Source organism: Haliotis rufescens, unplaced genomic scaffold, assembly GCF_023055435.1.
Source record: "Haliotis rufescens isolate VD_foot unplaced genomic scaffold, xgHalRufe1.0.p SCAF_7, whole genome shotgun sequence".
Taxonomy (NCBI): domain Eukaryota; kingdom Metazoa; phylum Mollusca; class Gastropoda; order Lepetellida; family Haliotidae; genus Haliotis; species Haliotis rufescens.
Window position 1 is genome coordinate 29,483,872 of NW_025964361.1, and position 144,179 is coordinate 29,628,050.

General features: G+C 41.6%; 5 protein-coding genes across 14 annotated transcripts in view; 3 read left to right on the plus strand and 2 right to left on the minus strand.

The window, feature by feature from the left end:
• Positions 1-4,769: 4,769 nt before the first annotated feature.
• Positions 4,770-9,805, plus strand: LOC124148118 (RWD domain-containing protein 2A-like). The gene is made up of 3 exons (XM_046519060.2): positions 4,770-5,157; positions 7,355-7,537; positions 9,030-9,805. The coding sequence occupies exons 1-3, from the start codon at positions 5,098-5,100 to the stop codon at positions 9,711-9,713; spliced, it is 927 nt and encodes a 308-aa protein (XP_046375016.2). The 5' UTR covers positions 4,770-5,097; the 3' UTR covers positions 9,714-9,805.
• A 1,944-nt stretch (positions 9,806-11,749) lies between these two features.
• LOC124148119 (coiled-coil domain-containing protein 22 homolog) lies at positions 11,750-34,594 on the minus strand. The gene is made up of 16 exons (XM_048387434.1): positions 34,537-34,594; positions 33,406-33,577; positions 32,769-32,901; positions 31,810-31,940; positions 25,590-25,674; positions 25,025-25,194; positions 24,461-24,667; positions 24,049-24,108; positions 22,691-22,930; positions 21,991-22,107; positions 21,267-21,368; positions 18,833-18,940; positions 18,319-18,414; positions 17,250-17,309; positions 16,866-16,940; positions 11,750-15,563 (listed from the first exon to the last, which is right to left on the minus strand). Exons 1-16 carry the CDS (start codon positions 34,584-34,586, stop codon positions 15,447-15,449), a joined length of 1,923 nt encoding a protein of 640 aa, XP_048243391.1. The 5' UTR covers positions 34,587-34,594; the 3' UTR covers positions 11,750-15,446.
• A 208-nt stretch (positions 34,595-34,802) lies between these two features.
• Positions 34,803-60,671, plus strand: LOC124148120 (sodium channel and clathrin linker 1-like). The gene is made up of 23 exons (XM_048387972.1): positions 34,803-34,980; positions 36,908-36,969; positions 38,154-38,194; positions 39,237-39,309; positions 39,541-39,596; positions 40,464-40,614; positions 43,253-43,324; positions 44,096-44,146; positions 44,531-44,601; positions 46,418-46,508; positions 47,375-47,466; positions 48,227-48,313; positions 48,622-48,712; positions 49,718-49,816; positions 50,239-50,310; positions 50,884-50,958; positions 54,122-54,270; positions 54,669-54,861; positions 55,265-55,401; positions 55,642-55,780; positions 56,719-56,814; positions 57,468-57,568; positions 57,948-60,671. Exons 1-23 carry the CDS (start codon positions 34,944-34,946, stop codon positions 58,084-58,086), a joined length of 2,175 nt encoding a protein of 724 aa, XP_048243929.1. The 5' UTR covers positions 34,803-34,943; the 3' UTR covers positions 58,087-60,671.
• A 3,836-nt stretch (positions 60,672-64,507) lies between these two features.
• On the plus strand, positions 64,508-80,091 carry LOC124148121 (acylglycerol kinase, mitochondrial-like). 2 transcript variants are annotated; one of them, XR_007218978.1, is made up of 15 exons: positions 64,508-64,655; positions 65,078-65,117; positions 66,404-66,483; positions 67,651-67,726; positions 69,018-69,116; positions 69,592-69,624; positions 70,702-70,796; positions 72,454-72,523; positions 73,696-73,775; positions 76,371-76,582; positions 77,039-77,142; positions 77,945-78,015; positions 78,318-78,420; positions 79,100-79,662; positions 79,708-80,091. XR_007218978.1 is itself a non-coding variant. In XM_048387549.1 (14 exons), the coding sequence occupies exons 1-14, from the start codon at positions 64,546-64,548 to the stop codon at positions 79,211-79,213; spliced, it is 1,287 nt and encodes a 428-aa protein (XP_048243506.1). In that variant the 5' UTR covers positions 64,508-64,545; the 3' UTR covers positions 79,214-80,091. The 2 variants fall into 2 exon arrangements, 1 of the variants encoding a protein (XP_048243506.1); XM_048387549.1 differs by having other exon boundaries at positions 79,100-80,091.
• Positions 80,092-84,089: 3,998 nt separating this feature from the next.
• Positions 84,090-144,179, minus strand: part of LOC124148123 (nascent polypeptide-associated complex subunit alpha, muscle-specific form-like) — a 65,898-nt gene continuing 5,808 nt past the window's right edge. For 3 of the 9 annotated variants that reach the window (XM_046519068.2, XM_046519070.2, XM_048387398.1), the window contains exons 2-14: positions 143,120-143,396; positions 106,993-107,793; positions 99,405-99,517; positions 97,585-97,702; positions 97,068-97,250; positions 95,529-95,659; positions 94,377-94,449; positions 93,178-93,347; positions 92,175-92,289; positions 91,862-92,016; positions 88,151-90,852; positions 86,650-86,758; positions 84,090-86,244 (exon numbers count right to left, since the gene is read on the minus strand). In XM_046519068.2, the coding sequence (XP_046375024.2) occupies positions 86,137-86,244; positions 86,650-86,758; positions 88,151-90,852; positions 91,862-92,016; positions 92,175-92,289; positions 93,178-93,347; positions 94,377-94,449; positions 95,529-95,659; positions 97,068-97,250; positions 97,585-97,702; positions 99,405-99,517; positions 106,993-107,758 (4,743 nt within the window). In that variant the 5' untranslated portion in view covers positions 107,759-107,793; positions 143,120-143,396 and the 3' untranslated portion in view covers positions 84,090-86,136. Of the gene's footprint in view, positions 86,245-86,649; positions 86,759-88,150; positions 90,853-91,861; positions 92,017-92,174; positions 92,290-93,177; positions 93,348-94,376; positions 94,450-95,528; positions 95,660-97,067; positions 97,251-97,584; positions 97,703-99,404; positions 99,518-106,992; positions 107,794-116,076; positions 116,340-122,605; positions 122,753-138,724; positions 138,878-143,119; positions 143,397-144,179 lie in introns of those variants that run through there. The other 6 variants (XR_007218939.1, XR_007218938.1, XM_048387399.1 and 3 more) reach the window with 6 other exon arrangements.

A 144,179-nucleotide genomic window follows, 5' to 3' on the forward strand; every position in this document is an offset into this window, starting at 1 on the left:
TATGATAAATAGTTGTGTTTATCCTATATGTTCGTGATCTTGTCATATGTTTGTCCAAGGTGATAATGAAGTTAAATGAACATACGCAGCGAGGTACACAACAATATGACAAGTCGTTTGCTCAAATTACCGTTTGATCAGGAAAGCACTACGGAACAGAGCATTACCTATCCTTTCTTACATACATATACATTGTGTACTTTATTAATCAACAAACTGTGTTTGAGGGAGTGGCAATCATCTTGCATCCAGGGGGGCCACGGGTGGCCCAGTCGTCTAAAGCGCCGCGATTCTATGTGCAGAGTTGCGTCCCTTGGGCACGCCAGAAACCTATGATTGTGGGTTCGAATCCCGGTTCGCCCCGATTATGTTTCTAGGTTTGTCAGCACCATACCCGTGCTCGTGGGTTTCACCGAAGTGGTAAACGTCTGAGACCTGCATCACTTCGGGCTTTCCTCCCACATTAAGCTGACACGCCGTGATATAAGTGGAATATTGTTAAAAGCGGCGTAAAACCCAACTCACTCACACACTCTTGCATCCAGTGTCTGACACCTCCAGTTTATTTCTTGTTGTAATAGAATGGAGACATATACTGGACAAAAATGTTAGGGATCATGAATATTTTGGGGGATATTTTTTATTAAATTGTGTGCAAAAATATTCATGATCCTATCTTTCTTTTGTCCAGTATAATACACTGGATCCAGGGTGGGGAGGGGCAAGTGGTTATTATTTTTTTTACTTTGCATTAATTTGACTAAGTCACACCGACTGCACACTATTAAAGATATTTACTCTGATTTAAATCGTCTATCTACCAGGTTAACAAGACCAAAACGCGGATCCAGGGCGTTGATGGTGGTTGTTTGTGGTGGCGTGTGCATTGTGTGCGTGTGTGCGTGTGTGCGTGACTGCGTGCGTGGTGCATGTGTGTGCATGTCCCTCACCGCCAATCCCCCTCGTATAGTATAGTATGGATGCTGGATTATGGCCAAGTTTGTTCCTTTATTAGTCGTGTTGTCTTTTTTCTCAAGGTATGTTTCTGTCTTTTGTTTTAACACGTGGTGTGTAAATGAGTCTATCCATGACAAATATGATGTATATTTTCGAAGACACTGAATTCCAGCTTTTCTATAAGAAATATAGCGACAATAATAAGGCGGAGCCGTACAGTCATTTCTCACTAAAAAAAAAGGGGGCGGTCGGGTAGCCTAGTGGTTAAAGCGTTCGCTCGTCACGCCGAAGACCCATTTCTGTTGTTGCTTATTGTGATACTGCTGGAATATTGCTAAAAGCGGCGTAAAACCATACTCACTCACTCACTCTCACGGGAAAAACCTCCTGAATATATTTTACGTCCGCTTCAGTGACTATTGATTGGGGTATGTGTGAATGACTTTACGGCACTTGGATTAATATTACAGCAGTATCACGAGAAGCGACACCAGAAATGGGTTTCTCGCATTATACCCATGTGGGACATCGGACCGGAGTCTTCGGCATGTCGAGCGAGGTTTCCGTGGTGTCCTAAAACTAGCGTACAATGATCCGTCGTCTATCCGAGACAGGAGTTGTTACATCTTCCCGAGGCAAGAGAGTTGACTGACTATAAAGGCAAGTTTCCACCCTTGCCGAGCTTGGCTGGTATTATGGAGTTACATTTTGGCTGGACTAACGAGTCTATGCATAGTCCAATCAAATTCGCGCAATGAAGCGAAATCCTGTCGTGCCAGTTTCGGTCGATTGCAGGATTTGCAAAGCATGTGCACTGCCAACTCGTTGTCAACAGATATTTTCCAATTTTTTTCATGTTTTTAATCAAGTAGCTCATGTGATTTGATGCATTTCGCGATGTAAGACCCGTTTTATCACTATATAGACTTTGTTTTCGATCAGATCGTCCTGAGAGGGCGTCGCCATTTTGTTTGAAGCAAATGCAAGTGATACGAGAGGTGGAATCTGATTGGTCCATAGGAGAGGCTTAGAAGGGACATAACTGGTAATAGCCACTGGTGGCGCATCTTCCCGAGGCAAGAGCGTTAACTGACTTTAAAAGTCCAGTTTCCACCCTTGCCGAACTAGGCTGGGATTATGGAGTTAGATTTTGGCTGGACTAACGAGTCTATGCATAGTCCAATCAAAATCGCTAACCGAAATCGAAATCTGGTTCGTAAACTGTCATGCAGAGTTCGGTCGATTGCAGGATTTGCAAAGCAAGTGCATCGCCAACTCGTTGTCAACATATATTTTTCAAATCTTTTCATGTTTTTAATCAAGGTGCTCACGTGATTTGATGTACTTCGCGAAGTAAGAACCGTTTTATCACAAAATAGATCTTGGTGGTCGTTCAAATCGTCTTGACTGGGCGCCACCATTTTGTTTGAAGCAAATGCATGTGATCCGAGAGGTGGAATCTGATTGGTCCATATGGGAGAGGCATAGAATGGACATAACTCGTATTAGCCACTGGTGGCGCTACGATCGAGCCCAGGAATTCCAGCCTAGTTCGGCAAGGGCGGAAACTGGACTTTTATAGTCAGTTAACCCCTTTGCCTCGGGAAGATGGAGTTGTGATAATCAAAGTTGTTGTTTCCATTATTGCTTCAAATGTCTCTCGTTGCGTCGGGTGACCAGGCGTTTGCTCTAAGACTTACGGTAAGACAAAAAAACAGGTTTCGCTGAAACCTTGTAAACGCACATGTGCTGAGCGTGCCTTTTGATGTTCAGGAGTATGTAAGTTTTCAAGGCAGCAAGTCGGACTTTTTTGGAAATATCGGTTGGATTCATTGCCAGAGAATACCTCATGGGTGGTTCAATAGTCATCTTCCCGAGGCAAGTGAGTTAACTGACTATAAAAGTCCAGTTTCCACCCTTGTCGAAGTAGGCTGGTATTATGGAGTTATAGTTTGGCTGGACTAACGAGTCTATGCATAGTCCAATCACACTCGCATAACGAAATGGAAATCCGGTTTGTAAACTGTCATGCAGATTTCGGTCGATTGCAGGATTTGCAGCAAAGGATGTGCACCGCCACCTCGGTGCCAGCAGATATTTTCCAAATGTTTCCATATTTTTAATCAAGGTGGCCACGTGATTTGATGCACTTTGCCATGTAAGACCCGTTTTGTCACAATATATAGATCTTGATTATCGATCAGATTGTATTTACTTGGCGCCACCATTTTGTTTGAAGCAAATGCAAGTGATATGAGAGGTGGAATCTGATTGGCCAATAGGAGAGGCAAAGAAGGGACACAACTCGTAAAAAACACTGGTGGCGCTACGATCGAGCCCAGAAATTCCAGTCTAGTTCGACGTTCATAGTCAGTTAACTCCTTTGCCTCGGGAAGATGTTCAATAGTTAAATGTGTCTAACTCTGTACAGACATTACGCAAGAGCTAAACTCTTACCCTGTGTTATTCGTGACATCTTTAAATTTGAGATTTGACGTTTTCAGGACAAAAATAACTTCGTTCAAATGTAGGTAGGGAACAGCGGAACTGGTTCCTTTTCCCTATTCTGGAATTTAACATTCCTGGGAGACTTTTGAGGGTGGGCCGGTTTATGCCCAATGCCAAACTTTTCAGCATTTGTGTAAGATATGTTAGACCAGTTTGTTTATACCATCACATTTTGAGAAGTAAAGATGAGTACGTTTGGTTTCAAGAGTATCGCACTCAAAGTTTTCAGTACTGCTTTGGGAAGATTTGTACAATTCTTCACGATTTGAGAACTGGGCTCGTGTTTGAACGTGAGTTGTCTTTGTTACAAGATTACAACTCTCAAACCGTTCTGTATTGTGTGAATGCAAGTAGCAAGCTTTGGTTGTGCCGTTTGGGTGTTATACATGAAACTAGTAAGGTGCCGTTACAGTTTGGTGAATGTTGTCCTATTCGCTTCACCTTCACTTTCCACCGAGTTAGACCCCCTCTTAGATGAAGGTCGAGTTTTATTATCCAACTGAAGTTGGTTGGTTGGTTGGTTGTGCATGGTTGCTTGGTTGGTTGTTTTACACCGAACTCATATTCCAGCTACCGCATTCGACGTAATAAGCGCCCAAGGGGGCCCTTATTAGAATGTTATTTTGGTGAAAAAACAGAGTTGAAAGATACATTTCGTGGTTTATGCTGACAGCCTGAAATGTTTATGTACGACAGATATATTGTTCCAGAATTAAATGCCCATAATTAAGGGTGCATATAACACACGAGTGCGTATTATACGCGAATAAATAATTTTAAGTGTTGTGTACATTGATCAATCGGAAGGGGTGATAATTGGGATTGTTCACAAACCAATATCTTAGCAAATGTCGCCGTGGGCGCTTATTAGAGCGGGGCGCTTATTACGTCGAATACGGTATATGACGGCGGTCTGTAAATAATCGAGTCTGGGTCAGACAATCCAGTGATTGATATCATGAGCATCGATCCACGCAACTTGGGATCCATGACATGCATCAAACAAGTCAGCGAGCCTGACCGCCCGATCCCGTTAGTCGCCATTTACGACAACCATGGGTTGCTGAAGACCGATTCCAGCCCGGAATCTTCACGGGTCACCAACTAAAGTGTACAGTTGAGTCCACAATGAAGTGGCTGTTTCGGTATGTTTGCAGCGTTCTGATTTCCATTTGCGGAAAGATAGTGATGAACTGAATCACCATTTTCTTTGGAAGCAATGTGGTGGCGTACGTCAAAACAAATTTCAAGTTGATTTTGTAGTGGGCTTTAATAAAAGACTATGGTTTAGAGTTACCCCCCTTAGATAGTTTGTCAATAACCTCAATATGACACGAATGCTTATCGTTTCTAAGTTGCCTGCAAGAAACGGCTTTGACATTGTTTTAGATCACGTGTCTGTCTAGTGTAAGAATCCTCCACGATTTCATCAGCACTGGTTGAAACATATACCCCATCAATAGAAACGTCAACATATATTCTCGCTGCCATTGTCAACAAAAAAGTTTTGTTTTGTCCTTTTGTCTCACTTGAGAGTTAGAAACGACGACCTTCTGTGTCCGTGTTGCTGTGAATCTTTTACACAAAAGAGCGATAGTTGTGACAGAGAGGCAAAGTTCTTCACTTCGAAACATGCCAATGGCAATGGCGTTGATAATGGAAAATGAAGACCCATGCAGTGTAGATTTAAAGGTAGGAATTTAAGCTTCCTGCTCAACGATAGTGAAATGTACTTTTCGTTTCATACTTCTCAAACATACATATAACTTCACATTTAGTTCCGTTTTATTCATGTTCTTCTTTTGCACTAGCTCACAATCACTGGGGGCGTGGCTGTTGGTTCTAATCACACATTCTACATGTTTTCACTCTTTCAGTTAGAACATGTAGATCTAGAATGTGTGATTGGAAACTAATCGTCAGTCATTTTGTATCATCTTTTGCTGAGATTAAAATTGAAAAGTGTTTATTTATCCATGTTTACTTTGTTAAAGGTCCAGTATGTTAATGGCTCCTGGTGTTTTTAAAACATGCATGGAAATATTTTCCGTGTGTGACCTTACACCTTTAGTTCATGAATGCACAATACAATTTCCAAACCAAGACAATAGAGTGAAGCCGACAACCCAAACGCTGCGCAGAATAACTGGCTTAGGTCATGTTTTTGTTTGAGGCAAATTGAAGAGAAAGCTCATATGTTTTTCTTACACATGAGTTACCAGATACTAATTGCCAGCTTGATTTGGTTAGAAGCCAGTGTTTATCAAAGGCTAGATTACAATATACATGCCTGGATTGTATGGAGACATTCATGCTGCATAACACTCTCCTAGCCAGAGTTCCTTGCTCCAGCCTTGTTTGAGAAAAATCTGGTCACGGGACAAGCCTACACCCACAGTGTGTTCATTGGAGCAGAAACTCGCAGAATAAGGCGAGCAGAGCCGAGTAAGCTCAGGGATTATCAGCTGTTGTTTCCAAACAAAGCTTCACGCTACATAGGCCTATATGTTCTTGTATCTGTTTTTGTTTATCTTATATTGTATATGTTTATCTGATATCATCTTTCAGAAAAGTGCAGGGTTTTACGCGTTGCACAGATGTGTGTCCAGTACGCACAAATGTAGAGAATGGACGCAGAGAAAACATATTAGTAATCTGTACCATGGGATGCACAGTAATATTCATTGTACCTACAGCACATCAAGGGCAGTTATGGGCGTCTATCATTTAATCCATCAATCATGACCACTGTCCACATTATCACTGATTCATTCCAGGCTCTAAAGTATTTATCAAAATGTACAGTATACTACACCATTTCATAACTTTACAGGACCCTCGTACTGGCTGCAAGGACCCTTAAAATGTATTATTGGGGTCCCTGGACCTGGAATGTTTCATCCAGCTGTAGATATATATGGTTATAAATGTAATATGATTTGAGATCTCTCTTTGAGAATATAATGTGTGTGTGTGTATGAGAGTGCTTGTGGCGTCCCTGTGTGAAAGCGTGTAAATGGTGTTTGTATGAGAAGTGTGAATGGCTGTTGTTTTTATGATAAAAAAAGGGGATTCCATCATGTGATACATATATATTATGTATTAAATCATTTATTATCACTAGTAATATCAATCTCACATTACAAATGATGTGCAAACAGTTAATGTATTAATATGCACTATATCGTGTACAATGTATCCTGAACCCTGAATAAAAAAAGTATTACCAAAACAAAACAAAATAAATAAATGTAATATGACTAGAGCATGGTAAAACTTATTTCTGACTTATTTTCAAAATGTCATGATCATGTGTTGATAAAGTTTGGGATGTCTTATCTCATTTTTTAAAGAGGGACAATGCTGAATGACCTGTTGTCAATTTTCATAAAAGTCCCAGGTGTAATAATTAGAGTGTGACGGGAAACTGTGACATTGACATATGTTAAAGGGTAACCATTAACTTTTAGATTCATAGTATACACAATACAACCTGAGTTAGTAGATAAAAATACTGGTCATGAAAAAAGGAATTTCTAAGGCATAAAAAAAATTAAGAATTGGTTCTCAGGCAATTGCTTTTGAAAACATAGTGCGGTTGGTGTTTTTTGTTGGTGTTTTTTGTTGTTATTCAAGCTAGTATGTAACCAAATTTTGTTCACAATAATTCCGGCGGAATTATGTTTTTCTTAAGTACCCGGTATTGTAGCATTTCACTGACAGGGTCATGTGTTCGAGACAAGGAATATTTAAAGATTGTTTATATTTTTTGAAAATGGAAATAAAACCAAAATGTGCAGCGGACTTTATGATGATGCAGGCAGTGCCTGAGAACCAAGACTATTGTTCTCTAAAGCATAAAGCTGAGACTGTGTGTTGTTGTTGTCAGGAGACGCTGGAGCTGCAGCTGTCGGAGGTGGAGATGCTGCAGAGCATGTTCCCTAACCAAGGAGAGTTCAAGATGGAGGACGGACCCGAGTCCCTGGAGGAAATACAGGCTTTCCTTGACAACAAGATCAGGGCGGAGTTTCTGGAGAGCCGCATTGGATTCATCGTCAAGATCACAACAAATGTTAGTAGTGCATTAGTTTCAGTTTAAGCTGAGCTTATCTGATCCAAAGGTTATAATGTACCGTATTCCCCATATTAAGTGCCCTGCCCCAATAAGCCACCCTAACTTCTAGACCAATCTGTAACTATAATCTTGTAATGCCCCCTACAAAGACTGAAAATTTACATACATGTTCGTATTTACTTGTGTTTAATACAGATTGTTTAAGAGCAATGCAGAAGGAGTAAACAGCAGTGCAAAAGGTGCAAAAACAAAAATTATTAAAAAGATTAATTTTCATCAATTTTTTAACCAAGTTGATCTACAACCACTCGATCTCTGTGTATTGTTCTAATATTGTCATTTGTCAAGTCCCCAGCATGCTTTTTACTATGATTACAGTAGTAAGGTGATATCATTGCACATGACATGGCAAGATCATTTGACATTAATGACATTATGATTGAGGATTGGTTGTGAATCTGTTGCCGTGGTAACTCACTAGATATGATATAAAATATTTATAACAATCCTGATTAAAGATTCAAAATGTCCACCATCGCTGCCATTTTCCAGCAACTGGTATGTCACTGCGTTTCTGTAAAAAATAACACCTGAGACAGACAACAAGTCCTTGGATGGGTGACTGTTTCGGCAGCTTGGCTCCAGAGAGTTTCTGGGGCTTCGGTCCTGCCCCACACTGAAGCACATGGTAACACATGTGGTGCCTCCATGGGCAAGTGACCGCCTCTGTGGTCTAGAGGTAGAGCGTCCGCCCGGAGAGCGGAAGGTCCGGGTTTGATCCCTGGCCGCGTCATACCAAAAGACGTTAAAATATGGTACTTGTTGTTACCATGTCTGGCGCTCAGCATTAAGGGGCTAAAACAAGGACTGGTCGGCTCGGAGTCAGTATACTGTGTCTGAGTAGGGTATTCATGTTAAACTGCGGCATGGTATCTCAGTGTGCTAGCGCTATAAATCGGCAACAGTCCGGACTAGTACAAGCAGCCACACACACACACACGTGCATGTACGTCGCTATATAAGTGCAATAATCCTGGAAGCGACGTTAAACCCAATTTCACCTCACCTCACCTCACCTCACCTCACCTCACCTTGGGCAAGTGACATGTTCGAAATGTGCTTCTGTTCAGTGAATGGGTACCCAGTAGGATAAGATGGCAATGTGGTTGTTAACCTTCTACACCCAACAGGCAGCTTTGGTTGTATACTCCCCAAGGAGCGGAGAATGATTGTTAAGTGCACACTGATCCACTGACAGTGTTAATAGTGTCAGCACTTACAACATGCTTATGCATGAAGTACAGCGCCGTATAAATGGAGTCCTTGACTATTATTATGATTAATCACACCAAATTATCTTCAGTCAATTTGTACAAGTGGTTACAAGGGACTTATTTATCTGAGTATAATCTGACCCAGCATCTCATGAACTTGAGCTATGCATAGTAGTAGATTTATACACAGTTACACATTTTGTTTTCTATTCCAGAAGAAAACAGCCGAGCTGGTATGTCACCTCCCCCACGATTACCCCAACGCATCCCCCGAGGTCTTCATCCGAGCTCACCACCTCAACCGAGAGTCCCACGCACAACTAAACGAGGACCTCAACGAGTTTCTCACAACGCTCGACCGAGGAGAAATATGTATAGGTTCTGTGATCGAGTGGCTGCAGGAGAACCTCCCTCACTATGTCCAAACACAAGACACCCAGGTCCAGCAAGAGAAGAAAGCTCCATCTAAAGTAGACACAGTGTTCACCCGACTCTGGATCTACAGTCACCATATATTTAGTAAATTCAAACGTCGAGACATCCTGGCCTGGGCAGGTGAGCTGAAGGTATCAGGGTTTTGTATGCCTGGTAAACCAGGAGTTATTTGTATTGAAGGATATAGTAGTGAGGTGGACGAGTTTTGGTATCGACTCAGACGATTAAATTGGAAGAAAATTGCAATTAAGGAAAAAGAAGTTGAAGAGATGGGGAAGAAAGATATTAAATATTTTAGAAAATTTTCAACTTTTGAAGAGGTTGGGTTTGATGTTCGGAGTGGAAAAGGGAGAGAATATCACATGGATTTAGGCAAGTTTTTTGAGTTTCTTGAAGAGCACAAATGTGGAAAAATCTTCAGTTTGTATTTTGGTGTGGAGGGCAAAGCTGGTCCTGCTGAATAAGCTATGTCATCTTTAATTTCTTTGTCTTTATTACATTTGTACGGTGGCCCATAAGGGACTTTCACTTACTTTTATCGTATCCTTTAGCAAATTAACACAATTTTTCATACAAATATGTTATAAATCATGTATAAAAACAACAGAAACATGGAAAATGTACTTTCAAGTAGTTATTGAGTCGCTGAAATGTGAAGCGAAAATGTCAAAAACTAAAATGGAAATGTCAAAAACCAAAACGAAAAGGTCAAAAACTAAAATGAAAATGTCAAAAACACAAAACGAAAATGTCAAAAACTAAAATGAATACACAGAAAACAATTTCCACCGCGGTGAAAACTATTTCCACCGCAGTGATAATATTCCCACCATGGTGAAAATATTTACATCGCAGTGAAAACTATTTCCACAGCGGTGATAATATTCCCACTGCGGTGATAATATATCCACCGAGGTGAAAACTATTTCCACCGCGGTGATAATATTAACACTTTCGTTTCGTTTTTCAGCGATTCAATATCTTCTTTACACATGATTTATCACATATTTGTAAGACAAATCGTGTTAATTTGCAAAAGGTTACGATAACAGTAAGTGAAATATCAAAATATTGAAAAACAGACTCCGTGTCCCTTATGGGCCACCGTACATTTGGAACGTACTTATGCAAATATTTGTACTATTTGGTAGAATCAGAAATTGTTTTGACGAATTTCTGTCGTTAACAGTGATGGCCTGTACTTATCAGTAACTACCTTTTGCCTTGTTGTTGATAGGTTTTGCAAGCCCGTATAGCAGTCATGTCACCATTCATCACTTTCCTCACACATTAAGCTGACACGCCACAATATAACTGGAATACTGTTGAAAGCTGTGTTAAAACCTCTCTCACTCACTCACTCGCATTCTCACTCACTCACTCACTCACTCACTCACTCGCATTCTCACTCTCTCACTCACTCACTCGCATTCTCACTCGCATTTTCACTCTCTCACTCACTCACTCACTCTCATTCTAACTCACTCACTCACTCGCTTTCATGACTGCGGAGTGTAGATTTATGTATTGTCTTTAAGATATCAAAGCTATGTGATCATGGTGTAAATTGTTATGCACATGTATACCATTTGAAGACAGCACTGTACATAATGGTCAAGTAATGCCTTGTGAATAAACTATGTAATATTTTTAACCTTTTCATTGTTTTGATTTCAAGTGATCAAGTGATACATTAGTACATGTACTTGACACACAGGTCAGCATGTGACTTAAGGTGATGTGATTCTCTGCAGAGTTGCATCCCTTACCCATGCAAGGATCCAGTGATACATTAGTACACATACTAGACACACAGGTCAGCATGTGACCAAAGTGATGTGATTCTCTGCAGAGTTGCATCCCTTACCCATGCCAGGATCCAGTGATACATCAGTACTCTTAGACACACAGGTCAGCATGTGACCAAAGTGATGTGATTCTCTGCAGAGTTGCATCCCTTACCCATGCCAGGATCCTGCGATACATAAGTACTCTTAGACACACAGGTCAGCATGTGACCAAAGTGATGTGATTCTCTGCAGAGTTGCATCCCTTACCCATGCCAGGATCCAGCGATACATTAGTACTCTTAGACGCACAGGTCAGCATGTGACTTAAGGTGATGTGATTCTTTGCAGAGTTGCATCCCTTACCCATGCCAGGATCCTAAGTACATTAGTACATATACTCGAGAATCGAACCCAGGCCTTCAACATGATGAGCTAACGCTTTAACCACTAGGCTATGTTGAGTTGAATATAGGTGATGGAGTACAAGATTGATATGGAGTAGTGAGTACTTTGGAATCCAAGTTGAGAGAGACCGGTAACAAATAATACCATTTATGAAGCCCCAGATTTCATTTTTTTCACCAAGTGAAGGCTCTTGGCACCACATTATTACCCGGTCAATGGATGAGTGTGCACTCAAATGTTGGCGTTACAGTACTGGCGCAGCGTTATTTGATCAGTTGTTTGGTGACAAACACAACAAACAAGTCTTTTGCACATTATTATCTTTATACAATCAACAGTATGCAAGCATATACATATATATTTGTTCACTGGCCATGAAATAAAAACATTGGAAGTGTGAAATAGACAATGAAATGGGGAGTTTCCTAATGCCACTGTAATCAGTACTGAAGTCATGGCCCATCAGTGTGGGAGGTAGCCAGTGAGGCCGGCTGAAGACATTTACCTCTGTACTCAACAAGCCTGGTTGTGGTGCAGACAAACCAAGAACCGTCATCCAGTCAAATCTGGGACTAGAACTCACAACCACCCTCAATTATCACATACAGTTATGTCTCAGTCAAGACGTGTAACATTCGAAATACATGTATAGTCAGGCTGCAGGCATTAATTTCAACATTAGATTACTGTCTGGTCACATAAATACGAAATCAATTGTAAATTTGATCATAACCTTCAATAAGTATATCTTTGTGATTTATTATAATAGGGCCCCATTCCACATAACGATCTTAGAGCAACGACTTCCGAAACTCCCATATGTGAAAACAGACTTACAATAATTTTAGCATTAAAATTGCTTTGTGGAATGGGCTCCTGCATTTAATATACTCACTGTCAAAAGAAACATGAACCATAGAAACATATAGAGAAGTATGTACATTAAGAAGAGATGTTTCCAATGTGTACCACTTAATGACAAAAATAACAATTAGTCAAGTGTTATCACAGAGTGTATTTATCCTCATCACGATATGATGCACGTGATTTCCAAACTTTACACGCTAATCCTGCACAAGACAAATGGTGCATCTCGAGTCATGGGACTATGACGTCATATGTAATGCGTTCATGAGCATCGATTCACATAACATATCAGTATATTCGTTTTTGAGTCAAACCAATCTAATGTCTCTTGAACATGAGTAATTCTTCACATATTAACCAACATGTATGGTATTCATGTTTCTTTTGTCAGCAAAAATATATATATGATAGGTACAACTAATAAACTCATGCCTGTATGCAGTGCTGTAGTGGATGTTATCACACTGGTATCGTGTGTAACAAGGAACTTCTATTAGGTCACATGTTAATATAGGTCTTCGAGCCTTTGGGTATCGGTCAATGACTTCCTTTAACAGGTAACGAGTTGTGAAGTTCCACAGAACAAAGTTTCATATAATATTTATCATTTATGCCCAATCAGTGGATAATTGGATACCAGTTTTTCTCAGACATTGACGTTCTATATTCACAGACTCGCAACAATTTATCATTTTTATACTATGGACATAAAGGTAATAGGAAATATCCCAGTCCAGTCTTGTGCCTAACAACTCTATATACAACGTATCACATGGCCTGTTATGCATTAGGCAGTGGAGCATGAAGCTTTACTTAATTCGTAAACATATTATGTACAAGAAAACAAAACATTCAATAAAATGAAAAGATATAATGATTAACTTTACATGATGTTTTGATCCACTGCAGCCTCAAGATGACATGTTTTTCATTGATTGGTTGGTTTTATATGAGTCTTTCACGAGTCTACTCATTTGTGTTCACAGAAACTTATTGTAGCTTAATATACTTAATGTTTGAAATATTTATACAACATGTAGATAGAGCCTTTTTCTTTAGTAAAATATCATAATTTCATATTTGTGATAAAACCTCAATTACTAACAAGCAGCATCCAGGTTACAAAATAGCTGCTCACACATACATGTTTGATATACACAATAAGGGACCAGTTGTAATCTTTGATGACTAGACTTAAAGTCTATTCCAGGGTAATAATCGGCTTCATATTGTTGAAAGAATGACAAACTACTTCGTTCAAGCACCCCACATACACAACAGCTAACAGTGAACACAAAAACACTTTAAGCCACATTTCAGCAGTCACAACAGTTGTGACGGGGTCGTGATGTCATTACACTTGATATCTTGCCACAGACACATAATTCCTACTTGATGGAGGAAAAGAGCAAAGGATAAAATCAATGGACAGTTTTAGAAGCAGTCTCTAAGCATGCTAAGATCAACTACATTTTTAAGCTAAAGCAAATTCCAAAAAGGTCAGAGTAGACAGGAGGTGGCTGATATCTCGTATGTTGTGATTGGATCACCCATAGCTCAGCATTCATGGGCCTCAGTATCGAATGCTCAAACAGCGAACTATACTTGAAGTTTGTTTGTGAAGTAAAATCTGTCTATCAAAATCAAACATCAGCAGGGCGATTTTAGCGCTAAGATGATCGTAACTCCCATACTTTAACACAGGCTTACGGTAGAAGGGCTAAGATCGCTTTGTGGAACAGGGCCCAGAGCAGTATGTTGTTTTTATCACCCAAAACCAACTCAATGTGTCGACATGTCATTTACTTTCGTATTTAAGGAGGCAATGCATGCTCATCTATAACTGGACACGGTACAGGTTTAAACCACATTTCTGGCCACTACCTGCTTGCTAAGAGCGCTAAGCTAGCTGCACAAAGCAACAGTGGAACCAGTATAAATGTGGCCTCTCCATGTTGAGTATTTGACTGGAGGCTACAGCAGGGGTAGTGCCTTGTGATGCTCTAGTACAATAACATCCACACATCACCACTTTATCAATGACAAAATCAACAATCTTTTTCTACAAATTATTGACAAGTAACATGGTCCTTGGAAGCACAAGCCTGGATCCTGACATTTGTGACTGGGAGTCATCATACCTGCTCTCCACTACATCAGTATGTTTGAGAGCAAATGTTTCTTGGTGCATCTCGTCTTGTATACAATCCCTGCTGCAATCTGTTCGGAAAATCTGGATAATAGGATTTGAAACCCAGAATCTTTCTGGAAAAATGACACTGTATGATTCATTTCCTTGTCAAAACAGTCTTGGTTGTGAATATTATATGCATAGCATGGAATTTCTACTACCGAAACCTCTTGCTGTTTTTTTTACTTGGCATCAATACCAAAAAAAACCTATTTTTATGTGTGGGCGGCCATTTGGTGTATCCCGAGGTGCACAATATATTACATCATTTTCATAACATCTGAAAAGTGAACGTTGTGCGAGAATTGTGCTCATGCGGTACTGTGTCAACCTCGGACTATAAAATTACGCAGAGATGTAAAATGTTCACTTTCCTGTCTGATGATGTGGTGTAAATGTAACTGCAAATATTAAACTGATTTGATAAAGAGACACTGCTAAGTGTTGTCTGTGATTTTGTTATGGGTAAAAAAACAACAAATGTGGCTACTTATTATCATCACTTACATTTGCCTCAAACAAAATGGTGGCGCCCAGTGAAGACATTCTGATTGATAATCAAGACTTTTGTTTTTAATAAAACGGGTCTTACTTTGCGAAGTGTATAAAATCATGTGAGCACCTTAATTATTTAACTCCTTGTTGAGTGTGCCTTAGACATTGTAGATGAAATCCCAGTCACAAACTCAGGCTACACAGGTAGATAGATCATCTTTGGTGAACATGACCAGCTTATTGGGGAGTATTGTTAATGAGTCCTACATAAGGCAATCAAAAGGTCGTCTCAAACCCAAACTAGCCGACATATTCTTCAAGGTCATCATCAAGCTGTTCAATTAACATTTTCTGTAACATTTGATCATGAAAAATGTGTGATTCTCCTCCTAGAAGGAGCAACAGCTATGTTTAGATAATTATTATGACAAATATTTGCAAGGATTAAATTATGACTGTTGCTTAATTCTTGCAATCATGGTTGAATTCTCCTTCTTCATTTGCTGGAAGTCTTCTGTGATCTTCTCCAAGTTAGCTAGCACCTTATTCTTACTCTCATTTTCAATCTGAAAAACAAAACATGTCGTGATAAAAATCAAAGGGATAGTCAGTGACATGATGATGACTTTAGCAAAGCGTCAGCTACCTTCCAACTGCCCTTCCTTCCCTTCAACCGATACTACACACTCAGACTTGTCCCATCATGACATCCACGCACTCTATTGGAGGACTGGTGATTGTATAATAATAACAACAACAACAACAACAACAATGATAGACCTATTTATATGGCGCTACATCCACACCACAGGCATGCACAAAGCACTACACTATTATTGCCCCAGTCAATGGATCAGTGTGCACTCAAACATCATTCTCAGCTCCCTAGGGAGTATACAACCCAAGCTGCCTGTGAGGCACTAGGTTAACAACCACATTGCCACCTCATCCTACTGGGTACCCATTCACTGCTGGGTGAACATTTCGAACAAAGTCACTTGCCCAAGGAGACACCACACGTGTTGCATTGCTTCAGTGTGGAGCAGGACCAAGCCCTAGAAACACTCAGGAGTCAAGCTGCCGAACACGGTCACCCATCCAAAGACTCTCCGTGACCGATGTTGCTAAACTTCACATGATTTGTGTGTGTTTGGGAGGAGAGTGAGTGAATGCTGTGATACGCAGCAGTTAGCAGTGTTCCAGCTGTATGCTAGAGGTATGTAAATAACTGAGAGAGAGCCAGGCAAACCAGTGGCTCTCTGCATGGTAACTATCCCCATCGTCTGATCATGGTGACACACAGTCTGCCAGGACAGTCCCTGATCTCAACTCTTACAACAAGCATGGTCAACTATCCCCATCGTCTGATCAAGGTGACACACAGTCTGCCAGGACTGTCCCTGATCTCAGCTCTTACAACAAGCATGGTCAACTATCCCCATCGTCTGATCAAGGTGACACACAGTCTGCCAGGACTGTCCCTGATCTCAGCTCTTACAACAGGCATGGTCAACTATCCCCATCGTCTGATCAAGGTGACACACAGTCTGCCAGGACAGTCCCTGATCTCAGCTCTTGCAACAAGTATGGTCAACTATCCCCATCGTCTGATCAAGGTGACACACAGTCTGCCAGGACTGTCCCTGATCTCAGCTCTTACAACCAGCATGGTCAACTATCCCCATCGTCTGATCATGGTGACACACAGTCTGCCAGGACAGTCCCTGATCACTGGATCCTCACGAGTGAGCTCTTACAACAAGCAGGGCTTCAAGAACCTGTGATTGCCTGGAAGCCATGAGGAACTTCTTGGTATGGGTTGTGACCTAGGTTCCTAGTTATTGGTGGAGTGTTTTCCCTCAACTCACCTGGTCCTCCAGATCCCGGATCTCCCTCATGATGACTCCAGTCTCCTCCACAGTCTTAATCAGGTGGTCACAGTTCTGAAATAACATATCATACACACTCGTACAATCCTACACATACCTGCACAAACTGGTACAAACCAGTACAAACCTGCACATACTAGTACATACCTGTACATACCAGTACATACCTGTATAATTATACACACACCTGTACATACCAGTATAAACCTGAATATACCAGTACATATGAGTACAAATCTGGACATACCAGTACAGTCCAGTACATACCAGTACACACCTGTACATACCAGTACATACCTGTATCAACCAATACATCCCTAACAGATTAAGATAATCACTAGGTGTAGCACAAGGGCTACTTACCTCATGTAAAGCAGCGAGAAACCTGTAGGCCTTCTTCACAGCCTCATCCTTTTTGGCATCCTGAAACAGTGGAAGTCAGTGAGTGAGCTGGGCTTAACACAGACAGGAACAGTGGAAGTCAGTGAGCGAGCTGGGCTTAACACAGACAGGAACAGTGGAAGTCAGTGAGTGAGCTGGGCTTAACACAGACAGGAACAGTGGAAGTCAGTGAGCGAGCTGGGCTTAACACAGACAGGAACAATGGAAGTCAGTGAGCGAGCTGGGCTTAACACAGACAGGAACAGTGGAAGTCAGTGAGCGAGCTGGGCTTAACACAGACAGGAACAGTGGAAGTCAGTGAGTGAGCTGGGCTTAACACAGACAGGAACAATGGAAGTCAGTGAGTGAGCTGGGCTTAACACAGACAGGAACAATGGAAGTCAGTGAGCGAGCTGGGCTTAACACAGACAGGAACAGTGGAAGTCAGTGAGTGACCTGGGCTTAACACAGACAGGAACAGTGGAAGTCAGTGAGTGAGCTGGGCTTAACACAGACAGGAACAGTGGAAGTCAGTGAGTGAGCTGGGCTTAACACATACTGGAACAGTGTTTCTGCTATATCATGGCATGTCACCTTCATATGGTGAGTGAGTAAGTATGGTTTTATGCCGCTTTTAGCAATATTCCAGCAATATCATTGCAGGGGCCACCAGAAATAGGCTTCACACATTGTACCCATGTGGGGAATTGAACACGGGTCTTCGGCGTGACAAACGAACGCTTTAACCACTAGGCTACCCAACAGCCCACCTTCATATGAGTGGAAGTCCCGAAGTGATGCAGGTCCTAGACGTTTACCACGTTGGTGTAATCCAGCGAGTACAGAGCAGACAAACCCAGAATATCAATTACAGTCAATATGGATTACACAAGATTGAAAGAGAGTGAGAGTGAATAGCAGGTTACAACTGATGAAATGTAAAGCAACATAAATTAAATCTTCTCAGCTTACAACATGCAATATGAAAAGAAGTATCTTGCTAACTTTTGGAATAGTTTGAAGACAGCATAAATGTTGAGGTTTTACTTACCTTAAATATTAACTCATCGGTGACAATAAATGTTCTATCAATTTTTCCTGATAAAGAATTAATTTCCTTTTGGATTTCTCTTGTATCCACTAATACCTGTAAATAAAATAAGAAAGATTACTCAAACATTTAACTATATTTTATTTCATAAACACTGGATGAAATATTTACTCCTACTGACACATAAATAGAATGAAAACCTCTCAGATACCAACTGACCGCCTCCATGGTCAAGTGGATAGAGCATCTGCCCGGACATCTGAAGGTTTGTGGTTCAATCCCTTGGCCGCGTCATAACAAAAGACATTAAAATATGGTATTTGTTGTTACCCTACCTGTTCCACATTAAGAGGATAAAACAAGGACTGGCCGGCTCAGTCAGAATAATGTGTGGCTGAGGTATTCATGTTAACTAGCACTTTAAAACTGGCATTAGTCTGGACTAGTACACACACAAACATCGCTATAAAGTGAAATAATCTTCAATACGACAATAAACCGTCTGACAACAAACCTTGTCTATCTCTTGTTTTTGTTTCTTTATATTGCCTACTATTTCCATAATTTTCCGTGTATATGCTGATCTGTTTACATCTTTGGTCATCCTTTCATACTCCGATTGCTGAAACAAAAACACCCATGAAAATATAAACATCATATTCACGCCTTTTCTCATACACACATTTTCTGATGGATAAAGGTAAGACTTCTGACAAACAATCTCATAACTTTGGGTCGCTGGTCTAAAACAATATGAGAAAATATTTAGACCCTGGCTGATATTTGGTGGACTGACCAAACCCTGGTTGATATATGGTGGACTGACCACACCCTGGCTGATATATGGTAGAATGACTACACCCCGGCTGATATATGGTGGACTGACCACACCCTGGTTGATATATGGTGGACTGACCACACCCTGGCTGATATATGGTGGACTGACCACACCCTGGCTGATATATGGTAGAATGACTACACCCCGGCTGATATATGGTAGAATGACTACACCCCGGCTGATATATGGTAGAATGACCACACCCTGGCTGATATATGGTAGAATGACTACACCCTGGCTGATATATGGTAGAATGACTACACCCCGGCTTATATAGTGTGGACTGACCACACCCTGGCTGATATATGGTAGAATGACTACACCCCGGCTGATATATGGTAGAATGACTACACCCCGGCTGATATATGGTGGACTGACCACACCCTGGCTGATATATGGTGGACTGACCACACCCTGGCTGATATATGGTGGACTGACCACACCCTGGCTGATATATGGTAGAATGACCACACCCTGGTTGATATATGGTGGACTGACCACACCCTGGCTGATATATGGTGGACTGACCACACCCTGGCTGATATATGGTAGAATGACTACACCCCGGCTGATATATGGTGGACTGACCATACCCTGGCTGATATATGGTGGACTGACCTCACCCTGGCTGATATATGGTGGACTGACCACACCCTGGCTGATATATGGTGGATATATGGTAGAATGACTATACCCTGGCTGATATATGGTGGATATATGCTGGACTGACCACACCCTGGCTGATATTTGGTGGACTGACCACACCCTGGCTGATATATGGTGGATATATGGTAGAATGACTATACCCTGGCTGATATATGGTGGATATATGCTGGACTGACCACACCCTGGCTGATATTTGGTGGACTGACCACACCCTGGCTGATATATGGTGGACTGACCTCACCCTGGCTGATATATGGTGGACTGACCTCACCCTGGCTGATATATGGTGGATATATGCTGGACTGACCACACCCTGGCTGATATTTGGTGGACTGACCACACCCTGGCTGATATATGGTGGACTGACCTCACCCTGGCTGATATATGGTGGACTGACCACACCCTGGCTGATATATGGTGGATATATGGTAGAATGACTACACCCTGGCTGATATACGGGTGGACTGACCACACCCTGGCTGATATATGGTGGACTGACCACACCCTGGTTGATATATGGTGGATATATGGTAGAATGACTACACCCTGGCTGATATATGGTGGACTGACTACACCCTGGCTGATATATGGTGGACTGACCACACCCTGGCTGATATATGGTGGACTGACCACACCCTGGCTGATATATGGTGGATATATGTTGGACTGACCAAACCCTGGCTGATATATGGTGGACTGACCACACCCTGGCTGATATATGGTGGACTGACCACACCCTGGTTGATATATGGTGGATATATGGTAGAATGACTACACCCTGGCTGATATACGGGTGGACTGACCACACCCTGGCTGATATATGGTGGACTGACCACACCCTGGTTGATATATGGTGGATATATGGTAGAATGACTACACCCTGGCTGATATATGGTGGACTGACCACACCCTGGTTGATATTTGGTGGACTGACCACATCCTGGTTGATATATGGTGGATATATGGTAGAATGACTTCACCCTGGTTGATATACGAGTGGACTGACCACACCCTGGTTGATATATGGTGGACTGACCACACCCTGGTTGATATATGGTGGATATATGGTAGAATGACTACACCCTGGCTGATATACGGGTGGACTGACCACACCCTGGCTGATATACGGGTGGACTGACCACACCCTGGCTGATATATGGTGGATATATGGTAGAATGACTACACCCTGGCTGATATATGGTGGACTGACCACACCCTGGTTGATATATGGTGGATATATGGTAGAATGACTACACCCTGGCTGATATATGGTGGACTGACCACACCCTGGTTGATATATGGTGGACTGACCACACCCTGGTTGATATATGGTGGATATATGGTAGAATGACTCCACCCTGGCTGATATATGAGTGGACTGACCACACCCTGGTTGATATATGGTAGAATGACCACACCCTGGTTGATATACGAGTGGACTGACCAGTTGTTTGTGTAGCTCCTCCTTGTGCCGAGTGTCATCTGCGAACTCCTTCATCCGAGCCCGGAACGCCTTGATCTCCTCCAGCTTCTTCTGGGCCTCGGACTGCAAAACACAACACATAGACATACAGCATGGGCCATAATCAGACTGTAAACATAGGGAGTACACACACCAGAACCTTTTTCACAATCAGCTTGCTCGCCATCCTCAAATGAGTGAGTGAATGACTATGGTTTTGTGCCACTTTTAGCAATATTCCAGCAATATCACGGCGGGGGACGCCAGAAATGGGCTTCACACATTGTACCTATGTCAGGGATGAAACCCGGGTCTTCAGTCGCCAGTAAGTCTGTGGTACAAATCACAATAGAATGGATAAAGGATACACAAGATAATCATTGGCTCTTAATAATGTCTAAAATTCAAAATATAACAGTGAATCTTTTTTTTTTTAAATACTCCATTCATTTAGAAATAACATACCATAATCATGATAATCCTCACCAAAGCATAAGCAACAAAAATCATTTTGTTGATAAGAATCCCTAAGCATGATCAATTCAAGCAACAACTCTTAAGTGTGCCAAAAAAAGTCATGCACCCAAATACTCCAAAGTGGCAGAAAACTTCCCTGTGCAACAAAAGGTTGAGAAGCTCCCAAATGCAGCTACTCTTAGAAACATGTGAAATGTGGTTAGCTAGCTCAACAAAATCTCTATCCCACCTCTTTCTTTGAGTTGAGGTCGCGGAGCTCTCTGTACTGGTCAATGAGCGGGGCCCTGTGTTGCTCCCACTTGCTGGCCAGCAGGATCAGCTTCTTACCACTGTTGTCCACCAGTTCCTGCAACAGTGTTCAGTGTTTAATACCCACATCAGCAACACATCACTGCTGCCAGTGTATAACCAAGGCTGGGTCAGACAAATGATTGATATTATGAGCAACGATGACTTTGGGGTACAATGGCACGTAATCAACTAAGTCACCGAGCCTGACCACCTGATCTGTTTGGACGCCTCTTACGACCAGCACTGGGTGCTGGGGATCTCTACTATCCCGGAATCCCCATGGGGACACATCACCTTGTGGCAGACACTACTGTCATGTGATACACAAACAGATACCAATAGCAAAATTCACATTCCAACTTTTCTGAAAATGAAGACCATAATATACCACTTTAAGAATATTAAGGCGATACTTTTTAAAATTTGGTTATGGATCCGACCCTAAGAAATATAATTGGGTTCAACTGCAAATTTACATGTTTAACAAAAAACCACTGTACATACCTGCAAGACTTAACGAAACATAGTATGCATATCAACATGTTCAGATAACATTAAACAAAAAAGAACCTGAAATGTTTTTTCTTATTGTTTCAGTTATTTTAAGCATCAGGTAGCAACGGGTACTTTATATTCACCTGCAATTTGGCTATGTTATTTTCAGCATCTGGTAGCAGATCTAGTGTCCTCTTCTTGACCCTGTAGGCCTGTTCCTTGTCATCCATCGTGCGAGTCTCCGTGCTGATGGTGTCCTGCATCTGCTGGTGGCTGGCAGCAAACTTGCGGTTCTCAGTGTCTAGCTGCTCCAGTCGTGACGCCAGCTCCCCCAACTCCCCCCGCAGAGACTCAATCTCCTCCTCCCGCTTCTGTTTCTGCTCCTGGAAACACGAAACAATCAGGTAGGTCACACCTGTTACAATCAGGTCACAAGTGTTACAATCATGTAGGTCACACCTGTTACAAGCTGATGAGTCACAGGTGTTACAATCAGGTTGGTCACAGCTGTTACAATCAGGTAGGTCACACCTGTTACAAGCTGATGGGTCACAGGTGTTACAATCAGGTTGGTCACAGCTGTTACAATCAGGTAGGACACACCTGTTACAATCAGGTAGGTGACAGGTGTTACAAGTAGGTCACACCTGTTACAAGCTGATGGGTCACAGGTGTTACAATCAGGTTGGTCACAGCTGTTACAATCAGGTAGGACACACCTGTTACAAGCTGATGGGTCACAGGTGTTACAATCAGGTAGGACACACCTGTTACAATCAGGTAGGTCACACGTGTTACAAGTAGGTCACACCTGTTACAATCAGGTAGGACACACCTGTTGCAATCAGATAGGTGACAGGTGTTACAATCAGGTAGGTCACAGGTGTTTCAATCAGTTAGGACACACCTGTTACAATCAGGTAGGACACACCTGTTACAATCAGATAGGTGACAGGTGTTACAATCAGGTAGGTCACAGGTGTTTCAATCAGTTAGGACACACCTGTTACAATCAGGTTGGTCACAGCTGTTACAATCAGGTACGACACACTTGTTACAATCAGATAGGTGACAGGTGTTACAAGTAGGTCACACGTGTTACAATCAGGTAGGTCACACATGTTACAATCAGGTAGGTTACACACATGTTACAATCAGGTAGGTCACACATGTTACAATCAGGTAGTCACACATGTTACAATCAGGTAGGTCACACGTGTTACAAGTAGGTCACACCTGTTACAATCAGGTAGGACACACCTGTTACAATCAGGTAGGTCACACGTGTTACAATCAGGTAGGTCACACCTGTTACAATCTGGTAGGACACACCTGTTACATGTAATATGTGTGCATATGTGAGCATGGATGCACTGACTCTCAACCTACCAGTCCTTGATTTATCCCATTGATGCTGAGTGCCAGGAAGAGTATAAACAGGTAGCACTGATGCAAACAGTATCACAAACAATTACTTCTGTACCGTTTTAGATAAACTCACCTCTTCTGTATCTTTGGTGGGCACTTCTCCGCCGATCTGGGCCATGGTCTTCTCCTCATCCTGATCCAAACATAAACTAAGTGTCACAATTGGTTGCAAAATGAATTCTATTGGTAGAGCGTGATATGACCAATACAGAGTTATGTCAATTCAAATTACCGGGTAATTATAACATATTTTGCATAATTTACACAAATATGCATCTTATTCCGAGCTCTGGGTGATGGAATGACAGGACATGTACACTGAATATCTCCCAACTAGGGGTGACTATTGGTCTCGAAGTCACTATTGCAATAATTATTGATATTGAAAGAAACTATTGCGATAACTATTGATATTGCAAGCAACTATTACCAATAGCAGTATATTGATATTTGATGACACCCCTTCTCCTAGCCAGCATGTTTACCTTTCCAAACATAAGTTTTTCTGTATGAGCAAACCGTGACCCTTTCGTCTTGGCCCCCGACTTGGCTCGGTTGCTGATGGAGGAAATGACCTGCTGGAGGTCACGAAGCATGTCTGTTTCCCGGGCTCCTTCTCGCCGCTGTGCGTCCTGACGCAAGCGGTCTGATATCATTCGCTGGATCTTCTGTTTCTTCTTCGCTCGGAATTCCTGAGAAGGAAATACATACATATATATGTGTGTGTGCACTTTCAAATACAATTTCTGATAATCTCATTCCGTAATGAATGTATATAGATGTACAAAGAGCCATAACTGAAATTGGTTATTCATTTTATTTGACATCAAACAAAATCTGTGAGCCAAATAATGATAAAAGCCCAAGTGTTGATATGAAGATTAGCCTTGTTTAACACCTACAATGAATTGATGAATGTTGCTATTACCATGATTACAACAAGCGCCTACCGCTTGGGGCAGCCTGGATGAATGTTGTTGCTATGACAATGAGTGCCTCTTGTTCGGACAGCCTGGATGAATGTTGCTATGACAACAACTGGCACCTACCTGCTGGGACAGCCTGGATGCAAGACCTGACTGGTTCCATTCAGTCTCCCACTCCTGGTGTGCCACGACCTCGGACGAGTTCTGTTCAATCACAGAGGGCGCAGTGTCAAAATGGCGCAACGTTTGCTTTGTCACAAATGGCAGACTCTGGTTGTAGTAGGCTCTCAGCTCTGGAAAATAGTTTACTTCAGAAATGACGATAATATTAACACAGAATTAATCTGAGCTACAAATCAGTGTGCATATAAAACTCACATTCTCAACTCCATTGGGATCCTACAACCTCAGCTGCCAAAAGATTTAGCTTTCACATTTCCATCTTATCGTACCAAGAGGCATATTTCAACCAAAGCCAATTGTTTAGCGGACATCACACATTATGTAACCTATATGAAACCAACAATATTCTCACAAGTCATTTAATGAATTTGATAGTGTAAATGCACCACAGTATTTTTTCATAAATTGCAATCCTTTCATAAAATGATATTTCTATATTCCTATACAGACACAAGAAATTCATAAAAGTAATGAAATTCTCCATGGCACATATTCCATATCCTACCTTTGGGTATTTTCTTGTTGAGATCCGCTACCCCCTCCGGTGACGTCAGGTGTACTCCATGAAAGTTATGCATGTTACATGCACCCTGGGGGGACAAGTCAGAGTTACCATGGTTACATGTACATTGATGAAGATAAAGATAAAGTAAATGGTTGTCACCGTACAGCACAGGGTTTGAAATTCTCTGTAATAAAGTGCCCATGCATGTTAAAATCGTAATGACACTGTCAAAAGATGTTTCTGGTGCCTAAAGGGTACATTTAGGGATCATATTTAATTCAAGAATTCCATATACAATGCCAGTGATAATTGTCTTTCACAAATTGGACATATGCAAGATTTGTAAATTTTACATTAAATTGTATATTTTATCACACTATACATTTCTTTCTTCTTCTTTCAATCCTTATGTGGAAACATGCTTGAATAAACTTTCCAGCTTCTAAAAACATTTCGCCCAAACTCATCCCCGCATCACCATGGTCACCACCTAAACAAATGGGTGTCACGCACTGTATCTTCGACCACCTGTCCAGAAGGAGTAGCTGTGTACATTGGTGGACTTGTAACCACGATGCCCTTGATGACCACATCCTCTGCCATGAAGAGAACTATAGATCCAATCACTTCAGATCCTGCTGTGAAGGGACGAATTGCGGTTGAAAGTTGGTCCTCAAAGTGCTTTTTCTTAAGTTTCAGCAGGTCCATGGACGCCTGGAGATGAGTATCTCCAGTAACATCCTGGGCGACGTTCAGGATCCTGTTGGCAAACAGGCATTGAGTAGTCCAGGGCAGTTGATATAACAGTGCCTTAAAGTGTTTGTCCCACTAACAGGACCCGTGAAGATTCCGGGGTAGAATGGGTCTTCAGCAACCGTTAAAGGCGACTATGCTTGTCGTAAAAGTCGACTAACGGGATCGGGTGGTCAGGATCGCTAACTTGGTTGATTCATGTCATCGATCCCTATTGCGTGGATCGATGCTCATGATGTCAATCACTGGATTGTCTGGTCCAGACGCGATTATTTACAAACCGCCATCATAAAGCTGGAATATTTTTACAAACCTGTAGAGGTTATGAATTCTCTGATGAAATCCTCCTTGGGGCACTTATTGCATTTTCCTTGCTCAAGAAAATCTACATGACATAGTTGTAACCATTTTCCTTAATAAAAAATGTTACCACACAAAAAACTTCGTTTTTGTATGATATACGACCACCCTTATGGGGCCTCACCCCCAACGGCGCCTCACGCCAGGGGGAGCAACTCTCACCCAAATCACTTTCCATATGTCAAATGCTGACGGAATGTGGGGAGGTGGGTGGCCGTGCCCCAAGGAGGATTTCATCAGAGAATTCATAACCTCTACAGGTTTGTAAAATTCTCTTTCTGATTAAATCCTCCTTGGGGCACTTATTGCATCAAGACAGACTCCCAAAGATAATCTAGGAAGTGGCATCCGTCAGCAACAGGCGTAAATAAATACATCGTATTTGATTATTCAACAGAATAAAATATTGAGTTCAATAAATGGAACCAACCTTATCGTGAGGCACCACCGTCGAAAGGCGGGGGCTAGAGACAGGGCGTGGTCGACCATATATTATGATAAAGCCTGTTTTTGCGGCTTGTCATAAGTTGAAAACTCGAAACACCTCCCACCCCCCCCACTTTTTTTTTAACAAGTGATATAAGGGCGTAGATCACGAGAGACCATAACCAGCGCTGAGCTAGGCCAGAGGGTCCCCGAGGATCGAAGGAGTGCGTGCGCAAAATACGAGTATTATCGAGTAGTAAGGACTGATATTTATCGACCGCAGAAGATAAAATCCGGACCATTACTGAGCAGTATAACCGGAAGACTGTCTAAAATCTCGAATGCTCAATCAGCTAGAGATTAGAACTTTGCCCAGTTCGGAGAACTGACTGACCAAACCGAGTACGCTCGCTTGAGTGTTTGTCGAGTTGGTAAGGTTTGATGAATCGGCTGGCTCCAAATAGCCGCGGAGCAGATCTGCTCAATGGGCAGAGCCGCGGCTACGCTTGTGTCGTAGCCACTGCTCTAACCTAATGAGCCTTCAACCTGGTAGGGGGGTCCCTGCCTGTAAGCGTATACGCTGTACAAATGGTTGAAACTATCCACCTCGAGATAGATTGTTTACTCGCAGGTGAGCCAACCTTCCTACCGCAGTAACAGCAAAATAGTTGGTTATCCTTACGGACACCCATATTTCTGCTGATATAGGCCTTGAGAGTCGTGCGGACATCCAAGACATGAGCATGTCTTGCAGTGGTCCCCGACGAGGAAGGCTGTGAAAGAGCAGGTAGCTCAATAGGAGCCGTCACGTGGAATCGTGTGCGACCCTAGGACGGTAATAGTCCGGTAGACGAAAACTGACTGTCCCGGTGATATTTATCGACCCCATGGAAGACAGTTATTTTGGGATCGGCTGACATAACACGAATGTCGCCTACCCGTCTGCCGGACGTTACCACCACAAGGAACGCCGTCTCCCAGCTCAACAGCTGAAGAGAGAGAGACGACAGATCCCGAAAGGAAGGACCGGACAGCCAATCGAGAATGATTGACAAGTCCCAAGGGGGACTGATCCGCCGGACTGGCGGTCGGATCCTGTCCACACCTGCTAAAAAGCGCTGCACTAATGGGTGTGCACCCAGAAGTGCCCCGTCGACAGGGACGTGAAAAGCTGCGATAGCTGTAGAGTACCCTCGGACTGTTGATGCGGCCAGGCCGTCACCTAGTCGCGACTGGAGAAACTCAAGCACGGATACGAGATCTGCAGAAAAAAGATCTGCAATCCCTCTATCGACACACCAGGGCGCATAGCAGGCCTATCTATCGTACTGAACGTTTGTCGAATCCCTCCGTACAATATGGACGCCATTACGGCCATTTGAATTCAAAGGTACCGTGCACGTGGCGTATTATTACAACTCTATAACTTCACAATGCGAGGTATTACGCCTTTGCAATGAAAGAAATGTACCATACATACAGTTTGGTCAGCCATGGTTCTTGTCGAACGATAGATTTCTCTTATTTTTGTCTTGTGTGAAAAATCAACACGTCTTTCTCTTACAGATGATATAAGGAAAGTGATTTGGGTGAGAGTTGCTCCCCCTGGCGTGAGGCGCCGTTGGGGGTGAGGCCCCATAAGGGTGGTCGTATATCATACAAAAACGAAGTTTTTTGTGTGGTAACATTTTTTATTAAGGAAAATGGTTACAACTATGTCATGTAGATTTTCTTGAGCAAGGAAAATGCAATAAGTGCCCCAAGGAGGATTTAATCAGAAAGAGAATGCTGAGTGCGGCGTTAAACAACAAACCAACCAACCAACCAACCAACCCACTAACAGGCCTGGAGGACATCCCGGCGGCATAGAGCTGTGCCGGAATTAATATGGTTCAAGACAAGATCAATAATACCCGAAAACTTCTCATGAATCACTGCAATTGTACCCCTAACATAGTCATCTTCCCAAGGACATTGCGTGTGACACAGATGCAACAATGGCTTCTGCTGCTGACAGGATGGTTGAAATGAGTGGTAGCGTCTGTTGACTGATATCATCTAAGTGGGCAAGATCTCTATTATCCCCCATAGAAGTAGTGGAGAAGCGCTTGAGGCAGAGTGTAGCGACATCCTAATCCAACTCTGGTGCAACAGCGATTGACGACAGACCAGTATCATCGAGGTTGAAACAAGGAGATTGCAGTCGATCTCAAAAACGCTGAAAAGAAGCAAAGATCTTATCCATATGACTAGAGACATCAGACAGGATGGGCCTGTGAGGCAGCGTGATGGAAGAGAATGAGATGATGGGTACGATGAAACACAATAGGTGGTCATCTTCTGACCAGCTACGTTTGAACTCAAGTCTATCCGCAATCCGCAATCCAGGGAAGGATAAGAGCCAGATCAACGATTTCAAAGCTCCTGGTTGATGAAGTGGGGGATTTCTGATGATCCAAGACAACATCTGGTGACGCAGAAGAAACATCAGGTTGAACAGGAGCAACAGATCCGGGAGGAACGACCTGTGCAGGAATCAACGAGGGAGTCAAAGTGTCTTGAGGAGGTGCTAACAGTTGACCAGTCGATGATGTAGAGCAGAGGTCACAGCCTGCAGGAGGGACTCTGAGTCAGGCAACATAACACTAGTCTTCGGACAAATTATCACAGGCCGGGCGTTTATCCTGGTCTGTTCCCATCCTCTTCTTGATGTTAATTTGTAGATGTTAACACGAAGGAGGATGCAGCTCACGCAAAAGAAAAAGAAAAGTATTCTCTCGTACATCCTCTCGTACTCACGGTACGGTGATGTGAAAAAGAATGATTTGGCATGGATAGTCAGGTGATTAGTTTGTTTTAGGTCACAACACACAGGTTTATAGTCCGTGACCCATTTGTTTTGGTGGTGACCATGGTGATGCTAGGATGTGTTCGAGCCAAAATAATTTAAGAGTTTCCACATAAGCATTAAAAGAAGAAATGTATAGTATGAGATAGGATAAGTTCAGAATTTCACAGTATGATTGTATTCTTCTTATTGTCACACTTATATTCCACAGGGCACATGTGAACATCTTTGTGTGTGCCCAGTGGCACATTTGAAATCTCTGCTTGCATCACATCGGCAATATTACAACCATGGAGCTATGGATAGAGATTGCACTGTACAATGTCTACAAATAGTAAAGCACTCCCCCTCAATTACCCAGTGTATTATATCTCTATGTATTACATAATTACCCTGGACCCATCGCCACCACAGCTTTGTTTTGAGTCCGGTTGGACTGACACGAAGCTAAAAATAGCCATCCAATCAAATACCACTGTTCTTTCATGACTGAAACAATTTGTGACATCACCAGAGCTCAACTCGCTTGTTGTGTGTTATTTCAAATGCAACTCTGAACATCTTCTCACATGACTTATCTCCCCTGTCTTCAAACTCATGAAAACAGTTATTTTTCCAGCAAAACATTCTTTTGTAACAGTCTGCAGATTTGATTAAATACATATACAATGTGCGAGAGAAATTCTGTGCTATGTCACTGGTAGGAAAGATGGTGGTGAGGTGAAATGGGGTTTAACGTTATGTCCAAGATTATTGCACTTATATAAGAGCATGCATGTATGTGTGTGTGTGGCTGCTTGTACCAGTCTGGACTGATGCCACTTTACAGTGCGAGCCCACTGAGATACCATGCCGCAATTTAACATGAATACCCCACTGAGACACAGTATACTGACTCGGAGCAGACCAGCCCTTGTTTTAGCCCTTAAATGCCAGGTGCCAGGCAGGGTAACAAGAAGTACCATCTTTTAACGTCTTTTGGTATGACGACACCAGGGGTCGAACCCCGGACGGACGCTCTCCGGATGGACGCTCTCCGGAAGGACGCTCTACCACTAGGCCACGCAGGAAAGACGGAGTAATTGTCATTTCATTCATGAATGAAGCTCCTAATAGAATTGATACATAATACACTGGGTAATCCAGGAATCCTAGTTCTCGGAACTATCAAGCAAGGTTTCATTTTCATTTGTTTGTAGTTTTATGCCGCACTCAGCAACATTCCAGCTATATGGCGGCGGTCTGTATATAATCAAGTCTGGACCAGACAATCCAGTGATTGATATCATGAACATCGAACCACACAACTGGGATACAATGACATGCATCAACCAAGTCAGCGAGCCTGACCACCCGATACCGTTGATCGCCTCTTATGACAAGCATTGGTTGCTGAAGACCAATTCTAACCCGGATCTTCACTGGTATATCAAGCAAGGCCAGCTACATGACCTAGTCATAAGATTTTCATACACATGTTTATACATCTTTTCTTGAAATTGACCATGTTATTCCAGAAGAACTCATCTTACAGGAATGTGGTAATTGAATGAGGTGAGAGGCGACAAACAGCCACTATTTGAGCTTGACTGGATTTCATATCAGTTTCAAATTGATAAAGTAGTATCATGCTAATGAAACACTAGTTATACTGTCAGATTGATTCAACAGGAAATTTTCAGAGAAAAAACAAAAATATATGTACTGGGGTACACATGTTTACATATTTACCTGAAACTGAACACAACAGTGTACATGGCTAGAAAGACAAGTTATTCGGTCATAAATATTACAGCATCAATTTCACTCATAACTTGGTCTTGTTGGCCCTACCTCTCTCTGCCAAGTAGGAGGTTTCCCACGCCATGTGACGCCTTTATTTTTCAAATATGGTGGTGTCCATGGCGACTGCATCTGCCGCGAAATTACCGCTGAAATTGCTCTCTGCAGCAGCACTGAGGATCCTTGATAAAACACAAGAACATTTGTCACTTGTTTTAACTAACTCATCCCATGTTTTCTCAGTTTTTAAAACTATAATGTTCATTAAACAACATCAGAATTTGAAACTGTCTGCTGGTGAGGTTTGGTGACATTGCTTGTTGGCGAACTCACTGTGACTACCTGATCCACATTCAGCTCTTCTGAAATGCATGAGTGAGTGAGTTGGGTTTAATGCCGCTTTTAACAGTATTTCATTTATATCACAGCTTATCAGCTTAATGTGGGAGGAAAGCCCAAAGTGATGCAGGTCTCAGACATTAACCAATTCGGTGAAACCCATGAGCACGAGTATGGTGCTGACAAACCTAGAAACATAATCCTGGCATGCCCAAGGGACACAACTCTGCATAGCAAATCGCGGCATCTTAGACGACTGGGCCACCCTTGCCCCCTTCTGAAATGCATGAACTATGATGGATCTATTCTGCCACAGAGTCTTACAGATGCTGACTGTTGCATTTTGGAGAAATCATTACAATACTGTCAACCAAATTCTGCCAATTCAAGGGGAATCTATTACAAAATTTGTAAAAAACATCGCCAAATATTTAGACTAGTTATTGACTTCACTACCACCATTGTCACACATACAACCAACTAATAATAATCACTTAATTATCACTTGGTTTAGTATGTGATGGGAAGGTTTATACATTAACATTCTAAGCAAATCATAAAAGTCAATCATGCTAATGGTGATTACAAATTAGTTCCCAATTGCTCAATGGTGGGCAGCTATAATAATGTTGCAGTGATTGCAAGATTTGACAAACCACAGAATCTCTTACCTAGTGGTTCCTCAGCTGTCTGGGATGAATCTTTAGGTAGCTTCTCAACCAGGAACATAAATATCTTCCTGATCTCACTCTCATTGGAGTACAGGAATGTCTGGTAACCTAGGTCACCGCGGTACCCAATATCCTGAAAAATACAGCCAACCATACAAAGGATTGTGAGCAGAATAGGTTACGCCATGTAAATCAAATACAACATTTTCATTCCCGCCTGTCTCAGTACTAACACCCAGCCATACATTTATCCTTTTGTCCTCAAGTGCTACATCTGTGATCACTTCTTTCGGTATTTGACGAAATACACCAGAAACAGTCATACCAAACATTCATATTTCATGTGAAACACATCTACTGACAATTTCTGTAGGCAGATGCCTTGAACAGTTTCTTTTAAAACAAAAAAATAACAAAAAACATAAAATTCAAGAGGATCAAATCTGTCATATCCATTGCTATATATCACTATCATCTTATGGATCACAAAGAAGACATACCATATCATCAGTGAAAGCTCTATGGGTAACATGGATTAATACACAGTACCATTTACCATGTTTACTAGCCCTGATCATATACTGCTGAAGAACATGAATCAGCTTTTACTTTATCTGTTTGATTGATTGCAACAGACCTGTATACAGTTGGCCAGGCTGGCTCCCATCCTGAAGCGAGCAGACATGCCTGGCGGCAGCGTGTTTGGCAAATCAATCTCATTGTTGATGAACTTGATGCAACTCACGATGGTTGAGACAATCAGTTCTGTATTAAACTGTTTCAGACACACAATATCATCATCAATGTCACTGAAACCAGAAATGTATAATGACAGATTTATGTATAAGAAAATACAAATTCCAAATTGAGATTATTGTAAATATTATATCTAATGCTTCACTATATCATATCACTGATAACTAAACACCACCACCCCAATCACAATTGTGGACAAATGTCAATTTACATGACAGCAACATTATTTCTTAGGAATTATAGACAGTTAACTCACTTCAAAAATATCCCTCCATAAAATTATTATCATGATTAATGTAAGTAAAATAATTTAGTAAGCAATACATAATGGACTTTGGGTGTTAAATGAACGATTTATTTATTGCATACAGTACAGTACAGTTTATTTCTAAAAAAAACACCAATGGCAGAACAAGAGTATATACGCACAACATACAACAAAGACAATTAATATATCAGTTAAGAAATTAAGATCAAGACGACAACAATCTTATGTGATTTTGACACTTTAAGCTAATAATGTATTCAAATGTATAATGAACATGATGAATCTGGACAGATTGTTCAAAGTGGATATATTTGAAGGTGATAATGTTTCATGTAATTCACACATGACAATGACAGCAATGACAATGGTTGGGTGAGGATCCATATCCCCTCTCTTGTCAAAGGTTATATTCCGTTATATTGCAGTTTCAGTACAGACCCCCTCTCTTGTCAAAGGTTATATTTCATTCATATTCATACAAGGGGTTACATGCTGATATGATTATAATGACAATAATACCATGAACTGATAATTAGCTGGTGTCATATTCATAACATGGATCAAATTATCCTACAGCTGATTAGTAGATTACTGACATTGTTTTCTTGTGAAAGTTTATGACATTGCTATTCCAGATCCTCAAGCGGTTGAAAATACTCAATCATTTAACACTGACAATTGTTGAAGGGAATTAAAAGTTTGATTTTTATCAAATATGCACGAAAACATAGTGACAATAATTACCAGTCAATAGATTTCAAGGAATGGATAATAATGTGATCCACCTCCTCCATCTTGGCCAATCATGTGACTTTTTATAGTTCGGAGTCAGAATAGGAGTGCATTATAATTGGATAAAAACTTAGGTCATTACAATGATCGAACGAAGAAATATATCATAATGTCATCAGTCGATATAATCAAAGGAATGTAAATAATCTGAGAACATTTTGCATTTACTGATAATTTTTTATTCGTTTACCTTGAAATTCGAAGTGCGGTCTTACATGTAAACAAATATGGCGGCGAAATACAACCGTCGTGTAAATGTCATGTGAATTTTTCACATCTACGTTTCATGCGATTATCTTTGATTTCTCTAATGCATTTTCACTTATGAATCGCATCAAGTACTTTCAAATGTAACCAAAATGGCAACTCAAGACCTCGTGTTTTTGAATGATCAAGGCAAGTTCTTGTCAAACCGGCATTTTCTCTCATGTTTCAACATGCACATAGCCGAGTTAAAACGCATTTCTGTTTGTCTACGTTTTTTTCACAATCGAAATGATGACTGAAAAATGTTTCACTCCAGGCTCAAAGGCAGTTAGATATGTATCTATTCTAAATCGCTACAAATTATAAAACAAATTATTTTAAGAATGTAGATGAAATACCAAAAAAGAACTGTCATTATTATCAAGAGCAGAATTTCTTATTTGGTTAACTAGGGCTACGTTTTGTCAAATCATGTACATGCACTCACCACTTTTATGGTTAATTTTGTTGTCACTTCAAAAGCACTAACTCCATATTCAAAGTTCATCCCCAAATTGCAATCACGAAAATGAGGAACAAGGTATAAAGCATTTTCATCCATTCCTGCATGTCCAGTGCTGATGACCATAATGAGCCAGGGGATTCCACAATTATTCATTATTTTATTTTTTTAATTATTATTTTATTATTTATCATTATATTATTATATAATTATTTTGTATACCCCACTTATCCAGGTACTGATATCTGCTCAAATGAGGTTTATTTGTTCCCCAACCAGTGGATTCGTATGCATTCAAATTATCTTTCTCGAAACTCCTTGGGGAGTATTCAATAGGGCTGGGATGGGTAAATCGGGTACTCGGGTCGGGTGGGTACTGAGAAGGACCCAGGTACCAACAGGATTACCCGGACCTGTGTTTAGTCATGTGACATATTGTTTAAAGACAAAAATGATCTAGAACTATATGGTTACACTACAATTTTTAAGTCACGAATTTTCACATTTCTTTCTGACTATGCACCCATTCCTTCTGACTTTTTTATTTGAATGATACAACTTCAGTGTATGTATGATCAGATTATTTTATGCGTGTATCTAAGTACATTTTGTCCAGGGCTACATCTCAAACAATTCTCAATGAGACATTTTGTACCTATCTCTTTGAGACCTACAGCAGGTACCCGGGAAGGGTCGGGTAATAGGGTGGTGGGTACCCAGGTAGTAAATTTGGACTATTCGTCCCAGCCCTAGTATTCAACCCAAGCTGCCTATGGGCACTAGAGGGTTTTTACACTCACCTCATATATCAGGTACCCATTTCCTGCTGGGTGAACAGAGGGATATATGAAATAAGTCATGTGCCCACTATGACACTACATTAGTAGTGGTCCATGGATGGCACTGCACTCAATCAGTAGTTGTGAAGCTGTCATCAGCCAGCCAAGTACTGTTCCCACAAATGGAGCAGCTATCCATTTCTGTCAGAGCTGTGAATGCATGATGACAACTTTCCTTCTTCTACCATCAGCATCTGTGTTGAAAATTGCTTTACCTCCTTGTGTTATTCCGGGGTGTATATGGAGGCCCAGCTGCTGTTCATTTACAGTGTTGTTAAAACTGTGATGTAAGCACTGGGAGTAGGATATTAGTTTCTACTGATCTGCACAATGGAGAGATCTGTTACAACCCATAAGTAATAGTAATAAAAATAGTATGTTAAGGTAAGCTTGTCCTTGTATTAATATGGTTATGTACAATGATGTAGAAAGTTGTTTAGTTTCCGATGTTGAGGGACCTGCTTTAAACTTGATATATGCATCAAAGATTCTTATAATATCAACATTCACTGATATGCAAGCAAGTTGATACACAACCTAATCTGGATGTTTATTGAATTAACATTAAAACAATGTCTCTTTATTTTCAAATTCTTAAATAATTAATTCTTTGACAATTAGACATGATATTAAGTTGATAATCAATCTGTCTGTTCAGATGGAATTGACTTAATAATCAATCATTGACTCCAACACTATTCAATGGAGTGGATCATTTATATGTATTAAGCTCTCCTTGTTTATGCTTATTGTCATTTTTCCTTTTACCTTACAGTTGTGCGACTAAATGCTCTGTTGGCCAGCTATCAGAGGAAGTACCCTTCACACACACCAGAGGTGAGGTATCTCCTAGACATGAACATGCATGCAATCTCATTAAAATCCGATCTTAGTGCTCACCATGCTCACTATTGCTAAACAAAGATCTGAGGACATATCATAACAAGTCACGTCAGGACGACCTTTCACCTGATCAGTCAGAGCATCACCAGATCGGGAAAGTGACAGTCAGAATGTGTTTTGTAATCATGCAACCCTCAAGAAGGTTAACAAGGGGTATTCTGTACTGAAGTTGAGGGCTGTATGACTGATTACGTCAAAATCGTCTTAATTTTCGCTTGAAAGCGATAAACATTTCTGTTTACAAATTTGAAGCAGTGATGTCACTTATTTGTTCTGTTTTATGAGGTGAATCTGATATATATGTAATTGACCTTAGGATTGTAGTCATGTAATTATTTTAATTACAGCATACCCTGATAATGAGTTATCTCCCCTGCCTTGCCATATTAAAGTGAAGTTCCTGATAGTGTCAGCCCGTTCCTGGAACTCTATATCCTATCACTGCAACTGGACACCACTCCCCTCTGTGCAACCTCAACCATGTCTGACTTATCATCTACTTAAAGTCACAAACAATCCATGACTGCTGTGACGCTGATTGTCCACTGGAAATAGCATGTTATTATCTCTATCCATTAACCAGTCTAATGAGTATGTATTGGAGAAGTTGGAGGCTTTTCCGATTGTCTGCAATCTCAAACCAATGTTTTTACACAGACATTCATCTAAGAAAAGTAAATAGGTCATTTTCTAAGTTTACTAAAATTATTAACTCCTCCCATAAATCATACATATAGACACACAAAATATATAATTATGTCACAGGATGACAAAGATGTCATACACTGGACGGAGTTAAGCAATAAATCAACAAAGGTCAGTGTCAACAATGGCTTTGAAAGAAGGAAACAGTTGACTAGGTTTTGGTCAGACGATGCTTGTTATGCTAATCAGAACACTTCTTTTTTAAAAACAGCTTCTGGAGCCCGTTCCACAAAGTGATCTTGGCCCTAAGGCTGTCATAACTCCCATACATTAACATTGACTTACATCAGTTGTAGAGCTAAGGTGGCTTTGTGGAATGGGACTTGGGTCTCAGAAACAATCTAACTGTAGATCTACTGTTTGTTGTCAGCCATATTTATGCTCTAACTGACTATCTGTCCTTCTATCAACAGGCTCAAAGCAGGTCTCTTGTACCAAGTACCACAGACAGAAGGTAATCTACAGTAAAGTGTTAATGTATAGTGTATATGTAGGGCTTGGATCTATGACAGGCCTCTACAACCCTAGTCATCCCCAAGAGGATAGGGGCAGTCGGGTAGCCTAGTGGTTAAAGCATTCGCTCGCCACGTCGAAGACCAGGGTTCGAATATTGCTAAAAGCGGCGTAAAGCCATATTCACTCACTCACTCCCCAAGAGGATGTCATAGACATATGTTGTCATTCGGTCTTGACATCATGATCATGTGGGGGCGGTCAGGTAGCCCAGTGGTTAAAGTGTTCGTTCTTCACGCCGAATGCCCGGGTTCAATTCAATTGGGTACAATGTGTGAAGCCCATTTCTGGTGTCCCCGCCGTGATATTGCTGGAATATTGCTAAAAGCGGCGTAAAATCAAACTCACTCACTCATCTCATGTTCACATGATGTCATCAAGGGATGCTGGCTGCTTTGTTCTTGTGGTGTCTTGTTGATTCTTCCTTAACTCTTTGCTCTGGGAACCTTTAATACTTAGAGTATGTTTTAACATGATTTTTCCAAACAACAGTTTGTATTATTGATTATGTTTGGGGACATGCCATTGCAGGATCTGAGTCTTATTTAGTTTGCTTGTTTGGCTACCTGGATCTTGGAAGTGCAGAATTATACTGATATGTTACAATTAACATGATAAGAAGTTTGCATTTATCTGAATTTTATTATGTTGGTCAGGGGTGGCCTGTTGTCTAAGGCACTGCAGTTTTCTGCACAAAGTTGACTCTGCCATGTGTGCTAGAAAGCTATGATCATGGGTTCGAAGTCTGTACTCACCCTAATGATATTTGTAGGTTTGTCAGCACCATTACCATGCTTGTGGGTTTTACCACAGTGGTAAATATCTAAGACCATCATCACAGCAAGGTTTTCTCCTGCATCAAGCTGACACACTGATATTACTGAAGTACTGTTCAAAGCAGCATTAAGCGCGACTCACTGTTATGTGAGTTATCTGATCTTGACTATGAAGGGGAAACGCTGTTGACATCTGGTTTGTTTCAGTGGTTTGACTCCGCTGCTGATCGAGTATGATGGCATCATTCATGCACAAGAAGCTGAAATAAGTCATCAAAAGGTATGAAAAATACATTCATCTCACACTGACACACAGTTACATGATACATTTGTGTGTTTATTTTTCCTTGTTAAAGTTAGTTTGTGATTTTGACCTTTTTGGGAAATTTATTCCATATCATATTTGTGAATGTCCAATAATTTGAGAAAGAGGACATTTCTTTTTCCTTGTCCCTATCCGTGATCCATGTAGGAGACAGTCAATGCTGAAGGTATTTTATTTCTCTTTCAGGTTGAGCTGAGTAAACTAAGACAAGCCATTGATGAACTGCTTTCAGAAAATGAGAGGTGAGAATGAGTTTTACATTTCTTTTCTGCCAACCCAGTGATTTTGTTTAAAAAATGCTTAACTCACCTGGGGCCACGTGCACAAATCTATGTATCTGGTGTATGTCTATGTTCGGTTATGGGAGGTACGATAATCTTGGCACAAAGATCGCTTGCAAACTATGAACCCAGGGCAATAACCCAGTGTCAACATGGTCAAGTCACTTTTTCTTTTTCAGAGCAATAAATGACATTATGATAAACAATAAGTTTTCTCCACAAATTCCAAAGCCTTCAAGTTGTGTCACAGTGTTTTGATTTAAGGTTTTTGTGTATCATGAATACACGCTAGTAGTTGATGAGCACCCTATGGACAAATACCATTGTGACTAATTCTGGTGTGTCATATGCATGTTACTGTTTAGTGAGACGAAAAAGGTTGTTGGTGCAAAGGATAAAAATTGTCATCTGATTGATACAATCAGCCAGACAGTAATCTTGTATGGTACCAGTTAGTGGCAGTGTTTTGCATCATGCACTATTCTTTCACTGCTTAACATGTTCAAGTCATGATTTAGAGATATTTTTGCCCTTTTAATTGTACAGGTGTGCCCTCCCCCCCTCCACCCCAAAGTGACCAAATTCTCTGCTTTTACACATTTTTGTTTTAACATTTATATTTCTAGAGTATCCCTTTAGGAATTAAATACTGCTGACAACATTTGTTTTCTTTTCTTTTGCCTCCTATATGTCAACATGCTGTCTGTGAAAACCTGTAACAAGGAAAAGGGAGTGTCCGTAAACATGTTAAATCCTTATTACTAGCCACCATTCACTCCTTGGTATGTTTGTTTGTTGTGGTCTGATACGTTTAATGGACGGTTTCAGACTGGGTGGTGAACTCCGTGAGAATGTGGAAGCTCAGCTCTCAGCGGGGATGGGGATGGTGGGACTCTCCGGGATGGATGAAGGAGCACCTGCACAAGATGACGACCAGATGCTGTACAACTTCCAGGAACAGCTGAAGATGGCTGCAGAGGTAGGGGAGGGTGGAAGATGACTGCATAGCGATGGGAAAAAGTTAGTCATTTACCAATACCTGTCGACAGAGGACAATAAAGCAGAAACATAAATGTTACAGATTTTACCCAATCTCATTAAAATCAGATCTTAGTTCTCGCTGCCGCTAAACAAAGATCTGAGGACATCCCATTAAGGGTCACGTCAGACCGACCTTGCGCAAACTTTGACCGACCAATGGAATGACCAATCAGAAGGCAGCTTTCTCGTGCTTTACGGCACTAATTTCAAATTGGCGACTACGCTTCAAAACATATTTTGACAAATTCTCGTTCACAAATTTGAAACCTGAACAAAAGAACATTCTGGAATGGCTAATATATGGTCTAGATTGTATAGATTCAGTCGTTAAACCCGTAACTATTGTTCGGGATTTTCGAGGTTGCATGATTATAAATCACATTCCGACTGTCACTCTCATAATCTGGTAAGCCACGTTCTGATTGGTCGGATGAAAGGTCGTTCTGACGTGACCCCTAATGGGATGTCCTCAGATCTTTGTTTAGCGATAGCGAGAACTAAGGTCTTATTTTAATGAGATTGAGATTTTACCTTACCCTGACTCCTACTTTTGCTTATCTCAAATCATTTCCGAAAGGTGTGGAAACTTCCTGAACTGTGTTCTGGGAGAACAGACAAAACAGCTTACCCGAATGCACCCCTGGTCTGTGCATGCACACTGGAAACATGTGACCAAGCTGGTATTACTCATTAATCTCACAATATCGCGCCAACTGTGCGGATGGGGGAAACTTTCCTGAGCTTTGTAATCCTAGCCATCCTATCAAAATTAATCTGTCCAGATGATGAACTCTGTGTATAAATAGTCAATGCAGAGGAGGCAGTTCAAAGAGCAAATTTTCTGGTATCCAGAAAGCTAAGGACAAGCGACAAGTCTTCTACCTTTCATAGGCCACAAGACAGGTCATGTGACCAGTCCAGCCATGGGCGAGGGTCCAGAGAATGCCATGCCTACCGATGAAGCTAAGCTGATGAACAACTGAGAACTTCCACCTCCAGCAGCTCATGTACAGCCCGCAGCAGTAGGTGGAAGGCTGGCAAGATATTGGAGGAATTGGGACAACACCAACATACTCAAGAAGGGCTACAAGTTAACTGTAAGCGAGTAACCACCTCTCTCACTCAACCTGCCGCTCATCAGATATTTAGGAAGTACTGCAAGCCAAGCTAACACAAGCTATCAACACTCTTCTCATCAAGGCAGCAGTTGAGATGGACCCCTAACTCCAGGCTTTTATTCACTGATCTTGGAACTCAAATGAAAAGTTTCGTTTAATCTACAAAATGAAGGAATTCAACAAGAAGTATCTTCAAAAACCAGACAATTTCGGAATGCTACATCTTCCTCTGCTAAAGCAGTTGATGAAGCAGCAGGATCATCTCATAAGCGTCAATCTACCAGACACCTACCTGCACATGCCCATCCATCCTCCGCAAAATACCTGCGATTCCTGTTTTAAGGGCAACACGTCCAATGGGCAGTCCTGCCCTTTGGAATTTCTATGGCCTTGTGGTTGTTTTCACATATAACTAAACCAGTTGTAGCTTTCCTGCACAACAAGGGGATCTGATGTACCTTCTGATGTACCTGATGATGGAATTAAGCATATCAAGCAGTAGAACTAGTCAGACATCAATTGAATTTCACCCTGAAATTGTTAACCCAACTTGGTTGATCAATTATCAGAAATCGGGACCTCAAGTTTGTAGGAATCAGATTTTCTCACAAAGCAGAATCTTATTCAAGGGCCAGAAGATCGGTGGATAACGATTCAAAGCTATCTTCCAACAGCTGTTCATGGACAGACTTCAGTCAACCAGTTGCAAGGTCTACTCACATCCTCTCAAGCACTGATGGTAAGAGGCAGACTGCAGCTACGTCCCATTCAGAGATTCTTAAGACCATTCCTAGATCAACCAGACCTGAAACTTCTACATCCACAAAGATTGAAGAAAAACCTGCATTCTTGGACAATCAATGTCTGCGGAGGAACCTTTTTGAACGAAATGGCCTTCAGCATCTGTTCAGTGACACCTGCCTGCAAGGGTGGGTGCTTCCTTCAGTGAAGAGTAACTTCCAGGGTTTATTCAGCGGAAGGAAAACTCCTCCACATCAACGATCTAGAGTTCGATACAGTCATCAGAGCTGTCACTCATTGGGCTCAACAGCTGAAGAACAAGTTGTTGATGATAAGAACAGGCAACTCAACTGTGGCATTCTCCATAAATCTCAAACGACAAGCTCTGTGGCCCTTCAATCTCATTAAAATCAGATCTAAGTTCTCGCTGCCGCTAAACAAAGATCTGAGGACATCCCATTATGGATCACGTCAGAACGACCTTTACCATACACCGTATACTAGTATACTGTCTTGGTCATGTGTTTCGGTACTCATGCGCAGACCAGGAGTGCATTCAGATGAGCTGTTTTGTCTGTTCTCCCGGAACACAGTTCAGGAAGTTTCCACTATGTTTCGGAAATGAGTTTAGATAAGCAATAGTATGAGTCAGAATAAGTATAAAAGATTGACTCTAAGATAATTATGTTGTTGCAACTGAGATTCTCTTGTCTACAGGAGAAGGAATCAGCTGAGCAGAAATGGAGAGCGGCTTCTCAGGAGATTGACCGTCTGGAGAAAGAGCTAGAGGTCAGTCAGGGTCACTTCAGTTATTGAATAAACACTTTGTATAATGTAAGAAATAAATGACGAGTGGGAGTTCTTTATCATACAGTAAAACACTGCATGGAGAATGAACCACTCGGGACTGCACTCATTCTCCCTACAATGTTTATCGTACGATAATTAACGGCTAAAGTCGATTATTTTTTTCATGAAATATCAACATTATGAACAACCTCTTTAAGGATGTTAATAAAATGTACAAGCTATGTCGAACAAGTTCATTTTATGAACAGGTTGGTTAAGTTTGGTATTTCCCGCATGTTCTCACAATCCTCACGTCGATTACCTGTACCTTTTCTCCCAATACCGATCGTCATATCCCTCCCACGTTTGGATGCGGTTGCTCAGCCACTATGTTTATCTGTGTAGCCCTGCTACATCTCTGGGGAACAACTCACTAGGTTTTGTATGCACATGTTGCTATGTTTCGTTAAATAATGAAAGAGGCTGTATATATCTCATGGAAGTCAAATGAGCCTTGCTCTGTACATGAAGTTTGTGTGAATGCAACCGTTGCCAGATGTTGAAGCAGTGTTATGGCTGCAAGGCTATAGCACATGTTCTGTGACAAATATTGCCGTTTTCGCGATGTATATGAGAGGGCTTGTTGGTTTTTCTCCTGCTTGAACCAAGTCATGTCGTCAGTTAAACATTACAAGTACACCACAACGTGGTACATTAATAGGGAACATGACTTCTACTTTTGACAGCAAGTTGTAAAATACTGTGTTCCAGGCTGAGAAGGAGTCTCATCAATGGAGGGTGGTGGAGCAGCAGGCACATCAGGTACAGGGATGCAATCACCTCCTCCGTTTTCAATTTTAATGTTTTCTTGGAGCTTTCATTAGACTGAGATTCTAATGGCTATAGAAACTCCATGTACTGCATTCTCGGTGAGCTTCAAAGACACTGCTCTTGCAAAAACATTACTCTCACATGTCAGCATATTATTTTACTTCACGAAAAACAAATGCGTAAATTCTGTGACCTGTGTAGCATTTGGTTTTTTTAATATTAAACTGTTAGTTTTGAAAATTATTGCCTCATAACCTGTTGTTGTTGTTGAGATTTAAGGATATTATTTCATATTTGACTTTGAACTATGAGGATAACGCCAGTAGAGTGTTGTGAGCTGTATATTGCTACAAGACCGTGTACTGTGTTTCCCAGGTGAAGGAGCAGTACATGGAGAGTATGGCCTCTGTCACAGCCCAGGTGGAGACCCTGCAGAAAGAGCTCAGGTGAGAGGGAATTAACAATAGTCCACTGCCTGATGCTGGGAGTGACAGGTTGAACCCCCTGTAGGGACTCCAGGGCTCTGGAGCCTGCTCCAGCATGGGTCGGGGTAAGACAACGCAAGTACATGACCAAGGGAGGTAACTCACAATATGTGTTGCAGACATGGAAGTGAAACAGTACAGTATCTTAACACATAGATAAGTGTTGAGAAAAAAGTCAAAGTGTCAACTGTGTGTCATATTACCATTGAAATCTAGGAATTGGGTCTTGGGTTTTGAGGCACAGATACTATCACTTTTGTATCCATCACAGTCCTAAAGGCCAAAGACTCGTGAAGATCCGGGGTAGAATAGGTCTTCAGCAACCCATGCTTGCCGTAAAAGGCGACTATGCTTGTCGTAAAAGGCGACTAATGGGATCGGGTGGTCAGGCTCGCTGACTTGGTTGATGCATGTCATCGATTCCAATTGTGTGGATCGATGTTCATGATGTAAATCACTGGATTGTCTGGTCCAGACTCGATTATTTACAGACCGCCGTCATATAGCTGGAATATTGCTGGGTGCGGCGTTAAACAACAAACAAACAAACCTAAAGGCCAAGAGTGGGACAGGACTCCATTCAACAAAGCAATCTTATAACTCTATGTCAAGGTATGGAAGTTACAATAGCCCTAATATTCGCTTTGTTGAATTAGAGCCAGGTTCCCAGGATCCCATACAAAGTGAGTGAGTGAGTGAGTATGGACTACGCCGCTTTTAGCAATATTCCAGCAATATCACGGTGGGGGACACCAGAAATGGGCTTCACACATTGTACCCATGTCGGGAATCGAACCCGGGTCTTCCGCGTGACAAGCGAACGCTCTAACCACTAGGCTACCCGACCGCCCCTCCCATACAAAGAGCTGACTATGGAGGATTCATTGGTCAGACTCCGTGGCAGGGCTGGTTGTGTCCTCGCACTATGCTGGGGTGGGTCAGGCTTTTGATCTTGGTTGATTATCTCCAGGATCCTGTGCACTACCTGGAATATTGCTGACTGTTGCATTAAACAACATTCACTCACTCAAACGCAAAAAATGGCATGAATCATTGCTTATGATATCAACCACTCAGATGGTACTTGTTGTTTTCCTGCCTGGCCGCTCAGAACAAGTGACCCTTGTTTCCTGTCCCAGGGATCATGACTAGTATGAGAGGCCCATTTTGGTGTTATCATATAGGCTATCATCTTCCTGAGGCAAGCGCATCCACTAGCCTTTTATTAGTCTTGTTTCCATCCTTGCCACATCAAACCCACTTTCCTGTGCTAAATATCGATAGTCCAATCAGAGAACGTTTCACAAAATCAACATCCACGACTGTACACCTTCGTATGAAGGTGATTTACCGCTGCCTGTCTTTGTTGACACGAATATGTCTTCTTCATCTTTTACACCCCCAACGATTTTTGTGTCAGGGATGAAATTGCGATTGTTTTCGTTATCTGATCGACGAGGTTGTCACCATCTTTGTGAAGCTATACGAGATAAGAGCAGTGATCTGATTGGGTCTTGTGTTTTCATTACAATGGGCACAATTCGTGATCTACGACCTTGATGTGGCAAGGATAGAAACTAGCTTTGATATAGGCTAGTGGAAACGCTTGCCTCGGGAAGATGATAGACTATCATTGGCTGGGCTTACTAGTTCAAACAGAATTCTCAGAACCTGGACTCTGGACTTGTGGCTAACATTATAGACTTGTAATATATGTTCACTAAGAATGGTTGGCACTTCAGAACACATTAGAAGACCGTACAATACACTGTTCCAGGCAAGCCAGGATGGAGTTAGTGACCTCAGAACAGGTGATGAAGGACCAGAAGAGGACAATATCTGACCTGCAGTCGCAGCTCTCTTGGAAGGTGAGATCATGTACACCAGGGACATGCACACACACATACTGAATATAACAGACTTTCCTTGAGACTTTCCAGACGTGAAAGCAACATGTTGTAGTTACAGTAAACTACGGTTATAACAAACGCAAAGGGACCACTAAATTTAGTTCGTAATAACCGTAGTTCGTTGTAAGCATATATACAGCATATATACATCAACTGGCCGGGACTAAAAAATAAGTTTGTTATATCCGTCAGTTCGTTATCATGGTTATAAGTGTGTTCGTTATTAACGTAGTTTACTGTATATGAAAAGCAAACAATGTTGATCAGTTTGCTTGCTTTTTTGTTATTTTTTCTGACCCACCAGATTCTTTGTATGGTACACATTTCAACGATATGCTGAGATGTAATGATATGCTTGCTTCGCTTACGAGATCTCGATACAGTACTTCTATTTCAAAAGTAGCTAGTGGGTCAGGGACATATAGGCTATAGGTCACTGTGAATGTTTATTGCTGGGAAATACAAGAGAATCTGCATTAGCTGCTTATTACTCACGTTCTTACACCAATATAACTTGCAATGTAATGTAGCATATGTATCGTGATACACGGGTTGTAAATCGATGTATTGTATCCTGATACGAGGCCCAAAATGTATTACCGTATCGTTACACAAATATTCAACAGACCTGTATACCTGTCCAGAATTAACACTGTTGTTAGTTTGTTGACCACCCTTGACCTGGGCCCACTTGCACAAAGCGATCTTAGCACTACAACTATTGTAAGCCTATGTTAAAGAATGGGAGTTACGATCATCTTAGCGCTAAGATGGCTTTGTGCATGGGGGCCCTGATCACGCGAGTGAATTGTTTGTGTTGTCAGGATCAAGAGAAAGCAGATGTAATATTCAAGGAAGGCATCACAGACACAAAGATGATTGAACTGAAAAAAATCATGGATGATCTCAAACACCAGTAAGTAGATGCATCTCCAAGCTTCACATTTGATAAGGACCGCCTCCGTGGTCTTGTGGTAGAGCGTCTGCCCGGAGAGTGGAAGGTCCAGGGTTCGATCCCGGGCCGCGTCATACAAAAAGACGTTAAAAGATTGTACTTGTTGTTACCCTGTCTGGCGCTCGGCATTAAGGGGCTAAAACAAGGACTGGTCGGCTCGGAGTCAGTATACTGTGTCTGAGTGGGGTATTCATGTTAAACTGCGGCATGGTATCTCAGTGAGCTAGCACTATAAATCGGCATCAGTCCGGACTAGTACAAGCAGCCACACACACACATACACGTGCATGCACGTCGCTATATAAGTGCAATAATCTTGGACGCGACGTTAAACCCAATTTCACCTCACCTCACCTCACATTTGATAAATACACAAGACTGGGAGGGTTGCTCAGAGCTCAAACAATTCACAGTCATGGGGTCTGAAGAGGGTCATCAGCACGTTTTATCTAATGCTTTGAAGATTTTGCTTAACTACGATTCAATCTTAGACTGGATCATGAAATGACCTTAGCAACATCAACACTAAGTCTAAGCCTGAGACCGTCATCATGGGACACACACACATGTTAACATACTACCGTAATCACAGAACTCTTCAACCAAGGGAGATTTGAAAGTTGCCTTGTGTATATATATGTATGGATGTAAGTTATTTACATAATGCAGGGGCCAGGAAACAAATGTCACACACTATTTGATGGATGGATATCAATTTCAGACTGTCACTGGCCAGTAGAGAAAGTGGAGAGCTGAAGCGAGAAAAGTTCGCCATGGAGACTAGGGTCTCGGAGCTTCAGAGGAGGAAGTGAGTTTCAGCTCATGTTGTTTTCAGGATAGATTTTACTGTTGCTACATCAAATGTTCTTCAAACACATATGGTCAAAATCACCATTTACCACCTGGATCCTTGGTCAGAATGGTCACATCAGGTCTATTTCTTGTTGTCATATTTGTTTGGCAGGGCCCCATTTTATAAAGCAATAACAATGACTCATATACCTTAACACAGACTGAAGGAAGTCAGAGAGTCATGCTCACTAATTGTAATGGTCCCCTGCCAAAAAAAGCCCAAACTGTATGGCACCCAGCTGAGTGTGGTGTGTGTGGTTACAGTTTTGAGCTGGAGGAGAAGGAAACGGATGCCATCATGAGAGTGCGGGATGCGGTACAGATGGTGGAGAACGCCGTGCTGGAGAAGGATCAGGTCAGTCTATGGTCAACACTTGGAGTTTACTCTGGAAAAAGAATGGAAACAATTTGAGGCCTGTTATTTCACACCTCTGGTGCTTTCTAAATCCATTTAAAATTCTAAAAACAAACTTTATAACATTTTGGAATTCTTTGAGGAGCATTAGTTTGTTTCATTGTTTGTTATCACCTTTTCACTTTATTGTTTGTCATAAAAATTGCAGAATATTTGCACTCATAATAAAATGTGGGGAAAAGACAAAAACACTATCCTGCGTCAGTGCCTTGATGTTCATGATATAGCATACAAGGTGCAATCTTGCACTAAAACTATCCTGCGTCAGTGCCCTGATGTTCATGATATAGCATACAAGGTGCAATCTTGCACTAAAACTATCCTGTGTTAGTGCCTTGATGTTCATGATATAGCATACAAGGTGCAATCTTGCACTAAAATTATCCTGCGTCAGTGCCCTGATGTTCATGATATAGCATACAAGGCGCAATCTTGCACTAAAACTATCCTGTGTCAGTGCCCTGATGTTCATGATATAGCATACAAGGCGCAATCTTGCACTAAAACTATCCTGCGTCAGTGCCCTGATGTTCATGATATAGCATACAAGGTGCAATCTTGCACTAAAACTATCCTGTGTCAGTGCCCTGATGTTCATGATATAGCATACAAGGTGCAATCTTGCACTAAAACTATCCTGTGTTAGTGCCATGATGTTCATGATAGAGCATACAAGGTGCAATCCTGCACTAAAACTATCCTGCGTCAGTGCCCTGATGTTCATGATATAGCATACAAGGTGCAATCTTGCACTAAAACTATCCTGCATTAGTGCCATGGTGTTTATGATATAGCATAAGAGGTGCAATCTTGCACTAAAACTATCATATGGGAGTAAGGAGACAGGACAGGCGTAGTGCTACCAGAGATTTGTGGAAAGTGCCTAGATCACACTCTAGGGGTCCTGCAAGATGTGAGTAAGATCTTCCACAAATTGTGTTTCAGGCGGAGGTGCAGAGTCGCCAGAAAGACGACGAGATTGAACAGATGCAGGATGTTGTCAGTAAACTCATCAATGAGGCAGGAGTTAGGACACGCCAAGAGGTAGGAAGCGTTGTATTCCTTGGCCTGGCCTTGACCAGGTGGTAGAGTGTGTGAGGGAGTGGGGTTTAATGCAGTTCAACAGTGTTTCAGTAATGGCCAGAATGCATGCATGTAACATGGCATGTTAACAAGGGGAACTGCATAAAGGAATGCAGGTCGTAGATGTTAATCTTGGATTCAAAGAAGCAGATCCTGGTATGGCTAAGGATGCAACTCCTTACGTGGCTGCCAACATCAATAGGTAGACCTGGACGTGGGCCCAGTTCCCTGAATCAATGCTATTTTAGTCCATGTCAGATTAGGTGTTGGATGATTATCTTATCAATACAAATTTGGTAAATCTATGTTAAAATGGGTATTTTGTGATGTTAGCACTCTGAATAGGGCCATGTCTAACTGATGCCTATACTTTGTCCCTGTAGGTTGACGCAGTGAGGAAACAGTGCAATGAGAGAATCGTGAAACTCACCGATGAAGTCCATTCCCTGGAGATGGTGAGCCTGAGTTACTGTCACCACCGTGTCTTGTCTCCAGTTTATGTTACCACTTTTGCTGTTGCAAAGTTGACACAATGTATGGATAACAACTTCTTTAATTACTGTTAATGCAACGTGTCAGTAAAGATCCTTATACTGTTGTCAAGCAAGTCAGTCTTGCCACACAACGATATAAGGACCTATACCAAAATGTCGCCTTTACAATAATTAAAGAAGTTATCATCCAAAAATTGTGTCTGCTTTGTCATCCATCAACTTCTAAGTAATGCCTATCAAACAATTCACTTTTGCTGTTGCTTTCTTCTTTTTGGAAAGATCTATTCATGGCAATGTTTTTGTACAAAATGTAACGAATTTTGGTATTTGTATAGTTAGTGGTAGGATTGGCATAATATTTCATAAGAACAAGAATTCCGCAAACTATTAAATCTTTGCGTGAACATTCTAAGAATTTATCACTTGTAGTTCATTATTTTTATATATGCTGATTAGCAGTAAATGTGGATAGTCTGAAGTTTGATGCTAATGTTCGTAGTTTAGAAATGAGTAAACAACATGATGACATTCCAGGAAGGGGCGGAGAGGGAGGCCCAGATTGAGAGACTGGTGAGGGAGAAGAGATCCGTGGAGTCCGAGTTGGAAAAGGTCAGTGATATATCTCAAAACAATTCCAACAATATCTATATCTAATTCTTTTAGCAGCCTGATTCAAGACAAGCCTTGAATGAGCATCCAAAGCTGAGTGGCCAACAAGAACCTAACTCACTCGACCACATGTGTAAAATGTCTGGTCCGGATTATTTACAGTCTGCCGTCATATTGCTGGAATATTGCTAACTGCAGCGTTAAACCCCCTACAAACAAACTTGTGTGAAATCCACAAGCAGATCAAGGGTTCTAATATGGGCAGATTGAATTCGGACGACAATTAACACATCCTGCCAGAGTAAAGGAAACAACTCTACCTGGCCCCTATCCCTACACCTACCTGGCCCCTATCCCAACACCTACCTGACCCCCATCCCAACACCTACCTGGCCCCTATCTCGACACCTACCTGGCCCCTATCCAAACACCTACCAAACACCTACTTGGCCCCTATCCCGACACCTAACTGACCTCTATCCCGACACCTACCTAACCCCTATCCCAACACCTACCTGACCCCTATCCCAACACCTACCTGACCCCCATCCAAACACCTACCTGGTCCCTATCCCGACACCTACCTTGCCCCTATCCTGACACCTACCTGGCCCCTGGCCCAACACCTACCTGGCCCCTGGCCCAACACCTTCCTGGCTCCATCCCAACACCTACCTGACCCCTATCCCAACACCTACCTGACCCCTATCCCGACACCTACCTGACCCCTATCCTGACACCTACCTGGCCCCCATCCCAAAACCTACCTGGCTCCATCCCAACACCTACCTGGCCCCTATCCTGGCCCCAATCCCAACACCTACCTGACCCCTATCCCGACACCTACCTGACCCCCATCCCAACACCTTCCTGGCCCCTATCACAACACCTACCTGGGCCCTATCCCAACACCTACCTGGTCCCTATCCCAACACCTACCTGGTCCCTATCCCGACACCTACCTGACCCCCATCCCAACACCTACTTGGCTCCATCCCAACACCTACCTGGTCCCTATCCTGACCCCCATCCCAACACCTACCTGTCCCCTATCCCAACACCTACCTGGCCCCTATCCCAACACCTACCTTGCCCCTATCCCAACACCTACCTTGCCCCTATCCCAACACCTACCTGGCCCCTATCCCAACACCTACCTTGCCCCTATCCCAACACCTACCTTGCCCCTATCCCAACACCTACCTGGCCCCTATCACAACACCTACCTCGCCCCTATCCCAACACCTACCTGGCCCCTATCACAACACCTACCTGGCCCCTATCCCAACACCTACCTGGGTCCTATCCCAACACCTACCTGGCCCCTATCCCAACACCTACCTGGGTCCTATCACAACACCTACCTTGCCCCTATCCCAACACCTACCTGTCCCCTATCCCAACACCTACCTTGCCCCTATCCCAACACCTACCTGGGCCCTATCCCAACACCTACCTGGTCCCTATCCTGGCCCCTATCCCAACACCTACCTGACCCCCATCCCAACACCTACCTGGCCCCTATCCCAACACCTACCTGGCCCCTATCCCAACACCTACCTTGCCCCTATCCCAACACCTACCTTGCCCCTATCCCAACACCTACCTTGCCCCTATCCCAACACCTACCTTGCCCCTATCCCAACACCTACCTGGCCCCTATCACAACACCTACCTCGCCCCTATCCCAACACCTACCTGGGTCCTATCCCAACACCTACCTGGCCCCTATCACAACACCTACCTGTCCCCTATCCCAACACCTACCTTGCCCCTATCCCAACACCTACCTGGGCCCTATCCCAACACCTACCTGGCCCCTATCACAACACCTACCTCGCCCCTATCCCAACACCTACCTCGCCCCTATCCCAACACCTACCTGGGTCCTATCACAACACCTACCTCGCCCCTATCCCAACACCTACCTGGGTCCTATCCCAACACCTACCTTGCCCCTATCCCAACACCTACCTGGCCCCTATCACAACACCTACCTCGCCCCTATCCCAACACCTACCTGGGTCCTATCCCAACACCTACCTTGCCCCTATCCCAACACCTACCTGACCCCTATCCCAACACCTACCTTGCCCCTATCCCAACACCTACCTGGGCCCTATCCCAACACCTACCTGGCCCCTATCACAACACCTACCTCGCCCCTATCCCAACACCTACCTCGCCCCTATCCCAACACCTACCTGGGTCCTATCCCAACACCTACCTTGCCCCTATCCCAACACCTACCTGGGCCCTATCCCAACACCTACCTGGCCCCTATCACAACACCTACCTCGCCCCTATCCCAACACCTACCTCGCCCCTATCCCAACACCTACCTGGGTCCTATCCCAACACCTACCTGGCCCCTATCACAACACCTACCTGGCCCCTATCCCGACACCTACCTTGCCCCTATCCTGACACCTATGAGGGGCGTTCAATAAGTTTTGTAACTTGGGCATTTGTGTTTACACAAACAATGTCAACTTGTGGCAGGTGTGACACTAGTCATAACATCAGGTTGACAAGTTCCAGACACAACAATAAGTTAGATGTGATGGCTTCATTCACCTAAGGGTGGTCACAATCATGGATTCTCTCAAACATGAACAATGCGCAGTAATAAAGTTCCTTACATGCTCCGGTTCACAAGTCAAGATTTGCACAGGCCGCCATATGTGAATGTGGATTCGAACAGTTAAATAACCCTCCCTACAGCCCAGACTTAGCCCCCAGTGACTATTTCCTGTTGAATGCAAATGAAATCTGCCCTATGTGGAAGACGCTTTCAGGATGACGAGGACATAAAGGCTGCCACAGAGGCGTGGTTGGAGGGCCGATTGCAGATTTCTATAAAAGTGGTATTAAAAGCTTGAAGGACAAATGGAATAAGTGTATTGAGGTGAATGGAGATTATATTGAAAAATAAAAGAACAAAAAATATTCTGCGACTTGGTCTTATATTGAAGTTGCAAAACTTATTGAACGCCCCTCATACCTGGGCCCTATCCCGACACCTACCTGGGCCCTATCCCAACACCTATGTGGCCCTGGACCCTAAAGTGACCCCTGCCCTGATCCTACCTGGCATGATGTGATAGTCTTTGAGGAGGCATCTTATTCCAGGAATATAATGTGTCCCCATCACGTGTTACAGATCTACAAGGATGGCATCGTGCAGGGCTCCAAACAACACAATGCATACGAGGATCTGAACCGGCGAGCTATTGATGCGGAGAGACGTCGCGATGAGGCGGAACTTAAGGTGGACACGCTGGAGTCTACACTGAAGCGGGAAGCAATGAAGTGAGATTTGTCATAAGGTCAAAGTGACCTACCATATTTCATCAAATAGTAAATCTGCACCTATATTTCTCAATTACTACCATACTCTCATTTGCATTGAATAGACATTTGTGTCTTGACAGGGGTTTTTTCAAATCCCAAACTTTATGAAGATGCTTTCACCTACAAAGATGCACTGTATTATACTTTTGGTATCACTTCCTTCCTCCCTTTGACATGGTCTTTTTGCACAGTGTCACTTGTTAATCTGCCTGGTTCCGTTGGTCATGGCTTCACCCTGATGATAAGTTGGTCAGCACCATAATCATGACCCTTATCACATTATGCTTTCCTCCTATATGAAGCTGCAGCATGGTTCAAAGTGGTGTTACCTTCTCTCTGACATCTCTCCCCTACAGCTCTGAGCAGCTGAAGGGCCAGCTTGAGTCCCAGCTGAGCGGGACGCGGGAGCGCCTCATGATGATGGAGCTGGAGTTTGAGAACCTGAACGACGACCGTGTCCGCTACCTCGATGAGATCGACAAGCTGAAGCGGCAGCTTCAGTCTGCCCAGCAAGACAAGGAGGCTGCGCAAAGGAAGTACAACAAGCAGGTGAGCGGTCAGGACATGATAAGTGTTTTTGTTTTATGATGGTCGTTGTTTAGTTTTTGTATGTTAAAAGTATCTTGTCTTTTATGTCAGCCTATTAGATTCTGACCTACTTGTTACAAATTATAGACAGCACAGGTTACCTAGTTGCTAGTGCCATGATTTGCTGTAAAGAGTTATGTCCCCTAGCCATGCAGGATCCACTGATCATGGGTTTGAATCCATAGACAGCCTTGTTTATGATCCTTACCAGCACCTTGCATGTGCTTGTGGGTTTCACAAAAGTGGTAAACATCTCCCACCTTCAACACATTTTGCTTCACTCCAACATTAAGCTGACACGACATGATTTAAGAAATGCCCAACAATGTGACGATGAATGTAGTAGCTGTTTTGTCCTCTGCAGTCGGTGATGATGGAGCAGGGGCAGCAGCTGAAGATGCGGGACTACGAGGTGAAACTGCAGTCAACGGAGGATGCCAACAGACAGACAATGCTGGAGCTCCGCAAACTCCTCAACGCCCAGCAGAGGATGAGTGCAAGGTAACAGCTCACTTTGGGCAGGGGCATCGGTCAGGGAGAGGGGACATTAAAATAAATACTACACACCCATTATTCATTAATACAGAAACAATTTATCAGGTTTTCATTTTCATACAAATCTGTGTCCGAGTAGAGAGACATGTCATAATGTCATGCCCACAATAAAGGCATGTCTACATCAGTCATATCCCTTACTGTATGTTTATTAGTTGAAAAAAGATCTTCACATATTAACTTCAGGTGGAAAGAGGAATGCAATACCATTACACAGAAATTTGAGGTCAAGGTGACAGATCTGAGGTCAGAGGTCAGCATGTTGAAGCGGAGAAATGAAGAGTTAACATCACTATTGAAGGAGAGTCAGGAGAAGACCATTGAGGTCAGTCAGGTTGTTTTGTGAACCGAATATGAGTGTTTGCTGCAGTCTGATAGGTGGAAAATGTTAAGTGTGAATTCAAAGGATATGAATAGTTTCTTGGTAAATATGGTTGTATTTCTCGGTACAAAAATTGGGTGAAACAAATGCTAACATTTTGAAAATATCTTAACACCCAATACCCCTACCCCAATCACCCACCTTACCCCTGTCCCTACACCCACCCAATCACCCACCCCACCCCTGTCCTCACTCCTATCCCAATCACCCACCCCACCCCTACCCTAATCAGCCACCTCAACCACCTCACCCCTGTCCTTACACCCAACCAATCACCCACCTCACCCCTGTCCTTACACCCACCCAATCACCCACCACCTCACCCCTGTCCTCACTCCTATCCCAATCACCCACCCCACCCCTACCCTAATCAGCCACCTCAACCACCTCACCCCTGTCCTTACACCCAACCAATCACCCACCTCACCCCTGTCCTTACACCCACCCAATCACCCACCACCTCACCCCTGTCCTCACTCCTATCCCAATCATCCACACCACCCCTGTCCTCACTCCTATCCCAATCATCCACCCCACCCCTGTCCTCACTCCTATCCCAATCATCCACCCAACCCCTGTCCTCACTCCTATCCCAATCATCCACCCCACCCCTGTCCTCACTCCTATCCCAATCATCCGCACCACCCCTACCCCAATCACCCACCTAACCCCTGTCCTTACACCCACCCAATCGCCCACCTCACCCCATCAACTGCAACAGGAAGAAAATAAATCCACTAAGGATTCTGAAAACATCTATCAGAGAAAAAGTTTGACACCTATTGCAGACATTGAAATTTCTAATAATGGAAACTCAAAGTGACTGCTCACAAGACAACACTGAACATGCTACTAAAGGTGGTAGTTGTGTGTTTGTGCAGGCGGAGCGTGTGATCAGCGAGTACACAAAGAACGTGAGGAGGATGGAGGACCGTGTTCGGGAGTCGGAGCAGAGGGCAGCCGAGTCGACCAGGAAGGTGAGTCTGTGTGTGGAGGGGATGGGGAGGATGGAGGACCGTGTGCGGGAGTCAGAGCAGAGGGCAGCCGAGTCCACCAGGAAGGTGAGTCTGTGTGTGGAGGGGATGGGGAGGATGGAGGACCGTGTGCGGGAGTCAGAGCAGAGGGCAGCCGAGTCCACCAGGAAGGTGAGTCTGTGTGTGGAGGGGGTGGGGAGGATGGAGGACCGTGTTCGGGAGTCGGAGCAGAGGGCAGCCGAGTCCACCAGGAAGGTGAGTCTGTGTGTGTGGAGGGGGTGGGGAGGATGGAGGGCTGTGCTCGGGAGTCAGAGCAGAGGACAGCCGAGTCCACCAGGAAGGTGAGTCTGTGTGTGGAGGGGATGGGGAGGTTGGAGGACTGTGTGAAATTTGTATAATATGTGTTTTATTCAAAACTAATTGCAACTATTTATACAATCGATTGTTTTGAATACTACTGGCATTTCAAAAGTCATACCGACATTGTATTATTGTAGAGCAAACAATTGCGATAGTTCAATATATCGTTTCACTCCTAATGTTTCGCCATGTCAACCACAAGCAGGTCACATGAGCAGCCTTGTGAAAGAAATAGAAACACTTTACGTGTTGGATATGGATATATTTATGTCATGAAATTGTGTATGTTTTTGCAGTTATCTCGGCATGTGGTACGGGAGAGACAGATGACGAGTGAGAGAGAGAGCTTATTGCAAGAACTCACTCGCAGTCACAGAGAGACAAACAGATCTCCCAGGTAGCGCATTACAACTAACACGTAGAGCTAATGACACAACATCAAGTAGTTTAGTAGCACTGAGGGCTCATGTTGGTACTACAGAAATCTACCCTAGACAAAATCCAAACACAGAAAAGTACCCAAGATAGTGATAGTGAAGTGTTGTTTCCCAGTCTAGGGCAGATAATCAAGTGGTTACAATGTAAGACCTTGCTAACCATATGTCATTATACCACAAAAACATTGATCTTTGTTTATTCTGTCAACCATTGGTTGTTTGTTGCAGACTTGATTATTGAACACTGCCATAGCACGGGTAAAATATTGCTTACTGTGGCATAAAACAACATTCATCAATCATTTGTTATATTTTATTTGAATTTTATTCGTTTTCCAGGGGCCAAAATATTTCCAACCTGAGTCACAGTGGCAGATTAGCAGAAAGTCTCCGAATGGCTGACATTTCTAACGGTCAAACAAACGGATCTCCAAGACAACATAGGCGTGATATTGATGACATGTTGTCCGAGAGATGATGTGACGTGACAAGACAGCATAGATCTCCCAGGCAACATAGCGGTGATATTGATGACATGTTGTCCGAGAGATGATGTGACGTGACAAGACAGCATAGATCTCCCAGGCAACATAGGCGTGATATTGATGACATGTTGTCCGAGAGATGATGTGACGTGACAAGACAGCATAGATCTCCAAGACAACATAGGGGTGATATTGACAACATATATAGATGCTATGCAAGCACTGTGTCTATAACCCAGTAGAGGAACTCAATGTTCTGTGTTGGTGTATGTCGTGCAGGGACAGAAATTAGCACTGGCCCACTAGCCCAGTTTCACTTCTGCCAAAGGTATCCTAAGGGCTAAAGTACTGCCGGAAATGCTAGAAAACTGCTCTTTGCCTGTTAAAAAAGGATATAATTTTTCACAGACTGTTGTTATTGAAATGTCGAGTACGTGAACTATCGCCCTACCTGTGGCTTCAAGTATTTCAGTCACAAGGAGTCCCTATCGACAAGTTTACGGGAGACAAATTCAAACGAAAACAGGAAGTTTATATTTAAAGTCCAATGATAGCAGTCTGAAACAGACTATAGAAATATGGGCATGTGACACCGTTATAATAATGTAGTCTTCATAAAACATCTAATCCACACACAAAAATCATTTTGAGAAAATTCTAGATTTGCATCTTCTAAAATGACAATATGACGCTGTGTTTGTTTTGTTAACATCTTTACATTTCAGAGAGACAGAGGGAAAACATTTATCAATTTAGATTGGGTGAACCGAACTGCCCAAGCTATATGGTTTTCAAATCATTCCATCAAGTCTATGGTATGATAATTAAAACAAAACAGGTATAGGGGTGGTCTCAAACACAAAACTGGGACGAAAAAGGATATTAGACAGCTTTGATACAGGGTGATTAGGCGTATAGTGTACAAGCTTTATGAGCAGAAGGTAACCCTGACTTGTAGTAGAATTTAGGAGGAATAAAAAATACAGTTAATGTTAACTGCACTAACTATTGCCCTCCAAGACATGGGATTTCGATACACTGCGCGTGGTGATGACCGAGCACTTTTCAGGGGAAAATATTCCATCCTATCTATGAGATCACATTATCTCCGCAACATTCATAACTATCACAGCCAGGGCGTCCAGATAATTCACCTTGATGAATCATTCCACTGACTACATGTGGCTGTCGGCAGATGGACAAAAAACATCCATGGTACCATCAGGTAAAGGTAATCGTGTCATTGTTTTGCACGCTGCAACCCACGCATTGGGGCTTATTGATGGATGTGTCCTAGTTTTCGAGGCGAAAAAGAAAACTGGTGATTATCATAAGGAAATTATAGGAGGTGATGTGTTGATAAACTGGTTGGAACTTAAGCTATTATCCATTTTAAACAATATCAGTGTCATTGTCATAGATAACGCCAGAATCAGATACTGTCGCCCAAACCATGAGTAGTCTGAAGGCGATCATACAGGAATATATGACATTGTCGACTTCAGACCATATGAAACGAAAGTAACTCATGGAGAAAATTCATCTAAATAAGAACTCTGTAAAGTACAGGACATATGTGCTGGCAGCACAACATGGTCACGTTGTCTTATGTACGCCAGTCAGACATTGTGAGTTAACCCTGTTGTGCCCATCTTGGCTAAGTGTAACGGGTTCATAGCAAGACATAACACAGCATTCAAAAGTACAGATTCATTTACGTCATCAACGGAGATAAATGCTACCTCAAGTAATCATCTGTAGAACAACAAATACTTCTGGATTCCAAAACTGCCATCTTCCAATACTCATCCCGTTTCATCGCTCTTAATTATTCCATCATGTTTCCAAGCAAGTTTAGTGCAGTACATATGCTTAATTTCTACCCAATCAACGCACATGTCAATTAAGTACAATAACAGCAATATTTGGAGACCACCCCCAACTCGGTGACATTTGCACCTGTGAGAATGCACGGGATGGTGTGAGGTCATCACCTCGGGACAGGTGTTAGGTAATTACGTCAGGTTATAGGCCATTTCATACATGCATGTCAACACACGAATATTTTCTAAGTTGATATCATTTTACCTGTAAAAGTACATTTTAGGGGTTATCACAGTGTCGGTTAGGACAGGCTAGATTAGGGCAATTTGCGTTATTTTGATTATATGCTCTATTTATAGTCCTATGACTCATATTAAGTAAATGAAGCCAGAAAAGCAGTCTTCAAGCATTTCAGACAGTACTTTAGTAGAATTTCGAACATTTTGGGGATGTTCCTGTATTTTATTATTCGGGCAAGTAGACTTTCAGGGTTAAATTCTGTCCTTGTCTTGTGTCACGGGCCAGGATCTACGTGGTTCCTTCAGAATCTAACAAAGAGGTGCTAGGGTCCACTAATAGTGCAGTCTTAGCAGTTTCCAGTACGATTATTCAAGCTACACCTTGTTTGTATGCTTTGGCTTAAAAAATAAAAGAATTGGTTCTCAGGCAATCAACCTGGGAAAGGGCCACCCTACATAAATGTTTTCCTTGATGAGTAAAATACTGGAATACAGTATTTGACTACCGTTGGACTTGGAATATTTAAGGATTTTTGGTTTTGTTTTTTTTCATAATGGAAATGAAAACGAAACATGCAGCGAACTTTATGATGATGTTGATGGTGCCTGAGAACCAAGACTATTATTTTTTTTCGCCTTATCAGTCTAGGTTATCACAACTGAAGACTCTGAACAGAGAGACGTCTTATTTTGACACTTAACACTGCCTTGACATCTGTTTTGAAGATGGGAAATAGAATAGTGGCAAATGTCTTAGCAGATTTTCTTTTATTTATTGCCTTCCTTTAAAGCTCTTTCATAATTGCAATTGTACCAAGAAATCAGTATTGAAAATTGAAAGTCGTATGATGAAACCAAAAAAGGAAGTTGCTCTTTTACCATGTTTTTTATATACTTAACCTGGGGCAACTTGACAACATTTAGGAAGCAGTGTTCTACATAACAACACTTAAGTGATCTGATTTTGTATATAATTATCTTGTAGAGGTCTCTATCTGGATGTAGGGTACTGTATTTTTACTGGAAGACATGAAAGATCACAACGATGTTAGTTACAAAGAACCATAACCCAACTCTGGATAATGTGATAAGATGGATACTTCTCATCAATTAGAAATGTGAATTTAAATCGAAGATGTTCATAAGAATGCTCCTTTGTTAAATCTATTAATAAACTGAAGCCATGGTGTAGAGAAAGGTGTGTTGATTGTTAAATGTGTGAAAGAAATGTGTGAAAGATGTTTGAAACATATGTACCGTATTCGACGTAATAAGCGCCAAGGGCGCTCTCAAAATTAGAATATTATTTTGGTGAAAAAAAAGGTTTGAAAGATAAATTTTGAGGTTTATGCTGACAGCCTGAAATGTTTATGTACGACAGATATATTTTTCCAGAATTTAATTGCCCATAATTAAGGGTGCATATAACGCACGAGTGTGTATTATACGCGAATAAATAAGTCTTGTGTACTTTAATCAATCGGAAGGGGTGCTAATTGGGATTGTTCACTAGCCAATATATTAGCAAATATCGCCGTGAACGCTTATTAGAGCAGGGCGCTAATTACGTCAAATACGGTAAGTTCTAAGTATGAGGCCTAACACACTAGTGTGGGTAACAGACAGCTAGGGCCTCAGCACTCTGAATGGACCGTGGCCGAAGAAGGATGCATCAAGGATTGTTCATCTGCCATATTTGGTCCCTGGTTCTCTAAGCTGAATCTCTATCAGTCATATATATTTTCCACTGTACTAACTGATGGCATGTGTTGGTCGTATCTGTGTGTAGATGCAATGTATGACACTGCCGTCTGCTATGTATCTACATATTTACTGGTGTAAGTGTGATACTGTACTCCGTCCAAACCAAAGTGTATTCCATGACATTAATATGCAAAATTCTCTGGTGTCTTGTACCGTATATCTACCTGCATCTTCCCGAGGCAAGAGAGTTAACTGACTATAAAAGTCCAGTTTCCACCCTTGCCGAAATAGGCTAGTATTATGGAGTTAGAGTTTGGCTGGATTAACGAGTCTATGAATAGTCCAATCAAAATCGTGCACCGAAATCAAAATCCGGTTCGTAAACTGTTGTTCAGATTTCGATCGATTGCAGGATTTGCAAAACATGTGCACCGCCAACTCGTCAGCAGATATTTTCCAAATCATTTCATGTTTTTAATCAAGGTGCTCACGTGATTTGATGCATTTCGCGATGTAAGACCCGTTTTATCACAATGTAGATCTTGGTTATAGATCAGATCATCCTGACTGGGCGCCACCATTGGTGGGACATAACTGGTAATAGCCACTGGTGGCACAACGATCGAGCCCAGTAATTCCAGTCTAGTTCGGCAAGGGTGGAAACTGGACTTTTAAAGTCAGTTAACACCCTTGCCTCAGGAAGATGATCTACCTGATGTTATATGTACATTCTCACATTTCCATGTTATCATATTCTGTTATCATATCAACTGGTGTATATAGGAAATAACAGCATGTATGGGATGTATTCTTAAATGGAAATAATACTCATATATATTGTTACATATATTTTGTGCCTTTAATTCTAAATGTACTAATAATATGAATAAAAAGAAAGCAATTACCTGATGTTTTGTTGTTTCTTACTAAATATCATTCTCTTGTCAGAAAAATGGAGATAGAACCAGATTCTTCCATTGTCAGACAGAAAGACTTTCCCACCAGTGACTTTTCTTGCAAGATAATTGGTCATTTATAGGGACTATGCACCTGACAGTCTATATTTGCTGTTTCAGTTCAGACTGACTGTCAAGCCATCAATAGGTTGTTCATACGGATTGTCAAGCCATGAATAGGTTGTTCATACGGATTGTCAATCTATGAATAGGTTGTTCATACGGATTGTCAATCTATGAATTGTTGAACTCTGCTGACTGCCGTGTAATGAATTGGTTGAGCCTGTTTACTGCCAAGCTATTGATTGGCCATGCATGTGGACTGTCAGTTCATGAATTTGCATACATTCTGACTGTCAATTTTTGAATTGGTCGAGCATGTTGACCTTCAAACCATGAACTTGTCATGCATCCTGACCCTTGAGTCAAATTGGACATGCAGGATGATTGTCAAGACTCAAATTGGACATGCAGGATGACTGTCAAGACACAAATTGGACATGCAGGATGATTGTCAAGACACAAATTGGACATGCAGGATGATTGTCAAGACACAAATTGGGCATGCAAGATGACTCAAGCCTTTAATTGGGAACGCATGATAACTTTTGCATACAAGATGACTGTCGAGCCTTAACTAGGCATACAAGATGACTGTCAAGCTTATAATTAAGAAATAAACGGCTCATCATTTATCGTACAATAAAACACTGCACGGAGACTAACGACTCGTGGTCAGATATCATTCAATGAAACACTGTAGGAGAATAAACCTATCAGAGCATGCTTGATGACTGTCAAGTGATGAGTTTGGCATGCTTGATGACTGTCAAGTGATGAACTGGGCATGCTTGATGACTGTCAAGTGATGAATTGGACATGCTTGATGACTGTCAAGTGATGAATTGGGCATGCATGATGACTGTCAAGTGATGAATTGGGCATGCTTGGTGACTGTCAAGTGATGAATTGGGCATGCATGATGACTGTCAAGTGATGAACTGGGCATGCTTAATGACTGTCAAGTGATGAATTGGGCATGCTTGATGACTGTCAAGTGATGAATTGGGCATGCATGATGACTGTCAAGTGATGAATTGGGCATGCTTGATGACTGTCAAGTGATGAGTTGGGCATGCATGATGACTGTCAAGTGATGAATTTGGGCATGCTTGATGACTGTCAAGTGATGAATTGGGCATGCTTGATGACTGTCAAGTGATGAATTGGGCATGCATGATGACTGTCAAGTGATGAATTGGGCATGCTTGATGACTGTCAAGTGATGAATTGGGCATGCTTGATGAGCATGTCTTGTGATGAATTGGGCATGCTTGATGACTGTCAATTAATGAATTGGGCATGCTTGATGACTGTCAAGTGATGAATTGGGCATGCTTGATGACTGTCAAGTTATGAGTTTGGCATGCGTGATGACTGTCAAGTGATGAATTGGGCATGCTTGATGACTGTCAAGTGATGGGTTGGGCATGCATGATGACTGTCAAGTGATGAATTGGGCATGCATGATGACTGTCAAGTGATGAATTAACATTTCTGCCATGTGCAGCACATACTAGGAACTATACCAGAAAGCTCAAGTTTACTGAATTTCTTTCTTCATGTGACCCTGAAACTAAAGTATTTATTATTTTAGCGGTATTTTCACATAGTTTCCTGGAGTTATCTCCCTTGAAATTACATGTGCGAGCAGTAACTGAAAAATGACATGGCTTTCATCATTAAGTCAGCGAAAACTATTCGGACCCACTGGAAGAAATCAACATTTGGTGCATGTCTGTGTGTGTATGGAATTCAATTTGCTAAAGAAAAAAGGGCGTAAGTAATGCAATGAACACGAAATATTACGTTGTATTTTGTTCGGTTTTCGATCATGCTAGTTCGCGCTATTCGTAACCTTTAGATGTCATACCGATTTCAAACGTTGCGTGTTTGTAACTAGCTGTAAATGGTGTGTCATTGGTGCGTCTCCTTTACATCACCTGTTCTGTATTATTCACGTACTGTAAACTGAACTGTGCCAATATCTGTATTTGACGAGTAGCTGGTTGGACAAGCACTAAACAGCTAAAGCCGTGGCAGTGCAGCAAATTGTAGCTGCAAATATGAAGCTCCACAACCTTCACTACGTTCAGTTGATAGCATGATACGCCAGTCTCACTCTCTCTGGACCTGTACATTAGACATGCGTTCTAAGGTTAAAATTTATATCATTATCGTCTGTGGATTTTTTTCTTCAGAGAGGAGTTGATCAGGAGGGCATTCTGTGCAGAGGCAGTGGTAATATATATACTTTGAACTATTACCAATCTTAATTATGTAAACAGTAATAATTGATTATTAAAATGAGACATCAACATTAATATCATTATAATATTGTTATGCCAAATATATGTTTTTAGAACTCTGTATCACAAAATGTTTAAATGGGATGCAGGCTAAAACGGCACCTCAGCAAAACGTCACCGATTTCTCAGGCAAAACGGCATCTTATCTGCTGGCAGAAATGGGAGATATATATGAAATATCCATAAAATTACTATTTGTTTCCTACTTACTCAAATAAATATTAAATATATAGTATACCTGTAGTCTAATTTCTTGACATTTCCGCCAGACTCAGTATCACCTTGACATGGAGTTAATTTGAGTAAAGGTAATCAAAGCATGTGATGTTTTCACAATAAGTTTAGTTGCGTCTCCCAATCAGAGTCAGCAAGTATTTCAGTACCAAGGTTAAAAAAAAATAAGGTGCCATTTTCGCCAGGCAATTGTAGCCTTTTTTGCTTTAGATGAGGTGAGGTTTTCGCCAATCGGTGCTGTTTTCGTTCGGTGAAGTTTTGCTGAGGTGACGTTTCAGCTATAACCCGTGCAAATGCATGACTATAGCCATGGTAGCCAGTGACCTCGTGCATCATAGAATTTGCTTATCTGAGGCACTGTCTTCATCAGCTGATGTTGAATGGCAACAAATACAACTTCAATCCTTAAGTATCATGAAACCTTGCTAAATTTGCTTAACTTGACAAATTAATGATTGTAGTTTTATATCATTTGTGAGATATCGCAAGTCGGCAGGGGTGGAGTTGATAGATGAGATATTGAATGCGGATGAAATGCTGTGTTGCTAAGGGTGATGCTGTGTTGCTATAGGTGATGCTGTGTTGCTATGGGCTCCCTTATTTTTAGTATTTTATCCAGTCATGATTAGTGTAAAAAGTTAAATACACTACATGTAACCATAGTGACCATGATTACAGAATATCCCCAAAGTGGGGATTCCAGGGCAGAAATGGTTCCCTCCACCAAACAGTTGGTGAAAGAGCTGGCTAATGAAGGTGTGTTTGTGTGTGTTTATGTAGTGAGTTAGCCTAGCGGTTTAAGTGTTGACTTGTTGCCACAGACGAGGTTCAATTTCTCATATGAACAATTTGCGAAGCCCATTTCTGGTGCCCCCTGCCGTATTGTGAGTGGAAAGTAGTTAAGAGTGGTGATCTCATGCTTATGCTTAGGAGAAATAATAACATGATAAAAAATCAATAAAACAACTGATTCTTTTTGTCTAGGAATATGGCAGTAAAATCCTAGGATTTAACGAGAAACCACGTCGAGTGACTGTCTTCCTCAACCCTGCAGTGAAAGGAGGGTACGTAGACACACAGGAAACTGTAACAAATGTTATATTTGGGATAACACTTTCTTAGTAAAGTACAGATTCTAGTACTTTTTGGGGGGTTGAGTCCCATACGGAATTCGAACCCACACTGCCTGAGTGAGACACCTAATCGCCAGCACTCAAAGTCAGCGATCTAACCCACTCAGCCACCGAGGCTTCCACAAAAATGAAAGTCCGCCAAGTGGTAGTCTAGATCACATACTTTGTGTACCCCTCTGACAAGTGTAAATTGGCACAGCTCCCATGGCCGATTAGGTGCCTCACTCTTGCAGTGTGGGTTTGAATCCCAGATGGGACTCAACCCAAAAGTGTTATCCCAAATATAACATTTGTTACACTTGACCACTTTCTAAATTGCATTGTGTGTTCACCCAGGAAACTGTTTATGAGGGCCAGGCTGTCATTCTGTTGAATGATGGCCTAGTGGTCTGAGGTGCAACATATTGGATCCCTTAGTTAAGTCAGGATCTCCTGGTTGTAGGTTCAGATCATTGCTGCAGTTATGATGTGGTTGGTCTGCCACAACCGCACCAATGTTCATGGATTGCAGGGGGCACGGGTGGCCCAGTCGTCCAAAGCGCTGCGATTCGCTGTGCAGAGTTGGGCACGCCAGAAACCTATGATTGTGGGTTGGAATCCCGGTTCGCCCCGATTATGTTTCTAGGTTTGTCAGCACCATACCCATGCTCGTGGGTTTCACCGAAGTGGTAAACGTCAGAGACCTGCATCACTTTGGGCTTTCCTCCCACATTAAGCTGACACGCTGCGATATAACTGGAATACTGTTAAAGGCGGCGTTAAAACTACTCACTCACTCACTCACTCACTCACTCACTCACTCACTCACTCACTCACTCACTCATGGATTGCACCAAGCTAAAACTACTCACTCACTCACTCACTCACTCACTCACTCACTCACTCACTCACTCACTCACTCATGGATTGCACCAAGCTGGGTATTATCTGTGAATGGGTTTGGGGCGTTCCTCTCTCAAATTAGCTGACACCCTGTGATACAACTGAAAAACTGTTCAGGAAGTGTAAACCCAAGTTTCTCAGTTACTGTGATGTTAACATGTCTGTCTGGCATATTTCCTTCTGCGTATCTCCTTTTCTCAATGTGTTTTCATACAGAAAGGGGACCAAACTATTCACCAAGACTGCTGCCCCCATCTTGTATCTGGCTGGGATGGAGGTGAACGTTGTCAAGGTATTGTGATTCATCCATCGGCTGTCACGTCTTCTGCATCTTCAAGGGTTCACATTAAACAGGAGGCTGCTAAATCAGTAAATGTGTTTGTTCAAATGAGAACTCTGCCCCTGCCCTAATTGGTTTTCTAATCACACACTTATTAGAGATGCATGTATATGATTTGTTTGTTTGTTTAATGCCGCACTCAGCAATATTCCAGCTATACGACGGCGGTCTGTAAATAATCAAGTATGGATCAGACGATCCAGTGATTGACATCATGATCATCGATCTACGTAATTGTGATAAGATGGCTGACAGCGAGCCTGATCACCCGATCCCGTTAGTCGCCTCTTCCGACAAGCATAGTCCCATTTATGGCAAGCGTGGGTTGCTGAAGACCTATTCTACCCCGGATCTTCAATGGTCGTATGTATATGAATATACCTGATATAATTCCTGTTTACTCCTGGGGAATACTCCTGACATATGATTGGATGACAGTGAAGGTCAAGGTATGAAAAGCTTGTGTACACGATAACATCAGTATTTATGAACGGAATTCGATGAAACTTAGTATGCATGATCTCTGAGGTGGGGTCTCAGTCACATCAACTTTCCAGTGACTTCCGTATAAGGTCAAGGTTACTAAGTGTCAAATTATGAAACAAGGTTCAAATTTCAAGAAACTTTGGATTAATTCCAGTGTGTTCATTAAACCAGAATTCTTATAATTTTGTTATTAAGGTAGCTAGAGGCATGGGACTGTCTGTCTCACAGTTGTACGGCACTGGGCATGTGTGAGGTCAACTGTCCGTATTGTCACGTGAGGTGTTAAAGTTAAACTGGTTCATGAGTGAGTGAGTGAGTTTGGTTTTACGCCGCTTTTAGCAATATTTCAGCAATATCACGACAGGGGACACCAGAAATGGGCTTCACACATTGTACCCATGTCGGGAATTGAACCCGGGTCTTTGGCGTGAGGAGCGAACGCTTTAACCACTAGGCTACCCGACCGCCTCTCTGGTTCATGATACATGTTTCTGGGGTAATCAGGAAAAGTGGGTATGTGGATGCTTCTGTTCGTGCTTGTAAATGCCTTTGCGGTTTTCTTTTTAATATTAAGTTCAGTAAGATTGGAGATCATTTGCAATTTGATGTGAACTGCTCCTTCAGAAAGTGGCGTAAGGATGGGTACCACAGGAGTATGGTTCAATAGATGTTTTATGATCTGGTGGCAAATTATTGTTGCTTTGTGACAGGTTAATCTTTCCATTTGTCCTACATGGCTGACATCATGTGTTTCTAGACGGAGTATGAAGGTCAAGTAAAGGAGTTTATCAAGGTCTTGGAGTCCCAGGACACCGACGCCATCATCATTGCCGGAGGTGACGGCACTCTGCTGGAGGTACGTGCATCTGTGTTGGTTGTACATCCATTATTTTCTTTGATCTCAACAGATTTATTGTTTGACCTTTTAAATCTCTGTATCCTCAATAATAAATGAACTTAATAACATAGGAGCAAAATGAATAAACAACATGTGGTCATTCATAGATCGCAGTTCATGATTGTTTGCTTTGAACCGCATGCCAATGTCAGAGCGGTACCTTTTGTTTTATTTTTGCTGTTGAACTAGTGATCTAGCCAATTCAACCAATCATTGTTCAAAGTTTCCGAAAGGTGGAAGGTAGCAAAATTGAAACTAGATTGACAATTGTTATCAACTTCGTTTTGACAAGGCCTTTTGGGATATATGTTTTGGATGTAAGTTATGGCAAAGGTTAAGTTATTTGTAGAGAATGGAATAAGGACTTAAACAGACATTCTGTTCCTGTTCCTGTTCCTGCTCCATCTCCCTGACTTGTTCTTCCTGTTGGCAGGCTGTCACAGGCTTGATGAGGAAAGAAGACAAGGTGAGTGGCATCAGTAGAACTTATCTGCTTGTGTAACTCTGTTTTCAGCTGACCCACACCTAAGTGGCATCTTGGCCTCACTGTGCCGACAGTGTCACACCTAAGTGGCACCTTGGCCTCGCTGTGCCGGCAGTGTCACACCTAAGTGGCATCTTGGCCTCGCTGTGCCGGCAGTGTCACACCTAAGTGGCACCTTGGCCTCGCTGTGCCGGCAGTGTCACACCTAAGTGGTATCTTGGCCTCGCTGTGCCGACAGTGTCACACCTAAGTGGCACCTTGGCCTCGCTGTTCCGGCAGTGTCACACCTAAGTGGCACCTTGGCCTCGCTGTGCCGACAGTGTCACACCTAAGTGGCACCTTGGCCTCGCTGTGCCGACAGTGTCACACCTAAGTGGCACCTTGGCCTCGCTGTGCTGACAGTGTCACACCTAAGTGGCACCTTGGCCTCGCTGTGCCGACAGTGTCACACCTAAGTGGCACCTTGGCCTCGCTGTGCCGACAGTGTCACACCTAAGTGGCACCTTGGCCTCGCTGTTCCGGCAGTGTCACACCTAAGTGGCATCTTGGCCTCGCTGTGCCGACAGTGTCACACCTAAGTGGCATCTTGGCCTCGCTGTGCCGGCAGTGTCACACCTAAGTGGCACCTTGGCCTCGCTGTGTCAACAGTGTCACACCTAAGTGGCATCTTGGCCTCGCTATGCCAGCAGTGTCACGCCTCAGTGGCACCTTGGCCTCGCTGTGCCGGCAGTGTCACACCTAAGTGGCATCTTGGCCTAACTGTGCCGGCAGTGTCATGCCTAAGTTGGCATCTTGGCCTCGCTGTGCCAGCAGTGTCATGCCTAAGTGGCACCTTGGCCTCGCTGTGCCAACAGTGTCACACCTAAGTGGCATCTTGATGGAATTATTGTGAGAGCCTTTATGTCCGCCTCTAATAAAGATTAAACTTCTTTTCGTGAATTCAGTTTTTAAATCTTTAAAAGTAAAAATGCTGGAATTGCATTGCTATGTGGTTGAAACAGCTGATGTGACATTACATTTTTATCAAATCACTCAAATTACTTCCATTTCCTTTCGCAGCACTTCCGGAACAATATACCTGTTGGAGTTATCCCCCTTGGCAAGACAAATCGGTTTGCCAAGTTGCTGTTTGGAACCGATCTGAATCAAGTCAGGTTAGCAGCTTGTCCTGTTTATTCCAGCTTGTAGGACTCACATGTACAAAAGCGTTCAAGTTATTCTTGAACAGGGATAACACAAATCTGTTGGAAGAAATGAAGATTGTTTATTCATCATAAGGCAAACAAATACTGTAAATCCTTATATTTATGCGAGCGTGAATTAAATGCGAAAAATGTGAGTGGTCTTCGCTCGCATTATTAAAGATCACATTTATATCAACAATAAGACATTTTGGATAGGAGAAATACCAACTTAGACATACGCTGAAAACAAACAACTATGTATTCCACATCACTGTTTATTGAGCAGCACTTGTTACAAGTATATAAACAATGTCATTCAAACACTAATCACATCCTGTGAATCGTCACTGCTGGGGTCAAGACAAGCGTTCTACTCACTCATGTCATCACTGATCACACCTGCAAGTCCAGACAGACGCCACCCAACACAGTGTCTTTGCTCTTTGCGACTGCATCAAAGGCCGACACGAGCCAGCCGCACGTATTGTTTTAGCTGAAGTACTCTACTCAGCGCTAATAAGCGGTGCTATTTGGTGTGTGATTGGATTAATGTAAGGTTGGATAAAGGTGAGGATTCTCCTGTAAACCTGACAGAGGACGTTTTGTTTTGATATAAATCCACTGATGCTTGAGAGGAGGTGTTGCATTCATATTGAGTCGCATTTTTGGCTAGGGGCCAGCGGTCGCATTCTTTTGGAGACACATTCATTTCACGTTTTACAGTATTTGGTCCATTCACCGACCTGTTGCCTATTTTAGAGTAAAGAAGTTGTTTCAGTGTCGAGTATGCAACTGCTATGTCCACTATTTCATGACCAAGCTTCTCACAATTAGACTATATCCCCTGCTCTCGATGCTCGGAGGGTAATGAAGGTGTCATGCATTGGGGATTAGTTTTTTTATTATGGGGAGGGAACTGGGCTTAGGCAGCTCCTGAGGAGGCCGACCCCACCCCGTTTTCTGAATTTAATCTGTCGTGAAATACATGACACAGAACTTCTGTTTTTGAACAGCTGCATCAGAGGTTATGTGGTACTAATAGTTTTATGTAGATCACGACTTGGATGGTATTGATTAAAATTCAGTGTGTGTTTGTTTGTTTGTTTGTTGTTTAATGCTGCACTCAGCAATATTACAGCTACATGATAGTGGCATGTAAATAATTGAGTCTGGACCAGACAATCCAGTGATCAGTATGTGAGCAATGATTCACACTGTGAGGGTACAAGAACAAGCCTTGACACATGAATCAATGAATGAAGGCAGTCAGTAGTATATTTATGTCCTTTATATCTCATGAGTGAGTGAGTGTTGTTTTATGTGACAGTTTGCAATATTTCTGGTTTATCGTTGGCATCTGGAGGTAGTCAAGTCTGGTGAGGGGTCACAGCAGGAGGAAACAAGGCTCTAGCCTCATCACTCATTTTAACCCCCAAATCCCCATTGCTGGAGGAGGTTATTGTTATGCCCAAAAATGTTTGACAAATTTGTTTTAATTTATAACTTTGTATGCATTACTCAATTGTATACTCACTCACTCACTCACTCACTCACTCCATTTCACCTCACCTGTTCCTTGTATTTTTTAAGTTAAGAAAAGTGAACTTATCTTTACTTCTATTTCCAGACTAATTGCCGAGTCTGCCATGGCGATCATCAAGGGAGAGACGAGCCAGTTTGACGTGATGAAGATAGAGGTGGGCATACAAGGCCACATCGTAATCTGACCCGCTGTGTCACACGGTGCATGGGTTGGTCCTGTGGGCTAAGGTCCTGCTATTTGGTGCACACAGTGTCTTCCCTTAGTTTGAATCCTAGACAAGCCCAGGTTATGACCCTTCGTTGTCAGCACCATACCTGTCCTCATTTATTTCATGAAAGTAGGACACATCTTAAGGCTTTCCAATCACAGATGGCTGAGAGACCGTGATATAATGCGAATACTGTTCAAAGCTGGATCAGACCCAACTCACTCACTCACTCACTCAATGTTTCAGTGTTTCACTCACTAACCCCAGGCTGTGAGATATCTTATCTGTTAAATCTCGGCTGATGTTAAGTTGATGTCATCACTCTGCTGTATCAATGATGCCACTTTGAAATGCAAACGGTGAAAATGAGTGATGCTGATGCATAAAATATTCTTACTTTCTTTTCAAATATTGTGCAACAACCGTATTCGACGTAGTAAGCGCCCCACTCCAATAAGCGCCCACGGCGATATTTGCTAATATATTGGCAAGTGAACAATCCCGATTAGCATCCCTTCCATCTGATCAATGTACACAAGACTATTCGCGTATAATACACAATCGTGTGTCATATGCACCCTTAATTATGGACAATTTAATTCTGGAAAAAATTATCTGTTGTACATAAACATTTCAGGCTGTCAGCATAAACCACGACATTTATCTTTCAACTCTGTTTTTTTTTCACCAAAATAATAATTCTAATTTTGAGAGCCCCCTGGGTAGATCCGGGGTAGAAATAGGTCTTCAGCAACCCATGCTTGCCGTAAAAGGCGACTATGCTTGTCATAAGAGGTGACTAAGGGGATCGGGTGGTCAGGCTCGCTGACTTGGTTTATGCGTGTCATCGATACCAATTGCGTGGATCGATGCTCATGATGCCAATCACTGGATTGTCTGGTCCAGACTCGATAATTTACAGACTGCCGTCATATAGCTGGAATATTGCCGAGTGTGGCGTTGAATATCAAGCTAACAAGTTGTGGTAAGATCCACTTATGTTTAGTGTAATATGATGCAGATATTTTGTCCTATGACTGTTGTAAACCAGTGACGCAGTATGGTGGCAGTGCAGTGGTTGTGTGTGGTGTACAAAGTCTTGTTGTTTGTGGCCGCAGGGGGAGGAGGGCAAGACCACGTATGCTGTGTCCGGCCTGGAGGTGGGGCTCTACCGAGATGCTGAGCAGAGGAAGCTGAAGTAGGTTACTGTGCATCTTCCCGAGGCAAGAGAGTTAACTGACTATAAAAGTCCAGTTTCCACCCTTGCCAAACTAGGCTGGTATTATGGAGTTACATTTTGGCTGGACTAATGAGTCTATGCAAAGTCCAATTGAAATCGCGCACCGAAATCGAAATCCGGTTCGTAAACGTCGTGCAGATTTCGATCGTTTGAAGGATTTGCAAAGCATGTGCACCGCCAACTCGTTGTCAGCAGATATTTTCCACATCTTTTCATGTTTTTAATCAAGGTGCTCACGTGATTTGATGCATTTCGCGATGTAAGACCTGTCTTATCACAATAGAGATCTTGATTATCAATCAGATCGTCCTGACTCGGCGCCACCATTTTGTGTGAAGGTAACGCAAGTGATGCGAGAGGTGGAATCTAATTGGTCTATAGGAGAGGCTTAGAAGGGACATAACTGGTAATAGCCACTGGTGGCGCTACGATCGAGCCCAGTAATTCCAGCCTAGTTCGGCAAGGGTGGAAACTGGACTTTATAGTCAGTTAACTCTCTTGCCTCGGGAAGATGGTTACTGTGTGGTGGTGGTATAGGCAAGCAGGTAGTGTGTTAGCTCACCTGATCTTTGGGGGATGTGTGCCCAGTGGTCTAAAGTGCCACTTCACAGTGCAGAGAAACATTGATAAGTGTCTACAGCAATTGTTCCATTTCTTCACAAAGGTACACTCCTATTGTATAGGGCTGTTGTTTAAAAGTGACTTCTCATAGTCGAGTAGTTTAAGAGGCCATCAAGTTCCTCAGTTGTGGTAAACCTGTGATGATCCGGGGTATGATAGGTCTTCAGGAACCCTTGCTTGCCATGAGAGGCGACTATGCATGTCGTAAGAAGCGACTAACAGGATCGGTTTTGGCCAGGCTTGCTGACTTAGTTGATGCATGTCATCTCCCAGTTGTGTGGATCGATGCTCTTGATTATTTACAGACTGCCATCATACATCTGGAATATTGCTGAGTGTGTTGTTAAACAAACATACAAACACACAAACAAACAAACAAGTCATGGGAAGTTCCAGTTATGGTCAGCTGTGATCTCAGATTGACCCTGATTATGATTCTTGGTTGCCAGCCTGACACTTGTCCTTGTGGATCACACCAAATGGTGTATGTCAGTGACCATTGTAGCCAATGGCTTGCCAAGACTATAAATAAAATATTGTTCAAAGCAGCTGTAAACTTACTCAATCAACTTTTAATAGTACTGCTGCTTTAGCCTGAGCTTTAATCATTATCATCTGTCATCCATCATCAGTAGACATTGCATGGTGATTATTTTGCAAAGTTTTAGGCCTTCTGAAAAGATGACATCATTGACACGTAGTATAGCATCATTGGCGTATCAACATGTATTATCATGGTGATGATTTTAGAGAATAGCCAAGGAACTATGAAGAATGACAGATTATTTTCCCGGGTCGTTCATACACAAGGAGGGGTCGGGTAGCCTAGTGGTTAAAGCGTTTGCTTGTCACGCTGAAGACCCGGGTTCGATTCCCGACATGGGTACAATGTGTGAAGCCCATTTCTTATGTCCCCCGCCGTGATATTGCTGGAATAGTGCTAAAAGCGGCGTAAAACCATGCTCACTCACTCACTCATTCACAAGGGACACATAATCCATAACTCCAAGTTTCTAATTGCATCTTCTATATATACTCACCGACAAAAGAAACGCGAACACCTCGCTTGTTGGTTAATATATGAAGAGTTCGTATTCCAGAGATATTAGATTGGTTCGATGCACTAACGAACATTATGTAATGTTGTGTTAACCAACCCTCATGAACAACTCACATGTGAACTCATAGACCCACGACTCGATGCACCATTTGTCTCGTGCAGGATTAGGGGGGGTCGGGTAGCCTAGTGGTTAAAGCGTTCGCACGCCACATCGAAGACCCAGGTTCGATTCCCGACATGGGTACAATGTGTGAAGCCCATTTCTGGTGTCCCCCGTCGTGATATTGCTGGAATATTGCTAAAAGCGGCGTAAAACCATACTCACTCACTCACTCGTGCAGGATTAGTTTGGAAATCACGTGCAGCATATCGTGATAAGAATAAAAACACTCTGTGGTACCTCTTGTGGTTAGTTTTTTCATTAAAAAGTACACATTGGAAACATCTCTTCTTAACGTACATACTTCTCTATGTGTTTCTTATGGTTGCGTTTCTTTTGGCAGTGAGTATACTACTCATGTCTACCCTACACAGCAACATCTTCTATATATTACTTATTGGCATTTCAAGAAAGAAACTGAAAAAACGTATATAAAAGTCTTCCCTACACAGAAACATCACTAAAGTCATCTGATTGATTAGATGATGTTGTGTTATCAATATTGTTGATTTCATGAACAATGACATCACATGTTATTATTCTCAACAGTGAAGCAGTGTGACATCCCATTGTTTCGAATGTCCAATCAACTTGTGATTTGTGTAAATGCACATAGAAACTGGTAGGTTACTACAGACGATCTTTCTACCCTTTCAAATGGGTATTATGCCATGTTTACTTGAAGTAGAGCACCATCAACTCTGGGTTCCAGGAACTGGTATTTCGGTCCACTGAAGCACTACTGGACATACATCCGGACCACTCTGAGGAACGACTGGCCGGCCACCTTCAATGGGAAGATGACATACGTGGAGGCCACACCAGAGAACACCAAACTCGTGGCTCCCAAAGTGGAAGCGCCGCCGAAGTCCCGGACGTGGAGCTGGCTGGGTTTGCTGTACAACCAGTCCCCTAAACCTCCTGGTAACAATGGTTATTTTGGCTGATTGGTCCAATAAATCTGACAAATTTGAAATTTGTAGAAGACTTAAAGAATTGTCCTTAAATTCATTGATCGAAAGTCATATCAAGTGAATAATTGTCCTTGTAATAATTTTTAGTTGCATTAATAACATCAATTCCAGATAAGAAAAAATGTTTGGAAAATGTATTTTTTATTAGAAAATTGCAAGATGTCGGTCCTATTGTATGGGAACCTGCTTTTATTGTCATTATGTTGATGTAGATGAGACAGCGTGGTTGTAAATAGAGACCAAACATTGGATTAGTCGGCTATGTCTGCCTAGGAAGGACAGCATCAGTATTTACATTGACGTTCACAACACGAGTTTCTGGTTCAGCTGTACCAGGCCTACCTAATCTTATAATGCTGTCTTGAGACTGTATAGTAACTACAATGTCCATTCTCTCTCTTTCTAGTGGCAACAAGTGACTTTGTCATGGACAGCTCTGCAGATGCTGAACAGGAGAGAGATATCTCTGCAGTCGAGCTTACCATCATGTCTTCCAATTACAAGAAAGAGGTAATCCCTTCCAAATAAATTAACATTTTTTATTTTTTTAATTTGGAAGAAAGATTTCTTGTTTAAGAGTTTGTTGTTTAATGCCGCAATATTCCAGCTATATGACAGCACTCTGTCTGGTCCAGACACATTTATTTACAATCCAATGATTGACATCATGATCCACGCAATTGGAATATGTTGCCATGCATCAACCAACTCAGCGAGCCAGACCACCCAATCCCATTAGTCGCCTCTTACGACAAGCATAGTCGCCTTTAAAAGCAAACATGGGTTGCTGAAGACCTATTCTGACCCAGATCTTCATGGGTCTTATTCTTAGAAATGTACTTCCTTTTCTTAGGTTTAGAAGCCCAACAAGATGGCGAAGGCCTGGGATTATATACTACTATGTCTCTATAAGAGCTGCCATCAGTTGATATTTCAACAGATGCTGTATGTTGCTTGCAGGAAAAGTGATGTGTTACCAAAGACTGTTCTAATAAATTGTGGGCGGCTGGGTAGCCTTGTGGCGTTCGCTCGTCACACAGAAGATCCGGGTTCAATTACCCATATGGGTACAATGTGTGTAGCCCAGCCTGAAATGGCATGAATATTGATAGCGTAAACCCACACTCACTCATTCTATTATATGTACCATGAGATGAGTAAAGGACATCACGCCACAATGGGAATAAGGGGAAATAACTCCACACATTCTGGGTCAGGTGGACTACGAAGTAGAGCCCTGCTGTAGATCGGAGTAGATATATGTCACTGGTTTGTTGAAAAGGCTCTTTTATACACAAGATTGATGTTTCAGAATGCAGTCCCATCATTAGCGGTTGGCATTGGACCTAAAGAACCTGGCCGACAGGAGTTAATATCGGAAGGGTATGTCTTTTGAAATACTTGCATAAATGTTTTGATGCAGCAGTACAAAAATTACAGCCATGTTCCGGTGTTCTGTAAATAATAGAGAAAACAACCATAACAAGACGGAGCCCAGTCACATTCACAGCCACGTCACAGCAACCTCCATTTTGGTTGACTGTGACTTCAATTTTGTAAGAGTTTATTATTTTTACAGTATTTGAATTCTTAAGTAAAAATAGATCGAGGAAATTGGTATAATTGAAAGTATTTTGTTTGATTAAAAGCTCTACATCCTAATGATATTCTGTGTTTCTCATCAGATGGAGGAGAGTGAAGGAAAGGGACACAACTCTTCCCCTGGGAACAGACTCCAATGAACAGATACATGTGAAATCTCTGCATCTTGTGCCTGATGAAGAAACTGTAAGTTGTATATTATCTGGGTCTTAAATGACATTTATTAGAAGTCCATATTGGACAATAATATGGAAAGAAGTTGATCGCAAATGATATTTTTGTGTTTTAATTGTTTCTTAGGTTTCATTCTATTATATATCATGATATGACCTTTTGAAGAAATAACGCCTCCATGGTCCAGTGGTAGAGCGTCCGCCTGGAGAGCAGAAGGGCCGGGGTTCGATCCGGGCCGGGGTTCGATACCAAAAGATGTTAAAAGATGGTACTTGTTGTCTGACATTTGCCATTAAGGGGCTAAAAGGAGGACTGTGTCTGAGTGGGGTATTCATACCAATGCTCTTGTATTGAACTCTAATTTAGTGAAAATCTCACATATGCCTTTGACAAATCTTTGATGCTGATCAGTGATTTTTTCAAATGTAACAGGTAAAATATTATGACGCATGCAATCATTAGGGGCATGTATGGTTGAAGACACCATAATCTGCTTTGCAGAGTTGCAGCCCTTAGCTGTTCCAGGATCCACTGATGCCACATTTGCATTGATTACGAAACTAGGTATAATGCATCAGTTTCACAAGTGGTAAACATATACAATCTGTCACTTTGGCCTTTGCTACCACTGAAGCTGAAATAAGCCGTGTTAAACCCATCGTGTTCCCTCACCTTGACCTCTCCTTTTCAGTGCGAAGGTCAGTGGTTCAACATCGACGGGGAGGCCTTTGAGGCAATGCCAATCACAATCAGCCTGCTGCGCAACAAGCTGCGCGTCTACTCCCAACCCGTCTCGGTCACATGATGTTCATCTTGTCCTAGTTCTCTAACTTACGGAATGACACGGAACAGGTGCACCTTGAAATGTGAACAACTGATGTCCAATATAGCCTCAGGGGGATGTCAGAGGTCACCAGGAAGACCTGTGTGCATATCTTGTGTTGATATGTGATTGTACAGAATATCTCATGAAGGATTGTTGTGGAAGGCAGAGAGATTATCATACATTATCTATACTGGTGTGTGTAGGTACAAGCTGTTGGCCTACAGCAGTCTCTATACTGGTGTGTGTAGGTACAAGCTGTTTGCCTACAGCAGTCACGATACTGGTGTGTGTAGGTACAAGCTGTTTGCCTACAGCAGTCTCGATACTGGTGTGTGTAGGTACAAGCTGTTTGCCTACAGCAGTCTCTATACTGGTGTGTGTAGGTACAAGCTGTTTGCCTACAGCAGTCTCGATACTGGTGTGTGTAGGTACAAGCTGTTTGCATACAGCAGTCTCGATACTGGTGTGTGTAGGTACAAGATACTTGTGTGTCTATATGTGTGTTGTAGCCCTGCAAAAATATGCATAGATAATTTAGTGTGATTACTGTGAAAAAATACAAAACTCAACGTTTCTTTTTCAGTAATGATTTACTTTAAAACTGTGTATGTATACAATATCAACCATTAAATATGAGTATGATTTGAAGCATTGCACAAATTGGTATGGAAGTCGGCGTCATGGTAAGAGTACAACAGGCACCATTTGTACATAGTATACAAAATACATCTCAGTAAAATAATACACAAGGTCATGCTACTCTGTCATGTTTGGGACGTCAAGTGAAGACTATACTCTTGGTGTCTACTTCTCAAAACAAGTTCAAGGACACTATATTAACGGTATTATGGTAAATCTGTCATTGCATGATAGATTAACCATAGTAATATGAAAGAGTGAGTGAGTATGGTTTTACACCGCTTTTAGCAATATTCCAGCAATATCACGGTGGGGGACACCAGAAATGGGCTTCACACATTGTACCCATGTCGGGAATCGAACCCGGATCTTCGGCGTGACGAGCGAACGCTTTAACCACTAGGCTACCTGACCGCCCCGCAATATGAAAGAATTGAGTGTTCCTTAACTTCATTTGAGTAGTATATATGTGCAGATCTATCATCATCCATCGCATAAAAAATGGACTCGTCTGAATCCATTATTAATTAAACCAAGATTTGAAAATTCTGTTTAAAATTAGGTAAAAATATTGGATAAGACTATTAGTAACTTTAGCAGGCATATATAGCCTCCATCTCTATGAATACACAATTTTGTATTTATCAAGAAATAAGCACGATTAATTGTTGGATTAAAATTATTATGTTGTGAAGTATTTACATTTTCTATGGGTGACAGTTGATGGTTTGCAAATTGAGGTATCGAATCGGTCATATCATGATACGCATTTACTGTAGATTCTCTATCATCACTTCAGCGAGTTATTCTGTAATCAGCAACATTTAAGGCAGTAAAAAAATAATCAAGTCGGGGCCAAAGCTGACAATCGTTGACTGTACAAACAGATATTTGTTTTGTCTCAACCAGATCACAATGTAAACAATAAATACAGCATCAGACTAAATAGTCTTGCCTTCAAGTTATCTAAGTGATGTTGCTGGTTGTGGCGGACACAAATATTTTGATCAGTGCATTTGGTAAGTTTGTTTGATCTAAACTGCTTCATTTGTGTCTAGGTAACCATGGTAACCATGGTAACCCATTTCCTGTGTGACTATTCTATATCCTGGAAGGAGGACATTTGAAGATATGTTTTGTGAGAGACCCACCATTGATAGGACTCTCAGGGACCCACCATTGATAGGACTCTCAGGGACCCACCATTGATCGGACTCTCAGAGACCCACCATTGATCGGACTCTCAGGGACCCACCATTGATCAGACTCTCAGAGACCACTGTTGATCGGACTCTCAGGGACCCACCATTGATCAGACTCTCAGGGAGACCCACCATTAATCGGACTCTCAGAGACCCACCATTGATCGGACTCTCAGAGACCCACCATTGATCGGACTCTCAGGGAGACCCACCATTGATCAGACTCTCAGAGACCCACCATTGATCGGACTCTCAGAGACCCACCATTGATCGGACTCTCAGAGACCCACCGTTGATCGGATTCTCAGGGACCCACCGTTGATCTGACTCTCAGGGACCCACCATTGATCAGACTCTCAGGGACCCACCATTGATCGGACTCTCAGAGACCCACCGTTGATTGGACTCTCAGGGACCCACCATTGATCGGACTCTCAGGGAGACCCACCATTAATCGGACTCTCAGAGACCCACCATTGATCGGACTCTCAGAGACCCACCATTGATCGGACTCTCAGAGACCCACCGTTGATCGGACTCTCAGGGACCCACCATTGATCAGACTCTCAGGGACCCACCATTGATCAGACTCTCAGAGACCACTGTTGATCGGACTCTTACATACACCATCGACTAGCTTCCTGCTTTCCTACCCTAGACCTCCATGGAACAGAACCTACGGCAGGCAGCTGACCAGGAAGGGAGTGCCCGAGGGACGTACATGTACCACACGGTCCTGGCATGAGTAGCACCCAACTTTCACAAATATGTAGTGGATAGATGGCCAACCAGGGAGCAGAAGGTCGGGGGTTCTATCCACGACCACGTCATACAAAAGGATGTTAAATGCTGTTTCCCTGCCTGGCGTTTGTCACTGAGGGGATAAAACAAGGACTGGTCTGCTCCGATTCAATATACTGTGTGGGGTATTCATTTTGAAACATGGTACATGAGTGGGCCAGCACTATAAAACCGGCATCAGTCCAGGCTAGTACAAGCAGCCACACACATGCATCTAATCGCTATACGATCGCAATAATCTTTAACGTGAGGTTAACCTTCACCTCACTTCACAACTATGTCTTTACTAATCTTCAACTCATTTATGTAGACCAGTAGTTCTGTTTGAATCAGTCTTCCCGACCATGTTGTGACAAGTGCAATATATAGGATATATATGGTGGTGGCACGTCTGAGTTTTAGCATTGCTACAAAAATAATGAAGGCACTTCGGAAGACATACATATAAATATTAGGCACATGATGATACAATAACATTGTCAGTACTATATATGCATTCAAAGCAGTGGTTTGGCACAGGTTATATACAGGTACATAACAAAACGTGACATGGGTAAAATGCATTTCTTTGGCAACAAGGTGTGCACAAGTTACAAGGTGGTATAAAACAGATCCAAGATCTAAAATGGATTTGAACAGATTATATTAAGAAACGTCATAAATGTCATGTTAAAAACGTGTAACTACTAAAACTGTACATTTTCACAAAAACAAAAAATGTATTTACACACATTCTCCCTGTACACTCAAATACTCACTCACCAATATTGAATGTTGTTGAGTGTCGGGTTTGAACATTAGTTCAGTTTCCTCACGGCATGTCTGCTTCACAGCATGTCGGCCCAAACTGACGCAGATCTGTTTCAGTTTCATGTTGTTTGACGCTGCACTCAGCAATATTCCAGCTATATGACGGCGGTCTGTAAATAATCGAGTCTGGACCGGACAATCCAGTGATTGACATCATGAACATCATTCCCGCAATTGGGATACGATGACATGCTTCAACCAAGTCAGCAAGCCTGACCACCTGATCCCGTTAGTCGCCTCTTACGACAAGCATAGTTGCCTTTCACGGTATGCATGGGTTGCTGAAGACCTATTCTACCCCGGATCTGCACGGGTCGACGCAAATCTGTAACGTTTACCAGACTGGGGAAACCCATGAGCACAAGTATGGTGCTGACAAACCAAGAAACATAAACAGGGTGAACCGGGATTCAAATCCACAATCATAGGCTCACATTCAAGGCTACCAGCGCCATCAACAAACATCTAACTGATGCTCGTCATAGTTCCAGAAATGTAGACAGTGTGTAATCTATAATCTGGGAAAATGTGTCTTTGTGGTCGGGAAGCTTGTGGTTACTGCTTACAAGAAAAATAAAATGATTTTATACATAATCACCTATCCACGTTGTGTACTACAAGGCCGACCCGTGAAGATCCGGGGTAGAATTGGTCTTCAGCAACCATGCATGCCATAAAAGGCAACTATGCTTGTCGTAAGAGGCGACTATCAGGATCGGGTGGTCAGGCTCGCTGACTTGGTTGATGCATGTCATCGTTCCCAATTACGTGGATCGATGCTCATGATGTCCATCACTGGATTGTCTGGTCCAGACTCTATTATTTACAGACCGCCGTTATATAGCTGGAATATTGCTGAGTGCAGCATCAAACAACGAACAAACAAACAAAACTATGATGTCATACAAGGCCAGACCAAATTATTTTCTTGTTTACAGAAATTTACCTTTAACTTTTTATTTGTTCCAAACATATGACAGCAGCCTATAAATAATTGGGTCTGAACTAGACAAACCAGTGACTGATATTGTGAGCAACTCGCCATGCCTTGCCATGTGGTATAATGACCCGATCAGCAAGATCACATGATAGGCCCAACTACCACACCCTCGTTGAAGTCCACTCTGTGAATAGCAGTCATTGCTACAAACTATTGTGACTTCACACACTGCTCCAATAAGCACACCCTGACATTCCAGATCATTTGTAATGACTCATAAGTAAGTGCCCCTGTATAAGAACGAAGCTTTACATATTTTCTTGTGTATGTTGGTTGGTTGGTTGGTTGGTTGGTTTGTTTAACGCCGGACTCAGCAATATTCAAGCTATATGACGGCGGTCTGTAAATAATCGAGTCTGGACCAGACAATCCAGTGATTGACATCATGAGCATCGATCCAGGCAATTGGGATTGATGACATGCATCAACCAAGTCAGCGAGCCTGACCGCCCGATCCTGATAGTCGCCTCTTACGACAAGCATAGCATGGGTTGCTGAAGACCTATTCTACCCCGGATCTTCACTGACATCTTGTGTATGTAATAGAAAACAGTTGTGTAAAAGGGGCATATAATAGCATTAGAATTATTATTGAAAACATTTTAGTTCATCCACATTTGAACTCGCTACCGCACAATTTCTGAAAACATATTTACCTTGTGGATGGTTTTATTACGTGCCCCCTTTGTCAGTTTTCAAAACGCACAGTGTGCTGATTTTAGTGAATACGGTATTTCTTCCAGGAACCTGGATATGCTAAATGTTAACACCCTCCATTTACAGCACCAGTCATACACATACATGTATTCTAACATCAGTCTCGGCGATACCACTCTAGAACAGACATGAGTATATATCAGGTCACACATTGCTTCCAGTAGAGTCTCGGGTTCCATGTTATGATAAATTGTACAGTGAAAGTCAAGCTGAAAGATTTGACAGCAGACGTGTATACCATGGACCGTTCAGTACACGTTCACACAATGGGCCATTCAGTACACACGTCTACACGATGGACCGTTCAGCAGACCTGTCTATATGATGGACCATTTAGTACACCTGTCTACACGATGAACCATTTAGTACACCTGTCTACACGATGAACCATTTAGTACTAACATGTACATGATGGACCGTTCAGCAGACCTGTCTATACGATGGACCGATCAGCAGACGTGTATACGATGTACCGTTCAGTACACGTTCACACAATGGGCCATTCAGTACGCACATCTACACGATGGACCGTTCAGCAAACCTGTCTATATGATGGACCATTAAGTACACCTGTCTATATGATGGACCATTAAGTACACCTGTCTACAAGATGAACCATTTAGTACACCTGTCTGCACAATGGATCATTTAGTACACCTGTTTACACGATGGACCGTTCAGCAGACCTGTCTACACGATGGACCGTTCAGCAGACCTGTCTAAGCGATGGACCGTTCAGCAGACCTGTCTAAGCGATGGACCGTTCAGCAGACCTGTCTACACGATGGACCGTTCAGCAGACCTGTCTACACGATGGACCGTTCAGCAGACCTGTCTACACGATGGACCGTTCAGCAGACCTGTCTACACGATGGACCGTTCAGCAGACATGTCTAAGCGATGGACCGTTCAGCAGACCTGTCTACACGATGGACCGTTCAGCAGACCTGTCTACACGATGGACCGTTCAGCAGACCTGTCTACACGATGGACCGTTCAGCAGACCTGTCTACACGATGGACCGTTCAGCAGACCTGTCTACGCGATGGACCGTTCAGCAGACCTGTCTAAGCGATGGACCGTTCAGCAGACCTGTCTAAGCGATGGACCGTTCAGCAGACCTGTCTACACGATGGACCGTTCAGCAGACCTGTCTACACGATGGACCGTTCAGCAGACCTGTCTATGCGATGGACCGTTCAGCAGACCTGTCTAAGCGATGGACCGTTCAGCAGACCTGTCAACACGATGGACCGTTCAGCAGATCTGTCTACGCGATGGACCGTTCAGCAGACCTGTCTTAGTGATGGACCGTTCAGCACACCTGTCTACGCGATGGACCGTTCAGCAGACCTGTCTACGCGATGGACCGTTCAGCAGACCTGTCTACGCGATGGACCGTTCAGCAGACCTGTCTACGCGATGGACCGTTCAGCAGACCTGTCTACGCGATGGACCGTTCAGCAGACCTGTCTACGCGATGGACCGTTCAGCAGACCTGTCTAAGCGATGGACCGTTCAGCAGACCTGTCTAAGCGATGAACCGTCCAGCAGACCTGTCTACACGATGGACCGTCCAGCAGACCTGTCTACACGATGGACCGTTCAGCAGACCTGTCTACACCATAGACCGTTCAGCAGACCTGTTCCGCGATGGACCGTTCAGCAGACATGTCTACACGATGGACCGTTCAGCAGACCTGTCTACACGATGGACCGTTCATCAGACCTGTCTACGCGATGGACTGTCGATGGGAGGCATCCTCTACATGACTCTGGGGGTACAGGCCGGTTGTACCATCTGCTAACATCCCAATACACCAGCCTGGCCGACCTATGGCCTGCAATTACAGTGCAAGACATAACATTATTTGCAAAGGTTGATCAATAAGTACATTTACATATTATATTTGAAATTGGTTAAAACTAACCGAACAGACTTTCTTTTTGACTAAGTCGCATCTTTTAGGAATATACCAAAATTCACATACCACTCCACAAATGAAAAGAAAGGGCATGTAAAGTTGCAATGCAATGATGTCAAAGTGATTGAATGTTTAACCTTGCACTCAAATTGACCACAGCCAAAGAATTCAGTCCTTTGATTGTTGTTATTTATAGATTGAATATCTATAATCAGTGGACTCTGATAAGACGAACACAGTTCACTACAGCACTTCAGGTCACTGGAACATCCAAGTCCGCAACCTTAGCCACTAGTCCAAAGGTTTTCTTGTATAACTTACTTTGCTCATTTCCTTGATAAAACTTCCTTCTTCAAAACTTAGCTCCCCCTTGCCCTCAGGCACATGGCTCTTCACTGCTCTTCGCAGGGTCTTCTTCTTATTGGCACCCCTGTCAGGAGCAAAAGTGAGTGAGTAAGTGAGTATGGTTTTACGCAACCTTTAGCAATATTCCAGCAATATCACAGCAGGGGACACCAGAAATGAGCTTCATACACTGTACCCATGTGGGGAAACGAACCTGTGTCATCGGCATGATGAGAGAACACTTTAACCACTAGGCTACCCGACCGCCCCTCAGGAGCAAAAGAATATTATGGATATTAGTTTGGAAGACATGCTATATCAAAACATGGTAGTACTTTTAAATCACATTAAGTGAAATAAATTAAGAATAGATAAATAAAAGCAACAAAACCCCTTCCATTGTACGATTCTGACATTGCTGGAACATGATTTGTTTGGTGTAAGATGGCAGCCTGTAAACAATTGAGTCTGGACTAGACAAACTAGTTCTGCGCCTGTGGAATTTATATAAATATATACATAATATTTTTTTACTAAACGCCTAGGCAAGTCTAGATCAAACTAAACCAAGTCTAGTTTCCTTGATTCCACTATGAAAACAGCAGAAGACGAAAGATTCTTTTGAAGAAAAGAAAAAGAAAAATTATTTTAAAGAAATATTTTCATTGACTAAGTGTTAGTCTATAGACAAACCAGTGACTGGTATTATGAGCAACGGGCCATGCCTTAGTGGCATGTTGACACACTACTAATAAAGTCACCGAACCTGATCGACTTAACCAATGTGTATGACAAGCATAGGCTGCTGGTGACCAAATCTAGCTCAGAATCCCCAAGGATGTCTGGACTATTAAGTGACAGTGGTGTCCTATCATTAACAGACCAACAGGGCACAAGGACACTGAAATACAATCTGAGGTTTAGTTCCAGGTGTTGTAACTGGTACCCTGTGTGAAACCGAGACATGTCTCCATGTAATTAGGGTATTCAAAACCTGTTAGGTTGACACATATCATAAAATTAGCAGGAAAGTAATCTTTTCTACTTGAATCAAACTTGCAAAGATTGCAATTTTACCTACTTAGACCACACCTTTTTAATTTTATGTTTCACAGATTTATTCCAGCTTTTCCACACAAGGTCGGTTAAAATAAAATTAAAATAAATAGCTATGTCAGTCATTTATTTTTTATATAAAAGTCATTTAAGCATTGAGTTAAAACCGTAACTGGCTTCTCGAATCACTGATGTAGACATGGAATTTATATATAACATTTTATATTGTATAAGAGGGTGCATATTACTAGCAGGAGACATAATAAAAATAAATATTTTTATGTTTCATTTATTTCTTTTCCAGCTGCTTTTCAGTAGGGGTGGTGAGCCCATGAAACAAACAATATATTTTAAGTGTGGCCTTAAGTAGTTTCAGTTAACAGGACACCAATGAACATATGGAGACAACAACTACACTTACTCTCCATCTAGGTTCACCAGCCTCTGGGTTTTGGATGGTGGGGATTTGGGAGGCGGTGGTCTTGCAGGAGGAACTGGAGACCGTTCCTTCCTGGGTGAACGTGGCTTCTTAACAGGAGGGGTTGGTTTTTCTGGCACTGGCACTGGAGGCTGATCATCCATGCTGGTATTCACAGACTCTTCAGGGGAGTCCTCTGACTGACCATTTGGAACTTCTGGAAGACCATTAGAAGGTGCTGATGGTTCAGAAGAACAGTCATCAGACAGTTCCGGATCACTATCCAGAGGTTCCGTTTGAGCAGGTGGAGGTTCTGGCAGACCATTAGAAGGCTCGATGTGGTCAGCAGAAGGCTCTGTATCACCACTGATGGGTTGTATGAGCTCCAGCTGGCTATTGTAGGGTTCTGACAAATCACTGACAAGGTCTGGTTCAGGAGCAGCATCTACCGATTGTAGAGGATTGTCCTCAGCTGAGTCCACATCATCAACTTCTCCATTAGCACCTGTTTTTGTGTCTAGTTCTTGGTCATCACTCTCACCAATATCTTGTCCCAAGATGATATTACCAGAGTTAGAATCACCATCAGAATCATCACTCATGTCACCATTTGTCAGAGGGGTATCACAATTCTCTCCACCAATCTCAGGAATATTTGTACTCTGTCCATCATGAGCATGCTGGTGTTCCTCACGGTCAGGTTCTGGATTGGCCGCAACCTCTTCAAGGCTGCTTCCACTTTGACCTGTATCACTTTCATCACACACAGGACTCACATTCACACTATCACTGGCAACAGCGGACGCAGATAAGGTTTCTGGATGTTGCTGTCTTGTCTGCACTTCAGGACTACAAGAATCTGATGCCACTGGTGGAGGAACTGACATGTCTTTGTGAGAAGAAAACTTATCAATCTCCTTGATGATATGAGACACCCTACCACTCACCCCTTCAGGGGGAACATCTATCGCTGTTGGTGGGCTGATTATTTTGGGTTTTGGAAGTGTCGGAGGGGGAATTCTCTGCGGTTTTTGAGGAGCAGGTTTCTTGGCAAGGAGACTGTTGATTGGATCCTTATCCATGTCATTATTATGATCCAAGTTATTTGTGGGTGGACTTAAAACAGGACTGGCAATAATAACCTTATCTGAACCAGGATTGGAGTCATATGTGGCTGGACTTAAAACAGAACTGTCAATAACCTTATCTGTACCAGGATCTGATTTATCAGTTGGTGATGTAGATGAAAGAGGACTGATAACTTTATCTGCATCCAAGTCTTTGTCCTCTGAGTCTTTGTCCTCTGGATCTGTGGATACAATGTGAGCAGGTGCCTCTCCACCCTTATCTTGCTCAGGTACAGTTGGAACAGAAGAAGCTTCTTCCACTGTTTCCTCCACTGCCTGGACAGCAGGTGCTTTATTCTTTGCCTCCTTATTAATCACTTGGTATATAGGTGCATCATCCATGGGTCTTTGTACTGGGGGTGAAACTGGGATAAGTGGGGAATCAACAACAGGGGGTGAAAGGGAAGGCCCTGTTTCCACCTGATACACAGGACTGCCTGGGAAGGGTACAGAATATCCATCCTCCGTAGGACTAGCAGTAGATCTGGAGTCCGACATAGCACTAGGAGTTTCCTCTGGCCGAGTATTAATGGTTGGCACTAGGGACTGATCATGAGGGCTCCTACCAGACAGTTGGGCTCTCTCTGGTGTTTTTTCTCGAGGACTCGGTTTCGGAACAGTTTGTGCTGGTTTGTTTGGCACCATTTCTCCTGGGCATGATACTGGCCTGTCTATTGAAGGGCTGCGCACGTGACTCATAGCCTTGGGAGGCAGCACTACAGGTGGAACCTTCCTTGGGGTCAGGTGCTGAGTATGATCACCTGGATGGATACCAGCTGTTTGAAGGCTGTTCTCACTCTTTGTAATATTCACAGAATTAGATGGGGACCTACTAAGATCGGTATCTGTCTTTTTGAGGTATTTTCCTGAAATACTGTTAGATGATTGCACTTTGCCAGCAGTGTTACCACGCACATTAATCTTGGGAGGTGGTGGCCTTGGGGGAGCAGGACGAGTCGATGGTCGAGAGTTTATTGCCAGGTTTTGAAGTCGTGAGGACTGCCGGGGTATCCGGATCACTTTAGGCTTGGCAAACCTTCTGGGTAAAACTGGTTTCTCTCCTGGTTTGAGCTTAGACTCTGAAGGAGCTGCTGAGGATGTGGCAACAGTTGTGGGTACCAGTTCCTGCATAGGAGAACCTGGCTGACTTGTGACAGGAGACTTTTGACTGTTATTACGCTTAGGAGGAGCGGGTGCTGGTCTTTTAGGCCTGGGGTTAGAAGGTGTTTCCATCAAGCCTGGACTGAGTCTCTTATTGTTGTGATTGGCTTGATCCTTTCCTTGAGTATTCAGCAGGACATTGTGGAGTTCACTCTTGAAGCTGGAGGTTGTCTGGAGGTTGTGTTGGCGATCAGGTATTTTGAGCGGTTTAAGTGGTTTTGGTTTTGGTGGGGGTGGAGCTCTCCGAGCGGGCTTCGGTTTCGGATCACCGAAGGTTGAGTTGAAGGTGGAGTTGATGCTGTTGTTGCTGGTGATGTCAGATATGTCCTCCTCCATCATTCTACTCCGGTCTTCTGCTGAGCTAAGGACGCTAGACACGTCTGATTTACTGTCGTCATCTCTGCTGGTGTCCAATATCTGAAATACACAGGCAAACGTGAGGGGCTTGTATAAGATCTTCTATGTAATGGCTTGTTTCAGTTTAGGATCATGATGATTCATAAGGGTGATTATGACAATACAAAATACATATGTCTTGTTCTTATTTAACGAGACAATAACCCCATCTTGCTATACAAGCTGACTGCTGTTTATAACTTGATGTTATAGATGGGATTGAAAAAGCTGACCAGTGTATTGACTTATGTATCATGTTATGACCAGTGCATCGAGATATGTATCATATCGTGACCAGTGCATTGAGATATGTATCACATTGTGAAAAGTGTATTGAGATATGTATCGTATCATGACCAGTCTATCGAGAAGAATACCATATCGTTTATTGTATCATAACTAGTGTCAACATACATGACCATTGTTTCGAGAAGAGTATCGTATCGTAACGAGTATCAAGATATGCATCGTATCGTTACCAATGTATAGAGAATAGTAACGTATTGTTATTTAAACATTCAAATTCATTTATATATTGGAAGACAGTGGATGACGTTATATGTTTCCAAGAAAATTGACACCACCCGTCTTGCAGAGTATGGACAAAAGAAAATCTAAATTGTTCTTATAGATATTGATGAAACTTACTATTGCATTAGTGTGGTATCTATTTTGACAACCAATTGGTATGGTTTTTTTGGTCAAATTTGTGATTGAGAAAAAAATATATGCATCAAGAAAGTTATCAATAGTAAAGAGTCTTATCCAATACAATTTGCCAACATTTTCAAACAATCAGATTACAGCACACACTCCCTGTTGTTTTACAATAGGTAAACATGATAATCCATAAGATTCCACATGAATCAGTTCTGGACCCATTTGCACAAAGCGATCTTAGCACTAAGATGATCGTAACTTACAATAGTCGTAGCGCTAAGATCGCTTTGTGCAAGTGGGCCCTGCATGTCACAGCCTATTATTGCCTACACATGTGAGTGTGGTCATCCACAGCTTGACCCCTACTGACCTCGAGGTAGGACCCAGGCAGCCATCCAACCTCCTCCCCGCGACTTCCCAACCACCAGCCATTGTCCAGCGTCTCATAGATGATGACGATGTCGCCAATGTCGAAGGTCAGATCTGTCTCAGAGTAGCCGGGGTAGGGATGAAGGGCACGATGTTCTAAAAGCAGATATATGTAATCAAATTTCAAACAAATATCTCTAATCGTAATGAACAAACCTGAAGCTTCTAAAGACTGAATGACCAATTTCCTCAAAATGTTCCACCCAGAGTAATGTTAGCATGACGAGGATATTCATGTCATAAAGTGAACAAACCTATTCCAAGCCACTCCTGATCCGATGCCCTGGTTTTGTTAGGCGCCAGCTGATCATAGGTGATGGGACAGGAATGAGTGCTCTCCCCTGATATGGAGGCCGTGTCAGACGGAATCTGTGAGACAAGGAATTTATTGCATGTTTAGGCTTAAAAAAATAAAAGAATTGGTTCTCAAGCAATGGTTTTTGAAAATATAGTGCTGGCGGGCGGTGTCTTTTTTTTGTTGTACAAATTAGTATGTAACCAATAAACAGTTGTGTAATCAATAAAACAATTGTGCACAATCAACCTGGGAAAGGGCCTCCCTACATAAATGTATTCCTTGATGAGTAAAATACTGGAATACAAGTTGGACTTGGAATATCTAAGGATTTTTTATATATCTTTTTAAAAATTGAAATAAAAAACGAAACGTGCAGCAAACTTTATGATGATACGGTAAAATACTGGAATACAAGTTGGACTTGGAATATCTAAGGATTTTTTATATATCTTTTTAAAAATTGAAATAAAAAACGAAACGTGCAGCAAACTTTATGATGATACGGGCGGTGCCTAAGAACCAAGACTATTATTTTTTTTAGCCTTATATACCAGTGTAACTGGTGAAGATATGGCTGTTATACCTGAACACTTCAATGTGATCATATTACAAGTGCTCATACAAACCAGGTAAGCATTAGGGCCGAATAAACTGACCAATCTTAGCCTTTCTGCCTATGACACATAAACAATATTGACACAAACAAAATTATTTTGACCTTGAACGAATGAAGCTTACATAAATAACAAACCACACCAGCAATGGTTATAGCTTTATCAACATTATCTTTCAAAACACAGCAACATTTAGACAAGAACAAATTTCATAAGAAACATAGCTGTTTTTTTAATCCTAATAATATCTGACATGTTAATAGCAACCTATGACACTTAGAGTATGTGCCGAAGAAAACGCCAATTCCAATACATAACTTCCCAACAGAGGATGTAGTGACTGACCTCGTCAACATAGACGGCTGGGAACCACCCTTCCTCCCTGTCAGCTTCCTTCCTTCCATGCATCCACCCATTGCGGTCCTTCTCCCATGCTCGCAGGATGTCCCCTTCCTGTATGGAGAGCTCTCCCTTGGAGGACCCCTGGTAGGCAAACAGTGCTCGGTACAGCCTCCCTGAAACAGAAGCCAACGCCTTAACGTCTTCTCATATTTAGTTGTTGTTTGTTGTTTAACGCCGCCCTCAGCAATTTTCCAGATATATGACGGCAGTCTGTAAAATAATCGAGTCTGGACCAGACAATCCAGTGATTGACATCATGAGCATTGATCCACGCAATTGGAATCGATGACATGCATCAACCAAGTCAGCAAGCCTGACCACCCGATCCTGTTAGTATTTGTCTACTGAGAGGTTTTCCAAAATCATAGGACTGCATGACTAACATGTTTAAAACATTATTTTCTTAGTGATCTGTTGACTAGAGAAGAAACAATAAAATATCATACATGTTCATATATTGAATTTTGAGCCAAATATTTCATAAGACCAACTAACAAATAAAAGCCCTAATAATGGTGGGTTTATTTTTAAGTGAGGTGAAATCAGGTTTAATGTCCTATTCAAGATTATTGCACTTATACAGCGACATGCATGCACGTGTGTGTGTGTGTGTGTGACTGGTTGTTTCCAGATTAATGCCAGTTTTATAGTGCCAGCCCACTGAGATACCATGCCGCAGTTTAACATGGATATCCCAATCAGACACAGTATACTGACTCTTAGATTAATGTGCTAAATGCTGAGTGCCAGGCAGGGCAACAACAAGTACTGTACCATCTTTTAACGTCTGTTGGTATGACGCTCAAACCACTGACCTCCCCTCCCTGGGCAGCGGCTCTATCTCATTTTTTAAAAGTTTAACCCGATATGTATAATAAAGGCAAGACAAAACAAACTTACCTGTAAAGTCATCAATAACACAATAATATATGCCATAAATGTAAAGTAAAAATTAAAATTTAGCAGCCATCATGACCTACTGATCTCCATCTCAATGTCTTTAATGTCAAAAACGAGAAATTTGACTTTTTGTTTGAATTCTTTTAAACAGATTCTGGTGACAAAATTTGCATAAATAAACATTCTCCCTCTATATTTATCAGCACAGCAAGCAATACTTTTACACAGAAAAAATATCTCACCATCATTAAACCATCTAATATCAGCTGAGTTGAGGCTGGGCAGAGCTGAGGTGCTAGCATACAGAGGGGGCACCTGCAATAGAGAGACACAAAGACTAGGGAGGATCAGTCAGGAAGGTGCTTTCAGCCTGTGCATCGAGACAATAAGTCCGGGAAAGCCTGTTCATGGGGGCAATAAGACTGGGAAAGCCTGTTCTTGGAGACAATAAGTCTGGAAAAGCCTGTTCTTGGAGACAATAAGTCTGGGAAAGCCTGTTCTTGGAGACAATAAGTCTGGGAAAGCCTGTTCTGTGCATGGGGACAATAAGTCTGGGAAAGCCTGTTCTTGGAGACAATAAGTCTGGGAAAGCCTGTTCTGTGCATGGGGACAATAAGTCTGGGAAAGCCTGTTCTTGGAGACAATAAGTCTGGGAAAGCCTGTTCTGTGCATGGAGACAGTAAGTCTGGGAAAGCCTGTTCATGGAGACAGTAAGTCTGGAAAAGCCTCTTCTGTGCATGGAGGCAATAAGACAGGGAAAACATCTAGGATCAACAACATTTGTGAAGGGTCAGAACTGGACATCTTGGACATCAGGCTACTCTCATTTGAAACTTGAATGTGAAGGTCAAATACGGGGGACAAGAAGTCATTGCTTACCTGTTGCAGAATGAATACATTAGGCTTAAATAAATAATTCTATGAACATATGAATGTAATGAAATCCACACTACTCCCATGGGCAATTCCTGCATTTGTAAAATTCTCTCTCAGATAATTTACTGCCTACAACACACTACATTTGGTTTCCCCTCTGGAAACGATGGTTTTCAAACATTGTTTGCTGGTCCAGGGTACCGTTGTACAAAGAGATCGTAACTCGCATACCTTAACATAGAGTTATGAGCGCTAGGGTTGTTTTGTACAGCACCTAGCACTGGGCCTACGAGACATGATCAAGAAAGTCATTATTCCAGCTTTGTGGGCATGATATGTTGGAATGTGTGGCAAGCCTGTTAAATAGATGTACATTCATTTCTCTGTGCCCTTTTTGGAACAAACTGTCCAAGTGGGCCCACAGTGGTGGACACAGAAAGTCAGGAGTGAAACTCATGACCTTGATCAACCAATCAGTGACAAGGATAATATTTTCTGATGTTAACGATGTTACTCACGGGATAATCAGGGGACTGGCAATAGGGGGACACAGCTGTTGCGGACTTCTTCCGGTTGCGTTCCCGCTTCTTCAGCATGAAGGAGCTGACTCGGGACCTCTTGGTCTGTGGCCCTTCTTCTCCATCTCCAGCTTTAGAGAAGATCATAGACAACTCATTACTGTCACCTTACAACTCATGACATTACTGTCACCTTACAACTCATGACATTACTGTCACCATACAACTCATGACATTGACCACCTCCGCCTAAAACAAGGACTGGTCAGCTCAGAGTCAGTTTACTCTGTCTAACAGAGATATATAGCACTATAAAAAAGGTATTAGCCCGGACTAGTACAAGCAGCCACACACAGCCACACACAGCCACACACACACACACCTGCATGCACGTCGCTACATAAGTGCTATAATCTTTGACGCAACATTAAACCCTATTTCACCTCACATCATGACATTGACATCATCTTTATCATCTGATCCACCCTGATGACCCACCTGTCTTACTCTCCTCTACATAGCACCCAGGGAACCACCCTAAAGACCCATCCTGGCTCTCCCCAAACTGTGACCCATCCTGGCTCTCCCCAAACTGTGACCCACCTGTCTTACTCTCCTCTACATAGCACCCAGGGTACCACCCCAAAGACCCATCCTGGCTCTCCCCAAACTGTGACCGACACCGATGACCCACCTGTCTTACTCTCCTCTACATAGCACCCAGGGAACCACCCCAAAGACCCATCCAGGCTCTCCCCAAACTGTGACCCATCCCGATGACCCACCTGTATTACTCTCCTCTACATAGCACCCAGGGAACCATCCCAAAGACCCATCCTGGCTCTCCTCAAACTGTGACCGACACCGATGACCCACCTGTCTTACTCTCCTCTACATAGCACCCAGGGAACCACCCCAAAGACCCATCCAGGCTCTCCCTAAACTGTAACCCATCCCGATGACCCACCTGTATTACTCTCCTCTACATAGCACCCAGGGAACCATCCCAAAGACCCATCCTGGCTCTCCTCAAACTGTGACCGACACCGATGACCCACCTGTCTTACTCTCCTCTACATAGCACCCAGGGAACCACCCCAAAGACCCATCCAGGCTCTCCCCAAACTGTGACCCATCCCGATGACCCACCTGTATTACTCTCCTCTACATAGCACCCAGGGTACCACCCCAAAGACCCATCCAGGCTCTCCCCAAACTGTGACCCATCCCGATGACCCACCTGTATTACTCTCCTCTACATAGCACCCAGGGAACCATCCCAAAGACCCATCCTGGCTCTCCTCAAACTGTGACCCACCAGGTTCTCCCCAAACTGTGACCCATCCTGATAACCCACCTGTATTACTCTCCTCTACATAGCACCCAGGGAACCATCCCAAAGACCCATCCTGGCTCTCCCAAATTTGTGACCCACCCTGATAACCCACCTTTCTTACTCTCCTCCACATAACACCCATGGAACCACCCCAAAGACCCATCCTGGCTCTCCCAAATTTGTGACCCACCGTGATGACCCACCTTTCTTAGTCTCCTCCACATAGCACCCAGGGAACCAGCCCGATCTCTCCCCACTCTGTGACACACCCCGCCACCATCCGTTGTCAGCCATCTCAGTGACCTTCACCAGCTCCTTCTCCGCGATGGTCATCTGACCTTCCAGTTGCGCAGTGAAGCCATATATAACCCGATACACTCGGTCTCCTAATTCAGGAAAAAGAGGAGTTAATCTCTATCTATATAACATTCCATGTGTTCAGGGTTCAAACTCCTTTACAAAATTCACAGCCATGAATGCCAAACAAGAAAAGTACACTGACAATATAAAAAAGAGTAATAATTCAAGAGATGTATCATTCCAATCATGTGTACCTGGAAGATGCCTTTAAAGTCGTGAATCAAAATTTTGTGGATGGCAGATTTCCTCTGGTTCAATATCACGAGATAAACATACTTTGTTTTCAATTTAGAGCCAGGTTACCTTAGATATAAGTGCACTAAATTGAATTTGGACCAAGGACACAGTATGATAACTCACCAGGCTTAAATCCAGGGACAATCTCCGTGGGCGTCTCTATGGCGGAGGGTGTCTGGGGTACCAAGGATATCTCCGCCCGTGTGTTCACCCAGAGGTCTGGATTCTGGGCTGCAGTTTGCTGGAAACAAATACAACCAACTAAACCTGCTTAGTGTGTATAAACTGCATGGATTCAACTGAACACTGTTGTCCACTCGTTTTCAAATCCCAAAGATGAACACACATCCTTCCTTCTGGGGATTTGTCTTTGACTTGTCTAGCCCATGTGTCTATGACAACTGAATGTTCAGCCCAAAAGACAACTGCCAAATCTCCAATTGTTTAGGTGAGACTTTTAAAACACATTACTTTATCGTATCCGCTTTCCAGTTAAACTGCAAGACAATAGGTTACAACACAATACACTCGGTTACAGTAGGTCAAAGGATTAGACATGCTCAACTGATACTGCACACATACCAAAGTATTCACATAATGACTGGGAGAACAAAAATCATCTGAAATGTCTTTGTATTGGTTATTTTTCACCCATACCGACCAATATGTTTCACCCAAATATTGGTTAACCCAGAAAAAAAAGTCTGGCCTCAACATTAACATGATTACCTAGAATGAGTTAGTGTGGTTACCACGGTTACACCGCTTTAGCAACTTTACAGCAGTACCAGTAAAGGGGACACCAAAAACTGGATCAACATATTAAACATGTGGGGAATGGAACCAGGGTCTTTGGCCTGATGAGTGAGCACTTTAACCATTGGCCTACCTCACTTCCTGAATAGAGTTAGAACGTTATAGCTTCATATTCCCCCCTTCCTACTATATTCAAAATATTAGTCATATTGCGCAATGTGGGAGGCAAGCTGACAGAGACAGATGTTAACTACTTTGGTAAAGCCAGTAAGGCTGGTACACATGAACCAAGGATCATATTCAGAGCAAATCCTGGATTACAACCAACTATCAGCACATCCGCAACAACACTAAAAAGTCAATTCTTACAAATATATAAATAAAATAATAACACCACAGACTTCTAAATTAATCATTATCCCAAGAAACTGCTGACAACTATATGATTTTGTTGTTATTTATTTGACGCCGCACTCAGCAATATTCCAGCTATATGACGGCGGTCTGTAAATAATCGAGTCTGGACCAGACAATCCAGTGATTGACATCATGAGCATTGATCCACGCAAATGGGATATGATGACATGCATCAACCAAGTCAACGAGCCTGACCACCAAATCCCATTAAACACTTCTTACGACAAGCATAGTCGCATGGGTTGCCCAAGACCTATTCTACCCTGGATCTACACAGCTGACAACAACATGAAATCAGTGACATCCTCCACCACGATAATTCAACCCAAGCTCCATCTATCAATGACTGATTCTGAAATGGAAAGCACACACACACACACACACACACACACACACACACACACACACACACACACACACACACACACACACACACACACACACACACACACACACACACACACAAAAAAAAGCCAAACGGTGTTAAAAACATATCCCAGAGCAATATTTAAAAAGAAACAAAGAAGCCTTGGCACATACAGACAGCAGATAATGACTGACATGCTGGGGCACTTTATTCAAACATAAATTGTTTAAATGTCCCAACACAATTTATTTACATGATGCTAAGTAGACCCATTCACCTTATAGCCTTTCTTTAGGTCCGCCAATTTCAGAAGGTGAAGAATCTAACACAGAATTATTATTTCTGTCTGGTGCCATTGGTTGCCATGGAAACTTTACCATTTTTTAACTGATCCCAAGTTTACCTTTTTCGCACTCTTCCTGCGTCGGATGCAGGTAACCAAGACGATAGCCAAGATAAGCAGGACCACTACACAGACAGGTACGAGGATGATGAGAATGGTTTCCCTCGGCATCCCTGCAAGCAGAAGTAGCATGGTGTTTACTTGTGTGCCAGCTCAGTGTCAGGTCCGTCATCATGTCAACTTGAACACTCGACTACTCGTTCATCATACTCGAGTGTGTGGGAAGGATACTTAGCTCTACTCCAACCCATCACAACAAAGGACACCAAGAATAGGCTTCACAGATTGTAACACACTATTTAGAACTACAATCATTAAGCTGAAGTTTTGCACAAAATGTCCTGAAAATCCTGTATGTCTTTAATCAGTGGCTGACAAAATTATTCTGTGTCTGACAGTCTGCTATGTCCCTGCGGCCTGTGGTAAGTGAGCGGGTAATGTTTTATGCTGAAGCCTGCTATTGCTGCCTGTAGTGAGTCAATGATGTTTTATGCTGAAGTCTGCTATTGCTGCCTGTAGTGAGTGACTCAATGATATTTTATGCTGAAGTCTGCCATTGCTGCCTGTAGTGAGTCAATGATGTTTTATGCTGAAGTCTGCTATTGCTGCCTGTAGTGAGTGACTCAATGATGTTTTATGCTGAAGTCTGCTATTGCAGCCTGTGGTGAGTGGGTGATGTTTTATGCTGAAGTCTGCTATTGTTGCCTGTAGTGAGTGAGTGGGTGATTTTTTTTATGCTGAAGTCTGCTATTGCTGCCTGTAGTGAGTGAGTGGGTGATATTTTATGCTGAAGTCTGCTATTGCTGCCTGTAGTGAGTCAATGATGTTTTATGCTGAAGTCTGCTATTGCTGCCTGTAGTGAGTGACTCAATGATGTTTTATGCTGAAGTCTGCTATTGCAGCCTGTAGTGAGTCAATGATGTTTTATGCTGAAGTCTGCTATTGCTGCCTGTAGTGAGTGAGTGGGTGATATTTTATGCTGAAGTCTGCTATTGCTGCCTGTAGTGAGTCAATGATGTTTTATGCTGAAGTCTGTCACTGCTGCCTATTGTGAGTGAGTCAATGATGTTTTATGCTGAAGTCTGTCACTGCTGCCTATTGTGAGTGAGTCAATGATGTTTTATGTTGAAGTCTGCTATGTCACAGCTGCCTGTGGTGAGTGAGTGAGTTAGTGAGTGAATGAATGAATCAGCAATTGTTGTTAGCTGAGTGCTGAAGTCTGCTCTATCACAGGCACCTGTATAAAATTGATTCAGGACAAATCAACAAATTATTTGGAAGGGTAGGCAATGCTCTAAACTTTGAGGTCCTCACACAACCAGCCTGGTCCCACAGGGCACTTGGTGATAGTTCATCTCCCCAAGTGTCCTCCATCAAAGCACCTCGCCCACTCAGAGACTTATCATGGGATAACATTTATACTAAGTTATCCTATAATAATTAGACCTACATCAAGTGCTTTTATGAGTTATCATGGTGTAATATTTATACATCATTTCATATAATTATTACTTGCTAAACTATAATTATATGAAATGATGTATAAATATTACACCATGATAACTCATAAAAGCACTTGATGTAGGTCTAATTATTATAGGATAACTTAGTATAAATGTTATAGCATGTCTAGAAGACGCGCTCCCATTACCTTAGGCTAGCAACCATCTAAAAAAGCTTTAACTGAAACTACTGATATTTTATATATGCATTTTACCTAATGATAATTATTACTTGCTAAACTATAATTATATGAAATGATGTATAAATATTACACCATGATAACTCATAAAAGCACTTGATGTAGGTCTAATTATTATAGGATAACTTAGTATAAATGTTATCCCATGATAGACTACTGAGATCGGCCCATTGAAGTAGTCTGTCTCGTCATCAAAAGGGCACATGTGACCTGCTGAGTCTTCATCAAGAGACAGACATATATATGTGACACACTTTCATCACTACTCGTATAGATCGGGGTTAGAATAGGTCTTCAGCAACCCATGCTTGTCGTAAGAAGCAACTATGCTTGTCGTAAGAGGCGACTAATGGGATCGGGTGGTCAGGCTCGCTGACTTGGTTGATGTATGTCATCTTATCCCAGTTGGAATGGATCGATGCTCATGATATCAATCACTTGATTGTCTGGTCCAGATTGGATTATATACAGACCGCTGTCATTTAGCTGGAATATTGAGGAATGTGGCATTAAACAACAAACAAACTTTCATAACACACACTAGTCATGTGATCAACCAATCATGTTACTTGTGAAAAGTTCGCAAAATGTCTGCTTGTAGCTGTTTGAGAAATAATTTGTGAATGTCTGTTAATGTGTCATCTTTGTTTTATGTATATTTAGAGGTGATAAATAATGTTTATTTGTTTGTTTGTGTCCACTTGAGTCTGGACCAGACAATCCAGAGACTGATATCATGAGCATCAATCCACGCAATCGGAATATAGTGTCATGCAATCAACCAGGTCACTGATTCTGTCCACCGATCCATTAAGACACCTCTAATGACAAGCATTGGTTGCTGGGTGCCTATATTCTTACCCGGAATACCCAACAGATAAAGAATATTATGATGGCATATTATCAGAAATGTTTAAGTAATTCTATATTCTATTATTCAATAGGTTGTAGACTGAACCTTAGCCAAATAGTTGATAACAGCACCATAGTGAAATAGTTGATAACAGCACCATAGTGAAATAGTTGGTAACAGCACCATCGTGAAATAGCTGATAACAGCACCATAGCCAAATAGTTGATAACAGCAATAACAGCATCATAGCCAAATAGTTGATAACAGCACCATCATAAGTCAAACAGTTGATAACAGCACCATAGTGAAATAGTTGATAACAGCACCATGGCCAAAAAGTTGATAACAGCAGCACAGCCAAACAGTTGATAACAGCACCATGGCCAAATAGTTAACAGCACCATAGTCAAATAGTTGATAACAGCACCACAGCCAAATAGTTGATAACAGCACCATGGCCAAATAATTAACAGCACCATAGTCAAATAGTTCATAACAGCACCATAGCCAAATAGTTGACAACAGCAATAACAGCACCATAGTCAAATAGTTCATAACAGCACCATGGCCAAATAGTTGTAGGATAGTTGATTAGTGTTAAACAGCCCCACAGTTAACTGCTTGTAAACAGCAACAGAGTCAATTACTTGTAAACAGTCTCACAGTTAATAGCTTGTAAACAGACTCAGGTCAACATGGTCAATAGGTCCTTAACAGTTGGAGTTAAATTCAATTAGTTGTTACCAGCATCAGTACTGGTAAAGAGTACTAAGACATTAGCTTTAACACTAGTTTACACTTCTGCTTGGGCATGTTGGGAAGGGCTAAATGATAAAGAAGAATTTAGAAGCTCAATAATATTGCATTGTGGTGAACGAGCATTGTTCAGGTCAGTCAGTTTAGATGGTAACATAAAACTTGTAATCTGTTAACATGCTTACTCCTTTAGGGCAATATGGCCATGTTTCTGTCCAAAAATGGTCGTGCTGCAGCATCCAGAGACGAACTATAGTGCATTCGATTAATTATTGTTTAGTTGTAATTTTCTAATTACCATATTTGACATAATAAGCACCCAGGGCGTTCTCAAAATTAGAAATATGGGGCTCTTATTAGAATATTATTTTGGTGAAAAACAACAGAGTTGAAAGATCGTAAATTTCATGGTTTATGCTGACAGCCTGAAATGTTTATATACGACAGATATATTTTCCAGAATTTAATTTCCCATAATAAAGGATGCAAGTAACACACTTATTATACACGAATAAATAAGTAGTGTGTACATTGATCAATCGGAAGGGGTGCTAATTGGGATTGTTCTCTAGCCAATATATTAGCAAATATCTCCGTGGGCGTTTATTAGAGCGGGGCGCTAATTATGTCGAATACGGTAAACATACATAGCTGTCCGGCAAAGAATAATATTTTCAACTATTTTTAATATAATTCTGATTGTAGTTTTCGGCTCCGTACACTGAAGAAAATACACAGAAGTAGAGGTGCCTGCCCTATTTATGCCCCATCAGTAATATCTGGATCAAACAGGAGATTGACATAACCGTTATTTGTAGGAGTACCAGAATACTTTTCACTTTCTCGCTCAACTGTTACTTGATAGAAATCGGAAACTGCTGTACATGTTTAACATTAATTATGAGCTCTACACAGTGTACTTCAAGACAGGATGTCGTGTAATTCTACAAGCAACTTACATGCTAAACTTCAATTACACAGTTTTTAAAAAATTAGATTTTTATACTTTTTCCGTAACTGATAACTTTATCATCATAATGCTGTGATTTATAAACTAAAATTATAACATAATATATACAGTGAAATCACAATGGAAGGCAACTCTGCAAAAGCGAAATCAAAATATGAATCTGTGAGTGAGTGAGCTGGGTTTGACTCCGATTGGGACAGTAATCCATGGCATCTCAGTTTAATGCGGCAGGAAAGCCTGAAGTGAAACAGATCTCCGACATTTACCACTTTGGTGAAACCCATGAGCATGGGTATGTTGCTGACAAACCTAGAAACATAATCAGGGGGAACTATGGACCTATAGTCAGAGAATAATATCAGTATATCATGTCACAGGCTGTTGGCCAGAACCATGTTTTGTTACGAAAGTCCACCTGCTTCCAATGCCGAGTACTTCCTCTTAGGATTCTCATGATTGCACATGATAACAAGCACATTTAACTGTTATTACCCATGACCCTTTACCCTTGTACAGGCCAGACTGAGACGAGACCTTTGATTTCACATGAACACTGTTCCACTTTGAATTGCACTACAAGCATGTAGCATTAAATTAGATAAAACGACAAAAATATATTATGAGTGTTTTCGAGCCAATTTCTAGGTAATTGATCTATTTGGAAATTTGTCAGGAGCTGAGGGTCGGCTGCTATTTTTGTTTGCATGGTTGTCATTTTTTCCACATAAGCATTGGCTGGGTTAACCAGTGCCAGTTAATGTAGTGATTAAGTGAGTAAGTTGGATTTAACACTTATCGATCAGTATTTCAGTTCTATTAGAGTGATTAAACTTAATGTAGGAGGAAACTTAGACGTATGTCAGTCCTAGACTCGATCACATTAGACGGCCCAATAGATGTGTGTCTTTGTTGTGTTCACAGACCGCACAGGTGAGGTGAGGTGAGGTGGGGTCCAATCAACCAAGCAATTGCCCATCAAAATATGGAAGTGAGTTTGACCCTCTTTCAAGTTCTCAGCTGTTCTATTGTATTACTAAAGTTTACTCCCTACTTACCATTCAGAGGTTGAGTGAGGTGAGGTGAAATGGGGCTTATGGGTCACATGGGGTCACATTCATGATTATTGTACTTATATATAGCGACATGCATGGGTGTGTGTCTGCATGCGTGCGTACATTACTGGTACATACTGGTACTAGTCTGGACTAGTCCGGTTTGATAGTGCTAGCCCACTGAGATACCATGCCGCAGACCTCACTCAGGCACAGCATACTGACTCCGAGCCAACCAGTCCTTGTTTTAGTCCCTTAATGCTGAGTGTCAGGCAGGGTAACAACAAGTACCATCTTTCATTTTTTTGGGCATGACACAAACAGTGAGTGCACCACTGACCTTCACTTCTCTGGGAAGTTGTAGACTATGTTGGTTTCACTTAAATGCTTAAACATGTTAAACAGAAGAGGTTTTTATGTTAGACCAGGTTAAGATACTTCAGTTGTGAAAAATCATGTTTGCACTTTGCAAAGTTACTGCAACATGTTTCAATAACATATTGTTTTTCCCAAAAAGTAATAATAGCTAGTGTTTAAGAGTTATCACTCCATGGTCTGGTGTTGATTCACTGTCCCAGTCTCACCATCGTAATACATGTAATAAGTGCCACATGTGAGACTGTAGCATTGTCTGGGAGTAATAAGTGCCACGTGTGAGACTGTAACATTGTCTGGGAGTAATAAGTGCCATGTGTGAGACTGTAGCATTGTCTGGGAGTAATATGTGCCACATGTGAGACTGTAACATTGTCTGGGAGTAATAAGTGCCACGTGTGAGACTGTAACATTGTCTGGGGGTAATAAGTGCCACATGTGAGACTGTAACATTGTCTGGGAGTAATAAGTGCCATGTGTGAGACTGTAGCATTGTCTGGGAGTAATATGTGCCACATGTGAGACTGTAACATTGTCTGGGAGTAATAAGTGCCACGTGTGAGACTGTAACATTGTCTGGGAGTAATAAGTGCCACATGTGAGACTGTAACATTGTCTGGGAGTAATAAGTGCCACTTGTGAGACGGTAACATTGTCCGGGAGTAATAAGTGCCACGTGTGAGACTGTAACATTGTCTGGGTGTAATATGTGCCTCGTGAAAGACTGTAACATTGTCTGGAAGTAATAAGTGCCACGTGTGAGACTGTAACATTGTCTGGGAGTAATAAGTGCCACGTGTGAGACTGTAACATTGTTCTGGGAGTAATAAGTGCCATGTGTGAGACTGTAACATTGTTCTGGGAGTAATAAGTGCCACTTGTGAGACTGTAACATTGTCTGGGAGTAATAAGTGCCACGTGTGAGACTGTAACATTGTCTGGGAGTAATAAGTGCCACGTGTGAGACTGTAACATTGTCTGGGAGTAATATGTGTAGTACATAACTGCTGGATGCATGTATAATCCCAAACTGGCTTACACCAGAGATGATACTTGGGTGAGGTCAAGTGATTGAAATTGCATCACAATGCTTTGCAGACCATTGTGACATCAACGGTTACAATGACATCACAATCAAATGACATCCCCAATGTCTCTGCTACTGAAGCTGGTTAGCTGCACTTTTTACACTAAAGACACAGGGTATTAATGTTAACAAACTGAAAAAGTTGGATGAATGATGTTGGATGATGAATAGAATCTCACCCAAGTGTCTTTTGATATCAAATATATCATCACTCTATAATTCATGTAGCTATACTTGATATGTAAAGACTCTTGGGTGAGATTCTGCATATCTTCATAGTCAAGCATTTTCATGCATTTTGATTGCCCGAGTAAGCAAAATGGTTATTGTATATTCAACCATTTCGGTAAAAACATATGACCATACCGATCAGAAAAGAGGTGTTTTCAGAAAAAGTATCAATTTTAAAAAGCAAATATTTAAGTTTTAATGATTATCATCAGGAACGGAGGAATCTAAGATATCTGACATCTGGGTAGATGATCCTCATAGTTGTAAGAACTTGTACAGACTTATTACAAGAGCATGACAACAAAGCAGTATAGTGAGTGAGTGAGTTAAGTTTAAAGTATTTCAGTTATCATAAAACAGTGTTTCACCTTGATGTGGGATGCCACTTTGGTGAAACCCAAGAGCACAGGTATGGTGCTTACAAATCTAGAAACACAATAGGGACAAATTGGGATTTAAACTCATGATCATAGGTTCCTGGCAAGCTAAAGGGAGGCTACTCTGCTCAGTGAATTGTCAAAGAGATAATCATAGGAACAGAGAGGAAATTATTAAAACAAACCTGGGGGTGGTTCCCTAGCTCCAGTTTTGTTTTCGCCAGTATGTCCAGGAGTTGTCTCCCCTGTGAAAATCCCAGCACCAATGGAACTGGTGGCCATCACAGGTGATGCTGTTGCCATGTGTGACCATGTTGTTGTTTTCAAAACTTTCGTTGGCTGGGTTTTCACAGCATTATCTGAAGGCACATTAGTATATGTTTTTGGTGCGGAAGGCACTTGTAGAGGGGTGGACTTGGACGTTTGGATGGTGTTGCTGTTTGAATCGATGACATCCGCTGATGTTGATGCCATGATGGAGGTCGCAGACTGTTCGGAATACGATGGAATGGTGACATCTGTCTGTGACTGAGTTGCTGTGAAAGGGAGGCTGGGAGTAATGGATACACTTCTTGAAAACCCTGATGAGTATGCTGTGCTTGGGTTCAGAGGAGAAGAAGGAATCCAAGATGGTGGCATGCTTTGGGCAGTTGGAATCACATCTGCTAAGGGAGGAACAGCATTGCTATCCAAACCTGTCCTCGATATGTACAGACTCTCATCCTGTGAGGTTGATGATGTTGCTCTAATACTGATGTATGGAGACTGTAACTTTGATGCATTCTGGTCTGCAAATTGAGCCTGGGTCGACGCGACATCCGTAAAGGAAGTGGGACTGACATTTGTTAGTCCATCGCTTTGTGCTGGCACCTGGGATGAGGTCACAGGGGCCGATGGAGACAGATGGGCTGTCGGTGTGACCTCTGACCCTCTTGATCCAACAGATGTCATCTTGTGTAACTATTGCAGGATGCTCCCCTCATTTCCTGCAAGAATTAATTACAAGCTGTTATGATTCATAAACATTTCACTGTATCACTGCCATGCTTACTGCTTGAATAATGATGATGTATATATTTGGGAAAACTACAGTGTTATTAATTTTTAACTTGAGTGAGATTTTCATTAACTTGATTGGTTATTGTCTGAGTGAGTGAGTGAGTGAGTGAGTGAGTGAGTGAGTGAGTGAGTGAGTGAGTGAGTGAGTGAGTGATCGAGTGAGTGAGTGAGTGAGTGAGTGAGTGGGATTGGTGGGATGGGTGGGTGGGTGGGTCGTGAGTGAGTGATTGAGTGAGGGAGCAGCAAGCTTTTATGAATTGCTTTACCCACTAGGCTACCCTGAAAGTGAATTGAAGTTTTGACAGTTATATAATTTCTAGCAAATATTTTGATATCAATGCACTGAATTCAGCCTTCTTGTGTGAATACATGGTTTACTCATTATCCGGTACTTTGTCCATAATGCAGTTTTTAGTATTCAAAATGAAGATAGACATGTTTTCTCCAAAGTCGTCTTTTAAAACTATTGTCAGTTGGGTGAAAAAGGAAAGCATGAATGAAACAAGAAGTGCCAGCAACACTTCTCCTGTAGTCCTACCTTGAAGCTGCTTCTCACTCATGAAAGGCAGACACACTTGGTGGACAGACTGTTGTACAAATATTACTTATTTTTTGGAGTGAGAATTTTTTAAGTAATAAAAAAAAAACGCCTCTCAAACTAAAATGCATGAAAGTAATTTGACAGGAAACTTGCGCTTTATGAACAGGGAGTGAAAGCCTTATCAGTGAAATATTGCACTCTTAAAGTCTTGCCGGACACAAATGACTGATTAGTTGTGAATTTTGGTTACCATTCGTGTAAACTTTATTGAAAGTGTCGACCAAAAAAAGTAGTTGTAACATGTTTACTATTAGTATACCAAACACCCATAAAACATTTCAAAAAGGGGGTGGAAGGGCATGGGGGTTACCCCTACTGTATTCCCCTCTGAAACCATGTAAAACATGATGTGCACCATTTGCCTTCTTCTACAAAATACCATGAAACGGAATCTATAATAAACACGACCAACTATTATCATGCAAGGTAATTCTTGATGCTATAACTATAAATAGCTGAAATATATCTGTCAATGAAACGTACTGACCAATGACCACTACCTGGAAAATAAGAGTGAGAATCAGTACTATTGTATTCTTATCAAATTCATTTTTTTTGTATCAGGTTCTATGTTCTCAAGACATTTTTAAGACATGCATTTAATTACACAAATAATATAGTACATTGGTTCAGCAAGATTGGCTAGATCTGTGGGACAAATGTTAACATCACATTTGAAATCCTCCTTGGTTATCCCATGTCTTATGTCTCCAGGTTAGTAACAAACTTGACCCACTTGTTCTCAAAGCCCTTTATTCAAGTGAGTGAGTGAGTAAGTGAGTGAGTATGGTTTAAAACACTTTTAGCAATATTCCAGCAATATCACGGCGGGGGACACCAGGTGTGGGGTTCACACATTGTACCCATGTCGGGAATCGAACCTGGGTCTTCGGCGTGACGATCGAACGCATTAACCACTAAGCTACCTGACCACCCCTGAATATGGTTTAAAACACTTTTAGCGAACTTCAGCAATCCTCTAATTCTTCATTATTTCCATACTATTTAATTTACACAATGCATAAATCTATGGATCTACATTCCTAAATTCAGATAATTTACAAAAGTTAACTCACTTTAGAAATGACTCTAAAAACACATCACATACACAGCAATGGCTGCCCCACATAACAAGGATCCAATGGGTGTGCAATTATATGGCGCTAATTATCTGTTTCCCAAAATAATTTCCTTGCAACTAGAGCACTGGCTCCAAGGAATGGTGCTCACATCACACAGGAAATTAAACACACTTTTTGTGCATTAGCTCCCACTAACTTGAACATCTACAAAACATCCTCCATGCATCTGCTTCCCAGAGTTCCACATGCTGAGTGTGGCGGCAGCTAGCCAAATAAACCCCTTGTCAGTACTTGATAATTCATACTTATATCATTGGCAGGATTTGACAGATGCCTTATACGAGATGATCATTATCTTGATTGGATATTGTCTTCTGATCTGTATGAGTGGGTGGGTGAGTGGGTTTGAGTGAGTGAGTGAGTGAGTGAGTGAGTGATCCTTAAGGCCACTTTTAACAGTATTCTACTCATTTCAAGACATGTCAGCTTAATGTGGGAGGAAAGGCTGAAGAGATCTAGGTTTCAGATGTTTACCACTTTCATGAAACCAACGAGCACAGGCATGGTGCTGAAAAAACTATAAACATAATTGGAACAAACTGGGATTTGAACCCATAATCAAAGTGCCAAAGGGAGGCAACTCTGCACCGCAATTTCTGGAGCCTTAGATGACTGGGCCTGGCTGCCCCCTCTGGCCTTATGAAGATATGAACTGAGAGGAAATCAGCATGAAATCAGTTAGAGCTTGAGAAAGTGTCTTAGTCTTGCTACACTTATACCAGATCACACATATAACTCTCAATGCATAAATATTTAGTAAGCTTCTGCAAGGGGGAAGGGTGAGAGGTGACCGCTTCACCAGCCACATTCCCGCTCCCGCTCCCGTTAACTGACAAATCCAAACAACTGCCCCTGGCAGTTTGCTGATAACTTTAAAAAAAAGTTAAATAAAAACACAGTAAACTAAACCCTTCCTTCTATTCAGCTGCAACTGTCTTAAAAATAGAAATATGAGACTTTGTAGCTTCCCTATGAACATGTGTAACAGAAGCACAAGACTTGGCAACTTCCTTATGAATGTGTGTGAAAAAACATAAACCTTTAGGTAATTTGGGGGAGTGAATATCTCTGTAACTATGTGAGTGAGTGAGTGAGTGAGTGAGTGGGTGAGTGAGACAGGAGTGAGTGAGTGAGTGAGTAAGACAGAGGAGTGAGTGAGTGAGTAAGTGAGTGAGACAGAGGAGTGAGTGAGTGAGTGAGTGAGTAAGACAGAGGAGTGAGTGAGTGAGTAAGTGAGTGAGACAGAGGAGTGAGTGAGTGAGTAAGTGAGTGAGACAGAGGAGTGAGTGAGTGAGTGAGTGAGTGAGACAGGAGTGAGTGAGTGAGTGAGTAAGTGAGTGAGACAGAGGAGTGAGTGAGTGAGTGAGTGAGTAAGACAGAGGAGTGAGTGAGTGAGTAAGTGAGTGAGACAGAGGAGTGAGTGAGTGAGTAAGTGAGTGAGACAGAGGAGTGAGTGAGTGAGTTAGTGAGTGAGACAGGAGTGAGTGAGACAGAGGAGTGAGTGAGTGAGTGAGTGAGTGAGACAGAGGAGTGAGTGAGTGAGTGAGTGAGAGAGGAGTGAGTGAGTGAGTGAAAGAGAGAGAGGAGTGAGTGAGTGAGTGAGTGCTAAAGTACCCGTATCTCAAAAGCCAGCCCAGACTCATATACCCTATTTCAACGGTAACATGCCATACAAACAACACTAAAACCATCTAAATGTCAAAATGAGAGCAGACACTGTACCTTTTCTCTTCCATGTCAGCAACATGTGAAGTGTGAGTTATCTCCCCTTGTGTAGTACTTGATTACTCTAAACCCAACCTTTGCTCGAATACTTAAGAAGCTGTTACAGCCCCAAATGTCTGAGTGCAGTTTTACACCCTTTTGCTATATATAGTATGGAAAATATTAATATGCAGAAAGCTGAAATTGAATCTACAAGTACACTATCATGCACATAATATGTGTACCCAAAAACATTCTCTGTATTTAATCGGCCAAATAGGGTATATGGGCGACTATAAAAATGGTGCATATCTGTATTCCAAGTTGCTGGACAATGGTTACACACTGGCCATATTGACAATGGGTTCAAATAGAACTCACTAAATCATGAAAATATTTCCTCAAGACTGGCATTGCATAACATGATTTCAGTGGAGGAAGAATGACATAAACGTTTGGTTTCATTTTTTGTGATTGTGAAACTACAAATGTTGTTTCATATCCGGCTTTTGTCCTATGGCGGTCAGTCATAGGTTTTCCAGCTTTCATTACCGCCATGAAGGTGACATATACAAGTTCCATATACACACAATGTTGCTTTAGTTATCGTGCAAACCTTGTTAGTGATATGACCTTGAGTCTGACCTTGACCTAACAAAAATCAGTGTGTCAAGAAGCCTTGAGTTAGTATGGTTTTATGCCGCTTTTAGCAATATTCCAGCAATATCACAGTGGGGGACACAAGAAATAGGCTTCACACATTGTGCCCATGTGGAGAAGTGAACCCGGGCTTTCGGCATGACGAGCGAACGCTTTAACCACTAGGCTACCTCATCGCTCCCAAGAAGCCTTAAGTATAAAAAATAGGAAACAAGACGTATAGTTCACCAATAATATAACCCAGCTCCATTATTAAGGGGTGGCATAATGAACCGTCTGCTCTAAATCAGTGATGAACAACTTGCCTTGCTATAATTCAGCAACATACGTATACTCAGCGGCATTATTGAAGGGTCACCTACATATGTAGGGTGTCAAAGATGAACATATGCCAACAGGTCGGAGTGTGTTGTTAATGTGGTTAACAGTTGAAGAACATGTTGTTTATACCTATGTTACACCGACTGGATGGGGTTTTTTTAAACTGGAAAAAAATATTAAAAACAATGAAAAGTACAATGTTGAAAAAGCTATCCTAAAATACACGCCTGAATGCAACAAGTGCTTTAGCCCATGCACGTGCAGTGCATGACAGGTAACAGTCAATGCAGGAATATAATGGTTCAGTCCAGATGCAAATGAACTGCACTCTTGGAAGTTGAATGGGTACAATGTGTGAAGCCCATTTCTGGTGTCCCCCGCCGTGATATTGCTGGAATATTGCTAAAAGCGGCGTAAAACCATACTCACTCACTTGGAAGTTGAAAACGCAACGTTTAATCTCTTATTGTCTGCATGACTCTTTCCCTCAACATCTTTGCAGTAAACAAGCTGGCCTTGTGACGATGTCTTTCTCTTAATTGACGGGTAAATCAATATGCTGATAGCACTGTGACAAAACAATGTCCTTCACCTAAAATAGACATGACCGACTTAAAAACTACCAAACATTAATTGATCACGTGTTTATCACAAAAAGTCAGTTCTGGTTGTCATGGCCAAGAGTGGTTACATATGAGACAATATTTATAATTTCTCCTTCACTTAATGTTAAGCGATATGTCACACATTGTGCCCACTGTGTCTCCTTAGGTGAGGTGACACAGCAGTCAATGGGTACCAGGTAGGATGTGATGGCAAAGTGACTGTTAACGTTCAAATGAGTGAGTGAGTGAGTTGGGTTTAATGCCACTTTTAACAGTATTCCAGTTATATCGCGGCGTGTCAGCTTAATGTGGGAGGAAAGCCCGAAGTGATGCAGGTCTCAGACGTTTACCACTTCGGTGAAACCCACAAGCACGGGTATGGTGCTGACAAACCTAGAAACATAATCGGGGCGAACCAGGATTCGAACTCACAATCATAGGTTTCTGGCGTGCACAATGGACGCAACTCTGCACAGCGAATCGTGGCGCCTTAGACGACTGGGCCACCTGTGCCCCATTAACGTTCAAGAACCTCACAGACAGTTTGTGTTGTATACGCCACAGGGGGCTGAGAATGATTATCCCACACTGATCCATTGACCAGATAATAATGTAGAGCTTAAAGCATGCTTTAAGTTGTGGATTTGGAGCATTATGAATATGCACGTTATTGTGTGGAGAATGAAACCTGGTGCCTGGTCAAATGGCCAGCTAGTGAGTGAGTGAGTGAGTTGTGTTTAATGCCGCTTTTAACAGTATTCCAGTTATATCGCGGCGTTTCAGCTTAATGTGGGAGGAAAGCCCGAAGTGATGCAGGTCTCAGACGTTTACCACTTCGGTGAAACCCACAAGCACGGGTATGGTGCTGACAAACCTAGAAACATAATCGGGGCGAACCAGGATTCGAACTCACAATCATAGGTTTCTGGCGTGCACAATGGACGCAACTCTGCACAGCGAATCGTGGCGCCTTAGACGACTGGGCCACCTGTGCCCCATTAACGTTCAAGAACCTCACAGACAGTTTGTGTTGTATACGCCACAGGGGGCTGAGAATGATTATCCCACACTGATCCATTGACCAGATAATAATGTAGAGCTTAAAGCATGCTTTAAGTTGTGGATTTGGAGCATTATGAATATGCACGTTATTGTGTGGAGAATGAAACCTGGTGCCTGGTCAAATGGCCAGCTAGTGAGTGAGTGAGTGAGTTGTGTTTAATGCCGCTTTTAACAGTATTCCAGTTATATCACGGCGTGTCAGCTTAATGTGGGAGGAAAGCCCGAAGTGATGCAGGTCTTAGACGTTTACCACTTCGGTGAAACCCACAGTATGGTGCTGACAAACCTAGAAACATAATCAGGGTGAACCAGGATTCGAACCCACAATCATAGGTTTCTGATGTGCCCAAGGGATCCAACTCTGTACAGCGAATTGTGGCACCTTAGACGACTGGGCCACCTGTGCCCCCTGACCATAAATGGCCATTAGGACATTGGAAGAGGGTTTCCATTGAAGTGTACTACTATGTGGACATGGGCGTGGGGCAGCCCCTCAGCTGACAATAACTCACCTACATGCCGTCAATATACTCAGCAAATTTCCCACAATTATATGCAATAATCTCATAGCAAGGTGAATTTACCTATAAACTCATATCTCATGATGCTTGACATAATTAGGAAATACAAGAAGCACAAAAGGTTTCTAAATATAACTCAGCCATGACTTCAATACAGCAAAGTCACTGATGTAATTATCTTCGTATTCACATGGTATTCTGGGGTCTCACCGCTGTGAAGTACATAATTGTAGGTTTAGTACAGGGAGTGTTCTCTGTTCTGTGGCAATACAATACAACCTAATTTAAAAATAAACTTTAGATAACGCATTTAACAAAAAAGGACACAACCCTGTCTGTAATGATATGAAATCTCTGCTAAAAACATAATCCATTGTATGATTCCAACTATATCATGAGCAGGTGTTTATGAATCACTATTAAATAGTGATGATACCAGGTGTTCACAAAATGGTGAGCGTAACCTCCCCATCGGTGGCACCTGTCACAAACACATGCAAAGACAAGTCAGTGACATTCAGTGATAGTGACTTCTAACAGTTGTATTGCTGATTGATATGAAGGAAAATTTACCATACTGTACATCTCTGGCCAAATGTACACAGCTCTGCATCATTTAAACTTCAAAAACACTTTTATCTTATCTGAGTGTTATTTAAGAAATAAACAACAAGTGGGTGTTATTTATCGTACAATAAACCACCACAGGGAGTATAAACTGTGAGAGGTGCAGTCTTTTATTGTATGATAAACAATGACCATGTACAGTTTATTTCTTATATGAGATATCAACATTTTGTACATTCTTTTTAAGGATGATAATAAATTGTACAAGATTTTAAAACATTTACCCATATTTAAATAATGATTACTCTCTAAATACAATCCTACCTCTGCAATGTCAGACAGCTCCATTTTAAGTAAAGGGGTGTTAAGTTTGGTATTCTCACAATTTTCACGTCGATTATCTGCACATTAGAAATAGGGGGCTCTTATTAGAATATTATTTTGGTGAAAAAAACAGAGTTGAAAGATAAATTTCGTGGTTTATGCTGACAGCCTGAAATGTTTATATACAACAGATATATTTTTTACCAGAATTTAATTGCCCATAATTAAGGGTGTTATAACACTCGAGTGCGTATTATACGTGAATAAATAAGTCTTGTGTACATTGATCAATCGGAAGGGGTGCTAATTGGGATGTTCACAAGCCAATATATTAGCAAATATTGTCGTGGGCACTTATTAGAGCGGGGCGCTTATTACATTGAATACGGTATTTATTTCGTATAAAGTTGCCTCGGTCAGTTTTGATGAGCAAAAAAAGAAGATAAATCTGTTAAATACAGTGCCACCAACACTGTAGCTCACCTGGACAAGTAGTCAACAGCTTAAAATGTCAACAAAGACAGATGCTCGTAAGAAATACCTGTCAGCATTGATATCAAACATTTTCTGCATAAATATTAAAGACAAAAACAAACACTAAAATCCAAAGATTTGAACAAAAAATGATGCTATCATTAAAAGAAACATGGCAAACTTCAGCTTCCTCATTCTGTAAGTTTAAGAGGAGAAAATGTCAACTTACCTGTAAAGTAACCAGTACACAGAGTTGAGTGTAATACTAACATATTAATTCTATAGCAGGGTTGAGTAAATAGCCCCTAATTGATCTCAGTAAAACAGTAGAGAAGTCAGGCTGTAATGTCCAACGCTGGAAGTGTTTTAACGACTCTCAAGGAGCTGTTGCTGCTACTCCTGTATATTCCTTGTGCCCACACAACACTTGATCCAGTCAGCATAAAACCAGGCTTTGTCAAGCTTTATACTTACTTCAAGACACTCCAAATTAGTGTGAATCAAGCCAGCGCTGGTTCAGGAAGTACTTCACAGAGCTGGGTTAGTTTCTGTTTCGGTAGTGTTTCTCCTTTTTGTTCATATTAATATTTGTGGGAAGGTCACAATTGTACATACATCTAAGGTTGAATGGGAACAGTCTCATCACTATTAATTATAACAAACTAAATTATGAAATTTGTAACCCATATATTAATTAAACACTGTTGCACAGACAATCGTCATCAGAATAAGAAACATAGCCACCATTGTGTATGACATGAAGATTTTGCTTACAATGTAATAGCTATTGTTTTAATGGGGTTTTTTGGTTTTTTAAATATTTATGTAAAATCTCCTATTTGTTTCACAAAAGGAATTTACAATAAAAGGACAAATGAGTCTCAATTAACAGGAAACAAACAATCTAATCACCATGTGGTGTCTATGAAATTTTCAAACAATTTATTTTTATTATTTTAGCATAGATAATTTTTCACCAGGACAGTTTACATTTTGAATAAAAGATAAAATGAGCATTGAGATATTCACATAAAATTAATATGATCAATATTGCTCACATCCGGAATTACAAATGGACTTGTGTCTGTTAATATATCCTGATTCTTCTCAGTGTCTATACAGAATGTCACAACGACCTATCAGGCCCTTCTGCCCCCTCCTGTATCCCCTTCCCCCCTCCTGTATCGCCCTCCCCCCTCCTGTCAGTCACTGTGTTGTCAACACACCAGCCCCCTGTCCTGAAGCACAAGATCTGTGTACATGTCCATATCTACACTTCCCACCCTGCCTCTATCTGTGTGTGAGCACACTGTCAGCCTTCACACCCCTAGCCCTACACTGTAGGACAAGCGACACAGTCCACCACTCTCTCAACACTGCACGGTTAGGATCACAGCTTGACATAGTTCACGGTGGAAGGTTGATAAAGCACCTTGTCTGAGAACCAACACATGGGATGAGGATGTCTGGGAGGAGAACGGGCAACAATTACAGTAGCACATGAATACTTTATTTTCCACAAATATATTTCTTCCGATTATCCTGAAATTCAATATGCTTCAGAGTTGCCACATTTAAACCAAGATGAAGAAATGTCGTAAATTTTAAAAATAGTTGTTGAAATGAATACTGTTCATGTCTGCACAAAGCGTTTTCCTTTTCAGACATGATTCTGCTGTAGATTTTTCCAAAGTAAAAAAGTATACTCAACGACAACAGAAACACAAATACCATACATGTTGCTAATATATGAAGAATTACTCATATTCAAGAAACATTAGATTGGTTTGATGCACAAACAAGCATACTGTTATGTTGTGTGAACCGATGCTCATGAACGCATTACATGTGACGTCATAGATCCATGACTTGAGGTGCACCATGTTTCTTGTGCAGGATTAGCGTGTAAAGTTTGGAAGTCACGTGCAGCATATTGTGATAAGGATAAATACACTCTGTGGTAACACTTGACTGATTGTTAGTTTTGTCATTGAGTGATACACTTTGGGACATCTCTTCCTAACTTCTCGATATGTTTCTATGGTTCGGGTTTCTTTTGGCAGTGAGTATATTTCTCAAAGACTGTGTTTGAAAATGTGTACTTTTTTCCAGATCTTTTTGTTTTTATCTTTGTGAGAACTTAACTTTATCTCTAGAGTCTTTTAACCTCAAATCAACTAACATAATCTGTTTAACCTTGCCCTAACTCTCAACATACTGACAAATTAAATCTGTAAAACCAAAACATTGAATTGGTTTGGCCTATAAAATCTTCCATGAATTCATTTCACAAGCATTAAGTTACAACTGATAACAAATATTAAACACATTTGATTCTCTCCTTTGAAATGAAACATTGGAACACCAGCCAAAGTTTTCAGTTGAAACTCATGAATTTTTTTTTTATATTCAAACTTTTATCTGACTTCACCAAATCCCACCATTCCTTTCAGAAATAATGGAGAAAAAAATGTCTGGGAATAATTAGAAACAGATGGGGGTTTTTCTTCAAAAGAAAATAATGAGCAACTATGAATTTCTGAATGCTTGTAAATGATACAGATTTTTTTATAGGGGAATAAAATCTGAGTTATTATATGTCTACAAAAAGAATATACAGTTCCCATTCCAAAACAACATTTAAAAAAACCCAGGAGTCATAATTAAGAAACTATTGCTTGAAATCTACACTTTTACATGATTTCCCTGCCCCCAAAAACTACATCATTAACCAGTGCAAGTGGTGATCCTATTTCTCAAAGGATCTAAAGAATTATAATCAGCAGAATCAGACTGTTAGAGATGGCAAAAACTCCTGTTAGGCAGTTAATTGATACGCTGAAGCTATACATTTGTGAACAGTCACACATTCTCTGAAAAACATGTGTAAATCTACGATTAACCTGACACAAATACCTCACTAAAACTCTATCCAGCACTTTTATTCTTGTGCAATTGTTCATCATGTTGAGTTTTCAACTTGCTCTAGAGTTCAAATGTACCCAAACATTCAAAGATGGCTTGTTTTTGTATGAAGGCGTGTGCAACAGTTGTGGCCAGACAGCAATGGCCGGGAAGTGAGTGAATGTTGTTGTATGACACTGTCAGCAATACTACAGCTGTGTCACGGCAGGCTGTAGTTAATCAGGCCAGGTAAACCAGTGATCGACTGCATGAGTGAGTGATTGAGTTTGGTCGCTTTTAGCAATATTTCAGCAATATCACGGCAGTGGACACCAGAAATGGGCTTCACACATTGTACCCATGTTGGGAATCGAAACCAGGTCTTCGGCGTGACGAGCAAACACTTTAACCACTAGGCTACCCGACCGCCCCTCAACTATATCAGCAATGGTCCACTGGGGTGCATTGACACACAACCACCCAGGTTGTAACCATCGGTCAGGTCTTCAGGTGAGATGAAATACAGTTTAACATTCAAGATAACTTATATAGCAACATATGTGTTTGTGAGTGCATGTGTGTGTTAGGGCGTGCGTATTGGTCCAGACTAACGCCAGTTTTATAGTGCTAGCCCACTGAGATACCATGCCACAGTTTTAACATGGTCACCCTACTAGACACATCATACTGACTCTTAGACAACCAGTTCTTCTTTTACCCCCAAACTGACAAGTACCATCTTTTAACGTCTTTCGGTGTGATGAGGCCGGGGATTGAACACCATCCTTCCATTTTCTGGGCAGATGCTCTATCCACTAGACTACAAAGATGGTCTGTCAGTTCACAAGACAAGCATGGGGTACTGGGGACCTCGCATGCCCCGGAACCCCCACATGTATTAACCCCTGAGTTCAGCTACTGCCTCCAGTTGAATAGGTTGTTGCACACAAATATAAGGCCACACATTTTGTATTTTTTGTTTCACGGGCCCACCGCCCCTACTGAAATGCAGCTTGAAAATTTTTAATTTAATTATGTATCGTGCTAGTAACATACCCCCTCAATAAAAAATGTTATATATAAATTCCATGTCGACATCACTATCAGGGATTCAAGAAGCCAGTTGCAGTTTTAACGCCAAGGCAGAATGATTTTCATATAAATTAATAAATATATGATTGACATAGCTATTTATTTTTATTTTATTTCAACCGATCTTATGCGGAAAAGCTGGAGTAAACCCGTGAAACATAAAATTTAAATAGTGCGTAAACTCAATGAAAAACTCTCATCATATAACCATAACCAACACATCTCATGAATTGTCCAATTCTGACATATCAAACCATGAGGAATAGAACCCTGGGCCAGGGCATGACGAGCGCACGCTGTAACCACTAGGCCATCACATCTTTCCTTAATAAATCTGTCATACAAAATAAGTGCCTATCATTAGCTATTTGCTAGCAGTCCTGTCATAATTTACAACTCAAAAGAACTTAAGTTCCTTTGCGTTCTATAACTTCTTAGTACTATATTTCATTCACGTCACAGGTCGTGTCAATGTCGCTCCTTACATAAGCCATAAGATCATGATGAAAGAAACTTCACCAACTCTGCTACATCAATAAAACCTTTGATCTCCCATCAAGATGTGTACACTGTAGATGTGTCCCCATCAGGCCAACTTCCTGTTAACTCTTGCACCAACAAATATAACTACACAAATACATTTCTGTGACCAACTCCTCCATCAACAAATATATAAATAAACTTGAGTGACTAACAGCAACAGTTTGAAACATGTACAATTCTGATCATTCACATCAAGGCAGAATAGGTCCCCAGCACCCCTTGCTAATTTCCCTGAAAGTATTCTGGCACAGAATAGGTCCCCAGCCCCCCTTGCTAATTTCCCTGAAAGTATTCTGGTACAGAATAGGTCCCCAGCCCCCCTTGCTAATTTCCCTGAAAGTATTCTGGCACAGAATAGGTCCCCAGCACCCCCTGCTAATTTCCCTGAAAGTATTCTGGCACAAAATAGGTCCCCAGCACCCCTTGCTAATTTCCCTGAAAGTATTCTGGGACAAAATAGGTCCCCAGCCCCCCTTGCTAATTTCCCTGAAAGTATTCTGGCACAGAATAGGTCCCCAGCACCCCTTGCTAATTTCCCTGAAAGTATTCTGGCACAGAATAGGTCCCCAGCACCCCTTGCTAATTTCCCTGAAAGTATTCTGGCACAGAATAGGTCCCCAGCACCCTATAGCTAATTTCACTGAAAGTATTCTGGTACAGAATAGGTCCCCAGCACCCTATAGCTAATTTCACTGAAAGTATTCTGGGACAGAATAGGTCCCCAGCACCCCTTGCTAATTTCCCTGAAAGAATTCTGGGACAGAATAGGTCCCCAGCACCCCTTGCTAATTTCCCTGAAAGTATTCTGGGGGAGAATAGGTTCCCAGCACCCCTTGCTAATTTCCCTGAAAGTATTTTGGCACAAAATAGGTCCCCAGCACCCCTTGCTAATTTCCCTGAAAGTATTCTGGGACAGAATAGGTCCCCAGCACCCTATAGCTAATTTCACTGAAAGTATTCTGGTACAGAATAGGTCCCCAGCACCCCTTGCTAATTTCCCTGAAAGTATTCTGGGACAGAATAGGTCCCCAGCACCCCTTGCTAATTTCACTGAAAGAATTCTGGTACAGAATAGGTCCCCAGCACCCTTTGCTAATTTCCCTGAAAGTATTCTGGGGCAGAATAGGTCCCCAGCACCCCATAGCTAATTTCCCTGAAAGTATTCTGGGACAGAATAGGTCCCCAGCACCCCTTGCTAATTTCCCTGAAAGTATTCTGGGACGGAATAGGTCCCCAGCACCCCATAGCTAATATCCCAGGGCAGAATAGGTCCCAAATGCCCCTTGCTGTCCCCCCTGTGGGGATTCCAGGACAGGCTAGGTCTGAAATACCCCTTGCTCGCCTCCCTGTGGGGATTCCAGGACAGAATAGGTGCCAAGTGCCCCTTGCTCATCTCCCTGTGGGGATTCCAGGACAGAATAGGTGCCAAGTGCCCCTTGCTCATCTCCCTGTGGGGATTCCAGGACAGGCTAGGTCTGAAATACCCCTTGCTCGCCTCCCTGTGGGGATTCCTGGGAAGAATAGGTACCAAGTGCCCCTCTCTCGTTTTCCTGTTGGGGTTTTCAGGGCAGAATAGGTCCCAAGAATGCCTTACTGGGCTCCTTGTATGGAATCCAGGGTAGAATAGAGCCTAAGTGTCCCTAGCTGGTCTGAAGAGCCAAATGTAATTGGATATTCATTCCACCTGGTGATTCTTTCCAGAAGAAAGTAAAATCCTAGGTAATAACTTCCATTGGAGATATTTGCCAAGGATATTATTTCCACAGCCAGTGTGGAATGTTGGAATATTTTCCCATATGAGTATTCTTTCCTCCCTAAACCTTTTGACCCGGCACCAACATTGACACAGGCTCAAATGAGGATCATGTGTTTTTGGTGTGTGACAGAACAGATTGTGTGTAGCATTGCTCATGCTATCAACCACTGGTTTGCCTGGTCCGGATGTCATTGTTTACAAGATGATTGATGATGTGCCACAAAACAACATTCACTGTTCAACAAACTGTACATCATGATGATAATATTACCATGACAACAACAAAAAATCACAAATCACAAACCTCCATTACATCCCTGTGAGACATACAAGACGTCACACCACAGACATATCTGCAAGCATGCAACAGTAATCGCCCTGCCACAATGCCCATTAGCAAGCAAGTCAATGATAAGTTGTCACAGCATCAGAAAACTTCAACTAACTTGAAAACAAACCGTACCATGTGTTGAACCATGATAAATCCACTGCCTCAATACACCCAGTGTCTGATGTCCTGCCCTGCCCAGCCACTTCCACTTGTGACCCTGTTTGCTAACATCAGTTGCTGACTGCAAACACCACAGGGAACATGTGAAACACAGACATTGTTTAGACTGCCGTGTTATCTCAATGTACATCTTCAACAGCAGGAGGACACAACACAGGACCTTCCTGTTGCAGTCTGTCAGTGCACCCATCCTCCGCGGAGCAGCCTGGATGGCAGGCTTTTGCCGACCTGCGATAACTACGGTCTCAAAGGCGAGGTTCTTGGAAACATTTCCACTGAGATTGTTACCATTTGTTCTGTCCCAAGAGATATTTATGTGTGTCATTGGCGAAAACAACTTTGAGCAGAATGGAGGGAATATGTCAACTGTGAATGACATCATTTGATATGCTGTCCTACAGATATTTGTATTTGTGTTCATGATCTACTGACCTCCTCTGTGGTCTTCTGCACAGAGTGAGTGAGTGAGTGAGTGAGTGAGTGAGTGCTGTTTATTTGTGTTCAGGATCTACTGACCTCCTCTATGGTCATCTGCATAGAGTGAGTGAGTGAGTGAGTGAGTGAGTGAGTGAGTGCTGGTTTACGCCGATTTTATCAATATTCCAGCAATATCACGGCGGAGACACCAGAAATGGTCTTCAGTGTGAAAAGCGAACATTTGACCACTAGGCTACCCCACCACTCCATAGAGTGTCTGACCAATGAGCGGAAGGTCAGCGGTTCGATCAATGACCGCAGCCTATCAAAAGACATTAAAGATGGTGCCTGGCTATCACCATTAAGGGGATAAAACTGGTTGGCTCGGTGTCAGTACACTGTGGCTGAGTGGGCTATCCATGTTAAACTGTGACATTGGTATCTCAGTGGGCTAGCACTATAAAACTGGCAAAAGTCCAACTAGAACAAGCAGCCACACACATGTACATGCAAGTCCATTTGACCCATGTGGCCTGAATGTCCTAATGTCCATTCATGGTTAGTTTGTAGAAGTATGGGTTGACAAACTAAACGGCATTAGTCCAGACTAGAACAAGTATTTGTCACAGAAGTGACGAAATGTCCCCCGCCTGTATATACACCAAAATACCAAATATCCAGACAATCCAGCGATTAGTTCTTGAGATATCGCGGCAACACCGTTTTCCAACTCCAAAAGCAGATATGCCTGCTGTGACCTTGAAAATAGGGTCAAGGTCACCAAAACCGACTCGTGTCTGCGGAGTCTGTATATACACCATAGTTCCAAATATGAAGACAATCCAGTGTTTAGTTCTTGAGATATCGCGGCAACACCGTTTTCCAACTCCAAAAGCAGATTTGCCTGCTGTGACCTTGAAAATGGGGTCAAGGTCACCAAAACCGACTGGTGTCTGCGGTGTCTGTATATACACCATAGTTCCAAACATGAAGACAATCCTGCGATTAGTTCTTGAGATATCGCGGCAACACCGTTTTCCAACTCCAAAAGAAGATTTACCTGCTGTGACCTTGAAAATGGGCTCAAGGTCACCAAAACCGACTGGTGTCTGCGGAGTCCGTATATACACCCTAGTACCAAATAGGAAGACAATCCAGAGATTAGTTCTTGAGATATCGCGGCAACACCGTTTTCCAACTCCAAAAGCAGATATGCCTGCTGTGACCTTGAAAACGGGGTCAAGGTCACCAAAACTGACTGGTGTCTGCGGAGTCTGTATATTCACCATAGTTCCAAATATGAAGACAATCCAGTGTTTAGTTCTTGAGATATCGCGGCAACAAACAGGTGGGACGTACGGACGGACGTACGGACGGTCGTGAATACTATATCCCCCGCTTCGCGCTTCGCGCGGTGGGGGACAACAAGCAGCCACATACACACATGTGTATGCACATGGCTATAGTAGGGCAATAGTCTTGCATGTGATGTAAACCAACATTTCACTTCATGCTGAACTACAACATTGTACCCATGTGGGGAATCAAACCCAGGCCTTCGACATGACGAGTCAACGCTTTAACCACTAGGCTACCATACTGCCCCTAATAGATGTAGACCAGAGTTAGTAGATGTAGATCAGAGTACGTGGATGTAGATCAGAGTTAGTAGATGTAGATCAGAATTAGTGGATGTAGATCAGAGTTAGTAGATGTAGGTCAGTGTTAGTAGATGTAGGTCAGAGTTAGTGGATGTAGGTCAGTGTTACTAAATGTAGATCAGAGTAAGTAGATGTAGGTCAGAGTTAGTAGATGTAGATCAGAGTTAGTAGATGTAGGTCAGAGTTAGTAGATGTAGGTCAGTGTTAGTAGATGTAGATCAGAGTTAGTAGATGTAGGTCAGTGTTAGTAGATGTAGATCAGAGTTAGTAGATGTAGGTCAGTGTTAGTAGATGTAGGTCAGTGTTAGTAGATGTAGATCAGAGTTAGTGGATGTAGATCAGAGTAAGTACATGTAGATCAGAGTTAGTGGATGTAGATCAGAGTTAGTAGATGTAGATCAGAGTTAGTAGATGTAGATCAGAGTTAGTAGATGTAGATCAGAGTTAGTACATGTAGATCAGAGTTAGTAGATGTAGATCAGAGTTAGTAGATGTAGGTCAGTGTTAGTAAATGTAGATGAGAGTTAGTAGATGTAGATCAGAGTTAGTAGATGTAGATCAGAGTTAGTGGATGTAGATCAGAGTAAGTAGATGTAGGTCAGTGTTAGTAGATGTAGATCAGAGTTAGTAGATGTAGATCAGAGTTAGTGGATGTAGATCAGAGTTAGTAGATGTAGATCAGAGTTAGTGGATGTAGATCAGAGTTAGTAGATGTAGATCAGAGTTAGTAGATGTAGGTCAGTGTTAGTAGATGTAGGTCAGTGTTAGTAGATGTAGGTCAGAGTTAGTAGATGTAGATCAGAGTTAGTGGATGTAGATCAGAGTAAGTAGATGTAGATCAGAGTTAGTGGATGTAGATCAGAGTTAGTAGATGTAGATCAGAGTTAGTAGATGTAGGTCAGAGTTAGTAGATGTAGGTCAGTGTTAGTAGATGTAGATCAGAGTTAGTAGATGTAGATCAGAGTTAGTGGATGTAGATCAGAGTAAGTAGATGTAGATCAGAGTTAGTGGATGTAGATCAGAGTTAGTAGATGTAGATCAGAGTTAGTAGATGTAGATCAGAGTTAGTAGATGTAGATCAGAGTTAGTAGATGTAGATCAGAGTTAGTAGATGTAGGTCAGTGTTAGTAAATGTAGATCAGAGTTAGTAGATGTAGATCAGAGTTAGTAGATGTAGGTCAGTGTTAGTAGATGTAGATCAGAGTTAGTAGATGTAAATCAGAGTTAGTGGATGTAGGTCAGTGTTAGTAGATGTAGATCAGAGTTAGTAGATGTAGGTCAGTGTTAGTAGATGTAGATCAGAGTTAGTGGATGTAGTAGATGTAGGTCAGAGTTAGTAGATGTAGATCAGAGTAAGTAGATGTAGATCAGAGTAAGTAGATGTAGATCAGAGTTAGTAGATGTAGGTCAGAGTTAGTAGATGTAGATCAGAGTTAGTGGATGTAGATCAGAGTTAGTGGATGTAGATCAGAGTAAGTAGATGTAGGTCAGTGTTAGTAGATGTAGATCAGAGTTAGTAGATGTAGATCAGAGTTAGTAGATGTAGGTCAGTGTTAGTAAATGTAGATCAGAGTTAGTGGATGTAGGTCAGTGTTAGTAGAAGTAGATCAGAGTTAGTAGAAGTAGATCAGAGTTAGTAGATGTAGATCAGAGTTAGTAGATGTAGGTCAGTGTTAGTAAATGTAGATCAGAGTTAGTGGATGTAGGTCAGTGTTAGTAGATGTAGATCAGAGTAAGTAGATGTAGATCAGAGTTAGTAGATGTAGATCAGAGTTAGTAGATGTAGATCAGAGTTAGTAGATGTAGGTCAGTGTTAGTAAATGTAGATCAGAGTTAGTAGATGTAGATCAGAGTTAGTAGATGTAGATCAGAGTTAGTAGATGTAGATCAGAGTTAGTAGATGTAGGTCAGTGTTAGTAAATGTAGATCAGAGTTAGTGGATGTAGGTCAGTGTTAGTAGATGTAGATCAGAGTTAGTAGATGTAGGTCAGTGTTAGTAAATGTAGATCAGAGTTAGTAGATGTAGGTCAGAGTTAGTGGATGTAGGTCAGTGTTAGTAAATGTAGATCAGAGTTAGTAGATGTAGATCAGAGTTAGTAGAAGTAGATCAGAGTTAGTAGAAGTAGATCAGAGTTAGTAGAAGTAGATCAGAGTTAGTGGATGTAGATCAGAGTTAGTAGATGTAGATCAGAGTTAGTGGATGTAGGTCAGTGTTAGTAGAAGTAGATCAGAGTTAGTAGATGTAGGTCAGAGTTAGTAGATGTAGGTCAGAGTAAGTAGATGTAGGTCAGTGTTAGTAAATGTAGATCAGAGTTAGTGGATGTAGGTCAGTGTTAGTAGATGTAGATCAGAGTTAGTAGATGTAGGTCAGTGTTAGTAAATGTAGATCAGAGTTAGTAGATGTAGATCAGAGTTAGTAGAAGTAGATCAGAGTTAGTAGAAGTAGATGAGAGTTAGTAGATGTAGATCAGAGTTAGTAGATGTAGGTCAGTGTTAGTAAATGTAGATCAGAGTTAGTGGATGTAGGTCAGTGTTAGTAGAAGTAGATCAGAGTTAGTAGATGTAGGTCAGAGTTAGTGGATGTAGATCAGAGTTAGTAGATGTAGATCAGAGTTAGTAGATGTAGGTCAGTGTTAGTAAATGTAGATCAGAGTTAGTGGATGTAGGTCAGTGTTAGTAGATGTAGATCAGAGTTAGTAGATGTAGATCAGAGTTAGTAGATGTAGGTCAGTGTTAGTAAATGTAGATCAGAGTTAGTAGATGTAGGTCAGTGTTAGTAAATGTAGATCGGAGTTGGTAGAAGAATGAATTCTGTCACAAGAAATGGATGGCCCAGATTAATAATAGGAGGCAACCCCACCTTTAAATCAGCAATCCAGTCAACATAGGTGTGTGCAACGAGCACCAAAGTTGGTTAAACTGACTATCTAAACTTTAAACCATTGGGTGGTTTCCACTGAATACACTGTAGGTTTATGTAGGGTGACTCTTCATAACAAATTCTTCCCCCCTTCAAGAATGCTTACATTTATATATCCCCCAGTAGCGATATCTTTTTGCAACATATGCACAAACTAAGTCTAACAAAAATAAATCTTGTCTCAAGTTTGGTAAAAGATCCCAGCCCTATAAACACATGCTGCTAAACATTAAATTTTCCTCCAGAGGCTTGAACCTATGATAAACATAGGATCTCGATATGGCAACTACAACCACCTCTCAAACCCAGAAAAAGGATCTCCATTAGCGATCAACTTTCTTGCATTCTCTCAGAAATGAGCAGTGTTTGTTCTGAGACTTCTTTACTGAAGAATTCCCTCAAAAAAGGTATTGAAGACAAGTGGCTGTTGTCTGGTTAATTACAGAGCACTCAAAACTCACACATTGTAAATCCACTTTGCAGACCCATGTTGACAGGGGGGCCTCATGAAGCTTGTATATACAATGAAAGCACAATGCATCTCAGGGGATTTTTTTTCATGGGTAAACTTGGTGCAGAACAAGACATTCCCCTTTATCAATCACATGATTGAGAAATTAAAGTTGTCATTTAATGCCACAGTGTGAACATGATCTGGTTCTGAGCTCATATACAGTACTCCTCCCTACCATGATTCTTAAGTTAATGCATAAGAACTATTTTATTTGTCTTTTAGGGATGGTAGCTCACACTACAAATATTTTGGAATTTATTATTTTACGCATCTATCATTGTGCTCACTGAAGTATTATTATGACAGAAAATGCAGTGAGTGAGTGAGTGAGTGAGTGAATGAGTGAGTGAGTGAGGTTTTATGTTGCTTTTAGCAATATTTCAGCAATATCATGTTAGGGCACACTGGCAAATGGTCTTCATGAATTTTCCCCATGTGGGGCATCGAACCCTGGTCTTCAGCGTGACGAGCCAATGCTTCAACCACTTCCCTACCCCACTGCTCCTCATAACTGTCGAGGATGAACTACCACCCTGCAGCAATGACCAAGTTGTAAACAGAACTCTCCTTATGGGAAATAGTCTTGGGTAATTCCCCTTCAAGCAGGAACTGACTAACCCCCATTCCATTGTCTATACTTGATCTGTGTCCGCACAACCATAATTAAGTGACATATATCCTCATTGAATTGTTATGACTCATTTGTAACTATTTTGGCTACTATGCTTGTCGTAAGCAGCTACTAACAGGATCAGAGGTCAGGCTCGCTGACTTGGCTGATGCATGTCATTGTATCCCAATTGCATAGATCGTTGCTCATGATGTCAGTCACTGGGTTGTCTGGTCCAGACTCGATTACTTACAGACCGCCATCATATAGCTGGAACATTGCTGAGTGTGTCATTAAACAACTAACAAACAAACAAATTGTAACTATTTTCTATATATTACTACTTACATTAACCAATGACATTTAAGATCTATATTTGTTGCCCATAAGAAGTGTGTCGTGGGTCACCACCATCTATACATCAACAGTGTCTCTAAGGAGAGACAGATAATGGAACACACAGCAGTCCAGTCTGATGACACTTGTGCTGCTTCAGTGCAAGGTCAAACCTCTGCAGTTATGTAACTACTGTATTCGACGTAATAAGCGCCAAGGGCGCTCTCAAAATTAGAAATAGGGGGCTCTTATTAGAATATTATTTTGGTGAAAAAAAACAGAGATGAAAGATCGTAAATTTCATGGTTTATGCTGATAGCCTGAAATGTTAACATACAACAGATATATTTTTCCAGAATTTAATTGCCCATAATTAAGGGTGCATATAACACAAGAGTGCGTATTATACACAAATAAAAAAGTCTTGTGTATATTGATCAATAGGAAGGGGTGCTGATTGGGATTGTTCACTAGCCAATATATTAGCAAATATCGCCGTGGGCGCTTATTAGAGCGGGGCGCTTATTACGTTGAATACGGTATGTATATCAAGGTTTTACCTTGACTTACGAAAGTGGGGTCAAGGGGACCCCAATAATTAATTCTAAGGGTCCTTGCAGGCAATATGAGCATGATGAGGGTCCTGTAAAGTAATGAAATGGTGTAGTGCACTGTACGTTTAGATAATTACTTTAGGGCCCAAAATGAATCAATGATGATGTGGACAGGGGTCATGACTGATGTATGAAACAACAGACCCCCATAACTGCTCTGGATGTGCTGTACATGCTGTAGGTACAATGAATATTATAGTTGGTCTCTCAGGATGTAGTATATTCTTTATCTGAATCAAATCAAACATTTGTAAGTACTGAACTCACATTTGTGCATCATGTAAAACCCTGGTATGTACCATACACTTGTATCTATACAAAATATATGAACTCATCTTCGTCACTATCTTTGTCTTCATTGATGTGAACACAGTCAACACGCGCTGACCATGAGGCTTATAATGACAATCTGGACCCACAATGCAGATATGTACCCACGTTCACAATATGGCTCAACGTCACGAAATTTAACTTTAGTTGATATCTGAAATAATGGTACTTTAGCATGTTTAGAAACCACTATAACTCTCCAAACAATGAATTCCTAGTTTGATCAAATTTGAATTCATGAGAGAAAGCAGAACCATGAAGCTATCCAGGTCGAATGCAAGTTTTTTTATCATCAGATGTTTTTTGTTTTGTTTTTTGTGTGTCTTGGTTTAGACATTTTTGTTACATTTGAGATTTTAACCTTGTCCTTCAAAAAGATATCTGAATATGTTGTTTCGTTTGCAGTTTTCGTTAACATGGTGTTTTCTGACATTTCTATTATTTTCAAACTTTTAGATTTCTGCAGATCTCAAAACCTTATTTTTCTTCACCGAAAAAATAAATCACATTTTAAATATAGAAATGAAGCTAACATAAAAAAGAGATTATTTTCATGATAATGGGGAACATGTACAGAAAAATAGCATTGCAGTATCAATAGACAATGCTAGAACGAAGGATATGTGATATAAACTTCAAAATATGCAAAATAATGTAAAATATGTTTCCACACATACCACATACATTGCACATCAGTTTCCCATTAATAAGAAGCAGAATATCATGATAACTAGCCACACTGATAGTTTCAACATGGCCACTATCATATAAGTTTAAAACAGAGCTGTATTTGATGACAGCACAGCTGGCATTTAGACTCCTGCCAAGTTTCAGTTTCACAGTCCTTGTTGGTTCAGACAAACAAACATGTAATTGCTCACGGCATACGGATTAGAAGACAACAAATGACAGAAACCCGAACATAAGCTGACAAAGGCTTGTGTACAATTCGCACAAGAACATACCATCTTGTTAATTCTTCTCTTTGCCATTCAATATCTATGCTTGCAACAAGCATGAAAAGAAAGGTTATTTCATGTGTCGAGTGAAATATCATGTTTCCCTTATCGAATGATGGGGATAGGGGGAGGAGACATTTTCATGAGTCACGTTACATACATTTAGATATAATTATATACAAAATTAACTTCAACAAAAAATATTCATGAAAGCTACAAGACCACTGTTGGAAGTGAAAGAATACACATCAAGTAACAAAAATGGCGCTCGATTGACGATTTAAAAGAGAAATTTAATTGACGTTCAGTATTTTCAGGTTTGCAGCCATATCAGTGACATCAATGGTTTAACACAGTGTGCATCTTAAGGGAATCAAACCCAGACTTTCTGTGTGACAGACAAACACACTAACCATCAGACCACCCAGCTACAAGACTGCTGTTTGAAGTAAAAGAATACAGGTCAAGTAACAAAAATGGTGCTCGATTGATGATTTAAAAGAGAAATTTAATTGACGTTCAGTATTTTCAGGTTTGCAGCCATATCAGTGACATCAATGGTTTAACACAGTGTGCATCTTAAGGGAATCAAACCCAGACTTTCTGTGTGACAGACAAACACACTAACCATCAGACCACCCAGCCTCAAAACTCATACAACCCAAGACTGGCATCTTCAAAATTCTAAGTGTTTTAAACTGATTTGACCTGAGAAGTGGCTACAGTTCCAGAAGAATCTAAACGATGCAGCTTTCTGAAAGGCCTCCATTCTGTTGCAGTATGTATTCATGCATCATGAACGCAATGGCTGACTAGCTTCTCTGAAAGCCATTCTGTTACCTCTTGTCAAGTGCATGGAATGTGAGTAAATATAACTTTTTCCTTCACAAGATAAAATATTTGAGTTTGTCAGCATACAAGTGTCACAGGTTCAAACAATATTTTCATTGTATGAAGCAATTTTTTTCATGATGCAAAATTTAAAGGCTTACTGTATATTAATACAGCAACATGTAAAGACAGCCAATCCTTGATTATCAAGTGTATTGTATTTCCATTCTATACTGATAACTAAACACCCAGGACTTATTCACCACCCACGCTTCTTTTCAGAAGTCACTATCCTCTTCTCACCATCACCCTCTCAACAAAGACTTTTTCCCTCAAGCCTTGAAGCAACAACCAGAGTTCAGCAGAGACCTAATTTCAAAATTGCTGCATCATTGATACATTTCATCGAATCCGATTACTGTCATAAAAGCTTTATTAGCAAGAAAAACTGTTTCCTTGGTATTAACAAGGGGGAAGGAAGCCCTCATGCTATCTGGTGTTCCCAGTTGTATTTGAGGCGGTACCTAGGCTGTCTTACAGACCCTGATACAAATATATCAACTATAGCCCATGCAAGTCTATAATGTTTGGCAAGTCTAGATTATTGCTGAAAATGAAGAGAATCACTGGGCTCCTTTTTTATTATATTTTTATTAAGATAACTGAGCAACTGTTTTTTTCTGTACGATATGTTCATTTCAGAGACTATATGTTAGTCTAGGCGGTACCCAACACACCACGTTGAGTACTGGTGATATCAGCATCTGTCTCAATCGTAGAAGAACAGTGTAATTTTATTGGACAGCTATTTTAGATTCAAAATGAAGCTGTGTTGAAGACTGGGTCCAGTGTATTTATCCTATAGAATTGAGAATGGAGAATCAGGTCATTCTAACAACATGCCTACTCAGCGATAGAAACTAACAGTTTTAGTCACCTGGTCCTTATAATGATGACATAAGCAAAATCATTAAAAAGGGCAATTTTCTAATGGTCCTTATGATACCTTGACTATTGGGCAGGTTGGCAGGGACTATAGGACTAGTGCATATTTCTATCACTGCTACTCAGGATTCATGGTCAAGATCAATTTAAGGAAGATATTTAGATAGATTTAGGAAGATAATCGAGCATTTTCAGCACGGTCACACCCTTTGTACCTCAGCACTCCACTGCATGTCTTGGCAGTTGGTTTGTTTGTCTGTTGTTTGTGGTTAGTGCCACACTCTGCAATATTCCAGCTCTATGACGGTGGTCTGTAAATAATCTAGTCTGGACCAGACAATCCAGTGATTGACATGAGCATTGATCTATACAGTTGGGATATGATGACATGCATCAACCAAGTCAGCGAGTCTGACCACCCAATCCCGTTAGTCGCCTCTTATGACAAGCATTGTTGCCTTTAACGGATAGCATGGGTTGCTGAAGACCTATTTTAGCCCGGATCTTCATGGGTTTGTCTTTGTGAGTGAGTGAGTGAGTGAGTGAGTGAGTGAGTGAGTGAGTGAGTGAGTGAGTGAGTGAGTGAGTGAGTGAGTGAGTGAGTGAGTGAGTATTGTTTTAAGCCACTTTTAGCAATATTCCAACAATATCACGGCGGGGGACACCAGAAATGGGCTTCACACAATGTACCCATTTCGGGAATCGAACCCAGGTCTTCGCCGTGACAAGCGAACGCTTTAACCACTAGGCTACCCAACCGCCCCTGGGTTTGTCTTCATGCCCTGATGGCATGGGATGTTGCTCAATACATCAACTGCTGGTTTGTTTCAATCTCTCCCACGCACGCACACACAAGCATGCACGAACATACACACATGCCCACACACCCACACCCACATTCACATGCAAACACGAACACATAAAATCCCAGATGCACACATACCCCCTTATTTGCATGTGCACACAAGTGCACACACACTCACATGTGAATGCGACGTTCAGCCCCATTTCACATCATGCAGACAACCACTGATCTGGTCCGGACTCATTCATTTACAGCTGCCTTAATACAGCTAGAATTCACTGAGACATGCTACATGTACTCACTAAGCATGTATGGTGTACTGATCAAGAATATACGTAAAACAAGAACCTTCTGCAGGACAAAATAGATAATTAAATAACTAAAAAGAGAAATTTGTTTCATCTCAAGGAAATCCCTACCACACATCATTTATGAAAACAAAATGGCAGAAACCAAATATCAGTTTGTCATAATGTAGCTTTAATTCCCGGAAGAAGTAGTACAGATGTACGCCATGAGTCAAAACAAAGGTTCAGTGAGACAAAGTTTCTGATTTACAAATCCCTCTCAAAGCAGGGGTTCTGTCTGTCTGGGCAGCCATCTTAGTTTTGTCTTGTAATGGGTTCCGTATCATTTAGCAGAATTGTCTGTCAGCTGTCAGCAAGCGAAACCTGCAGATGTTCACACTGTGTATCAGTTCAGCTGTGAGTCACATGCCCTGCGCTATCAAGCATCATATAATCATTACCTCATCCCCCCCCCACCCCACCCCCCCCCGGGGACTATTTCCGCAACGAGTGTACAGCCTCCACCCTGGAGAAGGTCACTGCCTGTCCTAACCTAGAATCATCCGTGATGGGTGTTCTGTCTAATTGAATTTATCCAAGATTGTCAAGCAATTGTCCATTATAATATACAAGTGATCTTGCCACTCTCCCAAGTTCTCAACTGCTCTAAAGTAGCACGGGGTGGTCGGGTAGCCTAGTGGTTAAAGCGTTCGTTCGTTACGCCGAAGACCCGGGTTTGATTCCCGACATGGGTACAATGAGGGAAGCCCATTTCTGGTGTCCCCCCACCATGATATTGCTGGAATATGGCTAAAAGCGGCGTAAAACCATACTCACTCACTCACTCACACTAAAGTAGTACTATGGTCTATTCACTACTTACTATTCACAAGTTGATGAAAAAGTAATGTGAGGTAGAATGTTCTAGGTTATTGCACTTATATAGAGACATGCATCCATATATGTGTGTGTGTGTGTGGGGGGGGGGGGCTGCTTGTACTAGTCCAGACTAATGCCCCTTTTATAGTGCTATACAGCTGAGACACCATGCCACAGTTTAACATGTATACCCGACTCAGAGACACCATACGGACTCCAAGCCAATCAGTCCTTGTTTTATCCCATCTATTGCCAAGTGCCAGGCAGGGAAACAACAAGTACCCTCTTTTAACATCTTTTGGCATGATGCGATTGTGGATGGAACCACTGACCTTCTGGTGTTCGGGGAGATGCTCTATCCACTAGACCATGAAGGCGCTCCGCCAAAAAATGAGAAAGAGTAAGGCTAGTGTTTTGGGGTTTTTTTTAAATAAAGCGCTGAAGTAAGTATTTGTATGTGTTTGTGTTAGGTTTGATTAAGTTTTACTGATGCGAAGTGACGCTAACTGATTAATTTCAATGATCGATCAACTGGGACCATCCCGTCATCACTTGCGATCTTACTCGCTGTAGACGTGAAGGAGTTGAGTCACAGCCTGTGGGAGAAAATGGTAAGTGAGACAGGTCATAGATGCTTACCTCTCTGGTGAAACCCAAAAGCATGCAGTATGTTTCTTACAGACTTTGGCATTTCAGGGCATGATGAACATCTTGACAGCAAACAGCAGTGCATTTGACCACCAGTGGTTTACAACATAATGTAATCAGTGATAATAACATAATGCAGTCAGTGGTTTAAACATAACATAGTCAGTGGTTTATATCATAAAACAGTCAGTGGTTTATAACATAACACAGTAGTGGTATATAAAGGAAAGCAGTCAGTGGTTTATAACATAACAGTCAGTGGTTTAAACATAACATAGTCAGAGGTTTATAACATAACACAGTCAGTGGTTTATAACATAACAGTCAGTGGTTTAAACATAACATAGTCAGTGGTTTATAACGTAAAACAGTTAGTTTATATCATAAAACAGTCAGTGGTTTATAACATAACACAGTAAGTGCTATATAATGGAAAGCAGTCAGTGGTTTATAACATAACAGTCAGTGGTTTAAACATAACATAGTCAGGGGTTTATAACATAACAGTCAGTGGTTTAAACATAACACAGTCAGTGGTTTATAACATAACAGTCAGTGGTTTATAACATAACAGTCAGTGGTTATAACATAATGCAGTCAGTGGTTTGTAACGTAAAACAGTCAGTTGTTTATAACATAACAGTCAGTGGTTTATAACATAAAACAGTCAGTGGTTTATAACATAACAGTCAGTGGTTTATAACATAATCCAATCAGTGGTTATAACATAACACTGTCAGGATAAGATGCAATCAACCAGAGCTATCTTTTCTTCCCATCAGAACATGGTGCTTTAATAAATGTTTTAAAAGACTTCAGTCTTTGTCTAAATTTTATTGTTCCCAAGTACCAACAGACGAAGTAAAACACTGTGGGTTCCCTTCTTTCCATACTTGAAATAAACTATCGGTATTAAAAATGGCATGACAGATTAACTATAGCAATATGAAAGAATCGGATGGTGCTTAACTTTAGTACATCATACACACAGTTCTCAAACTGCCTAGAACAGTTTGTTTTAAAAAATATTAAATGCCACCCCCTCATATTTTTCAAACATGTGTACATTAATCTAATAATCTAGTAATTGTGGCCTGATGAAGGGGATTGTACCCATATGGTTACTAGGCCTCAGGACGTGACGAGTGAACACTTTAACCACTGGGCCATCCTTATCACACAGAGGAAGAGATGCATGGCAGTTTTGACATATTTGAGAGAGGAAGTTCCTGTCTTATCACTAACAAGACACATACACAAGTACCTACAGCACAGCATTCCTATCAGTGGGAGGCATGGGCAGCCTTGTGAACATTGTGTTGTAAAGTGAACATAAAACTTGTATCAAGTGAATGACAATGTCCTAAACACTGACTAGGGAGCCGGGGACAGTTGACCGGTCATCTTATTGTTATGGCCTAATAAAACCAATGTCGTTATTAATGTTTATTATCAACATGTATTTGCATGGCTCAAGATCATTTTTGGCGCCATTTAGTATTTACTTACATGTTATAAATTTGTACTGACCCAAGCCTCTTACCACCCGTTCGTTCACCGGAATTCACGTATGGTGTTATTTATATCTGCACATAATATTCAAAAAAACTGTTTCCCAAATACTGAATCTGCTAGAGAGGGGTGCGCACTAAACTCAAGAAAATACTGTATTCGCACTGAGTATTGACAATTTTCTGTGGGTATACAATATATTATTACTATCTTGGGCCTAGTCTGTTAAATATTTTAAAACCGATGAGTAGATCTTTTTTAAAAATAATTGCAGTAGAGGCCATGTTTACCTGATGCCTGTATTCAATCAGTAAATAAAAATCTGTAAAGACATTCGTGTACGTTAGTTGAAAAGGCTACATTGCGTACATTGTCGTGTTATGCTATGGGTTTTTGTAATTTTTGTACACAGCAATCCAAAACTAATTGAGTTGTGGAGATGTTAACATAAGCAACAAAAGGTTAAGGTGACTAAAAGGGGAAGTTATTACTACATATCAGAAGTGCAACGATTTCATTCGAGGGGACCCCATGTAGAGTATAGATCCTAGCAAGCTATGCTTGTCGTAAGAGGAGACTAATGGGATCGGGTGGTCAGGCTCACCTGACTTGGTTGACTGCATGTCATTGTAGCCCGATTGTGTGGAACAATGCTATCACTGGATTGTCTGGTCCAGACTTGATTATTTACAGACAGCTGTCATAGAGTGAGTGAGTGAGTGAGTGAGTGAGTGAGTGAGTGAGTGAGTGAGTGAGTGAGTGAGTGAGTGAGTGAGTATGGTTTTACGCCGCTTTTAGCAATATTCCAGCAATATCACGGCGGGGGACACCAGAAATGGGCTTCACAGGGTCTCTGGCGTGACGAGCGAACGCTTTAACCACTAGGCTACCCGACCGCCCCAGCTGTCATATAGCTGGAATACTGCTGAGTGTAGCATTAACAAATAAACACGCACGAATACCTGAGTGAGATTTCATTGCATGGACAATTTTAGCATGTTCAGTCATGCCGATTTCTTGCAGGACATATACATGCCAGTATAGGTACATGTTTCGTGCATTCAAAATAATATATATAGGTCGGAAGCAAAAAAAATCATTTTTTTTATAGGCATTTAGAAGTTGGAGTACTAAGTAAGGATAAGAATTTATGGATGAACAACTTCTTTATTACAAATAAATCTTTGTAATAAAGAAGTTGTTCATCCATAAATTCTTATCCTTACTCAAAAGAATACAGTATCACTGTCTACCCTTCATTTAATATTTTATTTGTACATTTGTATTTTATTTGTTTTACGCCATACTCAGCAATATTCCAGCTATATGAATGCGGTCTGTAAATAATCGAGTCTGGACCAGACAATCCAGTGATTGACATCATGAGCATCGATCCGCAATTGGGATTGATGACATCCTTCAACCAAGTCAGCGAGCCTGACCACCCGATCCCGTTAGTCACCTCTTACGACAAGCATAGTCGCCTTTTACGGCAAGCATGGGTTGCTGAAGACCTATTCTACCCCGGATCTTCACGGGTCCCCTTTGAAGCAAATAGAGAGATAATCTGTCAGAACACTTTACCACAGAGCTGAATGGATCTGCTGTATAAATCTACTTCAATAGAGATACATATACCACACCATTGGCAGTGGTGGGATGGGTTTACCAGCTCGACACATCACCTACACCATCTGGCTAATAGGAGAGGTTAATAGGACAGAAAGCTTACACATTTTCCTACAAACCTCAACTTGAGTACTGAATACCCCATAGAATTAAACACACACTCCTCCAACATACCACATAGCCACCAATCTTCAGCAGATCCCAAATGGGTCAGTCATAATAATCCTTATTTGCCAGTAAGTCTTCTATCTAGGATATACCTGTTCACGGAGACTTCATCAAGCTTGTATTAACAACCTCACTTGCATGCTTCTATCAGTAATCTATGATTAATCTTTATCCAACACACTTCGGCCATAAGAGCCATAAATAGATTAGCCCATGCTGGATGTATTCCAACATCAGATTCTATAATAACAATGTCAAGCTATGTGCCCCCTCATGCATTTCAACTTCACCAACATCACAAAAGATTGTTTGTACTCTTGCTAAGGCTGAGGTGGGCGAGAACAGGCCCCTGTGCATTGTTGGCAGGCTTTATGTTGGAGACTGATGGGAATTTTCTCTGTTGCTCCTTTTTTTCCTATGAGAAAATAATCATCACTCCTTATCACCCAGTGATATGCTTTCTACCTTGACTTTATGACTTTCTTTGTGGTGTGTGAATGGAGACGAAGATGTGAAAGTATTTGTGGGACGTGTTGTGAGGAATGCCTATTTTCTTCTCTTTATTCCAGTTTAATTGTTTTTCTTATCCAACCAATCGGCTCCACAAGCCCCCATGAGCCAAGAGTGAGTGAGTGAGTGAAATGGTTTAACCCGGCTTGGAACATATTTCAGTTATGTCATGGGGTCAGCTTCTTGTGGGAGGAAATCCTGAAGTGATGCAGGTCTTAGAAGTTTAGGAAAAGTATGTGATTTGAACCCATGATCAACAGTTTCTTGAACACCTAAGAGATGCAACTCAGCACAGCTGTTTCCGGTGATGTAAACAACTGGCAACCTAGACCCCCTCTAACAATAAGCAAATCATATCACTGGTGATAAAACCAATTACCATGAACATATAATTCTTCAATAATTGCTACTGTATTTTCTTGAGTATAGTGCACACTTTTTTTTTTAAAAACACAGCTGTGTAGAAGGGGTGCTTTATACACGAATTAATGAGTTTTGATGTTTTGTCCCCCATGGAAAGACATTACCGCGAGCATGTAACACCGGAAATACAATGTCAACAAATCCATGCTGAAGTATGCAAATTAGTCATGTAATTAATTACACTGTCATGCTATAAAAAGTGTTCTTTGTATATCTGGACTTATGTTTGTAACTTATTTTATTAATTTTATTCAAAATTCCTTTTAATATTGTTTTAATTAATTTTGGCGAAATTGTGTTAAGCGATCGGAAGATCGCACAACTCACTGTTATTAACAGCAACCACGGTCAGATTACCGCTATTGACGCCTTAAAACGAACTTTAGTTGACTATTTGGTACTCGAATACTTACAGGCTGGGGTAATCATGGTAATGTAGCGGGGTTATTTAATTTTACTGAAATCAGTATAAAACAACATTCATTCATTATCATGAACATCATAACCATTATTTCAGGCAATAATGCCACAAAATAATATAATTATAACAAAAAAATTATTTCAGACAAAATTCTAATACAGAGATCAGTGATTACACTGTCTCATCTTGTCTGACCCTGAAGATTCCAGGTTAGAATAGTTCTTCAGCAACCAATGTGACCATGCTTGTCGTAAGAGGCGACTAGCAGGATCGGATGGTAAGGCTCGCTGACTTGGTGCATGTCATCGTATCCCAATTGCGTAGATCAATGTTCATGATGTCAATCACTGGATTGTCTGGTCCAGATTCGATTATTTACAGACCGCGTTCATATAACTGGAATACTGCTGAGTGCAGCATCAAACAACAAAACAAACAAACAAACAAATGACATTTTTTGCAATTAAAATCCAAATGATAATAATTATAACAATGGTAACTATTGTTTGATCTAAGAAAGATACTTGATAACAATTATACAAGTAACCATGGTAACTATTGTTTGATCTAAGACAGATACTTGAATTGTGCAGTCAGCACTTACAAACATGTTGAAGCAAGGAGAAACCACAACATGAGGAAATGATCAACTGCTTTGAAGTGTTCCTCACAAACTGCGTATTTATCTTTATCATTGTTTATATGTTCGAAAATAAAACAAAGTCCCCTCTCCTCCATCAAGTTCTCTGTAGTGTTATACAGACATACGGCCATGTTTACATCAGATGTTTAAGACATGTAACAGACTGCATTGGCTGAGAAGGAGGTGGATTTGTAATGGCTGCTCGCTACAAGTACAGTGCTAGCAGTCCTATTCATCAGTAGGGGTTTTCAGTACAGATGCTAGTACATAAATCAGTTATTAAGCATGAAAGACATTGAAAACCATGACAACCAAGTCCTGCACCATGCTTGTGTAATTATATATCTGCATCTAAATTAATCAAACCCAGCCTAGTTCATACCAATAGCAAAGTCGAGCTAGCCATACAAAATCAATATTACAAGTTTTTTTCAATCATAAAACAGAATTTATTGTGTAATGATTATCTGTTTGCAATAATCCAGCTATTGATGGTAGACAGTAAATGATCAAGTCCAGACCAGACAATCGAGTGACTGATAATTTGCAAGCAACAATCCACGCCCCGTGTACAATGAAACGCTATCAACCAAGTCACCGAGACTGACAACCTGATAAATGTGGTCACCTCTTACAACCAGCATTAGTTGCTGGGGACCTATTCTAAACCAGAATTTTTAAAGGTATTAAAGTATTGAAAGATTTCAGAATAGATACACTAACCTTAACCCTGTCTTCACATATATGACGGCCACTAAACGCCACTTAAAGGTATCCTATACAGTGTAAATACCTGTAAATCCAGACTATAGTTCCCAGTGAAGTGTCTGGATTGACAAGGGCTAGGTATTATAAGGGCCCTCACACTAGAAATATCTAATATAAAGTTATGGGGAAATTTGAATTCTTGTTATGAAAGTTGAAAAGTGCATCTGAGAACTGTCATAACAATAGGGTCTTTACCTCCCCCTTTAACAGTGGTACGGAATACCATAAATCATCAAATTAATGCGTCCCCAAATTGATACGAGAGCCCCCCCTGGCCTAAATTGAGTCATGAAATTAAAGCGAATAGCCCTGCCTTCGTCACTGACAAAGATTGTAAATGTTGTTCCTCACATAGTGAGCGTAATCCTGTGAACAGAGTATGTATGCACCATGGCTGTTGTTACGAGGTGAAGGGATTATTTGGCCAAGTTACCGAGAAGAAAGACATCATACACAGTTGGCGACTGTCACAACAGCTGGAGCACATAGTGTAAACAAAGTGACCACACTTGATGCGGAACTTGTTGAGAAGCACTCTAGCACTCAATTACATTGTTTAGTGGAATCTTTGTTACGTATGTCAATGTTTCCGCCCTGTGCAGTGAACCTGACATGACAGCATACTCCAGTATGTCCAGACAAAAATGTGTTACCTTAATTCAAAAAAGGGACACTCACATTTTTATGATACACGATTTACAGTCATGACTTTGAGGTTAGAACATAGAGGTTCTGAACTAAAATCGGCCTGTATACCAGGGTTTTCAGACTAATGAGGGCCTTGACTAACAAGGTTTGTCTGTTCTAACAACTAGGACAACCTCAACAATAAATGGCTGAAATGCGTAACAGTCACGTATGATGTACATTGATCCTGACACGGATGTGAGCTTTCCTTCATGACTTGCACACTAAAATCATTTTAATAAACGGTACATACAAACTAGGGGCTGTTTACATAGCAGGTTTCTGTTGATTTTGTATATTTGTGTACTTCAAGCATGCTGCAATGACTCACATGTAATACTGTCATGTTTTGCAAGTGATTACTTCCAACTATCAACAACCCTGAAGATCTTCTTGATGTTGTTGTTTATTCCTGATCATCATATAGCTTAAACATGGAGCCTGAAATCAACATGTGGATCATGAATTTATATCTCTTTCTAAGACTATGTGCATAAACAGAATTCTGTTTGAGTGAGTGAGTATGCTTTTACGCAGCTTTTAGCAATATTTAAGCAATATCACGGCAGGGGACACCGGAAAATGGGCTTCACACATTGTACCAATGTGGAGAATTGAACCCAGTTATTCAGCGTGATGAGCCAGCGCTTTAACCATTAGTCTACCCCACCCCCTCCAATTCTGTTTGAATTAACCCAAGTACATTAATGCATTAAAAATAATTCACTTATCAAATAAACAAATAACACTAATAATAACAATTCCAATTTTATTCTTTAAAATAACCCTACACTCATTCTGAGAAAACATACAAACCAAAATAATTTCCCATCCAACCCTAACAGATTACATCCCAACTTCATAAAAGGTTTCAACATTTCTCATCATTTACTTAAATTCACAATACTTCAATGCCAGTAATTAAATAAATATTCAATAATAACCTCACCTTGAAATCAACAGAGGTAAATCCATTCCGTCCATGAAATACTGCACTATATATGTTCCCCGACTGTTGAACTGTATATTTCTATAGGCGGGCCAACACTGTTTGAGATGTTGTTGAAGTGGGTCTAGCTCACTTGGACTTCTGTTTGGCTACAGGAAAGTGCTGGAGACATATTTCCTGTCTCTTGCTGCTTGCAGTCAGGGTCACGCTACACTTCCCTTCCTCCCTCAGAACAAGTGCATCTCAGTCTCGTGGAAAACATTTGACGACACCTCGCCTGCAAAACACATTCGGGCTGCATAGAATACATCTATCGGCAGTTTCAGTTACAAGTTTAAAATTAGGTCGTAGATGAATGTCAGCGATGAAAGAACATGTACGTTTAACTCAACCATTAGGAGATCAAATGGGCTTTCACTGATTTGGTTTTGCCTTACATATATCCTATCTACATAGTGATGAATAAGCTAAATTAAAAGTCTATGTTGTGTGAGGCTGCAGTGCGGGAGAGTTATGCATGTTTATGTATGACGTTTGATATATGGTAAACTGCATGGCGGATATATCAACTATATATCACAATGATCTCTCCTGCAGCTGTGGTTCTAACAACGTACAACACATTGTCTCTAGTGATGACTACCGGTACTACATTTGATCAAAGTAAGACATGACAGTACTTGACATGTACCGTATATCCTATAAAACAGAAACCTTTCAGAAAGTTGTTAACTAATTTGTTGATCTGTTCTGACTAGATGATAAAAAAGGACAAACTGTAAACATAGTAAAGATGGTAAAAAAGTACATAAAATAATGCAACAAATAATTTAATTTGGATATTTTTGTTGTTTTGTCACACTCAGCAATATTACAGCTATATAACAGAGGCATGTAAATAACCAAGTCTGGACCAAACAATCCAGTGATTGATATTATCTGCAAAAATAATCTGCAAAACAGAAGTCAATATAGAAATATTTCTAACCGGAGAACCATGGTTGGTTGGCTGGTTGGTTTGTTGTTTAACGCAGCACTCAGCAATATTCCAACTATATGA

Coding starts and splice junctions, on each gene's coding strand:
- LOC124148118 (XM_046519060.2), top strand. CDS start 5,098: ATGCCAATGGCAATGGCGTTGATAATGGAAAATGAAGACCCATGCAGT. Junction 5,158..7,354: donor CATGCAGTGTAGATTTAAAG/GTAGGAATTTAA, acceptor TGTTGTTGTCAG/GAGACGCTGGAGCTGCAGCT. Junction 7,538..9,029: donor TCGTCAAGATCACAACAAAT/GTTAGTAGTGCA, acceptor TTTCTATTCCAG/AAGAAAACAGCCGAGCTGGT.
- LOC124148119 (XM_048387434.1), bottom strand. CDS start 34,586: ATGGAGGAGGTGGATCACATTATTATCCATTCCTTGAAATCTATTGAC. Junction 25,195..25,589: donor CAACAAGAAAATACCCAAAG/GTAGGATATGGA, acceptor ACTATTTTCCAG/AGCTGAGAGCCTACTACAAC. Junction 16,941..17,249: donor TTCTCGCTGCTTTACATGAG/GTAAGTAGCCCT, acceptor ATGTTATTTCAG/AACTGTGACCACCTGATTAA.
- LOC124148120 (XM_048387972.1), top strand. CDS start 34,944: ATGGCAACTCAAGACCTCGTGTTTTTGAATGATCAAG. Junction 47,467..48,226: donor ATGGATGATCTCAAACACCA/GTAAGTAGATGC, acceptor TATCAATTTCAG/ACTGTCACTGGCCAGTAGAG. Junction 55,402..55,641: donor CAGCAGAGGATGAGTGCAAG/GTAACAGCTCAC, acceptor TATTAACTTCAG/GTGGAAAGAGGAATGCAATA.
- LOC124148121 (XM_048387549.1), top strand. CDS start 64,546: ATGGCTTTCATCATTAAGTCAGCGAAAACTATTCGGACCCACTGGAAG. Junction 67,727..69,017: donor TGGAGGTGAACGTTGTCAAG/GTATTGTGATTC, acceptor ATGTGTTTCTAG/ACGGAGTATGAAGGTCAAGT. Junction 69,117..69,591: donor GTGACGGCACTCTGCTGGAG/GTACGTGCATCT, acceptor TCCTGTTGGCAG/GCTGTCACAGGCTTGATGAG.